The following is a 141,714-nucleotide window of genomic DNA, read 5'->3' as shown; positions in this document are numbered from 1 at the left end:
GTCTGAGACCTGGGAGTTGCCTAGAAAAGAGCAGAGGCAGGGCCCGGGAAGGAAGCTAATGGAACTGCAGCTGTCCTGTGCGCTGGAGAAGTCAGTCAGGCTTTGAACTGAGTGAGATGCTTGGAAGGCAGGAGGATATCTGAGCTCAAGGCCAGCCTGGTCTACAGAGAGAGTTCCAGGACAGCCAGGGCTACAGAGAGAAAAAACCCTGTCTCAAGAAAAAAACAAAAGCCGGGCATTGGTGGCGCACGCCTTTAAATCACAGCACTCGGGAAGCAGAGGCAGGCGGATCTCTGTGAGCTGGATGCCAGCCCGGTCTACAGAACTCCAAGACAGGCCCTAAAGAGGGGCCCTTTGCCAGCTACACAGCAAGCAGGGCGCAGGGAAGCACAGCTACCCGAGAACACGGAGCCCAACCTCAGGACGGACCTCCACCCTGCGTCTACAGCCAGTCCACTCTCCGCTGCAGGAGCCTAGTGCTCTCCCCTTTCGAAAATAATAGTTTTGGGGGTGGGAGAGACGGCTCAGTAAGAGCACTGGATGCTCTTCCAGAGGACCTGGGTTCAGTTCCCAGCACACCCATTCACAACATTCCCAGAGTTCTGATTCCCCCATCTGGCATTTACAGGCGTTGCACACGCGCGCACACACATGCTCGCAGGTAACACACCCATACACTTCGTTTTCTTCCGCATATGAGTGTGCTGCCTGCATGTGCGCGCGCACCAAGACGCATACGGTGCCTGCCAAGGTCGGAAGAGGGCATCAGATCCCGTGCGGCTGGATGGCCGTGAGCCACCATGAGAGGGTCCTGGAGACGGAAGCCGGGTCCTCCACAAGAGCGAGAAGCGCTCTAACTGCTGAGCCGTCTCCCCGGGGGCCCCCGGTACTTTCATTTTTGAGACAGGGTTTACTGTGTCGCCCAGGCCCCAGTCACGAACCGGGCAGTGATCCCCCTGCCTCCACCTCCCGAGAACAGGGACTACAGGCATTACAGGCGCATGTCACCATGCCTGTGACTCTGTCTTCTTGGAGGATCATAAGCGTAGCACTCAGGAGCCCTGCATCTTACTCCCGGAAGGGGGCCCCAGTCAGGTAGTTACAAAAGTGATCTGAAGTCAGTTTCCTGAGTCAGGGTTGGCTTCTCCTGCTCCAGGCTGCCAGCACCCTCTGCCGCTGCCACATTACGCACGCGTCCTTTCTGCTTGGCTCTCCAGCTGGAGGACCCGTTCCTAGTGAGGCTAGGGAGAGAGTAAGGCAACTTCACAGATAGGCGCCGAGCAAGAAGGAGCAAGAAGGAGGCAGAGGAACCTCTGGGGGCAAAGGAGGGAGAGCTAGCTCGGAAAAAGTAAGAAGCCAGGACTTGATGCCGCGACACAAGCCCGTCCAAACTGAACGTGTTCCCAGTCTGGGCTTTGGGGCGGGGGCGATGGGAACGGCAACACGGCTTGGAGGGCCTGCAGAACAGGCTCTGTGAGAAGTCAGGATGCTGAAGAGATACAGCTCCCCTTCAATAGTTCCGACAGTTGTACTGGCCAGGGTAACGGTGGCTTGCTGTAGAGTATCGCCTCGCGGGTGTGAGGCCCTGGGGTTGATATCCATCCCCACCCCCGGCACTGGAGGGAGCCGCACTGCTATGCTCAGGCCTATGAACCCTCCCTTGCCCCACTTCAACTCAGGGAGCCCTTAAATCTGCTCCCCATCCCCTTTTCTCCGGTAAGAGAAATACTTAGATTAACAATTGTGGGTTAAGTACTTAGATTTTCTTTCAGCAATGGTTTATAATCTCCATTGTGTAAATCTTTCTATCCTAAGTTAAATTTATTCCTGGGCATTCTCTTTGTGGTTGAAAATGGAATTGTTTTCTCAATTTCTTTTCTCAGATTGTTCGTTGCCGGTGTCACTGTGGTTTTGATTTGCATTTTCTGATGATGAATAGCAGAGAGGATCTTTTTATATGCTTATCAGCCATTCAAATCCCGTCACTGGTGAAGTCTGATCTTTCTCAGTGGTTACAGAGAACAGTTCCCTGGCTTCGCTGACATCTTTTCCCCTTCCCCACTTCTCTGGTTTTTTTTCTTTTCTTTCTTTTATTTTAAAATTCTTTTTTTTTTTTTTTTTTTTTTTTTTTTTGGTTTTTCGAGACAGGGTTTCTCTGTGGCTTTGGAGGTTGTCCTGGAACTCGCTTGGTAGTCCAGGCTGGTCTCGAACTCACAGAGATCCACCTGCCTCTGCCTCCCGAGTGCCGGGATTAAAGGAGTGCGCCACCAACACCCGGCTTATTTTAAAATTCTTAAAGTGTTTTTTTTTTTTTAAATTTATTGTGCATATAGTCTTCTGCCTGCAGGCCAGCAGAGGGCACCAGATCTCATTCAAGGTGGCTCTGAGCCACCGTGTGGTTGCCGGGAATTGAACTCAGGACCTCTGGAAGAGCAGTCAGTGCTCTTAACCACTGAGCCATCTCTCCAGCCCATTTGTTGTTTTGTTTTTATGGATAAGTATTTGCCTGCACTATGTCTGTGCACACTTCTGTGTCTGGTGTTGCAGAGGTCAAAAAGGACACCGGGTCCCCTGAACTGGAGTCACAGACAGTTGGAAGTGGCCATGTATGTGGGTGCTGGGGATGGACCCTGAGTCCCAACCTCTTCTCTGCTTTTTTACTTTTAAGAAGTACTTAACAGATGTGGGGTGGACATTGGAGTCAGCTGTCCCGGGTAATGGTGGCATTCCACTTAGCTCTGTGGCCTTGAGCATGCTTTTTGGCCTGTCTTTTGGGTTCAAGTCTGAAATAAGGTTTCATTAAATACCCTAAGCTGAGCCAGGCGTTGGTGGTGCCTGCCTTTAATCCCGGCACTCGGGAGGCAGAGGCAGGCGGATCTCTGTGAGTTCGAGGCCAGCCTGGTTTACCAAGCGAGTTCCAGGACAGGCTCCAAAACAATACAGAGAAACCCTGTTTTGAAAAAAAAACCAAAAAAAAAATACCCTAAGCTGTTTATCACATACTATAGATAAGCAAAGGGCCAGCCCCAGGAGTAGTTCATGAGGAGATAACCCCTAGATTCAGACTAAGAATCACTCTAACTGAGGTGAGATCCTAATTGTGACAAATGCCTGAAGGGGGGGTGTGTGTGTGTGTGTGTGTGTGTGTGTGTGTGTGTGTGTGTGTGTGTGTGTGTGTGTGTGTGTGAAATACTGGGGCAACCTGACCTGACAGAGAAAAGGGGATCCCTAATCCAGAACAACTCATCGAGAAGGCCGACGTGAGTGGACTCTAAGGGTGAGTTGGAGAAGCCAGGCAGCCAGAACCTGGCAATGGTGATGTCCTTCCCTCATCCCAGCATGGGGAAGGAGGAGGACCAGGTCAGGTGGTGCAGAGCAAACCTGAGACCAGCCCTGAGCTCTGCAAGACCCTACTGCAAAAGGCGGGGGGGCAGTGAGGGAGAGGGGCAAGCCAGGGAGCAGGGGTGAGACCCTACTGCAAAAGGCAGGGGTGCGGGGGGGGAGTGAGGGAGAGGGGCAAGCCAGGGAGCAGATCCTGCCGAGTGTTAAACGTGGGGCCCGGGTTGCAATACATTTGAGGAATAGAGAAACTGCTGTGGCGTTTCAATCAGGGAGACGAGAACTCAAGCCTCCGTTCAAAAGGTCCTTACTTATGTGCACCGTGCAGCTTAGGGAGAAAGCCTGAAGCACTATTGGGATGCTCCAAACCCAAGGAGAGGAACCTACGGAGCCTGTGAGGGTGATATCGGAGAAGATGGGGAACACAGAAGGGCAAAGAGTGTATACTGCTCTTACAAAGTTCAGTTTCCAGCACCCAGGCTCAAAACTGCCTGCAACTCCAGCTCCAGGGGGCCTGACTCCCTCTTCTGGCCTCTGAGCACACCTACACGCATGAACACATACCCACCATGAATATGTGCACACACCCACCACATGTGTGTGCACATAATTAAAAATGAATCCTTTTTTGGCTTTTTTTGAGACAGTGTTTCTCTGTGTAACAGTCCTGGAACTCACTCTGTAGACCAGGGTGGTCTCAAACTCACAGAGATCCCCCTGCCTCTGCCTTCCCAGGTGCTGAGATTAAGGATGCGCAACACAACCAGCCAAAAGTAAATCTTCTCTTCTTCTTTTTTGTTTCAAGATACGGAAGTGAGCCCGGCGTTGGTAGCATACACCTTTAATCTCAGCACTCAGGAGGCAGAGGCAGGCGGATCTCTGTGAGTCTAAGACCAGCCTGGTCTACTGACAGAGTTCCAGGACAGCCTCCAAAACAATACAGAGAAACCCTGTCTCGAAAAAAAAAAAAAAAGATACAGAAGTGCTGGAGATACCGCTCCATTGCAAAATGACTGCCTAGCATGAGATAGACATTAGCTTTGGCTCCTGGGAATGGGGGAATGAGAAGAAGGAAAGACAAGAAAAGACACTTAGGAGGCAGAGGCATGAGGATGGCTCCAAGGTTACAGCCAGCCTGGGCTATGCTGCAGAGTTCCCAGCTAGCCAGGCTGTCCTTTGTTCTGCTGTGTTCTGTCAGGACTGAACAGTACTCTGAAGCCAGATGCCAGACCTTATCACAGCTCTGAGGGAAAGATTAAATGCCCCAAGCTGCTTTCCAAACCACAAAACAGCATGACGAAGAAGTCTGTGCTAGCCTTCATTCCACAAGCAGTACTGGCCGCCATCGAGTCGGTCATTCCCGATCCGCAGTCAACCTGGCAGACACGTCAGTAAGAACGCCTGGTCTAGAAGCAAAACCCAGACAAGTGTCTTGCACAAGGTACTGGGCAGAGGTGTCTAGGGGGCGAGGGGGATAAAAGCAGCACCCTGACTTTTTTTCCCAAGACCCTTCTTCCTCCCAACCCTGGTGATTAAAAACTCTACACCAAAAGCAGGAGGGAGGCCCGGCAGTAAACCAGCACACCCTGCTCTTGCAGGGAGGACCCAAGTTCAGTTCCCAGAGCTCACAGATCTGTAGCTCCAGCCCTAGGGGATCAATACTTTTCTAGACTCTGCAGGCACCTGCATTCCCAGGTCCACACACCCACACACTGACACACAGACAGGTAATTGAAAAAATAAAATGGTCTTTAAAATCTGCATTAGGGGCTAAAGCAATGGCCCTGCAGTTACCTGGGATTCGGTTCCCTGTACCTGAATGGGTGAGTGGCTTACCGTTATCCATAATGCCAGTCCCAAGGACTCTGACGCCCACTTCCAGTGACACCAGGCACACACATGGTGGGCATACATTCATGAAAGCCAACACTCACACACATTTTAAAAATTACGGATGTGGACTGGGAGGTGGGGGCACAAGCCTTTCATCCCAGCACTTGGGAGGCAGAGGCAGGCGGAACTCTGTGAGTTTGAGCCTGCCTGGTCTATAGAGTGAGTTCCAGGACAGCCTCCAAAGCTACACAAAGAAACCCTGCCCGAAAAAAAAAAAAAAAACAAAAGAAAAGAAAAAAAAAGAGAGAGAAAGAAAGAAAAAGGCATCTAGTCCAGTTGAGGTAGGGAGGAGAGCTTGGTACTATTAGTAGTGAGAGGCTTTTTTTTTCTTTCTCCTGTGGAGATTTGGTTGAGGCAAGAAAATCCATGAGCCGGATGTGGTCCACATACCTTTAATGTCAGCACTTGGGTGGCTGAGGCAGCTGGATCTCTGGGCGTTCTAAAGGTCAGACTGGTCTACATAGTGAGTTCCAGCCAGTGCTAAGGACAGAAAGAAGACAGACGGATACACACACACACACACAGAGAGAGAGAAAGAGAGAGACAGAGACACAGCGAGACAGAGAGAGAGGGAGACACAGAGAGGGACACACATACACACACACACACACACACACACACAGAAAGAGACAGAGACACAGCGAGACAGAGAGAGAGGGAGACACAGAGAGGGACACACACACACACACACACAGAGACAGAGAGAGACAGAGAGAGAGAGAGAGAGAGAGAGAGAGAGAGAGAGAGAGAGAGAGAGAGAGAGAGAGATCCTGGAAATCCCCAGATGACTGTGACACTGTGTGTCACGTGGTGGCTTCTGTATTTCTCCAAATACCTTCTCGACCCAGATCCAATATCCAGGCCTCGAGAAGAACCGGAAAGCTGACATCAGGGCTTCCATCGGGGGACTCAGGACCCTGGCCAATCGGTAGGGTTTTCCGAGACGCACAGCTCCCTCCCCGAGAGAGAGAGAGAGAGAGAGAGAGAGAAGCATGAGGTTCCCGCGAATCCTGCAGCATCCTCGTGGGGTTCAACACCTCCGACACCGGTCCTCCACCGGGCTCAGCTATAAATAGCTCTCTGGTTCCCAGCCCGGGATCTCCCAGCCTCACCAGGAGCAGCCGCCGCCCCCATACCCTGAGCCGCCCTGAACCGGGAGGCGGCGGCCAGCAGAGGGCGAGCCGATGTCCCCGGGCCTTCTCCCACAAGGGCCTGCAGCCGTGCAGGGAAGCAGGCAGGAGGCTCCCCGGGACAGGGCATTTCCGAACCTCTCGGCGCACCCCGCTCGCAGGCGCTCACGGCCACCTGTGGGGGCTGGGCACACAGGAAACCCGACTGAAGGCCTGGGTGGTAGGCATCGGGCATGCGTGTCTGGTAGCTGGTGGGGATGGGAAACAGAGAAAGGAGGGGAGAGGAAGAGAGACCGGCGATGAGATGCTTCTGCTGCAGGCACCGGCTGCCAAGCTCCATGACCTGAGAACATGAGCCCCGGGGCACGCATGATGGATGAGACTCCCACATATTGTCTCTGATCTACACACACACACACACACACATATATACACACACACATTAATAAAAATGTACTATAAAAATAAACAAACACAACAGCCCACTGTCTGCCTGGCCCTGGGAACCCCTTCTCTGGCGGCAAGGCGCTCAGGATGGATACAGGCAACATGGAGGCTTGTTGGTGCCTGGCCCTGTCTCTGACTTTTTCTTAGGGGAGATCACCTCAGTGTTACCTGCGTGTCTGGCCCAGGCTTATGCCCCTGCGGCTGTGGTAGCAGGGCCTGCAGGGGCTTGTCGGGTCTTGTAACAGTGGATTAAAGGCCACTCTGTTTTTTGTTGTTGTTGTTTTGTTTTGATTTGCTTTGGTTTTTGGAGACAGGGTTTCTCTGTATTGTTTTGGAGGCTGTGTTGGAACTAGCTCTTGTAGACCAGGATGGTCTCGAACTCACAGAGATCCTCTTGCCTCTGCCTCCCGAGTGCCGGGATTAAAGGCGTGCGCCACCGACGCCCGGCTAAAGGCCACTCTGGATGGGGTGGGCGGGGGCACCTGGTGGGCACTGCTGCTCACTGGGGCTGCTCACCTGGTGTAGCCGCTGAGACTCCCCCCCCCTCCATCGTCTCTTACACAACTGAATCGCTCTTGTAGGATTCTGCACCACAGTCACTCAAGTCCAGACTTAACTGGGTGCAGACAGGCAAGCCTCCATGTTGCCTGTATCCATCCTGAGCGCCTTGCCGCCAGAAAAAGGGTTTCCAGGGCCAGGCAGCCAGTGGGCTGTTGTGTTTGTTTATTTTTATAGTACATTTTTATTGATCTGTGTGTGTGTGCGTGCGTGTGTGCGTGGGGGGGGGGCTGCGGAGGCCTCGTAAGAGAGTCTTTTTCTTGCTTCACGTTCACTCAAGAATAGGGTCACCCTCTGAGGTGGGAACCAGGACTGCAACCGTGAGTAAGACCAAGACTGCAGCCAGCATCCACCAAGGTGCATAGATAGAGCCGCTAGGAGCATCCGTCTGCCGATCTGCGGGATGAGGATGGAGAGGTTTCCCTCCGGCCCGTAGCGTGCGCCACCTTGGGGAGAGCTAGGCGCATCCGCTCTAACGCGGGGTGCGAGGAAGGCATCTGCGCCAAGGCGGGGAGCAGCGGGGAGCAGCCAGGCGCTCCTAAAGGACCAAACCGCCAAGCGAGGCGGGTGGGGCGGAGGCGGTGGCCGCGGCTGCAGGGGCGCTGCGGGCGCGGGATGGGGCCGAGGGAACGGATGGTGACCACAGGCGCCTCCGACCTGCCAGGGGCTCCGGAGGCCGGGCTGGCCGGGTCACGGATCCGCAGGCTGCTCTGGGAGGCCGTGCTCTCGCCCGCGGGCAGCCTGCCAACTACGCCGGGAAGGAAACGCCATGTATGGGCTGGTGACAGCGAAGGAAACTCCTTGTAGGGCTCGGGAAGGAAGCGCCATACAAGGCGCGGGGAGGCGGGCGGGGGCGGGGCGGGGGCGGGGCGCGCGGGACCCAGGCACTTCCGCCGCCCGGGGCCACCCAGCCCGCGCGGTACCCACTGCCCTGGGACGCGGGGCCCCGTGGGAGCCGTACGCACGCAGTCCCGGGACGCAGGGGCCCCGTGGGAGCCGTACGCACGCAGTCCCGGGGCGCAGGAGCCCCGTGGGAGCTGCACGCATCTCACCCCGGGATCCCGGGCCTGGTGGATGCCCCAGCGGGCCCGTAATCCCAGTTTGGCCGCGAACGCACTGCAACCTTGAGCGATCCCTCCATCTCTGTTGCCGCTGAAGCACCCCTAGGGCGCGGGCACGGCCCAGAGTGGCCATGCCGTTGTTGTGAGTTGAGCGGTTTTCCCAGACATCTGCTGATTGAGTCCCCTTAATCTTCCCCTGCTGTAAAATGAAGCAGGGAGCTGCTTCGGAAGACACGCCTGGAAGTAAACCAGGCGTCCTAAGGTGTGGGGTTTCCCTTTCCAGGGCTCTAATGCCTCATCAGCTGGGAAAGATACCCTTCTCAGAGACTTCGTGGGGGTGGGGTGGGAAGGGGTTGACGGTTCCTGCTTTGCAGGTTTGTGGTGATAAAATAAAACAGAGAATAAGTGCGCGCGCACGTGTGTGTGTGTATGTGTGTGTGTGTGTGTGTGTGTGTGTGTGTGATGTCTAACATGAAGTAGTCCCTGACTTCAGAGCTTGGACATTCTTCTAGAAGGCCTGCTTGTACACGCTAGGCAAAGGTTGGCTCTCCAGAGAACCTGTAACCCCAACTTTTTTTTTGTATTTTTTTTCCATTTTAAGACAGTGTCTCCTTAAGTTGCGCAGGCTGGCCTTGAACCCCTGTAAAGCAGACAGACCTTGAGCTTGCCTTCTCCCCTGCCTCCGTCTCCAGAGTAGCTGGGATTCTAGGCCTGTGACACCAGGCCCGGTTAAGCCTTTCCTTGCCTTCCCCTGAGGTACGTGTGGCCCTCACACCCTCTCACCCTCTCACGCTGCTGGCCAGGGCTTCAGTGACCCGCCCCACTGTCCTCCTGTACTTCCTCCAGGGAATCAAGGTGGCAAGGGAGCCCAGGGGAAACAGTTCCCATCACAGCCAGGTCCTGGTATGTAGGGCAGCCCTCCCTGCCCCCAACACCTGCTGTCAGTGCCACACCCGCAACATTTCACCCAGAGATGGGTATCACTCTCAGAAAAGCATTTCCCAGCCCAGCCCATCCTGGAGTCCCACTGAAATCTAACCTGAATTTCCTTGCCCTGTCCTGCTGAGCAGCAGTTGGCGGCCACTGATGGATCCCAGGCAAGCCTGTGAACACACAAAGGCTGCCTGTCACCCAGGGCCTTGTTTCCTTTCATCCCTGTTGGGCTGGGAGGCTGCGGTTGGCATGGCAACCTTCCCTGTAAAAGTTGCAGCTTTCAAGGATTTTCTTTTTTTTCCGGTTCCATCGGGGACGCAGCTCCTTCTATGGGCCACAGAGTGACAGGCAGCTGTGTCATCCAGGCCTCCCCGGGAACAGAAATGAGGTGCTGGTATCAGAAAAGGACCGGTTCCCCGAGAGCCCAGAACTCAAAGGAGAGGCAGCTTGAATCCCTTCCTTCCCTGTGTGTCAGTCCCCAAGCACCCAGAGAAACCAGTTCTGAAGCCTCTTTCAGGGATGTCATTGGTGAATGGTGAACATCTAACTACACAGTCCGGCACCCAACCAATCGCGTGGCACCCTTATGACTTCCACTACTGTGAAATAAAACTGATAAATCACAAAGATGACAGAATTCAAACATCTGTGGAAGAAATGAATATTAGCTGCCTTCCGAATCCCAGTTTCCCACACAGTCTATCACCTAAGACCCTGCTTAGTGTATGAGGCCTTACAACACTTGTTTTAGAAATTGGGGAGTTAGAATTTGAGAAAAAAAGAAAAAGAAAAAAAAAACATGGCCTAGCAGCAGCATTAGGACTTTGACCTTCCGATCCCCTATGTCCTGGAACTCGATTTGTAGGCCAGGCTGGGCCTCGAACTCACTGCGATCCACCTGCCTCTGCCGCCCGAGTGCTGGAATTAGAGTCATGTGCCATCACACCGGCTTCTCTCTCCTATCATTTCTTCTTTGTATTTCCTTTTGTGCTTCACGCAAGTGAACCTGACCCCCAAAGCGCTGGCTTTCTGGGGAGCACTCAGGAAAGGCAGGTGGCCGATATCTCTGGCCTCAGTGTTCGTTCTTTGGGTGGCCCCATCTGGCTCCAGAGCTCCCTCAAGCCAGCTGCCTTGTCTCCGTCATGGAGTTTTCCCAGCAGAGGGCAAGCCCAGGAAAGTGGTTCCCAGCTGCCAAATCACATTAGAGCCAGCCCGGCTTCCCTCAGTCCTTCCAGAGATCACTGTCAGCTCCCCCGCAAAGGGGGGGGGAGAGCGACTCCAAGAAAGGGAGGAAACTTCCACTTCTCTCACTGACTAGGAAGAATTGGGAGTCAAGCTGCCACCAGTGTAGGTGGGGAGGGTCTATGCTGATGCTGATGGGGGGGCTGTTACGGAGCCTGGCTCATCGCAGCGGGAGGGGGTAGAGGGGGGTTTGCTAGTGGGAAGGCCTGGGTTGAAGAATGGAGAACCATGCCTCAGGAAGGAGAGGCCCCTAGATCTCCTCCTCCTTCCCTCTGCAGCCTTTTCCTGGTGGTATTCAACTGGCGGTACGTCTCCCTCCAAAACGGACAAGCCTCCTACCAAGTCTGAGGACCTGAGTTTGATCCCCAGACCCTCATGATCTGATTCCCTCAAGCTGACCTCCACACATACATTGTAGCACACCTACCTACACTAAATACATGCATGTAACTTTAAACTTTAAAAACCGAGGCTGGGGTGGGGATGGGGACGTTGCGCAGTATAAGAGAGCCTGGTCTCATGTGCAAGTCTCAGAGACTATGCCTGCCATCACCAAGTCCACGAGTAGCAGGGTGAAGGCTTAGAATTGGGATCTGTGTGACTCTGGAGCGCCCGCGTGTGACTGACGGCTTTGGCCTCTGCCTCCCGTCTCAGTAAGTCTTCTTCAGGCCTTTGTGGTGCCCGCTCTGAAGGGCTAAGACTGCAGAAACGTGTTCATAGTGATCACTGCACAGGCAGACATCTAGCCAGCATCCTCTCGGCTTCATTCAGACAAATCATCAGAGCCCTTGCTGGATGCATGGGCCTGAAGGAGGGCCAGCTGTCAAAGATCGCTGAGAGATAAAAAGATGCCTAAACTGAGCAGTGGCACTGCTTGTTGAGTTTAGTCTGAGAGACAGAATAACCACACTGCTAGTTAACACTCCTGTCCGCATGCGGGTCTCCCGTGGATTGGTTCCCAGAGCTCTCCGAGTCTGCTCTGGTGCAGGAGCGTGACTCCATTGCTCCCAGCCCTGCGGCGGCCTGAGGGGGTGGGAGACACTTGAAACTCTGAGTAAGAGAAAAGGTTCCACTCTCCCTGGAACAGAGAGTCAAGGATGCACAGTCTGTGGGGAGGAAAAGGCCCTGGAAAGCGAGGAGAACACACTGCTTCCTTCCTTCCCGCCCGCTGGGGACGTCTCTTTTGTTTAGTTTTTAAACACTTTTTATTCCATTGTGGGTAACTTATGCTCAGTGCAGACAACACCGGCGCTGGAAATGAGATTTGTTACTATGTTTCTCCATTAAAACAAACAAACAAAAAGTCTCTCATCTACCCAACAAAAGACTCCAGCTCAGAATCTGTCACTTGGAGTTTGGTCTTTGGGGGCCTCAGTGCCGGATCTACTAGAAAGCAGAATAAGGGGCACTTGGGGGTGCAGTTTGAAAGAATGTATGTGAGGCCTGAAGAGAGAAGGCTGCAGCAGCCCAGCGGCATTCACCTGTGTGAGAGGAACCTCGAGGGGTGAAGAGAAGGGAGGATTCCTTTTAATTATTATTATTATTTTGTTTCTTTTACAAGACAGGTTTCTCTGTATTGTTTTGGAGGCTGTTGGTCCAGCCTGGCCTCGAACTCACAGAGATCCGCCTGCCTCTGCCTCCCAAGTGCTGGGATTAAAGGCGTACGCCACCACCGCCCGGCTCCTTTTAATTACTTTTAATGATGTATATGCATGTGTCTGTGTGTAGATAAGTGTATTTGAGTGCAGGTGTCTACTGAGGCCAGGTGTGTGTGTGTGTGTGTGTGTGAGTGTGTGAGTGTGTGTGTGTGAGTGTGTGTGTGAGTGTGTGAGATCCCTCTGCAGCTGGGGCTACAGGTGGTTGTGAGCCACCTGACTTGGGTGCTGGGAATCATCTCAAAAAGTTTTTGCTCCAGGTGTTAAGTAGCTAGCTACCCTTTCATTCCCCCAGGTAATGATTAGATTAGAATATACAGAATGTACAGAATGTACTTTTATTTTCTGGCACCAGGATCATCGTTTTTTTTTCTTCTTCTTCTTCTTTTTTTTTTTTTAGAATACAGGTTTAAGTCAGGTAATGGTGGAGCATTCCTTTAAAACCAGCACTCCAGAGGAAGAGGCAGAGGCAGGCAATTCCAGGACAGGCTCCAAAGTTACAGAGAAACCCTGTCTCAAAGAGAGAGAGAGAGAGAGAGAGAGAGAGAGAGAGAGAGAGAGAGAGAGAGAGAGAGAGAGAGAATCAGTTGGGCAAAAACTGGAACACTGCCAGCAACAGGCCATAACTCTTTATCTGCAACTCCATAGAGAGCCTTGACCATTTAAACACCTAAAAGTTATCCATGTTGTATACATGAAAAAAATCAGACATTTATCTTTCTGAGAACGGTCATGCATGCCTGTAATCCCAGCCCTTGGGACACCGAGTCAGGAAGATCAGGAGCTCAAGAACAAACCCAGCTACACAACCGGTCCAAAGTCACCCTGGGCTACAGAGGACCCTGTCTTTAAAACAGCAGGTGTAGAGGGATCCAGGAGGGATTGGAAGGGGCGTGAGTATAATCAAAATACACACTGTATGCATTCATGAGATTCAAGTGAAAGGGGCGGAATGTTTAGAAGCATTTAGTTTATCTTTTCCCTCGCATCTGTGATTCCGTCTAGAAAAATCCTGACTAACTGATGCAAATGGAGTGAACAGATCATTGCAACACCCCCGTGAGATCATACGCAGACAAGGGCCGTCCATAATGGGAAGGTGCCACCTGCGCTCGGGCACCTGAGGTGAGAGAATCACTTCAGCCCTGACCGTCAAGACGAGACATGAAGAGCCAACCTAAAAACACCAAAGCGGGATGGGGGACGGTCCCTGTAGCCGCCAGTAGGGAGCAGAAGGGCTCTTTACAGCTTCCTAATCTGGTGGTGCTTGAACCCAACAGTTGTAACATCGCAGAAACAGCCAGCCAGCAGGAGAACAGAAAGCTCCTGTTCACGAGAAAGCCTGGATACGGCGTTCATAGTACCAGTATTCTTCTTCTTCTTCTTCTTCTTCTTCTTCTTCTTCTTCTTCTTCTTCTTCTTCTTCTTCTTCTTCTTCTTCTTCTTCTTCTTCTTCTTCTTCTTCTTCTCCTTCTCCTCCTCCTCCTCCTCCTCCTCCTCCTCCTCCTCCTCCTCCTCCTCCTCCTTCAGATTTATTTATTGTGTACACAGTATTCTGCCTGCATGTACGCCTCCAGGCCAGAAGAGGGCACCTGATCTCATTTACAGGTGGTTGTGAGCCGCCATGTGGTTGCTGGGAATTGAACTCAGGACCTCTGGAAGAGCAGCCTGTGCTCTTACCTCTGAGCTGTCTCTCCATCTCCAGTGCTGCTCCCCCCCAGTATTATTTTTCTTTTTTCTTTTTTTTAATAAATAAGTTACTCCTGGGCATGATTGTAAGCGTTTCGGGATGGGTCAGGACAGGATGGAACAGGAGTGGGTCAGGTATTCTGGCACTCAGGAGTCACAGAATACCCAGTGTTACACAGCTCAGATGGAAAGGTATCCTGGAGCTCGGGAGCCAAGGATACTGAGTGTTACACAGCTCAGGTAGAAAGGTATCCTGGAGCTCGGGAGCCAAGGACCACCACAGGTGGCAGTAAGCTTAGCATCTTACAACCTTGCCTCAGAGAAAGGCTTCTCCGGTGTATCAGCTCCGCTCCAGCAGGACAGGGTCTTCCAGCTGGGGATATTTGCCTAGTGTAGGGCGAAGTTGCTACAGTTCAGCTCTGCTCCTGGAGAGCTGAGAGCGGAGAGCGGGGAGCAGGGAGCAGAGTGTAACAACTCCACTCTGCCCAGGAAGGTTTCCCGGGCAAGTGTTACAGCGCTGCTCGCTCTGCTCTGCTCTGCTCTGCTCTGCTCTGCCCAGGGTCGCCTCTGCTCGCTCTGCTCTGCTGTCACCACCGTAAAAGAAAATCTTCACCCGAAGCTCATCCAAAGGTGTTTATTGGAAGGCAGCTGGACCAGCCAAGCTGAACATACACAGGGTTTATATAGGGATTCTTGGGGGCGGGGAAGTTTTTCCAGAGTAGGGATTGGTCCAATTTCAGTGCTGAGCTCAGATTGGCTAGAGCTCTGCTCCGGGATTGATTACTTTTTTACACTGGATTAGGGTCAGATTTGGCTCTGGTTTCAGGGCCAACGTGTGTTTCTTTCTCTGGTCCTTTTTAGCTTTTTGGCTCCAATTTTAGGGCCAGGGTGCATTTCTTTCACTGACTCTGATTCCAGGGACAAAGTGTGTTCCTTTGGCACTGGTTTTAGGGTCAGGGTACATTTCTTTGGTTCTGGTTGCAGGGCCAAAGTGTGTTTCTTTGGCACTGGTTTCAGGGTCAGGGTGCATTTCTTTGGTTCTGGTTGCAGGGCCAAAGTGTGTTTCTTTGGCTCTGCTCAGGGTGTGTTTCTTTGACTGGTCTCTTTTCCCTACAATGATGGCATACACCTTTTTTTTTTTTTTTTTTTGGTTTTTCGAGACAGGGTTTCTCTGTATTGTCTTGGAAGCTGTCCTGGAACTCACTTTGTAGACCAGGCTGGCCTCGAACTCACAGAGATCCACCAGTCTCTGCCTCCCAAGTGCTGCGATTAAAGGCGTGCGCCACCAACGCCCGGCTCCTTTTTTTTTTTTTTTAAGATTTTTATTTATTTATTATATATTTACAATGTTTTGTCTCTATGTATGCCTGCACGCCAGAAGAGGGCATCAGATCTCATTATAGATGACTGTGAGCCACCATGTGGTTGCTGGGAATTGAACTCAGAACCCCCTGGAGGAGCAGCCAGTGCTCTTAACCACTGCGCCATCTCTCCAGTCCCCCACCTCCCCGTATTATTCTTGATAGCCCAAAGCAGCACTAGGCCAAATGCCCACCAATTGATGATGACACAAATAAAATGTGGCATAATCATTTACTGGAATATTACTCAGCCATAAGGAGGAATTGAAGTACGGACCAATGCTACAGCACAGGTGTCCTTAAAAAACCTCATGTTGCTGGGCGGTGGCGGCGCACGCCTTTAATCCCAGCACTCAGGAGGCAGAGGCAGGTGGATCTCTGTGAGTTCGAGGCCGGGCTAGACCGACAGCCTCCAAAACAATACAGAGAAACCCTGTCTCGTAAAAAAAAAAAAAAAAAAAAAAAACCTCATGTCAGGGGCTGGAGAAACAGCTCCGAGGTTAAGAGCACTGGTCTGCTCTTCCAGAGGACCTGGGTTCAATTCCCAGTACCCATATGGCAGCTCACAACTGTCTGTAACTCTGGTTTCAGGGGATCTGACACCTTCTATACCAATGTAAATAAAATAAAATTAATAAATAGTTTTAAAAAAACTTCATGTCAAGTACATGAAACCAGACACAAGATGTGACACTATGTGATTCCTTTTGTAGGAAGCCTCCAGAACAAGGAAATCCAGAGAGGCAGATAGTGAGGTTAGCAGCTGGCAGGTGCTGGAGGGTGACAAGGAGTGACAGGGACAGCTACCTGGTACAAAGCTTTGGGGATGGTTTTAGTGTCCTAGAATTAGATAGTGACAATCACTTTACAACATCGTAAACATACTGAAAGTCATTAGAGTGTACACTTTATTTACATAGGTTAGGCTTTTGGAGATAATCTCTTATAGCGTAGGCTGGCCTTGAGCTCATGATGTAGTTGAATATGACCTGGAACTTCTCAGCATCCTCTACCCCCAAGTGTCAGGTCATCACAAGTGTGCAGAACCACATGTTCAGGACGGCTGTGCCCGCTAAGCGGGGACTCTGCCAACTCAGCTTCTCCATGTCCCCAGCAGAACATCTTTTTCCGAGATAGGGTTTCTCTGTGTAACAGCTCTGGCTGTCCTAGAACTCACTCTGTAGACCAAGCTGGTCTCAAACTCACAGAGATCCCCCTGCCTCTGCCTCCCTCCTGAGTGCTGGGTTTAAAGAGATGGTTCTGAAGTTAAGTAGCACTTGCTACTCCTGTAGAAGACATGGGTTAGCTTCCCCGGACCCACACGGTGGCTCTGAACCCTCTGTAACTCTAGTTCTATGGGGTCTGACACCTTTTCTGACATGAGCACTAAGCACACATGCAGGCAAACACTCACACACATAACATGAAATAAATAAATCTTTGCAAAAAGCTAAGGCTGGCTGTGAATTGGTACATGGAGACACATGAATACATAGAGACATGGATACACAGAGACATGGATACATAGAGACACATGGATACATAGAGACATGGATACATAGAGACATGGATACATAGACACATGGATACATAGACACATGGATACATAGAGACACATGGATACATAGAGACACATGGATACATAGACACATGGATACATAGAGACATGGATACATAGACACATGGATACATAGACACATGGATACATAGAGACACATGGATACATAGAGACACATGGATACATAGACACATGGATACATAGAGACATGGATACATAGACACATGGATACATAGACACATGGATACATAGACACATGGATACATAGAGACATGGATACATAGACACATGGATACATAGAGACACATGGATACATAGAGACACATGGATACATAGACACATGGATACATAGAGACACATGGATACATAGACACATGGATACATAGAGACACATGGATACATAGAGACATGGATACATAGAGACATGTGTAAAAAGAAGCTTTTTCTTTGAGAGAAGCCTTCCCGCCAGCCTGGTTCTAGAGCCGCATCAGTCCCAAATAAACACACAGGAGGCTATATTAGTTATGAAGCTGTTGGCCTTGCTTGTTTCTTACTGGCTAGCTCTGACTTAAGTAATTACCCCATAATAGTTAATCTAAGTATGTCTCTTACCGGAGAATAGTTCCGGGCTCCTACCCCATGGCGTTACATCTTGAATCTCCTGTATGGTTCTCCTTCCCAGAGTCCTCCTGGACTCCTAGTCCCACCTATCTTGATTCCCTATAGGCCAGCAATGTTTTATTGACAAGTGCACAGGACTTCCCCCCAACAGACATGGATACATAGACACATGGATACATAGACACATGGACACATAGAGATACATGGATACATAGAGACATGGATACATAGAGACATGGATACATAGAGACACATGGATACATAGAGACACATGGATACATAGAGACACATAGATACATAGAGACACATGGATACATAGACACATGGATACATAGACACATGGATACATAGACACATGGATACATAGAGACATGGATACATAGACACATGGATACATAGAGACATGGATACATAGACACATGGACACATAGAGATACATGGATACATAGAGACATGGATACATAGAGACATGGATACATAGAGACACATGGATACATAGAGACATGGATACATAGAGACATGGATACATAGAGACACATGGATACATAGAGACACATGGATACATAGAGACACATGGATACATAGAGACACATGGATACATAGACACATGGATACATAGACACATGGATACATAGACACATGGATACATAGACACATGGATACATAGACACATGGATACATAGACACATGGATACATAGACACATGGATACATAGACACATGGATACATAGACACATGGACACATAGAGACACATGGATACATAGAGACATGGATACATAGACACATGGATACATAGAGACATGGATACATAGACACATGGATACATAGAGACACATGGATACATAGAGACACATGGATACATAGAGACATGGATACATAGAGACGTGGATACATAGAGACACATGGATACATAGAGACACATGGATACATAGAGACATGGATACATAGACACATGGATACATAGACATATGGATACATAGAGACGTGGATACATAGACACATGGATACACAAAGACACATGGATACATAGAGACATGGATACATAGAGACATGGATACATAGAGACACATGGATACATAGAGACATGGATACATAGAGACATGGATACATAGAGACATGGATACATAGACACATGGATACATAGAGACACATGGATACATAGAGACACATGGATACATAGACACATGGACACATAGAGATACATGAATACATAGAGACATGGATACATAGAGACACATGGATACACAAAGACACATGGATACATAGACACATGGATACATAGAGACATGGATACATAGAGACATGGATACATAGACACATGGATACATAGAGACACATGGATACATAGAGACACATGGATACATAGACACATGGACACATAGAGATACATGAATACATAGAGACATGGATACATAGAGACGTGGATACATAGACACATGGATACATAGACACGTGGATACATAGAGACATGGATACATAGACACATGGATACATAGACACGTGGATACATAGAGACACATGGATACATAGAGACACATGGATACATAGACACATGGACACATAGAGACATGGATACATAGAGACATGGATACATAGACACATGGATACATAGAGACACATGGATACATAGACACATGGACACATAGAGACATGGATACATAGAGACATGGATACATAGAGACACATGGATACATAGACACATGGATACATAGAGACATGGATACATAGACACATGGATACATAGACACATGGATACATAGACACATGGACACATAGAGACATGGATACATAGAGACATGGATACATAGAGACACATGGATACACAGAGACACATGGATACATAGAGACATGGATACATAGACACATGGATACATAGACATATGGATACATAGAGACGTGGATACATAGACACATGGATACATAGAGACATGGATACATAGACACGTGGATACATAGAGACACATGGATACATAGACACGTGGATACATAGAGACACATGGATACATAGAGACACGTGGATACACAGAGATAAGCCCATTTTGCTTTTCCCTCCTATCTCTGTGGATGTTGGAAAATTTCCATAATAAAAAATATGAGGGGCTGGAGAGAAGGCTCAGAGGTTAAGAGCACTGACTGCTCTTCCAGAGGACCTGAGTTCAGTTCCCAGCAACCACACGGAGGCGGGATGTTGTATTCATAATAAATAAATAACTATTTTTTAAAAAGTCATCTTTAAAAAAAAAGAATGAAGTTTTGGGCTGATGTGGGGTGTGTATGTCTATGTGCACCAGTATCTGTGTGTGGGGGTGGGGGAATGTCTGTGGGGGGCAGGAGTGTCTATGTCTCTGTGTGTCTGTGTAGGTCTGTGTGTGTGTGTGTGTGTGCATGTATGTTATTTGAGACTTGACATGTCTCTGAAATTAGGGTATATTTAAATGCATAGATAATCTTGTAGATTGTTTTTTGTTTTGTTTTGAGACAGGGTCTGTCTATACAGCTCTGGCCATCCTGGAACTCACTCTGTAGACCAGGCTGTCCTTGAACTCACAGAGACCTGCTTGCTTCTGCCTCCCAAGGGCTGGGATAAAAGGCGTGTGCCACCATGCCTGGCTTGTTAGATGCAGAAATATCCTGTGTTACTTAGAGAAAATTGAGTTAAAGTTAAATCATTGAGCCTAAAGTGGCTCTCATTGACTGAAACCTAATTATTAAGAGGAATGAAAAAGCCAGGCCCGATGACTGCCCTGGTTAGTTTTCTGTCAGCTTGACACAAGCTAGAGTTATCTGCGCAGAGGAACCTCGGCTGAGAAAATCACTCCATCTGATTGGCCTGTAGGATAGGCAAGTCAGTAGGGCATTTCCTTGATTAATGATTGACGTGGGAGGGCCCAGCCCACTGTGGTGTCTGTCATCCCCAGGCAGGAGGCTGAGCATGTCATGGGGAGCAAGCCTCGCTCCTCCATGGCCTCTGCTTCGGGCCTGTCCTGAGCTCCTGCCCAGACTTCTCTGGATGTAGGGAGACATAAAGCCTTTCCTTCTCAGCCTGTTTATGGTCTTGGCGTTTTCCCGCACCAATAGAAGGCAAACTGACACAGTGGCTGGCACCTGAAATCCCAGCTCTTGAACCGCAAAGGCAAGAGGACTGTGTGGTAGGCTTAAGCTCAGGCTAAGCCCCGCCGGCCTGGAACTCATAACATAAAAGGCATGCATGAAATCTGGGATGATTAGTCTAAATTATTGTCATTACTGTAATTGTTGGGTCACGGGCGGGCACTTGGGCACGCAGCCTTTCACACACACACCAAGTGCCCGCTCCTATTAGGCCATCACACGAAGTCTCTTCCAAACCCGGCCCCAACCTGCCTTTCCAGCTGCCTTCCCTGCCCCTCCTCTGCTTGTTTCCTGGCCACCCAGCCATTAACTCACTGGTTTCTGAACGGTACAGTTTGAGGCGCCTCTGCCGAGTACGAACTGTTCCCCCGGCCTGCGGGACCATCTTCTGTGAACTCCCCAAGTTTCCTTCTCCACCCTGTTCCTGCACCCCTTCTCCTGGACAAAATTAGTCACTCCTTGTCCTATACACACCTTTCATACGCACACTGCCTGGTAATTATTTCTTTCCAAATATCCCCCCACCCAATTCTCTGTCTCCCTAGATTACTCTTGTTTCTCTTTCTGTGCTCAGGGTTGGACATAAAGTTGGTATTTGCTAAATGTTTGGGGAATAAATTTCGTCCAAGTAGCTAAAAGAGACAATGGATGGATTCTGGGTGGTCCAGTTCTACTCTGCGCTCTCAAGAAAGTCACACCTGGGCCCTTTCTTCAGTAACCACTGAACTAGGGTGTGCTAAAGCGAGCCATGTGATTTGTGAGCCGCTGAGAAGGCCACAAGGCTAGCAGTGACTCGGCAACACAGAGAGGACAGAAACTGCAGAGAAGGCTTCGACGTGGTGCTTCATGGGAGCCGTGATCGGAAACAGGGACGCAAACCTGATTCGGTGACTGGAAAGATCTCGCCAGTCTTCTAAGAAATAGCTGAGCAAGGGCCAGTGAGATGGCTCAGCAGGTAAAGGAGCTTGCCACCAAGCCTGATGACCTGAGTTCAATCCCCAGGACCCATATAGTGAAAGGAGAGAACCAACTCCTGAAGGCCGTCCTCTGTCCTCCACACAGGCACTATGGCAAACACAGGCACACGCACACGCACGCGCGCACACGCACACACACGCAAAGTCAATCAATGTAATGATAATTTAAAAGAAACAGTTGAGGAAGTGGGACCTAGTGGTATATGCCTGTACCCCCAGTTCCTCAAGAGGCTGAGGCAGGAGAATGGCCGGAACCCAGCTTCTGGAGCCAGCCTGGGTAATCAGCAGTAAGCAGGTAAGTGTCTATAGCTAAATGGACAGACAGTAGACAGGACAGATAGATGAATCAGCTCGGCAGATTACTAAAATAACTCTTCTTGGTTAGTTTTGTCTTGTTCTGTTTTCCCATTTGTGTCAAAGATCAAACTCAAAAGGCCTTGAGCCTGCTAAGCAGGGTCTCACTATGTAGTTCAGGCTGAAGCTTGCTATGTCACTCAGGGGGGACCCTGAACTTAAAATCTCCTGCCTGGGGGCCCCTAAGGACTGGGGTTACAGGCCTGCAGTACCAGGCCCAGCTTCTTCACGTTGGTGCTTTATGGTTACTTTGTTGTTGTTGTTGTTGCTTTTTAGTTTTTTCCCAGACAGGGTTTCTCTGTGTAACTTTTGGAGGCTGTCCTGGAACTCACCCTGTAGACCAGGCTGGCCTTGAACTCACAGAGCTCTGCCTGCCTCTGCCTCCTAAGTGCTGAGAATAATGGCGTGTGCCATCACCAACTGGCTGGTTTTTTTGTTTGTTTGTTCTTTGTTTTTGAGAAAGGGTCTTAGTGTACACTGTGTAGCTCTGGCTAGCCTAGAACTATGTAGACCAGGCTTGCCTAACTCACAGAGTTCCACCTCCGTCTTCTCCTTAGGACTGTGATTAAAGGGGTGTACCACCACCATGCCCAGGTCCTTCTGGTTTTTCAAAAACACACAGCAGTGGTTCTCAACCTTCCTAATGCTTCAACTCTTTAATAGAGGCCCATATGTTGAGCAGCCACTGCCTTATAGTCTAGAGGTTCAGAAACCAGTGGCAAATGTCTGGAGCTTCTGTCCTGCCAGCATCTAACATTATCAGTCTACAGGGAACAGTAGATGGCTAACTCGCAGCCATCCGATAAAGAGCTGCGAGTCCCTAGAAGATGTCCCCTTTCTGTTTTCAGCACTCTTTTTTTTAATACTCCGTTACTGAAGGAGCAGATCCCTGAAAGGAGACAAAATACTCGTAAAGATTCCACATTACCATGCCGGTCGGTTGTAGCACACGCCTTTAATCCCAGCACTCGGGAGGCAGAGGCAGGCGGATCTCTGTGAGTTCGAGGCTGGGCTGGATCGATAGCCTCCAAAACAATACAGAGAAACCCTGTCTCGAAAAACCAAAAAAAAAAAAAAAAAAAAAAGATTCCACATTACCACAGGTTCTCCAAAATGATTATGACTTGTCTAAATCTTTTTAAAAAAAAATTGTATGGTGGCACGCACCTTTAGTCCCAGTGCTTGGGAAGCAGGGCCAGCAGATCTCTGAATCTGAGGCCACACTGATCTACAAATCGAGTTCTAGAACAGCTGAGGCCATACAGAGAAACCCTGTCTCAAAAACAAACAAACCAACAAAAATTGTACTTATATGTAGTAGGCACACCTCAAGTCCCAGGATTTGGGAAGTAGAGGAAGGCAGATCTCCGTGAATTCAAGGCCAGCACTGAGTTCAAGTTACACACGGGGTTCAAGGTGATGCTATATATGCATATGTATTTGGTAAAACTGGAGTAATACCATGCAAGACTTTTGAGATAGTGTCCCACTACGTAACCCAGGGCGGACCAGAACTTGCAATAGCCCGGAATGCCCTCAAACTCATGATCTTCCTGGATCAGTCACTTAAGCGCCGAAGTTATAAGCAAGCAACACCCCGCATGGCTCCATGTATGTTCTATTACTGAGTGCCAATTGTATTTTTTTTTTTTTGGATATAGGGTATCCCTGCATAGCGTTGGCTAGGCTAGAACTAGGCATGTAGACCAGCTTGCCGCTACCTTCTGAGTCCTGGGACACTACATCTGGCTTATTACTTCGTGTTACAAGTGTTATAATAGTCTCTTTCAGATCAATAAATACTTTGTTGCTTCTCACAGTTTGTTTATGTGTGGTATGCCGTGGCCAGAGGACAACTTTCAGGTGGGTTCTTCCCCTCTGCCTTGTGGATTCGGGGACTGCACTCAGATCGCCAGGTTTGGCAGCCAGTGCCTTTCTTCACGGAGCTACCTTACAAGTCCTAGGATGTGTTCCACAGCCAATCATATAACAATTTATCCCAGCTGCCACTCACTGAGTTTGTATGTTCTTTTTTTTTTTTTTTTTTTTTTTTTTCTTCGAGACAGGGTTTCTCTGTATTGTTTTGGAGGCTCTCTTGGAACTCGATGTATAGACCAGGCTGGCCTCAAACTCACAGAAATCCGCCTACCTCTGCCTCCCCAGTGCTGGGATTAAAGTCGTGCGCCACCAACGCCCAGTGTGATATCACTTTTTTTTTAAGAAGAAAAAATATTTGACCCAATTAGCAAATGGGGAAATTGAAGCCTGTGGGTGAATGTTAAAATATTTTTCTCCATTTAGGTGGTGGTGGCATCTGCCTTCAATCCTAGGGAGGCAGAGGCAGGCGGATCTCTGTGAGTTCAAGGCCAGCCTGGTCTACAGAGCGAGTGCCTGGACAGGCTCCAAAGCTACACAGAGAAACCTTGTCTAGAAAAACAAACAAAACCAAAAAGCAAACATGGACTGTCTCATGGATACCCACTTTCTGCCTGTACCTTCCCTCGATGCAGAGTGCCCCCAAGGACTAACACATACTTGCTGAGATGACTAGGTAATGGCTATATACCTTGCCTAGCCCAGACATCTCATTACCAGGAAGATACAAGCCAACAGGATTAAGTGTGGAATACATCAATAAAAATAACAAAGGGGGCCGGGCGTTGGTGGCACACGCCTTTAATCCCAGCACTCGGGAGGCAGAGGCAGGTGGATCTCTGTGAGTTCCAGACCAGCCTGGACTACCAAGTGAGTTCCAGGACAGCCTTCAAAGCCACAGAGAAACCCTGTCTCGAAAAAACCAAAAAAAAAAAAAAAAAAAAAACAAAGGGGGGCTGGATGATATTGGTACACAACTTTGATCCCGTACTTGGTAGGCAGAGGTAGGCGGATCTCTGAGTTCAAGGCCAACCTGGTCTACAGAGGAAGTTCCAGGACAGATACGCAGAGAAATCCTGACCCCAAAAACAACCAAATGAACAAACAAAAAGCCATATAGAAACCTACTACTTTTGTACATGCTTTCTGGGTGTGAGTAAGGAATTTAAGTGTCACCTAATTATGGGGGGACGACTATGCCCCAATTATACATTTATGCCAACAAATACAACATCCAGTGTCAAGAATGGGTTTTATCTTGTTGAGCTGTTGACCAAAGGGGTCCCGTAGACTGCCTCTCATAAACAAATTACACTATTGTCAAGACTGTTGGTTACTCTTTTTTTTTTTTTAAAGATTTATTTATTATGTACACACTGTTCTGCCTGCATGTCAGAAGAGGGCACCAGGCCTCGTTATAGGCAGTTGTAAGCTGTCATGTGGTTGCTGGGAACTGAACTCAGGACCTCTGGAAGAGCAGTCAGTGCTCTTAACTTCTGAGCCATCTCTCAGAAGAGCCCTGTTGGTTGCTCTTGCTGTTGATGAGGCCCTATTGCTGAAGACACCACTTACTTATGTCACCAAACATGGAAGGATGAAGCCCAACCAGAAGCTTCACCCCCTGCTGATTAGTAGGTTCTAGAAGGTACTTTGCATACTACCAGAGGAGAAAAAGCAATTATAAATTTCACCTCGATACAAACCCTGCAAGCTACAAAAGCGGCCTCCCTGCGAGACATACCCGTACAATCGTGACACAAATGTCCTGTGAGTAACCAACCACTTCTTGATTGGATTCACAGTGTGCAGAGACTTGGGGACACTCAGCCGTAGACGGGATGGAAACCTCCTCAAGGCTCAGGGAGCTGTGAAGGAGAAGAGGCCAAAAGATTGTGGGAGCTAGGGTGGTGCGTGACTCCAAGGAACCAGTGTCTTCCAGACGCAACAGGGGACAGGTGACCTTACAGAGACTGGCAGCACACGCGGGGACCCACACACCCTTAAACCAGGCAGGACCCGAGTTCCTCCCCTAACCAAAAGGCTGTTTGTAATCTATAGCTGCTGGAAGAGGAAACAATCAGTGCTTTCCAGTGGAGAGTCACTGTGTTTTTCACCCACAGCCCAGGGCAGGGCCCATGATTTTTTTTGTGAGCATTTTGTTTTGGCATTCTGTATTTTTGTTTAAGTTTGTGCGTTTTGGTTTTCATTTTTTTTTTTTTTTTGCTTGGGGAGACGTTGGAAGGGCACAGAGAAAATGAATTTTGGTGGGTAGACAGATGGGGATGATCTGTGAGGAGTTGGGGGAAGAGAAAGAATATGATCAAAATATAATGAACGTTTTATTAAACATTAAAACAACATTGTGTATATGTATATAAATATAATTATATATCAGTTATATTTCAATAAAGTATCATAATAAGTTTGTTTGTTTGTTGAGTCAGGGTCTGGCTATGTAGCTTTAGCTGGCTTGGAACCCACTATGCTGGATTCAGACTCAGAATTCTGCCTGCCTACCTTTGTTTCCTAAGTGTTGGGACTAGAGGTATGTACCTCCAAGCCTGTCTTGGTAGTTTCTAAAAAGTCTTTGAGGACAGCCAGAGCTCCATATCTCATATAAAACAAAACAAAAATAACAAACCTTTAGGGCTAGCCAGGAGTGGTGGCTTACATCTGTAGCCTCAACGCTTGGAAATCTGAGGTAAGAGGGCTCCGTGAGCTCATGGCCCGCAAGGTCTACATAGCAAGTTCCACGCCAGCCAGAGCTACACAGTGAGACCTCGTCTCAAAATACAGAAAAATAAAGGAAAAACCAAGGCCACTGAGTTGGCTTGCTGGATGGCAGAGTTTGCCACGTGAACCTGATGGCCTGAGTTTGATACCCAGAATTCACAGTGAAAGGAGAGAGTCGTCCTTCCGCATACTAATAGTAAATGAAATGTTAAAAAAAAAAAACAACTGGCTAGGCGTTGGTGGTGCATGCCTTTAATCCCAGCACTTAGGAGGCAGAGGCAGGCGGATCTCTGTGAGTTCGAGGCCAGCCTGGTCTACACATCGAGTTCCAGGACAGCCTCCAAAACAATACAGAGAAACCCTGTCTCGAAAACAAACAAACAAACAAACAAAAAACAACTGCATAAATTAAAAACAGAACCAAGTCTGTTGGTGCCGAGTTCAATGATTCCAGCAGAGACAAACGGAAAACAAGATAAACTCACCAGACACAAGCCATCATCTCGAGTTAGGGCAGGGCGATTATCTCAAATAAGCTTAGCCAAAGGGGGCTCTCCCCTAAATTCCACGCCTGGAAAAGGAAGACTGGGAGAAAAGCAGCTTCAACGGTGGGCCTGATTTGCTCTCTGAGTACAAACTACTTTATGTGAGCGTTTCGCGTGCGTGTGTTTCTGCACACCACGTGTGTGCCTGGCCAAAAGCCCTTGTCTGGCCTCCTGGAATTAGACTTGTGGAGGGTTTTGGTATGCTGTGCATGGACACTGGGAATCAAACCGGGGTCCTCCGTGAGAACAAGCCGTCTTCACTGCTGAGCCATCTCTCCAGCCCCTGAATGCAAAAACCTTACTAGCATTTGTTACATGAAACTTTTCTGGCAGCAATCCGAACACAATGGCTGTTCACCCCACGCAGGGCCCTGGCATGGGATCAAAGTCACGGCCCCACAAAGTCCACCTTGGTGGGCCAATAAGTTCACTGAAGCTACTTGCAGGAATATAGGTTAGGGGTTACTTACAGGAACACGTGAGTGGCTCAAAGCTCACCCCAGCATGGCTTGTAAGTAGTTGGCAGGTCAGACTCTCCTTGGGACTCTACAGATGGGCGAGCCTACTTTCCCTAGCTTCTATAACCTGGGACGGGGGGCGAGGGGGAGGTAGAGGTGGGGTGAGGTGGGGTTGCTATGAAGCTTGTGAGTTTCAGCGTTCTTAAACCTGGAGGTTTGATGACTTCCTGAGTCTCAGGACCACCTTCCTCCCTCCAGGAAGGAGTGTTTCAATTGGAGGAAATAACCACACCACCATACCCAAAGGTTTCTGGGTAAAACGTTGAAATTGAATGTTCTTGACATCTGATTCTTTGAGACTTATTTCCCTTAGGACACTGGGGTCTCCACTTGCGCACCCCCCCCAAAACAATACTAATACGAGCAAGATGCTAACGGTGATGGGACCTGGCAGAAAATACCCAGCCTCCCATCCTCGGACCTGGCTCCGTTTCTCCTGTGAGTCAGGAGAGGCAGGAGGAAGCTCACAGGAAAACTGAGCCGGACACTCAGGCCAAGCTCTTTCCTTTGGAGTGGAGCCTTTCAAAACGCACGGGATGGAACATTCATGAAGTCAAGAGAGAAAGACATGTCAAGGATTTAGAGGGAGCCAGGTGTGGGTGGCTCATGACTTTAATCCCAGCACTCGGGAGGCAGAGGCAGGTGGATCTCTGAGTTCTAGGCCAGCCTGGTCTACAGAGCGAGTTCCAGGACAGCCAGGGTCTACCTAGAGAAACCTTTTCTCTAAATGCTCCCTCAAAAAAATTTACTTAGAGGAACTCTGGAGGGTTGTGGTTATTTTCCTCCAAATCTAAATCTGTTTCTCTCCCTTTCCCCTTTTCTTCTGGGTCATGGTCATGGTCTTTCCCGCAGTTCTGAGATTCTAGACTGTGTCCCTTTGGTCGCTGATGCCCCTTTGAGGAGCAGGAGATGAAATTAACACTTGTGCTTCTTCTGGAAGCCAGGTTTTGGTGGTGCATGCTATGAACGAGCCTTGGCCAGAGGCTACTGCAGAGACTCGGGCCAACACACCTGGTCCGTAAAACAGAGCAGTTTTTAACTTTCAGTGATGCCTCATTTCAACCATGCCAAAGAACTTGAGTTTGGAGTGTTAGCTTCCAGTGGAACCTTGATGCCAAGACCGATAAAAATTGGCTAGCAAACTTGGCAGAATTTCTCAGTCAACCATCTGCCTAGGAATGACCTTGCTACCAAGTCCAATACCGAAAACCACCCCGGGGGTACAAGTCAGCAGTGGGACCCTTGGGGGGCGAGGTCAGGGAAGCTCATTGTGGGAGCCTTCAAACTGGAGACACTTCCACCCGGAAGGGATGGCCTTTGCTTCTCGCTCCCCACAAAAAGCATGCTTCCGGGGCGCGCTTTGTTTCTTGGGAATCTGGGGTGAGAAACTCTAAAGAATGTGTAGCAGGCACAGACCTGTGCGAGCCTTGAGTGAGATGGGTAGGGGTAGGCGGGGCCGGGAAGAGGGCTGCCAACACAAATGTCCTATGGGGACTTGGCAGGTTTGCCAGGAGGCTGACAGGGATGTGCCCTTGTCTAGAGAGGGCTCCTGGTTCCCCCTGGTCTGGGCAGAGGAATCCGGAGTCATGGGAAAAGGGCAGGGGGAAAGGGCTGGCAGGGAAGGACTAGAATACAAAAAGGCCTAGGCTAATGCCAAGGGACTGCTGGGATTTCCCAGGACCTGGGAGGTGAGGGCTGAGAAGCCAGGACACCGCCCCCCACCCAGGGGAAAGGCAGGGGTGAGGTAAATTCACCGCATTTCTACTCAGTTCTTGGTCACTATGCCGGGTAGAAGGGATACTCTGGCGTCCTCGGGGGTCAGGAGGTGAGTATGGAGACCAGTGCTTGAGAATCCCACCCACACCCAATTCTCTGTACCGTCTGCCTGAAGTTTGCGGGCACAGATGACTCTGAGAAGCACTGGAGTTAGGGGCGGCACTTCTGCAGCGATCCACGCTAACTACACTGATGGCCACTGTCTTCCCTGCCTCAGTCACACAGGCGCTGAGGTCAACTCGCACTTCAGAGTCTCAGTTTAACTCTCCCACCTTTTCTAAGTCCCCGGCTGGGTGACTGTGTTTCCAGAAAGAGCTGCCCGCTCGTCCTTATTGTGTAACACACCACCATCGTGCTGTAATTTCTGGCTCCTATCTCCATCTCCCTAACCATCTGCATTCCTGGAACAGGAACTCTTCTTGTCTGTCTGTCATGGCCAAGCCAAAGGCTCTCACTGAGCAGACAGATGCTCACATACCCACAAGGATCACTCCAGCAGTGATTACCCCTCAGGGACCAGGGTCAAGAGAAGCTAGTGCTGTGTCCCTCCTATCCAATGGGAAAGCACTTTGCCACCTCCTATCCACCCTGCCATCTCCCAGGAAGCTGCCAAGGATGGCCCTTTCCAACTGGCAAAGGTGCAAGCTTCCCTTCCTGGAAGGTTTTGGCTGGGGAACTGGCCCTTGCTTCTGAGTTGCTGGGGCCATTCAAGGATGGAGAAGTTGAGTCAGCCCTAGCCTTGGTACCGTTTCCCAAAGCTTCTGTCGTCCACTTCTTATCTCCCCCAAGAACATCTGGCAGGGACCAGATTTCTCCAATCCTGGGTCAAGATGAGGAGTGGGATTAGCTAATGCCTCTGGTCACACGGCCACCTTTAGCTCCACCTACTCAACACAAAGCTACAGCCCACCACACTGAAACAGAACACGCCTAGACCTGGTATGAAGAATGTCTGCTGTTTTTTTTTGTTGTTGTTGTTTTTAGACAGGGTTTTCTCTGGCTGTCCTGGAATTCACTCTGTAGACCAGGCTGGCTTCAAACTCGCAGAGACCCGCCTGCTTCTGCCTCTAGAGTGCTGGGATTAAAGGCGTGCGCCACCACGCGCTGACTAGCAGTACCCGCTGAACATGTCAATGGTCAGTCCCCAGCACCAACACGCATGCACAGGCGCACACACACATCTGTAAAGCGCATCTGAAGAAAACCTCAACCCCTTTCTTAGGCAAGAATGGCTACTTCACAGCCCTTCCCACAGCCCAGAAAAGCACACAATCGACATCAGTTTATTTTACCTTTACTTTTTCCTGAAGGATATACACCACATATCCCATGGGCAATAAAGCGCATTCAATGTGTTTATAAGCCAAACAAGTCACTTTGTTTAAGCAAACACGAGTACAAAGTAAAATAAAACCACAAAATAATGAACTTCATGTTCATAACATACAAAAATTGCCGCCTACTCAGTAGGTAACTACAACATTCCAACTCCTGAATATATGTATAAATTTACATTTTCAGTTAAAAAAATAGACTTTTGAGAGTTCAGGTTTTGTTTTAAAATTTTTCTTCTTACATTCTGGAGAACCAAAGCTCAGCTCAGCCCTCTTCCTCATTCCTCTCTCAAAGCCTCCCCCGAAACATCACTCCTACCCCTTTAAGGCCAGAGGTGAGCATGTCCCTCACAATTGCACATGTCAGGCCATCGGCAAGGCTTGTCACACAAAAGGCACCAAGACGTGAAACTTTTTAAAACTAAAGGGACGGGCAAAAAAAATTTTGTTTTTCAAAAAAAGAAAAAAAAACCAGAAACCAAACAAACCATACTTTGTCACATGTGAGAGTACAGTCGAGCAGTATTTACAAAAAAAGTTAACGGAACACTCTGACACATGCTGTGGTTAATACCTAGGACAGACAGCTGCTTCAAAAGATGCGCCACACACATCGTCACAGCAGCCATCGCGAAGTTAAGAGGGTCACCACTGGTTTGCCTGGCTTTGCTCCCCCCCTTCCCGCCCCCCCCAAAGTGAGGATGGAACTCCAAATAACACAACAGGGTACGCAGAATTATCTTCACATCGAGGATACCCCCCCCAAGGAAAACAAAATCCATGGCACGGACACTGTACAAAAGTTAACAGGGTAGGGTCCTGGGGGCCCAAACCCATTTTTTTTTTTTTGCCAACTCGATGCCGTAGCACTTAAGGGAGAGCAAGGGTCAGGCATATGGATGGAGAAGATACTGAAATGATTATATCCAATACCCATGCAAATCAAGTTCTTTGGACGGAGGTTGAAGAACTCGGACACGGCTGTCTTCAGGCAGCTGAAGTCAAAGGGAACGGGAACACGGGGAGGCAGGGACGGTCAGCGAAAGGACCCCGCCGGCCAACTGGGCCTTCTCTTGACTAGAGGAAGGTCTTGGCTCTGACCTAAGAGGAGCCCCTTCTGGGGACCATCTCCCTCCTGTCCGTTATTGTCTTTTCCTGTGTGTGTCTGTTTTCTGGCCCCTCCCCTTTGCTTGCTTCCCCTTTAGCAAATTTCAATTGTCCTGGGAGAAAAGGTTGCTGCCATGTCCGAAAGCCCAGCGGAGGTGCTGAAGGAGTTAGTGACAGCCACAGACGGGAAGCTGCTGACCTGGGGCGGGAAAGCCGTCGCAACCGAGGCATAGGTGGTGGCCACCGAGGGCGAGGGGAAGCCACTGTGCGCGGGAGACGGGTAGGTCGAGGAGCCGGGGGAGGAGTAGGAGGTGGGCGCGGGGGATGGGAACGAGGTGGGCGCCGCCGGGGATGGGTAAGAGGTAGCCGCGGGGGATGGGTAGGAGGAGAGGGAGGAGGTGGCCGGAGGGGCCGCGACACTTTTGTCTGCTTTCTTGTCCTTCTGTCGCAAGTGGATTTTGGTGTGCCTCTTGCGTTCGTCACTCCTGGCGAACTTTCTCCCGCAAATGTCGCAGGCAAAGGGCTTCTCGCCTGTGTGGGTGCGGATGTGGGTGGTGAGGTGGTCGCTGCGGCTGAAGTTGCGCATGCAGATCCGGCACTGGAAGGGCTTCTGGCCCGTGTGGATGCGGATGTGGCGCGTGAGCTCGTCGGAGCGAGAAAAGCGGCGGTCGCAGGATTCCACGGGGCAGGCGTAGGGACGTTCGTGGGGGGGCGTCTTGCTGGGCCGGTTCGGGTACTTGCGCATACGGCTGGGTTTGATGAGCTGGGACTGGTAGGTGCTGTTCAGAGCCTTCAAGTCCTGGGATCCCGACTGAGTGGCGAAGGCTTTGATAGTGGACAGCGGAGTAAGCGAGGGCTGCTGGGTACGGCTCTCCAGACCCTGGAAGGGCTTCTGGTCTGGGGTGCCCAGGCCCAGGTCTCCCTGCTGTTGGGGGAACAGATAGTCAGGGATCATGGGGACCTGGAAGCCACCCTTGGCGGCGGGGTAGGCAGGAGGCGGGTACTGTAGGGCAGTGCCTGCTGAGCCGGGAAACGCCTGGCTTTGGGGCTCCGGGAAAACGTCAGTGTTGGGAGTGGGGAAGGTCGGGGCGGCTGAGTAGATGGGGCTGCTGTCGTTGGACGGCACAGCGCAGCTCAGGGGTGGGCTCTGGGAGGCGGAGGACGACGTTGAGGCCGCGGGAGAGGGCGCCGAGGATGAAGGAGCCGGAGGATTGGTCATGCTCACGAGGCCACTGACTATGCTGAAAAGGGGCTCAGGCCACAGAGTGTTGCCGCTGTTGGGTGCAGGCTCCAGGGAGAAGCGGCCGGTATAGGTGATGGGCGGCAGCCGAGTAGTCTGGCTGGGGTAACTCGTCTCCGCCATCGCCTTCTCGTTATTCAGAGCGATGTCAGAAAATGACTCTGGCAGGAAAGAGAGGAGAGAGAGGCCTGGTTACTGGAGAGCAATCACTGGGCGACGAGAACCGAAGCGGCCAGGCAGGAGGTCGCCCGGCTACCTCTGACTCCCGGGGTGGTTAATAATTGATAGCGGCAGATTGCAATGTCCCTGGACCCGCTCCAGTGGCAGAGCCCATTTCGACAGCTGACGCAAACAGAGAATCCCCCCTCTACTGCAGCTGGGAGCGCGCTCTCCGCAGCGAGGCTGCGCGGGCGAGGGAATCCCGCCAGCAATCCTAGTGGCCGCAGCTAATGCGCGCCCCCTACCCTGGGCGACGGGGACATCCCCGTTCCAGACTCCAGCCCTTCCTCGGGGACTAGGGGCCAGCCACGCAGTGCCGCTCGCGCGGGGGAGGGGGCAACCCTGCTCATCAAAACAAACCCTCCCTCCTCCAGCCGCCCACGCAGCTCGAGCTCTCGCCATCCAAAACAAACGCTCCGCGCACCCCAAGGATGGCGCGCGAGGGAGGGGGGACCCCAGACATCCCTCTAGCACGAGACCCCGCAGCTGTGCGGGACAGAGGAGAACCCCCAGTGCCATCCCTAAGGTCTCGGCGCGGGTCCCCGCAGCAAGGGTTTGGGCATCAGGGTCTTCGTGCTGGGCGCAGACCGCCGCTTACCTGTGGTCAGGTGCTCGTAGGGCTGCTCTGCCGGTTCCCCCTGAGGATTGAAGGCGCCGCTGCCGCTGCTGCTGCTGCCCCCACCACCGCCCCCGCTGCTGCTGCTGTTGCTGCCGCCGCTGCTGCCCTCTGGGGCTCCGGCAGCGCCGAGGAACTGGGGAGCCCCGTTGCTCAGCAGCATCATCTCCTCCAGCTTGGGGTAGTTGTCCATGGTGGGTGAGTGCGGGAAGGAGCCGAATGGGTCAGAGATCTGCAGCGGGGACATCAGCTGCATCTCGGCCTTGGCCGCTGCCATCCCGGACGAGCGAGCTGGGGAGCTGACGTGGGGCGGAGGGCGCAGCCCGGGGCCGAGGCTACTGAGGGCGCACTCGCCGGGGGCCGGCCGGCTTCACATGCGGGGCGCAGGGCACACAAAGCCCCCCAGGCTGGCGGCGGCCGCGGCCCGAGGCGGACGCAGGGCTGCGGCGGAGGCCGGGGTAGGGGCCGATCTTGCGGCGGCGGAAGCTGGCGGCGGATCGCGGCGGCGGCGGCAGCTCCCCGAGTTGTGCGCGCTGGGATCTCTCGCGGCTCCCCGAATCGGCCTCTATTTCAAGGGTCTGGAGCGGCGCGGGCCCGCCTCCGCCGTGACGTACATGGCCATATATGGGGAGCAGGAAGCCCTAATATGGAAGGACCGGCCGGGAGGACCCGGAGTGACGCGAAGCACCCCCAGTCCGAGAGCGGGGGGCGCCCGCGCCCTGAGACCCGCGCCGGCACCTGGAGCACTCAGGCTCCGGGGAAGCCGAGCATTGGAGCGACAGCGGCGGCCTCCGGAGCCCCGCGCCTGGAGTTCCCAGGCCGCCCCCGCCCCAGCCCCCCTCGCCCCTCCTCCCGGAGCCGGAAGCTGCCGGGCCATATCGGGGCGCTCCATATAAGGCGCTGCCCAAATAAGGTCTGTTCCGGCGGGGGATCCTTCCTGCTCCTTATATGGCGTTTCCGGGTCGGCGCTCCCGCTCCCCCCCGGTTCCCAGCCGGGAGCCCGATCGCGCGCAGGAGCCGGGGACGCCCGCGTGGGGAGGGCGCCGGGCGCGCGGCGGCTCCGACGGCCCCCGGGAGCGAGCGAGCCCGGCTGGGGAAGCCCAGGCCGGGCGCGGGGGCGAGGGCGAGCCAGGCCGCGGTTCTACCGCCGTCCCGCTGGGCTCCCCCGCCCACCTCGGGGACCGTGGGAGCGAGCCTGCCGAGAGGAGGAGCGGCGGGGCCGGGCTGGGGCAGAGGCCGCCCAGGAGAGGCGGGGCCCTGACCCAGGCCGCCACTAAGGGCAGGGTCACTTTCCAGGTGTCACCGGGAAAACGGGGACCAAGCTGGCCTCTGGTTCTGCAGACGCTGCCTTGTAGCCGGGCGCGTCCTCGGCCACCCGTCAGTGGTTTGGGGGTGTCCGGACCTGGGGCGCCCGGTGCACCAGCCACACTGGAAAGGCCATTCATTCCCGGGTCCCTGACGTTGGAGACGGCACCTTTGGGGACCTGGACTGCAGACCCTGGTTGCCCCAGGGCAGTCCGGGGTCCCTTCCAGGGGCTGTGGGTTCCTGGGGTGGCTGGGCACTTGCAGACCGTACTCAGTCCGGGGACCGCTCTAGAGTGGACTTCCCTTGGGGTTGCCAGGCGACCCCGGGGCTGGCAGTACCGAGGACGCGCTTGCCACTCGGTGCTGCCCTCTGGAGGCCTCTTCGGCCGCGTTCCCGGGGCCCCAGGCGGGGAGGGCTCTTCCGCCGCCCCCACGCTCCCCTCCCGTTCCCTGTGCTGGGCGCAGAGCCAGGCCGGGGGAGCCTAAGACGCAGTGAGCCAGCACTGAGCAGGCGCGGAGGCCTGGGCCTTCCCCGCAGCCCCGAGGGAACCGCCACTGCCAAGGCGCCCAGACTCCGGGCTAACACTTCCCTCCCGGAGCCAGGCCAAGGGCAGGGAACGCGGGGAGGCGATGGTGGAGTGATCCCCGCAGGTCTCCTGGGGCCCTGACGCCAGCCGTGAAGCCCTCCTCCCCCGACCCCAAAGGGAGAAGGGATCCCAGGAAGGGAAGGAAGGCTCTTGTCGCTTCCAAATTTGAATCCAGGGAAGGTGCTGTTTCTTCATTTATTTGTTTATTTATTTATTTTATTTAAATGATGCCCTGTGGAAGGAGAGTGAGAGACGGAGAAGGAAAGTCCTGATCATCAAGGTTTAACGTGGTGGAGGGGGTTCCTCTTAGGCATTCTCCCCCCCCCCCCTCTCTGACACCCCACCCCCATCCGGTTTTATAAAAAAAAAAGCAGCTTAAGGAATCCAGCAACGAACCAGGGTTTCCTTGTGTTTAAACTCACTGTCTTAAGTTCTTCGGCCAAGTGTTAAGTTGTTCACTTAGGGGCCATAAGTGGTGCCTTCCCATAGCCTTCCGGGAAAGCCAGGCAGCATCAGTTACTTCCTGTGTGAGAGTGACCTCCCTTTGCCAGTCTGTTGGGGTTCTCTGGCCAAACTTTCTTTTTTTTTTTGTTTTGTTTTTGAGACAGGGTTTCTCTGTGGCTTTCGAGACTGTCCTGGAACTAGCTCTTGTAGACCAGGCTGGCCTCAAACTCACAGAGATCCGCCTGCCTCTGCCTCCCAAGTGCTGGGATTAAAGGCGTGCGCCACCAACGCCCGGCTCTCTGGCCAAACTTTCTGTGTCTCACTTTCTCTCTAGTTGTAAAATAAGGCTACCGTTAACGATGTTCATGTGGAAGGATTGCTTCACTGACTGAAATTTACACAGCCTGCTACCTGTGGCTACCAAATACAGTCAGCTGGGGTTGAATAAGCGGAGGTTATTGTTACTTTTGCCTACCCAACCTCACTCAACCTCCAATAAAACCCAGATTGGGGCTGGGAAAGTAACTCAGTTTGTAGAGAGTTTAGCGTGCAGAAAAACCTTGGTTCTAGTTTGGACCAGCCCCGTGTTGATGATAATCCCAATGCTTAGGAAGTTCAGGTGGGAGCATGACGCTTTCGAGGAGGCCATCCTGGGCTACTTGGCGCTTTTGAGGCTAACTTGGGATACTTGAGACTCCATCCTTAAAACAAAAGAGAGGAGAAAAATGAAGCAGCAACAAAATTGTGCAGAGAAAAAAAATCATTCCAATCCCAACACAAGAGACGCTGTCCCCTAATGCCTAATGTGTATCCCTTTAACAAAACAAACCTAATTATTTTATGCATATGGGTGCTTTGCCTATGTATGTAAGTGCACTGTCTCTGTGCACCGCCCATGGAGTCTAAAAGAAGGCACCAGATCCGCTAAAACTGTGGTTACAGATGGTTGTGAGCCTCCATTTGGTTGCTAGGATCCAAACCAGGGTCCTCTCTGCAAGAGGAGCCTGTGCTCTTAACCACCAGCCTGTTTCCCAGCTCCCAATGTGTACCCTCCCTGCCAAGGAAGAGCATCTTTTCCTAGAGCAGAAAACCATCAGCCTTGCTGGACAGCAGAATCACCTGGGGGCTCTGGGAAAAAAAAGCTTGAATGGAACTGAGAAGGCAGCCAAGGACCCTTGTCCTATGCCTGGAGCATTCCTTAGACTGTGGGACACACAACCACACGCACACGCACACGCACGCACACGCACGCACGCACACGCACGCACGGCCCAGTGCCAGGACAAAGCAGGTGTCCCCGTGCGTCTAATGTGCAAGTCCGGCTGAGACACCTGAATGTCTGCCTCTTTTGTGTGTCCAGCCCTGGTTATTTTTAGAATATTCCTCAGCCAGCAATTTCTCCCCAGGAGCTGCCACCACTCCGGAGATTGTGTGTGTGTGTGTGTGTGGTGGTGGTGGTGGAGATAACTCCAACCCTAAATCTAAGTGTAAATCTAAGTGTAAGCCAGGCCTGGCCATCCATATAGGATCCTCTGACCTAGAAGCTTTGTTTCCTATGGTGACTGAATTGAGATGGACACATGACCCCAAAACCAGGCCAATGAAGATAGCTTCTGGGGACTTTCCCTTGGACTTCTTCTCTGGCAGCCACAAACCCTGGAGTGTGAGCCCGGAATCTGCTTTGCCTTGAGGAGGGGATTCTGCTTGAGATCGAAGCCAGAGGGAGGAAGGCAGAGGAAAGGGTGAGTCTTTGGATTCTGTCTTGGCTCGGCAGCTGCACAGGTCAGTGCCCTCCCTTCTCATTATGAAGCCAAGCATCCACGGTCCTTTTTCGGCTGCTACTTTAGCACGAGAGATTCCAACCAGCACACCCTTCTCACCTGCGGCTCCAGGCTTCTCTGGGAAGCTGTGTGGGAGAGGCCTGTGGTGTAGCCCCACCTCCTCTGAGGAGTACACAGTGCGCAGAAGCAAGCCTGGAGGCTCCTCTAACAGGAGAGGACGGGAAGCGTTCCCGGAGCCATCAAGTGATGGAGAGGGTCTTGTAACGCGGCGACCCTAGCACCTGGGAGACAGAGGTAGGAGGACTGACGAAATTTCAAGTCACTACCCTGGGCTGTGTGAGACTCTTGTCTCAAACCGGGCACACGCCTTTTATTCCTGGCACTCGAGAGGCAGAGGCTGGTGGATCTCTGTTAGTAGATTCCAGGGGCCAGCCTGGTGATTTCCAGAACAGTCAGAGCTGTTACACAAAGAAGCCCTGTCTGGAAAACCAAAACAACAACAACAAAAGACTGTCTCAAAACAACAAAATGCCGGGCTGTTGGTGGCACACGCCTTTAATCCCAGCACTCAGGAGGCAGAGGCAGGCAGATCTTTGTGAGTGTGAAACCAGCCGGGTCTACACACTGAGTTCCTGACCATGCATCAGTGAGGTGGCGAGAACCTCTCTCGAGCTCTCAAAATAAAAAATAAAGCAATGAAGAGGTTGAGGCAGGAAGAATGTCTGACCTGCAGGCCAGCCTGGGCTACAGAATTCAGACCCTGTTTCAAAACAAACAAAAAAGAAATCCACTCCGCATAGGAGGAGGCTGAGGGTAGGGGGTGGCGATTCCAGGAAGACAGATCTCAGGAGGAAAAGGGGTGGGAACGTGATTGGTCCAAGGCCTCAAGCTAAGACACAGATAGGCTAAGAATGCCCAGCACTAAACTGCATCCATCCATTTGCCCACCCATACTCTTTGTTTAGTTTTCTGCTTCATAGACAACAAGGCCTCCTTCACCTTGCCCGGTCTCCTTGGTACAAGGCAATAAAAGGCAGATTCTGCCCAGACCTTAGTACCCTGTAAAGGGCAGCTACTGAGAAGGAAAGGAAGAAAAGGCTGCCACACTCTTAGAGAGAGGACATCTCAGCAACAAGGCCAGGAGCACCCTAGTCAGCCCCACCCTCCAATGATGTCGTTCATTTTATTTTCCGAGACAGGGTTTCTCTGTAGCTCTGGAGCCTGTCCGGGAACTCTCTCTGTAGACCAGGCTGGCCTCGAACCCACAGAGATCCGACTGCCTCTGCCTCCCGAGTGCTGGGGTGGGATTAAAAGCTCGTGCCACCAGCCCCCAGCTTCGCCGTCCTGATCTATAGCCGGAGTGAGGGGCAGGGGGCCCATGACCGGACAGGGGAAAACACCGGTTCCTCCCAAGGAACCGAGTCGAAATTTGGACCTGTGAGGAATATCTCATGTATACCCAGCAACCCTGGAAAAGTGTCCCGAGGCCTACAGGAAGGCGGGCTGCCAGAGAGATGGGCCCCAAGGAATGATCAGGGGTGACCTGGGACTCCAAGGTCTTGCTGGCAGGGTGATTGATAACCGGAGGACCTTGCAGGCCAGAGCTCGGAAAGCAGAGGGGAGGAGGCAGAGGAGAGGCTCCAGCAAAGAGCCAGCGGGCCATCTTGACTCTGTGACCTCACCGGAAGGCCAAGCAGGCTGCAGCGCTCAGGGGAGAGCAAGCCCCTCTCTCCACTGCCACTTCCTTCTTCCAGAGCGCGTCAGCACCCACACGTGCTGCTCAGGCCGTGGTTTGCCACTTGTGTGGCTGGCCCCGGGCTCAGGAAGTGACTCTCTCTCGGTTCTGTCTGGGTTGCCTGTCACACTTTCCGATGGCTGAGGGGCCCCGCACGGAAACCCAGACAACTCGATCTGGAATGCTCTCTGGGTCCAGCTTTGCCGCCACCCATGGGAGGCTCTGAGAGAAGAGGAGAAGCCTGAGGAGGCCACACGGGAGGTGGGGAAACATGGCAGGGGACAGATGGGGAGTCCTAGGAAGAAAAGACCAGCACACGAGAGAGGGCGGTCCCCGGGGTGAGGAGGTGCCTGTCCTCCACCCCGGAGACCTAGGCTAGGCGGGAAGGGCCATGCAGAGTGGTGCCTACCGAGGCCTGAAGCAGATAGGCTGATGGGTGAGGGGGATCCCTGATGGGCTGGGGTGTGGCTTAGTGGCAGAATGTTTGATTCCCAGGTTAAATCCCCCAGCAACACGCATACAGTCACACACTCTTTTTTTTTTTTTTTTTGGTTTTTCGAGACAGGGTTTCTCTGTATTGTTTTGGAGGCTGTCCTGGAACTCGCTCTGTAGACCAGGCTGGCCTCGAACTCACAGAGATCCACCTGCCTCTGCCTCCCGAGTGCTGGGATTAAAGGCGTGCGCCACCAACGCCCGGCCAGTCACACACTCTTACACACCACATCACACACACACACACACACACACACACACGCACACACACACGCACACAGGTAAACAGATGAAGAGAGACTCTCACCCACTCCAAACATGATTCAGGCCTTGTAGAAAAGAGACCGTGGGGGAATTTAGCACCAGGTACAGGGTTGCCTAAGGCAGTTGTGTCCGGGTGGCTTGACTCAAGTCCTGGGTAGGGGTGGGGGTGGCGGGGTGCGGCCTAAGAGGTGATGAGCTAGACAGTTAGGTTAGTCTTAAAACGGAAGCCATTGAGGCAGAGAGAGTTGGAGGGGGTGGCACAGTCTGTCTGTCCTTAAGGAGGTCTGTAGAGGGAGGAGGTATCTGTCCGTCTAGACAGGTTCTGAGGATCTCTCCCGCCCCAGGGTGCCACGCAGAAGCTGAGAGAGGCTGTGGGTCTCCCTGACCTGTGCGGCACAGCCGCTGTCACTGGGCTCAGAGCGCAGCCGCTGTCACTGGGCTCAGAGCACAGCCGCTGTCACTGGGCTCAGAGCACAGCCGCTGTCACTGGGCTCAGAGCACGACCCATTCTGTGGTGTCTTCTCTGCTTTCCCCACCCCCCGGCTGAGTGTGCAGCAAAGCCAGTGGCTGCAGAAATCTCTGGAAGCTCCCTGGGCGGGAGAGGGAGGGGGGTGTTACATAAGAGCCCTACTGATGTGCAGGAAGTCGAAAGCAGCCTTTCGATTCAAAAAGCAGTGTTTCCACCCAGCCCAGAAAAGGCAGGAATAGAAACTGGGTTATTTCTGGCCCCTCACCACCCGCCCAGCGCCAGGATGCTCAGCTTCTTGGTGGGTAAGCATGGGTTCTCTGGCAGGCGGGAGAAGAGGGGGAAGGGGACAGGCACCTTCTGGGGTTACCTGATTCGATTCAGAGCTGTCCCCCTCCCCCTTCCCCCCCCTAACAAACCGGGAAGATGCCAAGGCTGCCGCAGTAGTGCCAGCAAACTTGTTCCTCTGACTTCCCTTAATCTCTGGTGCAGTCCCACGCCCACGCCCTCCCAGCACACGCTTACCGCGGGACAGGCTCTGGGCTAAGTGCTGCTCGGTGTTCGCCTTCACAATGCCTTATGAGGCACGTCTCCTTCTCAGCCCCAGTCCATTGATGGGGAAAGGTGCACAGAGAGCACAGGGAACTCATTCAAGGTCACAGAGCCAAACCAGGATTCTATTCGAGACGGTCTGGCTTCAGAACCCTTTGTCTAAACTGCTGATTATACCAAGATATCTGTTTTTCTGGGTCCCGAAATGAATCTGAGTCTCTGTCTCTCTGTCTCTGTCTCTGCCTCTGCCTCTGCCTCTGCCTCTGTCTCTCTCTCTCTGTCTCTCTCTCTCTCTCTCTCTCTCTCTCTCTCTCTCTGTCTCTTTGTCTCTCTCTCTCTCCACACTCTGCACACAGGTTTTGAGTTAGTTGGAAAGGGAATGACAAGCAAACAGGTGACTTCTATTCATGTCATATTGACTGACCCCAAACACCGTGTCTTTTCTATACTATAAGACGTCTAGGAGACTCCTGCAGCCCTGCTCTTGCTGATCCACAGCCTCCTGGGGACAGACACAAGGAAAAAAAAAAAAAAAAAAAAAAAGAAACAGCAATGACGGGTACGGTGGCCCATGCCTGTCATCCCCACATTTGCGAGGCTGAGGCAGGAGGATCAGGAGCCCAAGGTCATTTTCAGCTCCATAGAGAATTAAGGCTAGTCTGGGCAACTCAGGGCTCCGTTTCCTCCCAGGCCAGGTGCCGTGGGGCACCTTGACCGTGTACAGGTCTTGAAGCCGGCATTGAGCATCCAACCAACTTTTGCTGACTCAAAAATTAAAAAAGACTAAGAAGAGCCGGGCGTTGGTGGCGCACACCTTTAATCCCAGCACTCGGGAGGCAGAGGCAGGCGGATCACTGTGAGTTCGAGACCAGCCTGGTCTACCGAGCGAGTTCCAGGACAGCCTCCAAAGCCACAGAGAAACCCTGTCTCGAAAAACCAAAAAAAAAAAAAAAAAAAAAAAAGAAGAGAAAACAGCAATGGCAGCCGGTACAACACATTTGCTCATGGTGGGGCACAGCTAGTTCCACTTCCTCAAGTGCATCCAAGCTCATCAAAGAGCCAAGTTGCCATAAAAAAAAAAAAGAAAAAAAGAAAAAGCGCAGGATATGACCACACACACACACACACACACACACACACACACACACACACACACACACCTTCCAGGGCTTGGGAGGCAGAGACTAGAGGGTCGCCAAAAATTGGAGGCCAGCTTGGTTTGCAAAGTAAGACCAAAACAAAATATTCTGAATAAACAAAACATAACAAGACAAGAAGAGAGCCAGGTGGTGGTGGTGATGCAACCCTTTAATGGCAGCACTTGGGAGGCAGAAGTAGGCGGATCTTTGAGTTCAAGGCCAGCCTGGTCTACAGAGTGAGTTCCAGGACAGCCAGGGACCACGTAGAGAGACTCTGTCTCTGTACACATAAAGTTTACCATTGTAACCACTTAGTTTATACTTATGATTCAGGGATATTAATTACCATTGTAACCACTTAGTTTATACTTATGATTCAGGGGTATTAATTACATTCACTATCAACACTATCTGCTTCCAGAACTTCTTAATGCTTCCAAACAGAAAGTCCATTCCCATTAAACAACGGCTCTCTGCCCCCTTCTCCAGACTCTTGCTAACCTCTGTGTCTGTGTACCTGACGGCTCTTGGAATGTCATATAAGGCAACCACAGGCTGTGCAGTCTTTGGTGTCTGGTTTATTTCACTTGGCATGATGTTTTCATGGACTGTTCCCTTTCTTCCTTTCTTTCCTTCGTTCTTCCTTTTTCTTCTCTCTCTCTCTCTCTCTCTCTCTCTCTCTCTCTCTCTCTCTTTCTTTCTTTCTTTCTTCTTTTTTGAGATAGGTTTTTTTTTTTATGTGTAGCCCTGGCTGTCCTGGAACTTGCTCTGTAGATCAGGCTGGCCTCAAACTCAGTGATCTGCCTGTCTCTGCCTCCCAAGTGCTGGGATCAAAAGCCTGTGCTATGACACCTGGCTCTCACGGACTGTTCCTATCGAGGCATTCTTGTATGAAGATCAAATCATGCACCATGTCATATATGTTTCACGTTTTGTGTGTCCACTTACCTTAACATGGATGAATGGAGGTTTCCATTGGAATATTATTTCTGTCTTTGTATGTGGATGTTTCGCCTGCATGTATGCCTGTCCACCGTGCTTGTGCCTGGTGCCTGTGGAGGTCAGAAAAGGGCCTCTCAGGTACCCTGGAAATGGAGTTACAGATAGTTGTGAACCATCATGTGAGTGCTAGGGATTGAATTCATGTCCCCTTTGAGAGTGACAGATGCTCTTTTTGTTTTTGGGTCTATTTTCAAGACAGGGTTTCTCTGTGTAGCTTTGTAGACCAGGCTGGCCTCGAACTCACAGAGATCCGCCTGCCTCTGCCTCCCCAGTGCTGGAATTAAAGGCGTGCGCCACCACCTGCTGGCTGCCATGGGTGCTCTTAACCACTGAGCTATAGCTCTGTCCCTTGGTTTTTTTTTGTTTTTGTTTTTTTGTTTTTTTTTTGGTTTTACGAGACAGGGTTTCTCTGTATTGTTTTGGAGGGTGTCGGTCCAGCCTGGCCTCGAACTCACAGAGATCCGCCTGCCTCTGCCTCCCGGGTGCTGGGATTAAAGGTGTCCCTTGGTTTTTTGTTGTCTTGTTTTTTTGACTACAGTGAGTAGTCAAAAACTCTGAGAACCTTGTTGCCCTGGTGTTGTGGTTGCACAATTTTGTTACCCTACGGTGATAGCCGTATGGTTTAGCCGATAGCCTGTGGCTACCTGAGGCTCTGGGAAGGGTTTTTGATGTTGCAGCTGCAATCCCCCTGCTTCCATCTCCTGAGTAGCTCTTATTCCGTGGCTTCCCTCAGCCAAGTCCCCATACTCTCTGAGGGAGTGCCCAGTGGGCTGGTGGAAGGAAGGACTTGGGTCTTTCGTGGGCTGGGGCTCTGGGTGATGTTTTGGGTGTGACAAAGTTTCCATGTTCTCAGGGGCTCTGGGTAGGCTCTCTTCCATCTCCAAGACCAGGCCCAGCCTTCTTTCCCTGGTAACATCCATGCTGTCTCACTTTTTCTCTCCCAGGCTAAATATGGAGTGTGAAACTGCTCTTCTTCCCGATTTAGCATTTGAATTAAAGCGAGAACCGAATGTGGCTGGAATGCTGACTCCCATCTGTGTGCTAGAAAGGGCTTGCAGTCTGATGGGGAAATGACTCCAGAACACGATGACAGCAGGGAGGACAGGTGTGACAGCGGCCTGGGGGGGACACCTGGCAGCTCGGGGGTGAGGGGATAAAATCTGAGCTGAGATTTGTGCACTTGTAGGAGCTGGCTGGTGAAGCAGGAGCTCGCTGGGGTGCTTGGGCACTAAGAACCTTGCAATGATGTGAGTGGCCGCAGCCTCTGCTGAACGCCAAGGGGAGGGGGCTGAGTTGGTCAAGAGCATCCTTCATTTCTGTCTCGCCCTCCTCCCCCTCTTCTTACCCTTCATGGTTAGGGTTAGGGTTAGGGTTAGGGTTTCAGGGTTAGGGTTAGGGTTGGGTTAAGGTTAGGGGTTAAGGTTAGGGGTTAGGGTTAGGGTTAGGGATAGAGTTTCAGGGTTAGGGTTAGGGTTAGTGTTAGGGTTAGGGTTTCAGGGTTAGGGTTAGGGTTTCAGGATTAGGGTTAGGGTTTCAGGGTTAGGGTTAGGGTTTCAGGGTTAGGGTTAGGGTTTCAGGGTTAGGGTTAGGGTTTCAGGGTTAGGGTTAGGGTTTCAGGGTTAGGGGTTAGAGTTAGGGTTAGAGCTAGGGAGAGAATAAACCAGGTGTTCATGACCTGGCCAGAGACATCTGATCACATGATCCCTTTAATTCGGTCTGGGGTTTTGTTCTGTTGTGACAGTCTCCTATGTGGTCCTGCCTAGCCTGCAACAAATGTAGACCAGGCTGGCCTCAACTTGGAGTTATTCTCCTGCCTCTTCTTCCTGAGGGTGTTACAGGTGTTCTCCACCGTCCCCACACACAGGCTGGTCACAGAGTGGATCTGGCAGGCCCAAGGCGGATATGGGACAGAGGCAGTAGGATCAGGATCTCCACACGGAAACCAGTCAGGAAGGGTCCCTGCTTGTTGTAGCCGAAACCACCCTCCTCAGGAGGCCGGCTTGAGTCAGTCTCTCACATTTCTGCCTCTTACTTGTTGAAACCGAGTCATGATTTTGGTTCAGATGAGATGGGGTGGAAATCTTAGGCTAAGAGAAACCTCTTGCTGGCTATGGGAAAGGGCCCGTCTAGAGAGAGGGTCATGCCCCTGCCAGGCCCAGCTAAGGGATGCAGGTGTCAAGACTCTGCATCAATATTTCAGGGAACATTATTTATTGATCACTCATCTGGCTGGGACAAAAGGAGAGAGGGATTCACCAGGGATACGGGGCTGCCTGGGGTCAGTTTGGGGAAGAGGTCAGAGAAAGGTAGTTAGGTCACCGGAGAGGCATCTCCACCCTGGCAGACCCTGCAAGAAGACTTGGGGATTCTAGGGGTTGGTTGCCCTCTCTTCCAACTCCACATTGTCGCTGGTGAAGATGATGGAAAAGGCTAGGGATCAGGGAAGCCTGGAGCAGGCCTGAGATACCACTGTGACCCGGTTCAGGGGGGCAACTACTATGTGGAAATCTTTCCCCTCAACCCCGGACCCTGCCCCCTCCCCTCTCCTGGCTCCCAAATTAGCATCTAAGAGACACCTAGTGAAATGGATTTCAGGGTCGGGAGAGGAGAGGGGCAGTGTTGGGAGGATCCTTCCCAGAAGCTTTCTTTTTCCGTCCACTTATTGTACTGAGTGGTCGGAGTGTGCACCTGCTGGGTTCGGGCAGAGATTGCTGGAGAACCCACAGCCGTCCTGTCTACCTACCCTCAAAGATGCTTTCCCCTTCCCCCTTTAGTTTTCCCTCCCGTGGAGCAGGCTCCCTGGTCCCCAGGCCTTAGCCATTGGAGAGATTGATTGATGGAATCTCACACTGGGAGGGAGCTGCGCCACCTAGTGGGCTTTCCATGCCTTGCAGGCAGCGGTCCCGCAGCGCGCGCTTGGGTTAAAGCCCCAAACGGAAGCCGCTGTCCAGCTCCCGGGACTGACTCGGGACGTGCGCTCTCCTCCTCGAGCCAGAGCCGGGAAGAGATAACTGCGGCGCTTGGGAGGGTAGTGGTCCCGCGCTAGCAGGGCCTTTCGACCCCGGAGACAGCTTGCTCCGGTCATCCCGGGATGCCGCAGACCCAGGGACCGCCGCCCCGAGTTCCTCCATCCCCTGCTAGCATCGCTTTCCCGCGGGCTGAGCAAGGCTGCGCTCGCTCGCTCGGCTCTGCTCATCGCGGCCGAGCCGGCACAGGCTAGAGGGAGCTGCTGCCGGCTTCCCTCTGACGTCAGGGCCTGGAAACCCCATTTCCAGCAGGTTCTTGGGAGGTTGAAACACCCACAGGAGAGGAGGAGAAGCCGGAGGAAGCAGCCTCAGGCCTGAGGCCGGCGTAGTGCGGAGCATAGGCCTGGAGGCTTGCCTGATGCTTCCCCAGGAGCCCGGACGTGTGACGATAGCACTAGACCCCAGCCCTTCCCAGCCGGCTGATGCCTCCCACCTAGCAATAGCAGACTGTCGTTTATACCCCTCTAGCCTGAGGACATCCGAGGGTGGACCTCGGGGACAGAGGGGACAGCGTGAAGTCACCCAGACCCAGTGAGTCCCACCAGCCAACCTTCTCCTAAAAGGCTTTCCACCTATTCCGTCGTCACCGCCATCTCTCCTCTCCTCTCCTGCACCGTAGGAAGCAGGCCCCAGTGCCCAGGATTCTGGAAGCCTGAGTGTTTCCATGGCAACAGAACACGGCGAGTGGCAATCTGAGAACGTACTCCTTTTGACACACACACACACACACACACACACACACACACACACACACACATACACACACACACAAACCAAGATGTCTATGTAGAGTCTGGCCGTGCAGAGTCTGGTAGTGTGGGGGGGCATGTGCATAGCGTGTGTGTGTGTGTGTGTGTGTGTGTGTGTGTGTGTGTGTGTGTGTGACATATAGCAAATGAAATTTAAATAGAATGCCTGACCTGTTTTCCTGGCTATATGGTAGGTACTTTTGGGCATCTTCTCTTCTGTGACTGGTACCTTTCTCTCCTTTCCAATTAAAAAAAAAAAGCCAGATTCCTTCAGGACTGTGCTGACTGGTTTTATGTCAACTCCACGTAGGCTCGGGTCATCCCAGAGGGGAAAATCTTGAGGAATTGCCTCCATCGGATAGGCAAGCCTGGGGTGTATTATTATTATTTTGGTTTTTCTTTTCTTTCTTTCTTTCTTTCTTTCTTTCTTTTTTTTTTTTTTTTTGGAGACAGGGTTTCTCTGTATTGTTTTGGAGGCTGTACTGTAACTCGATCTGTAGACAGGCTGGCCTCGAACTCAGAGATCCGCCTGCCTCTGTCTCTCCAGTGCTGGGATGAAAGGCGTGCGCCACCACCGGCCTGTGGTGCATTTTCTTATCTGATGACAGATGTGGGACAGACCAGCTCCTTCCGGCCAGTGCTGTCCCGGGAAGGTGGTCTTAGGCAGTACACAAATGCAGACTGAACGACCTAGGAGCTGGCCAGTGAGCAGCGCTCTTCCCTGGCCTCGGCTTCCGTTCCTGCTCCCTCGGTGACGCGGTGTGACCTGAGAGCTGTACTGAAATAAACCTGTTCCTCCCCTAGTTGCTTTGGGTCATGACGTTTCCACAGCAATGGAAACAAAACTTAGACGGGGGCTGCTCTTCCAGAGGTCCTGAGTTCAATTCCTAGCAACCACATGGTGGCTCACAGCCATCTACAATTCAATCTGGTGCCCTCTTCTGGCATGTAGACAGAACAGTATATATGTAATAAATAAATAAACCTTAAAAAAAAAAAAAGACTTTACATCTGGCAACCTCCACGGGCTACTAAAGGATCTACTGAGATTTGGGGGACAGGCTTCTGGGGTGCAAAACAACTTTTGGGGGTGAGGACCCTTAACTTAGCGTTCCTGTGTTCCATCCGGCCCTTTTCCAGCCCCTCACAGCCACGCCTCACCTCTCTGCCTGGCTCCCACTTACTGCCTTGGTGTGTGTGTGGGGGGGCAAGAAGGTCACAGAGGCCGTGATGAAGGAGGTGACAGAGTTTCGTTTATTGGCTCATCCAGTGGGCACCACAGACTCGGGAGCCTCTCGGCTCCTCCTTTCTCTTCCTTCTTCCCAGATTCTGCTTGGCCCTAGATGAAGCTGGCAGAACCAGGGCCCAGGGGTGGGGTCCGGGTTGGCTCTGGCAGGGAGGGGTTTGCTTGGCACAGGAAGGGGACCCAGTGACTAGTTAGGTCCCCTTTGACAGGAGAGGAAGGGGCCAGCTTGGCAGGACCTCGACAGTGGCGGAGCCCAGCCTAGGGGCGCGGATGCGTAAACTAGATCAAGGATGGAGCCAGCGGTGGGGAGGCCCCTTGGAGCGTCCTTCTGTCGAGGGCCTGGATCCTCTGAGGTTCGGGGACCAACAGGGGTGGGTAAAGAGGGAGAGAGACCAGGGCCGAAGTAGGGAGGAAGGGACCACCGTCACCCATCCTCCCCAGCATGTATCCCTTGGGATCCCACCTCTTTCTGGTGGCAGGGCCATGTTGCTCACATACAGCCCGTGCCTTCCTCCACTCCCAGCTGGGCCTGAATAACACCCTCCCTCCTCAGACCTACCCCACTTGTTCCCCTCCTTGGCCTGTCTGGACTGTGGCCGCTACCCCTGTTCAAGTCAGAGCTGTGGCTGCATGTCAGGCCCCAGAGGAGGGGATGTCAGGCCCCAGAGGAGGGGATGTCAGGCCCCAGAGGGGGGGGATGGCCATGGTCTTCAGCAAGGCACTGGATGGGCGGGGCGGGGCGGGGCGGGGCTGGAGCGGCGAGAAGAGCAGTGCTGGCCCAAGAGCCCCCACCTCCTCAAGGGCTGAGCCGCTGGCTTCCCTGCAGCTGCGCCCCCCCTCCTCTGCAGGAAGAGTCCGCGGGGAGTGGGGGGTCTCGGGTCTGAAACACGTGGGCCAGTGGCCCGCGGTGGAGCTGCCTCCAATGCTATCGCCCTACAGCTGCAGGGGTGGGGGCAGGTGAGGACTTCAAGCCGAGTCGCCCCCTCCAGAACTCTTCTTCTTGGGTCGGGTCTTCAGCGTCTTGGGAGCCACTGGCTGTGTAGAGAGGGTGCCGGGGCTCGGCCAGGTCCCACTGGCGTCGCCCCCACTTCCCTCTCGTCCGCCCGCGGGGCCTGCGGCCTCACCTCAGCTTTGGGCACTTTTTTGATAGATTTGGTCCTCTTGGGCGCCTTGTCTCCCAGGTCATCTTCTGAGGTCTCTGTCCGGGGATCTGCCTGGCTTGTGCTACACCTTACACTCAGGCCAGGGTCATCTGGTTTGGGAGCGGGGGAGGGAAAGAGAGTAAGGGCACAGGGGTCTCTGTCGGGTCTTTCCCCCACAGCCCGGGCTCGGCCAGTACCTAAGTCCTCGATAGTGTCCAGGAGGCCCCCGGGGCCGGGTCGGAGGCGGCCGTCGGCCCCCTGCAGTGGTAATGCGTCCTCATCTCGGATGAGGGTCAGGTCCTGCATGCTGAAGCTCCGCAGCTTTTCGGACAGCACGCCCTGGCCCTAGGGTCACCACCACGCAAGCACCGAGAGAGAGCAGGAGGGAGGGGGCGGGGTGGAGGTAGAGGTTACCGTGGTGTTGGACTTTCCCCCCTTGGTTCCGATGAGGAAACTGACCCGACAGTGGAAGAAATAGGGCTGGCGCCTGGAGCTTGCACAGCCCAAGGTCTCCAAGGCCTGAAGACACGGGGTGGATGCCCGGGAAGGACCCAACGGGATGGACAAGGCGGGGGCCCCCAGGAGTCCGGACCCATCCGTAGCTCACCTTGGCAGCAGCTGTGACTGCAGCGTTGGCAGCCAGGTTCAGGCCCCTCTTGCCCACCCTCATCATGGTCTCATAGCTCTTGTCTCGGGCTTGTGTGATGTATTCGTCGATCTCCTACGGGGATGGCAGACTGGAAGTGGCAAGGCTGCAGGCGAGATGTTCCTACCTGTGCCGAGACAGTGTCCGCCGCCCCTGGGAGCGAGGCTCTGCAAGGTTACTGCGGGCTCTGGCCACCCACAGGAAAACGGGAGTGCCTCAGCTCAGCTAGGTCAGGCTGGGGGGAGCGGAAGGCGGGGGGTGGGGGCAAACCTTTTCCTTGTTGGACAGTGTAGGATGCACAAACTTGCGGTAGAGAACGCTGGAGCCCTTGGTGTAAGGGGACAACAGCCATATCACGAAAGCAATCTTGAGCTCGAAGTAGAAGGGGAACCTGTTGGGAGGACAGAGGTGTGTGTACAGCGCCAGAGTTAAGCAAGGGGTCGATCAGCACTGACCCCTGGACAGCTCCAGCCCTGTAAGATTTCCGTGAGGACTGGGAGAGTGGAGGAGGGGGTTCTAAACTGAGACTCCGCGTGGGGAGATAAGATGTGACCCCAAATTGGGGTACATGTCTAGAATCCCTGTCCTTGGCAGACTGGTCACAAATTTGTGGCCACTCTGGGCTACCTAAGACCCTATCTCAAAACAAACCATAGAACAAAGACCATGCATGGGGGGGGGTCCATTCCTAAATCTCAGGCACCTGGGGAGTGGGGGCAGGAGGATCATCTTCAGCCATATAGGGAGTTCAGAGTCAGCCTGGGCACAGGATGCATGGGACACACTCTCCCCAGCAAGCCCCGTGTTCCCAGGTCTCCCGTCTCCCGGTCCCGCCTGCCCTCCTTGCATGCGGAGGACCAGGATGGAGTCTGGGTCTTCACCCTTGCTGCCCAGGCCACGCCCTTCTTCTGTTTTCAGTGTTGACCTCCAGCACACTTGGCAAAAGCACTCTACCAATGAGTTATAACCCCAGCCTTTGACTTTTTAATTTTTAATTTTTTTGAGACAGGGTTTCTCTGTGCCGCTTTGGAGGCTGTCCTGGAACTCGCTCTCTAGACCAGGCTGGCCTTGAACTCACAGAGATCCGCCTGCCTCTGCCTCCCGAGTGCTGGGACTAAAGGCATGCGCCAACAACGCCTGGTGACTTTTCATTTTTTACCAAGTTGGGTAGCTAGGTCTTGGATTTGCCGTCCTCCTTCCTCAGTCCCCCAAGTAGCTGTGCTTGCTACATGGCTCATTCATGCGTGTGCGTGTGTGTGTGCATGTGTGTGCACGCGTAACAGAGGTCAGTCTCGGGTATTGCTCTCTCACTGACTTGGAGTTAACAAGTCCACCTTTCTCTGCTCCCCCGAGCTGAGATTGCAAGCATGGGCCATCATGCCTTTTAAACATGGGTTCTGGGAGCTGGTTAGGGCCTCGTGTTTGAGCAGCGAGCTTCACCCACCCAGCCATCTCTCTAGCCCTTCAATGTTTTTCAGTTAAAACTTCTGTTGTTTTTTTCCAGACAGGGCTTCTCTGTGTAACAGCCCTGGCTGTCCTGGAACTCCCTCTGTAGAGCAGCCTGACCTCAAACTCAGAGACCCGCCTGTGCTGGGATTAGAGGCCTGCACCATTGCTGCCGCCACCACCCAGCTGGAACACTTTTTCCTGAGGACTTAGTCTCACGGTGCTGCTCACAGTAACCTCAGACTCTAAGACTCAAGTGGCCCTCTGCTTCAGTGTTGGCCCTCAGTTCTTTGTATGTCTGGGGTACGGCTCTCCACTTGCCAGGCCATGAACCCCCTCAAGTCTTCTACACCCTCACAGAGCCCCCATCAGAGCCCTCTCCTTCACTAGTGCCCTGGAAATCTAGACTCAGTACCATGGATCTTTTCACAAATTTCTAAATTACCTCTGTCTACTAAAACCATGGCCGGTGAACACAAGGGCTTTATCTACACATGACACGATAGTTTGTCATCTCGTTACAGATGGTTGTGAGCCACCATGTGGTTGCTGGGAATTGAACTCAGGACCTCTGGAAGAGCAGCCAGTGCTCTTCAACCTCTGAGCTGTCTCTCTAGCCCCCTTGTCTTCCAATCTTTAAAACTTTTTTTGTCTCTTATTTAAATTTTGTTTTTTTGTTTTTGGAGTCAAGGACAATTTTATCAGAGTTTAAAAGAAAACCAAACAAATAACCCCAGGGCAGGCAAGCTTTAAACTCAGTTTCCCAGAAGAGGAGAATGGGAGAGAGAAGGAAGGAAACCATGGAGTTCAGACACACAGCTGACAGGCTGTCACATGGTGGAAAAAGAGTAAGGAAGCCTAAAATGTGTTTGAAAAGGGATGGGCCAGGCTGCGGTGGCGCACACCTTTAATCCCAGCACTTGGGGAGACAGAGGCAGGCAGATCTCTGGGAGTTCAAAGTCAGCCTGGTCTAGAGGGTTCCAGGACAGCCAGAGCTGTTATGTGGAGAAACCATGTCTCAAAAAAAAATAAATAAATACAAAGATAAATAAAATAAAAAAGATTCAGAGGTTAAGAGCACCGGTTGCTTTCCAGAGGACCTGGTTCAGGTCCCAGCACCCACGTGGCCACAGCTGTAACTCCATTCCCAGGTGCTCTGACGCCCCCTTCTGACCTCTGGCACCAGGCACACACACGTTACACAGACATACATGCAGACAAAGTGCCCAAACACATACAGTAGGTGCTTTTTTTTTTTTTTTAAAGAGAGAGTAGGGCATAGTGGTGCAGTGCATGCCTGTGATCCTAGCATTTGGAAAGCTGAGGCAGGAGGATCACTGCAATTCTGAGGCCAGCTTGGGTTACAAAAGCATTCCAGGTCAACCCAGCCCGAGATACATAGTGAAACTGTCTAGGGGAAGGAAGGAAGGGAGGGAGGGAGGGAGGATGAAAAAGAAAAATTATGCTTTTTTGAATTAAAAAAAATCAAGTGGACTTATGAAGGTACATGGCTGTAGCCAGTAAGCTATTGCCCCTCCTCCCCTCTCTCTCTGTTTTTCTGTGTATCAGGGTTTCTCTGTAACAGCCCTGGCTGTCCTAGAATTTGCTTTGTAGACCAGGCTGGCCTTGAACTCAGAGATCTGCCTGACTCTGTCTCCTGAGTGCTGGGATTAAGGCATGGGCCACCACTGCCTGGCTGCTATTGCCTCTTTTTAAAAAAAGGATGTCTGTGCGCACAGGCACATATGTGTGTGTGCGTCTGTGTATGTGTGTATCTGTGTATGTATGTCTCTGTGTGTGTCTGTGCATGCATGGGTGTGTGTGTGTGTGTGATTGTGTGGTGTGTGTGTCTGTGTGTGTGTATCTGTATGTCTGTGTGTGTCTGTGTGTGTATGTCTGTGTGTGTGTTTGTGTCTATGTGTGTATCTGTATGTGTATGTCTGTGTGTGTGTGACTGTTGGTGTGTGTATGTTTGTGTGTGTGTGTATGTGTGTGTCTGTCTGTCTGGTGTGTGTGTCTGTGTGTGTATGTCTGTGTGTGTGTATCTCTGTGTGTGTGACTGGTGTGTGTGTCTGTGTGTGTATCTCTGTGTGTGTATGTCTGTGTGTGTGTGTGCTGGGCGCAGGCTACTGGAATAGTGCATGGGGGGTGGGGTCAGAAGACAGCATCTGGGGCTGCTTCTCTCTTCCCACTCTTACAGGGCTTTCAGGGATCAAACTCAGGGCATCAGGATTATGTAGCAAGAGCTTTGCTGACAAGCCACTTTGCTGCCCCCTGCCCTGAGATTACGTAGCCCAGGTTGGCCTCAAAACTGCAACGATGCTCCCTGCCTTATGATCCCCAGTGCTGGGATTACAGCCGACTCAAATCCCATGTCCTGTACTCTTCAAGAGGCACTAGCTCATGAAGTAAACGTTTCTGAGAGGACTCAGACATATTCCCTGTCCCCATAACCTGCTTGCAATGCCTTAGAAATATGAATGTCCAGTGTGCACACGACTGAACTCTGTCCCACAAACAGGGGGAGATGAGCATTAGGGACTGGTCATCTGTTGTCACCATGAGGATGACAGAGCAGGTGCAGACTCGCTGAATACCACCGTGGTGCTGTGGCTGTCACCAGAAAGAAATGTGGAGGTTCTGTCTGCCTCCTGTCCCTTGCACTAGGGCGTCCCAGCTGTTCTGGAACTCGCTATGTAGATTCACCTGCCCCTGCCTCCCAGGTGCGGGGGGGATTGCAGGGTGCGCCGCCACGCTTGGCTCGTTATGTCTGTCCCTGCTATGCTGACATCAGGCTTTAAGAGCAGTGTTAAGGAAGCTGAGAGACTGTTGGGGCTGGGGGTGACTCTATCCTGGGTCCCAACCTCCTGCCTATCAGGTTGGAGGAGAGAGGAGGTCTGGGTCTTGAGATTCGAGGAGGGGGGGCACTGGACCTCACCAGGACAGTATTATATCCGTGAGTGTCTCAGCTGTGGTGAAGAAGGCAAAGACGATCCAGTACATCATCCACTTGACCTGAGGGGCAAAAGGGCAGCATCACGTGGGGCCCAGGGGCTGAGGGCAATTGTTGTCACCCAAGGTCCCCAATGTGTCATCGTCAAGTACCAAGGGCTAAGCCGGAGAAACCCAGGACCCCCATATTGCTGTCTGCTCCCTACTGAAGTCCTGGGAGAAAGTTACCCAGGACTTGACCGTTTGTCAACCGTACCATGCCCGGGTGGCAATTGGGAACACCCCGGAACCTTGGACAGTATGGCACAAAGCCACGCCCTTACCACCTACCCGTATGAGACAGACGTGACAAAAACGTGCCCCTACCCACCATGCTTGTGCAGCAGGGGAAGTTGTTCCACTCACATATTCCTTCACGTTTTTGGTCTTCACGGCCTTGTAGGAGGAATAGGCTGGGTACAGGGTGCCGAAGACGAGCCTAGGGAGGCAGGCGTGGTTACTGGGCCCTTCTCCCTCCCAGCTCCGTATTAGTCCCTTGGGGGGGGGCGCTAAGGTGAAAAGGACCAGAGCTGTCTGGCCCAGGAGCTCTGGTCAAGGATTATGTCAGAGCAATCAAGGCTCTGGAGATGCATGCCCTGGAGGCGGGGAGGGGGGGTCCAGGAGCCCGGATGAGTGACCATTCCTTCAGCCCTTGGCTTAGGAAAAGACCCAGAGGTTGGAGAATCCAAAGCGGTCCCTTCAGCCAGACTCCTTGGCTATGCACAAGCCTGTTACGCGCGGCCGAGGGGGCCTGGCCGCTGCCACGAGATGACCTCCCTCTTGGCCCAATGCCCACCCAACCCATCTGTCCATACGCTCGCTCCACTTCCTTGTCTCAGAGGCAAGAGGCTGGGCAGGACTCTGGTTCCCCAAGGGCACCTAACATCACCTAACAACAGGGCACCCAGCCTGACAGTCAAGGGAACTTCTGTGTTCCTGGGACCAGAGGACACAGACGCCAGGAGGTCCCGGGGGAGACAAAGAGATTCGCAGCCCCCATGTCAACATGGTCTGGGGGCAGGTACAGAAGACCTAGGCATTCGACCCTGCTCTGAGCATCCCGCTGCAGACTGCAGAAAGGACATCAGTAGGGGAGAAAGAGTCAGATATCCTGTAGGGAGTTTGCCCAGGCCGGGAGGGAAGCGGCCGTTCTGGACGCCACACACACGGAGAGATAAGGCCTCCGGGGGTGGGGTGGGAAGAGGAAACTCCAGTGGGTTAAGAGGAAATCAGGACAGCTGCGTGTAACAACATTGACTGCGAAGAAGGGTGTGGCTGCTGGGGGAGCCAGTCCTGATGGAGGCAGAGGGAGAGAGAGGAAGGGTCAGCTCTCAAGTGTTGCCCGGTCAGGACGGCAGTCACTGCCCGTGGGGATGTGGGATAGCGGGGGCAGGATCTCCAAGACCGACCCGACGTCTAGGCTGGTGTGTCTCAGGCAGGGAGGAATTTCTTCCTGTGTGATGGGGGGGGGGGGGGGAGTGCCAGGGCCATAGCGGCACCGTGCGACTGTTACAATGTGCCTGGAGTCAAGGCCGCCAAGTGTGTTTTCCCCGTGCTTTTCACTAGCCCGGGCGGACAATATCCATCCCTCCCAGCCTCCGTTCCGGGATGCCTCAGGGCAGGTGTCCTCATCCGGTCTCTAATCAGGAGGAAGAGGGAGGAAGGCCTGCAACCTTTGGGATCCGAGCTCTGGCATGATGAGCACCGCCCCCCTCCGCCCCCCACCCTGTCATGCTCCCCCCACGCTCGCTCCTCCTCTCCTCCCGAGGGGGGGAAATGAAGCTCTTGTCTGCTGGGCTCCTCCAGCCTGGACCTGCTCGGTGGGGGAGGGGACGTGCCCGCCTCCCCTTACAAACCAGTAGCTGCCCAGCCGCTAGCATGGGGGAGGGCGCGGGAGCAGGGCGACTGAGAATAAATGGGGTTTTTAAAGATAATAACGGGTGAGGTCCCCGGGAAGCCAGGCCTGCCGGGCTCCCGTCCTGATCCCCTTCCAGCCTTCGGTCTCTGCCCCTGGGGGACACCACACAGGGAGGGAGCCGCGGCTGGCCCATCCCAGGCGTGGATCCCGGGCCCTCTCCATCACTGGTCCTCCCCCTCCCCCTGCGCCCCCCAGCCCGGGCGAGCCCGGGTCCTGCCTCCGCACTCACACCACCAGGCGAGAGATGATCCAGGACACCATGGCGGGGCGGGGCGGGGACCCAGCCCGGGCGGGGATGCAGCTGCCCGAGGCCGGCGGCGGCGAGGGCTGCGGGAGCTGCAGTTAGCAGCGGCAGCCGCCGTGGGGTCAGCGGAGCGAGCGCGGAGTTGCCGCCGTTAAAGGGGAGGTCCCTGCCGCAGCGGCGGAGCGGGCCGTGGGCGGCGGCTCTTAAAGGGGAGGCCGCGGTGTCGGCGCGCCCCCCCAGCACCTGCTGCGGCTGGGCATGCGCCCTCGCCCTCGCCGCTTCCCTCGAGCGTCAGGCTGGAGGCCGGCCTCCTGGCGGGGACCCTCTGGGTTCCATCCTTTGGCATCAGCTTCGGCCGCCCACCTCCCCCCCTGCCCACATCAGGTTGAAGGCCGATTGCTTAGCTGCCAGGCCCTGGTGCTTGGAGCTTCCCAAGTTCTTTCATTGAATCCTCACGACTACCCTATAAGGCAAAAGTTATAATTATCCTCATCTGGAAGGTGGGGGTTATTGGTCTCACTACTATGCTAAGGGTCGAAAACCACTAAGTCATACTGTTACGATATGAAACTAGTAAGTGTATTTTACAGGCTGCGTACTACAAACACTGACCATCGAACTCTCTCCTCCCCCATTTCGGGCTCCTGGGGCCAGGCACAGCTGCAACCGTCCACTCCAGTACTCAGTAGCCGCCAATTCTGAGGTTAAAGGGCACCTGTCCACGTGGTCTGACGGGCATTTGGATGGTAAATTGTGCTGGGGTCAGGGAGATGTGAAATTCAATTTCATGGGGAAGGGTAGGAGAGAAGAGTGTGTCTTCAGTCGGTGGAAGTCCAGGGACCTCGGCTCCACCCCCATCAGAGAGTACCACCGGTAGTGGATGTCCTAATTCTGACATTTATATCCAGAATGTAGGCTACCTCGCCTCCTGATTTTCACCAAAGCCAGCCTGTTCCAAAGCATCCCTCCTCCACGGCCCTATTTTACAGCCGCTGCATCCTGGCGCCTTTATGTGTGGAATAATCCTTTTGGTGAGCACACTATTGACCCGTCCCACCCAGGATGTAAGGGCATGCCCAGGCCACTGCATGTCAAAGCTATATGGTCTTAACTATGTTTTCGGGCTCAAATGCTTTGGTGGGTGTTTTCAAACTGGTGTGTGAGAAGCAGGCCTCTGATGATGTGTCCTGCTTTTTCTGTACGACTTCCTTCCCAAAAGGCTGCTTTTAACTGGCCTGCAGTCTGTCCTTACCCAGCAAGAACACTTTAATTTTGCTTAATAAACAGAAGCCCGGTTGGGTCGGCTTCCACCATTTCTGAGGCGATCTAGGGCCACACACTTTAGCAGGCGTTTGCACAACCTCACAGCCTTGCCTGGGCTTTGAGCAGGTCGCACGTTCATTTGGCACCCTCCTGGAGGAAGGGGGACCCCATTTACCCCTTGTAAGCGTTTCGTCGGGATGGGTCAGGACAGGATGGAACAGGAGTGAGTGGGTCAGGTATTCTGGCACTCGGGAGTCACAGAATACCCAGTGTTACACAGCTCAGGTGGAAAGGTATCCTGGAGCTCGGGAGCCAAGGATACTGAGTGTTACACAGCTCAGGTAGAAAGGTATCCTGGAGCTCGGGAGCCAAGGACCACCACGGGTTGCAGTAAGCTTGGCAGCTTACAGCCTTGCCTCAGAGAAAGGCTTCTCCGGTGTGTCAGCTCCGCTCCGGCAGGACAGGGTCTTCCAGCTGGGGATGTTCGCCTAGTGTAGCAGTTTTGCTCCGCAGGAGGTTTCTCCGGCGAAGTTGCTACAGTTCAGCTCTGCTCCTGGAGAGCCGAGAGCGGAGAGCAGGGAGCCGGGTGGGAGCAGAGTGTAACAACTCCGCTCTGCCAAGGAAGGTTTCCCGGGCAAGTGTTACAGCGCTGCTCGCTCTGCTCTGCTCTGCTCTGCCCAGGGTCGCCTCTGCTCGCTCTGCTCTGCTCTGCCCAGGGTCGCCTTTGCTCTGTCGCAGCCGCAAAAGAAGATCTTCACCCGAAGCTCATCCAAAGGTGTTTATTGGAAGACAGCTGGACCAGCCAAGCTGAACATACACAGGGTTTATATAGGGGTTCCTGGGGTTGGGGAAGTTTTTCCAGGGTAGGGATTGGTCCGATTTCAGTGCTGAGCTCAGATTGGCTAGAGCTCTGCTCCGGGATTGGTTACTTTTTACACAGGATTAGGGTCAGATTTGGCTCTGGTTTCAGGGCCAAAGTGTGCTTCTTTCTCTGGTCCTTTTTAGCCTTTTGGCTCCAATTTTAGGGCCAGGGTACATTTCTTTCACTGACTCTGATTCCAGGGACAAAGTGTGTTCCTTTGGCACTGGTTTTAGGGTCAGGGTACATTTCTTTGGTTCTGGTTGCAGGGCCAAAGTGTGTTTCTTTGGCTCTGCTCAGGGTGTGTTTCTTTGACTGGTCCCTTTTCCCTACATTTTCCCCTTTTTTGTTTAATAAAACTGGGGTTTGGAAAAGGGGCGGTGTTATCATTAGACTACTTCCTGCTGAATGGGGGCGTCGAGGTTTATGGGGCAATCTTCATCTTTGTCCAGATGTGTCCAGGTGTTGTAGCTTTCTGGTTCCTTAGCTAGGGGCTGATAACCCTGTAATAACAACTGGTTGAAAGTTTGGTTAGAAATTTTTTGAACTTGTGGTTGAAGGAATCTAGACAAAAAATTTATAAGACAGGGTGCCACTAGTAGAATTAAGAAAACAGAGAGAAGAGGAGTTAGAAAAGGTAGTATCCAGTTTTATATTGGATTATTAGTGATCCACTGGCCAGAGCTATCAAGTTGTTTTTTATATTTTTGAAGGTCTGTTTGAAGTTGTTGAATTTTATCCTTTACTATTCCTGACTGGTTAACATAAAAGCAACATTCTTCCCCGAGAAAGAGGCAAAGTCCACCTCTTTCTGCTGTTAGTAAATCTAGTCCTCTCCGATTTTGTAGTACTACAGCAGATAGGGAGTCTATCTGACCCTGAAGGGTGAGGATGGTTTGAGCTACCTGTTGGAAATCCTGGATGAATTGTGAGGAAAGCCTATGGTACATCGTTAGGGAAATAATTAATCCTGCTGTTCCTGTGGCCACACCTGCAGTTATGCCCAGAGCTGCCAGGAGGGGTACGATCTGAATTGCTCGATTGTCATGTCGTCCTGCTATAAACTGAGTGATGGGAATTGGTAGGGGCTCTTCACCAGGTATCACTCCTAATTTAGGGAAGAGGAACACCAGGGTACATGTCCCAGACCAACTGGCAGGCAGGCAGTGGTATACCTGTGTGTCACAGAGAATCGACGCATTGTGAATGTTTGGACATAGGGGCTGTGTGGTAGTATTAAGTGTTATGGTATTGTTGTAGTCTTTAGAATCTAGAATGTCCACAAGGTGTGTTCCTGCTGAGCTAAAGCAGTCTGAGATACCGAAGAGAGAGATGTGGGAGAGATAAGGGGTGGTAGTAATGTTTGCCTCAGAGCAGTTTAGAAGTGGCAAAGTGGGAAAATCTGTTAAGACAATGGGTGAGGCCACAAAGGGTGGTTGTGAGTTTGACCCAGGAGGGACACACAACCAGCATTCTTTAAAGCGGTTAGGCAAGACATTATTTAATAGCTGGTATGTAGAGATTAAGGTTTGAAATAAGAGATGGTATGACAGGTTTAGGAAGGAGCTGCCATCCGTATACCATGTATAGGTGGCTTGGGGTAGAAGCTCCCTCATGTATATGTGTAGGATGAGGTAGTAACTCTTCTAGGGTCTCAATGTAAGAGTGAGATGGGGAGTATTTTGAGACTGGTTGGGGGAGAAGATTTGAAATATTAAGAGGTGGGCATGGCTGAAAGGTAAGTGTTGTATCCTCTACTAATGCTACCTGAAGGGAGAGAACTCTGGAGGGGGTAATGTTTGGAGACCCTTATATGTTAGAAGATGGGACAGGTGGTGAGGAGAGAGGACAGTAGTAGGAGACCCAAAGGTTAACTTTTTTGATTCTCGTATGAGGAGTTTAGCTGCAGCCAGAGCCCGCAGACAAGGTGTCCAACCTTGGATAGTGTGATCTAATTTTTTTGATAAGTATGTGACTGGTGCAAAGGAAGGTCCCAGTTGGTGACCCAGGACCCCGAGGACATATCCCTCTTTCTCAGTAACATAGAGAGAGAAGGGACGCGTTAAGTCTGGAAGGTGTAAGGCTGGAGCCTGTAGGAGGGCCTGTTGAAGCTGACGAAATGGCTTGGTAACAGGTGTAAGGAGAGGCTCATGTGATGGGCCAAGGGCTGCCTGATACAGAGGGCGAGCAAGAAGGGAGAAGGAAGGAATCCAAGAACGTAAGAAGCTGGCCATTCCTAGGAAGGATAAGATTTTATCCTTTGTGGTGGGGACTGTAAGTGATTGTATTAGGTTTTTTCTATCTAGGGTAATAGCCTTATGAGTTGGAGTAATAGTTAGTCCTAGGTAAGTTACCTGAGGAATGGACAGCTGGACCTTAGAGGGTGATACCCTATATCCTCGGCTACATAGAAAATTTAACAAAGTAGATGTGTCGGCCTGGCTTATTTCTAGGGATGGACTACAAAGGAGAAGGTCATCTACGTACTGTATCAACTTGGATTTTGGGAGAGACAAAGAGAATAAATCAGAGGCTAGGGCCTGACCAAATAAATGGGGGCTGTCCCGGAACCCTTGAGGTAGGACTGTCCAAGTAAGTTGTGTAGAAATGTGAGTGTCTGGGTCAGTCCAAGTAAAGGCAAAGATATTTTGTGACTGGGGGTCCAGAGGAATAGAAAAGAAGGCATCCTTGAGATCAAGGACAGAGAAATGAGAAGTTTTTGAAGGGATGGTGGAGAGTAGAGTATAAGGATTGGGAACTATAGGATGAAGGGGCACTACTGCTGAGTTAATAAGTCGGAGATCCTGAACCAGGCGGTAGGTTCCATTAGGTTTTTTGACTGTAAGTATGGGGGTGTTGAAGGGGGAAGAAGTGGGGCAAAAAAGACTTTTTCTCAGGAGGTCAGAGATGAGAGGTTTGAGTCCCCTGAGACTTTGGAGTGAAAGTGGGTATTGAGCCTTAGTTATATATTTGGCAGGGTTTTGTAGTCGGATGATTAGAGGGGTGTGATGTTTGGCTATAGAGGGATTTTGGGTGTCCCATACCTGAGGATCTACCTGAGAGGATGGTAAGGGAAGAAGTGTGTCAGACTGTGTAGTTTGTAGGAGGAGGAGAAGGGGAACAGCTGGCAAACCTGAGGCCAAACGGATAGGAGGAGCAAAAGAAATGGAGGCTCCCACTTTGGCTAAAAGGTCCCTTCCCAGCAATGGGATGGGACAGGTTGGTATCACTAGGAAGGAATGAGTAAGGGGGATACCCTTAAAGATACAGTTAAGTGGTGGGGTTTGTTGGGCCTGATAGGGCTGTCCTCCTACTCCGACAATAGAGGAACAAGAAAGAGTGGTTGGTCCCCAAAAATTTGTCAAGACTGAAAAAGTGGCTCCAGTGTCCAGGAGGAAGGAGATAGGCCTCCCTGATACTATGATAACTACCCGAGGCTCCCTGTCGGAGATGGCGGTGGTCAGGCCAAGGGAGCCCGGGCCCCGTCAGTCATCAATGGCCAGGCCAAGGAGGTCAGTTGAAGGGCGATCTGGGATTGATGTCCCCATGCTGTCAGGAACATGGGGGCAATCAATGCCCCAGTGTCCCTCTTGATCGCACCTTGGACATGGTCCTGGTGGTTTACGAGGGTTTGGACAGGCCCGGGCCCAGTGGCCTTCTTGACCGCATTTGAAACAAGGACGTAGGAGCCTTTGTCCTTTGGGAGCCTGGGCTTTCGTTTTGGCTGGCCAAGAGCTTTTAGTCATCATTAGGTATTTTTGTTTTTGGGCCTTTTTATCCCTTCCATGGTACACCTTGAATGTCACATTTAGGGCTTCTGACTGTGGAGTTAAGGGGCCCTTTTCTAGACGTCTGAGTTTGGCCCTAATATCAGGGTAACTTTGGGAAAAAAAGTAGGTCATAAGGAGTTTGTTTCCATCTTGAGTCTCAGGATCCACATTGGTGTATTGTAAGAGGGCCTTTGTAAGACGGTCTAGGAATTGGGATGGGTTTTCATCCTTGTCCTGGATGACCCTTTGGATCCTTTTATAATTTACTGCTTTAAGAGCAGCCTTACGGAGACCAGCCAGGAGACAAGTTAAAAACCGCTTCCTAGCTAGGATGCCCCCTGGGGTATTGTAATCCCAGTCAGGCTCCTGGTCAGGAACTGCCATAGATCCAACTGGGTAGGTATTATCAGTTTGATGGATGTCATCTGCATAGATTCTAGCCTGTTCCCAAACTCGCCTGCGTTCCTCAGGGAGGAGATTGTTGGTAAGAATCATATAAACATCATGGAAGGTAAGGTTATAGGACTGGGTAATATACTGGAATTCTTTAATAAAGGTGGAAGGGTTGGCACTATAGGATCCCAATCTTTTGTCTATTTGGGAGAGTTTAGTCAATGAGAAGGGGACATGAACTTTGACTAAGCCATCCACCCCAGCAACCTCTCGCAAGGGGAGAACTGGAGCTGGTTTAGGTTGGGGAGGTAAAGGGGTGGTCCCTTAGTGGAGCGGGACCGAGTAGTGGGAGGACTAGGGACTGTTGGTGGTGAGCTGAAGGAGGGTGCCAGTGAATGCTGACTAGGGTGACTTGTCACTGAAGAGGGAGGAAGGGAAATCGGAGGGGCCAGCACAAGAGGGGAGCTGAGGGTTTTGTTCGACGGGGAGAAGGCTCATTGGCTGGATCAAAAGTAGTAGAGGGATCATCTTGTTCAGACTTCCTAGCCAAAAGGAGTTGAGTGGGAGAGCATGAGGCACAGAGAGAAGGCTTGGAGCGTAGCAGAGAGAAAGCCTGGACATAGAAAATCTCCTTCCATTTCTCCAATCGCTCACAGTAGTTGTAAAGGTCCCGAATAATATTGGGATCGAGGGTGCCATTACGTGGCCATTTGGACTGATTATCTAAATGGTATTTAGGCCAAATTTTATTGTAAAAGCGAGTAAGTTTAGAACCCTTTAGTTTAGGTGTCAGGTGTAGAGACTTGAGGTTTTCTAGGAGGCATCCCAAGGGGGAATGGGAGGGTACGGATGACACGGTTCCCATGGATGAGAAGGAAAAGGTCACTGCAGCCTGTAGTCAAGGGCGTCCCCAGGACTCAGGGAGGACCACCGAAAGAGGACCAAGCCGTTCAGAGGGTCGTCACCCAACTCAACGGGGGTCAGGCTTAGCCCGGCTAAGCCAGAAGAGACTCGGTGCCTGGTACCAGGGCTTTTCTAGAGGCCAGAAGGCGTAGACGGAAACCGAGCTCTAAAAGGGTCTCATCCAAAGGAAAGGGTCAGGATTGGAATCGTAGAAGCCGCAAGGGCCTAGAGGAGCTGTGCAACGACAGCCAGCTCCAAGGGAGGAGGTCAGGAAGGGACGCAATGACCCGGTGGGGCCTAAGGAAACTGCAGGATTGCAATTTCAAGGGTGGTAGGATGGGGTAAGGTGAGGAGGGTCAGCTGTAGCCTTAAGGGCCTTGGCTGGGGTACCCCGTCTCTACAAGTATCCCTGACTTAGGGAGCTGAAACACCAAATGAAGGGAGACTTACCCAATCGTTGATGGTGGATGTAGTGTCAAGCGATTGGTGAGCTGGAAGGCGAGTCTGCTGCAGGCCAACTGGAGATGAGAGATAGGGTCCCAGTGCGGCTCAGACCACGAAGGGGAGCACAGGCACCAGGAGAGCCTATCCAAGTCACGGGTAGACTGAAGATGAGGGATAGGATCCCAGTGCGGCTCAGACCATGAAAGGGAGCACAGGCACCAGGAGAGCCTATCCCGGGTTTCGGCACCAAATGTAAGCGTTTCGTCGGGATGGGTCAGGACAGGATGGAACAGGAGTGAGTGGGTCAGGTATTCTGGCACTCGGGAGTCACAGAATACCCAGTGTTACACAGCTCAGGTGGAAAGGTATCCTGGAGCTCGGGAGCCAAGGATACTGAGTGTTACACAGCTCAGGTAGAAAGGTATCCTGGAGCTCGGGAGCCAAGGACCACCACGGGTTGCAGTAAGCTTGGCAGCTTACAGCCTTGCCTCAGAGAAAGGCTTCTCCGGTGTGTCAGCTCCGCTCCGGCAGGACAGGGTCTTCCAGCTGGGGATGTTCGCCTAGTGTAGCAGTTTTGCTCCGCAGGAGGTTTCTCCGGCGAAGTTGCTACAGTTCAGCTCTGCTCCTGGAGAGCCGAGAGCGGAGAGCAGGGAGCCGGGTGGGAGCAGAGTGTAACAACTCCGCTCTGCCAAGGAAGGTTTCCCGGGCAAGTGTTACAGCGCTGCTCGCTCTGCTCTGCTCTGCCCAGGGTCGCCTCTGCTCGCTCTGCTCTGCTCTGCCCAGGGTCGCCTTTGCTCTGTCGCAGCCGCAAAAAGAAGATCTTCACCCAAAGCTCATCCAAAGGTGTTTATTGGAAGACAGCTGGACCAGCCAAGCTAAACATACACAGGGTTTATATAGGGGTTCCTGGGGTTGGGGAAGTTTTTCCAGGGTAGGGATTGGTCCGATTTCAGTGCTGAGCTCAGATTGGCTAGAGCTCTGCTCCGGGATTGGTTACTTTTTTTACACAGGATTAGGGTCAGATTTGGCTCTGGTTTCAGGGCCAAAGTGTGCTTCTTTCTCTGGTCCTTTTTAGCCTTTTGGCTCCAATTTTAGGGCCAGGGTACATTTCTTTCACTGACTCTGATTCCAGGGACAAAGTGTGTTCCTTTGGCACTGGTTTTAGGGTCAGGGTACATTTCTTTGGTTCTGGTTGCAGGGCCAAAGTGTGTTTCTTTGGCTCTGCTCAGGGTGTGTTTCTTTGACTGGTCCCTTTTCCCTACACCCCTCCTTGTTCACTGAGCATGAACTACAAGGAAACTGCTGTCCCCCACGGCGCAGGGGGCTTCTCGCCTGTCTCACTGGGCAGGCTCTCCCTCTCAACCCAGCACAGCTCAGCCACCAGTGCCCACCGTGTCGTCTTGACTTTAGAAAGTTAAAACACAAAGAATTTTGTCTACTCCAAACAGATTTGTTAGATTTTTAATAAGAACATGGAAATCCCAATCAGCCCTTCAATAAAATTAAAGTACAGAAAGTGAAATTAAAAGTATTCTACAGTAAATGACTTTTATTTAAAAAAAAAGTAACTGTGAACATATAAACAGGCTGCAGGGCAGTCCACTTGGGAAGAGGTACATTCCCAATGTACCCATGGGCCAGTGAATCCCACCATCCCCAAGTAAATTCTGAATAAAAATGTACCTATGGGCCAGTGAATTCCACCACCCCCAAGTAAATTCTGAATAAAAATGCCACCGAGTAGGAAGTTTTGCTGGAAATATCTCCAGACAAAACTCCAAAAAACAAAACCTCTTATATTGGAACCCAAACTCTCCACCCCATTTGGAGACGCAGGCGGAGTCCCAAGGGAACGCTGGTAGTCGGCAAACAGCTCCTGGAGTCAGCAGTGTGCACGCAGGGATAGCTCCACAGCTCAGACATGACACAGTTCTTTCTTGGACAACTGCTCCCTCAAGATAAGACTGAGAGGGAGTGGGAGAGACTAAAAGAATTCTAATAAAATGCCAATTCTTTTAAATTACGCTTTGGCTGATTTTGTGCTATAAGGGACAGCTGATTTCTAAAACTCATATCTTTTCAGAGTTTTACTGAAAGGAAGACTAAAGCAACGTGCCTTTCCTCATAGTCCAGGAAAACAACTGTAATTTCAAAAGTTCTAAAAATATCTACTTTCATGAAATAGTAACTATTTCACTACAAACCTATTTTTCACTAAATACACACGTTTCCTAATCCTGGAGCCCCCTGGGAAAAGCTGTGGGCTCTTCCTGGGTCCTGAAGACTCCAGTGTTCAGAGAGTATGGGGAATGGCTGCACCCCCACCTCCTGGGATGGGCCAGGTCAGAAGTCACGTGTGCAAACACGGCCAGGCTTCCCCAGGCACATGAAGTCACCTTTTTTTTTTTTTTTTTTTACCAGTTATGACTCCTCCATCTCCAAACACAATCCCGCTTCTAGGCACAAGAGGAAGAGAGAAGGACGCTGTGCCCACACTCCTGGTTTCCATGGTCTCAAACCAGGACAATGTGCAGGAAAGCCCAGGAAATCGAGCAACCTGGATTTCCAGAAGGCCACTGGATGGGAATGTGGCACCCTCAGCGTCAAGTCTGAAACCATGTGTGAACTGTGCGACTTTCTTGTGTCGTGTTGAGGCAGCATAGGAGTGGCTGGAGAGTTTGTAATACTGACCACTGGCTTGGGGCAGGACCCCGGCTCCTGCAGAGAGAGAGCCCTGCCGTTCCCTGGTGAGTGGTGTGAGAGGCCTCCTCACAGGAGAGCTGCAAGTTCCCCGTGCCTTAAGACCTCGCCAGTTTGGATTCATGGGCCTTGAGAGTGCCGACAGCATCTTTCACTGCGTGGTATATAATGTTTTTCACCTAGGGAAAAATTAGCAGTCAGTGCACAGCAGCTCACAAATGTACATCTAGGTCTTACTTACTGAAAAGCTAACGAGGACACCCAGCAGTAGCTGTGCGCTTCCCAGATCAGGCAGGACACAAGGTCCACACACAAGAAAAGAATGTGTACAGCCATCATCACTTACATTCCTCACTAGTGCTGGGCACTGTCACTGCACTTTTTATTATGTGGACTCCTGGTTGATCATCAGGCTCAGCCGCAAGTGGATTTACTCATCGAGCCATCTTGCAAGTTCCCTTCCCAGCCTTTTGAGACAGTGTCTTACTACTTAGCCAAGGCTGGCTCTAACTATATGATCTTCTTGATTTAGATCCACAAGAAGTGAGATTACAAGAATGTGCCACCAGGTCTAGAGCTTATGTGTATACTCTAATTTGTCTAAAAGAGACATATTTTACATGTGATGTTGGAAGATTTAGTTAATGTTATTAAAATAAACTGATAGGTTAAAGACTAAAACGACTGACAAGATTCTTTTCTTTTCTTTTTTTTGGTTTTTCGAGACAGGGTTTCTCTGTATTGTTTTGGAGGCTATCGGTCCAGCCCAGCCTCGAACTCACAGAGATCCACCTGCCTCTGCCTCCCGAGTGCTGGGATTAAAGGCGTGTGCCACCACCGCCCGGCTGACAAGATTCCACCACCGCCCGGCTGACAAGATTATTTTCTAGGGTGGAAACGTTAGGTAGGACAAAATGGAAGGATAAACTGGTACTCTAACAATGGTGCTGTTGTGTATGTACATACGTGTATTGCATGCATACATATGACATCTTCCTTCACAAAAACAGGAGGCTTTGTGATGGGTACACAAGACGCCTTTACAAAAATGCACTATGGACTGGGCAGGGCAGGAGAAAGGAGAGGCAGGGCTGGCCGGCAGAGAGGAGGAGGAGGAGGGGAAAAGGAGAAGAGAACAAGAGGAGGACGGGAGGGGCCAGGCACCCAGCCGCACGGCCAGCCACCGAATAAGAGTGGAAGGAAGACACAGAAGTTAAGAAAAGAAAAGGCAAAAGGTAGATGGGATAAATTAAAGGAAAGCTGGCTAGAAATGAGTCAAGCTAGGGCCAGGCATTCATAAGAAAGAATAAGTCTCCATGTGTGATTTACTGGGGAGCTGGGTGGTGGCTCCCCAAAGAGTCAAAAAACAAACAACGGAAAGCTGTTAAAGAAACAAACTTCTGCCTTCACAAAGTCTAATTATGCTTACATTTTGCAAGCTAGCAATGAACAAGTCAAAGCATACACTATGTCAGACCGTGAAAACCATACAGAAAGACAAAATAGTCGATGGGGTCTGGAAGTAACAGCAGAGTTCATGCTGCTATCATATTGTTTGTAGACTTACATTTCGTATGTGCGCACACTGAGTGCCGTAGGGCACGTGTGCAGGAAGACAACTTGTGGGAGTTCTCTCCGTCACACATGGGCCCTGGAATCAGACCCAGGTTGTCAGGCTTGGCAACAAGTGCCTTTACTTACTGAGCCTTCTTGTTGATTCCAAAGCTGTTATTTCATTTATTTATTATTTTAAAAGATCTATTGATATGTATTTTATTGCATTGTGTGCCTGCGTGTGTGCATGGATACCATACATGGGCCAGTGCTTGCTCTGGAACTGGAGTTAGAGGCAGTTGTGTGCCCTGGGAACCAAACCCAGGATCTCTGCAACAGCAGCATGTGTTTTTTTTTTGTTTTGTTTTTTAGAGACAGGGTTTCTGTGAAACAGTCTTGGCTGTCCCAGAGCTCTATCTGTAGAGCACCATCGTAAGTGGCTAGCACGAGTCCCTAACCCTGAAACATCTCTGCGTCCCAGATGCTATAAAAGGCTGTAAGGGTAATGAAGAGTGGGTTCAGTGGTTAAGGGCACAGTCTAGAACGCCTTTGGCACCAGAGTTACAGTCCAGAACTCTGGCTCCAGAGGATCCAATGTCTTCTTTTTTTTTTTTTTTCTTTCTTTCTCTTCTCTTAAGAGAAATATATTTATTTATTTAATGTGCTCTATCTGCATGTACAACTTTATGCCAGAAGATGGCATCAGATTCCACTATAGACAGTTGTGAGCCACCATGTGGTTGCTGGGAATTTAACTCAGGACCTCTGGAAGAGCAGGCCATGTTCTTAACCTCCAAGCCATCTCTCCAGCCCCCTCCTTCCCTGCCTCCACAATGCCCTCTTCTGGCCTCTACTGGCACTGCACACACATGCACAAACTCATGAACAGATATGTAATTTTTTTGTTTTTTTGAGAAAGGGTTTTTCCTGGAACTCCCGCTGTAGACCAGACTGGTCTCGAACTCACAGAGATCCGCCTGCCTCTGCTGGGATTAAAGGTGTGAAAAGGTGCACCACCACTGCCCAGCCCAGATACACAATTTTTTAAAAAGTCATTAAGAGTAAAAAGACTCGAAAAACAAAAAAAGAGTAAAAAGACACCAGGCAGTCAGGAGGCAGAGGCAGACAGATCTCTGTGAGTTCAAGGCCAGCTTGGTCTACAGAGCGAGTTCCAGGACAGCCTCCAGAGCTACACAGGGAAACCCTGTCTCAAAAAACCAAGAGTAAAAAGAGAATCCACCAGTTGAGATCTGGAAGAGGCAGGGTATGACATATGCACATCTATATTGCTTCTAAAAAAATGTGATTATACATGGTGTAAGAACGTCCATCTGCAGAGTACGGAGCATGTTACTGAGCCATGTTCAAGTTCCCTGGCCACCAGAAGGCTGCTTGTCCACGTGCAATGCGGATGACTGTGACAGGGCTGCTGAGAGGCTGTAGGGTCAAACACACCGACTGTGGTCCTGGATAAGTGCAGGTCTGACACCTGTGCTGCCTTCCACTGTGATGGAAGATGAGTCCCACTTTTTGACTAAGCTGGGCTGGTTGGCACAGGCTTGTAATTCAAGCTACTCTTGAACTCGAGGTAGGCGGATCACAAGCTCTAAGCCAGGCTAAGACAACTGAGTAAGAACCTGATGTAAATTCTGTCTGACGTTGCTCAGTAGTGAAGACTTGCCTACCAAGTGCACAGCCGGCCTGTGCACACCAGTCCCCAGCCCTGTAAAGGAATAGGAACTCTCCCTCCCTTCCATAGTATTCTCCCCGGACCAGGGATTTTAATCTACTCACTTATCAACACTAAAAGAACTCCCAAGGACACGGAAATAGGGAATCACAACATTGGAAATGGGTGGATTAAAAGACCTCTCCACACACACAACACAGGCTGGCTTGGAACCTGTGGTAACTGCACTGCTTTAGATGAGTTACATACGTAAATTAAGATGAGTGGGTAGTAAATTCCTGTACAGCATTTGGAAACAGAAGGTTCGGGAGTTCAAGCCCAGCTTGGGCTACTTGAGACAGTGTTTCAAAAACAAAGCAAAACAAAAACAAACCAATAAGTAAAATTCAAAAACTCAACTGAAATGGTATCTGTTCCCAAAAGTAAGCTTTTATATTGCCCAGACATAGTTTCCCAGAGTCACTTCTCTGTCAGGAAACACCCAATGAGGAGACTGTGTCGTCGGTGTGTGAGAGCATTCGACAGTGTGAGTGAAGCAGACACTATTTACCTGGAGTTTATCCTCGTGATTCGTGTGAGTGTTGGAGAGATGCCTGAATTCTTGAGTCAGGCGGAAACAGTGCTTCACGTGCTCTGGGGATACAAAGTCCTCTGCGACTTTTATGCAACTATACAGATTGTGAACCTGGGAGGAGACAAGGATAGCAGGAAAATGTAGACATTACAGATTCAGTGACTCATAAGAAAATGCCACTGGGTTTGAGGTTAGCCTGATCTTCACAGTGAGAGCCAGGCTGTCTCAAAACCAACCACCCAAGTTCTGCATAGCCCCCATCCAACCAACTTTTAAATTAAAAAAATGTTAGTATTTTCACAGAAAATAGTTTGAAAAATATCTAACACAATGCTAATATATTAGTAAGATTCCCTTGGGGAAGAAAACTAGATTGGAAGTCAGGATGAGGAATTTGGGATAGTGCAGGTCTATAACTGTCACTATTTCTGTAAAGCCTGCATTGCTTAAATAATTCTAGGAGCTGGCCTTAATGGCGCCCACCTTTAATTTCAGCACTCAGGAGGCAGAGGCAGGCAGATCTCTGAGTTTACAGAGTGAGTGCCAGGACAGCCAGGGCTACATACTGAGACACTATCTTGAAAACAAAACAAAAAATTTAGGGCTAGCAGTGGTGGTATACACCCTTAATCCTAGTGCAGGAAACAGAGACAAATCTCTGTGAGTTTGAAGCCTACCTGGTTTGAAAAAAACAAAATAAAAACCTAACCAAACAAAACAAAAACCAGAAAACAAGCTACCTAAAACAAACAAAAACAAGTATTTAAAGTTACAAGAACAAAATTAAAAACTAACAAGTCACGATATCAGAGCAACCATTTGACTAATCCTGCCGTTTGGAGCTGAGCCAGTGGAAACCCCACCTGGTGCGGGGCCCCAGCAGGGATGAAGACAGCGTCGCCCAGGAACTGCACAATGGCCCAGCCTTGCACGCCATACTCCTCAAAGAGTCTCTTTCGGAGGATCTGGTCCAGATACCAACTTTGGTCATGAATTGGGTCATGATCAGGAGGATTCTCTTGGCCTTGCTCTTCTCCAACCTGAAGTTATAATCAAAGTCCAAAAACAGGAAGAGTTAAATATAGTATCTTACCCCCAGTTTAAACAGTTTCATTTATCCACAACCAATCCTGCTCTAAAAACACTACCTGAAAGTCTTTAAAGTCTGTAAGTTTAAAACTGTGTTTGCTATGGCGTTGACATGGTGACATGACCGCCTCTCCTACAGTCCAGCACCACCTCATGCCAGACAAGCTTTACCTTCATCTGTCTAGGCTCTGGCTTTCTAGTTCAGATGGCTACAAAGTTTCAGATAGCACTGTTCAAGTTCCCTTTATGTAACAAGGGCTCCCAAAGGACAGAAGCATTGACTCCGGCAAATCCGAAGCTCCATGAGCCGGCTGCGTGGCTGCGTTGGTAGGGTTTGCTGAAGGAGGCAGAGGCAGGGGAATCATGATCTCAGCAGAGTGTCTTTAATCCCAGCACTCGGGAAGGGGAAAAAAGATGTAAGGAGCCTCCTAGAAGTCACAGAGTGTATTACCCCTTAAGCACACTAAGAGCGTTAATCCCTTCTTTGTTCTGTTGAGCATGTTCTAGTGTGAGCTCAGCCCCCTTTCTTGGCCAACGGGTTCTTTCTTTTTCTTTCCCACAGTGCTGACGATGGAGCGCAACCTAGGTAAGCATCCTAACACCAAACTACAAACCCAGCCTTTGTTTTATATTTATTCTTGTATTAGTCTTTTCAGACAGCCCTGACTGCCCTGGAATTCACAGAAATCTGATGGAATGAAAGGTATGCACCACCAGGTCTCGTCAAGTTTTCTTTATGTATTATATGTGCATGAGAGCTGTATTTGCGCATACACTGCTGCCAGCTAGAAGAGGGCACCACAGGGTTGCTGGGAATTCAACTCGACCTCTGGAACAGTCAGCACTCTTAACTCTCTTAACTGCTGAGTCATCTTTCCAAGTCTTTTTTTTTTGCGGCCCCCCTCCCCAGGGTTTTTCTGTGTAACAACTAGACCAGGCTGGCTCTGAACTCAATGAGATTCGCCTGCCTCTGCCTCCCAAGTGCTGAGTTTAAGGTGTGCCACCACTGTCAGACTTAAAAGACTTATTTTATATGCATGAGTGTTTTGCTTGCATGTTTAAGCCTAAAGAGCCTAGAAGATTTATAAATGACTGAGAACCTCTGTGGATGATGGGAACTGAATCTGGATCCTCTGCAAGAGAAACGTGTTCTTAATCACTGAGCCATTATTTCTCTAGCCTCACTCTTTTTTATTTATTTATTTTGATAAGGTCTATGTAGTCCAGTTCGGCCTCTAATTGTGATCTTTCTGACACCAGAACTCACGTGCTGGAATTACAGGTGTGCCCTACCATGCCTTGTAGAAATAGTTCCTTACCACCAAGAGACTTCTCCTGAGAGACCTGGGTGGCTGCCTGACAGGCCAGCAGCAGGCATACCTTCCTGAGCAGCTCGCGGATCTTCTCTGCATCCTTGGCCGCGTAGATGTGCCATAAAGCCCCTGGCTTCTCTTTTCCATCATGAATCCTCTGCTTGGTCACCTCATCAGCGTCTCCCTCATCAATCGTTCTGAGGACCTCTGGAAGAACAAAGTGGTGATGGCAAACTAAGCAGTCTGATCAGGAACTCTAGGGGAGGACGGTTGTCTCCGTTCTTCTCTATCTGAGTAATATCAGAGAAACAAGATCCAAAACTTGCTGGGTATGCTGGAGCATACCTTTAGCCCCAGCAATTGAGGCAGAGGCAGGGGCAGGGGCAGGTGGGTGTCTGTGAGTTTGAAGCTAACATGGCCTACAGATGGAGTTCTACATAGACACCCTGTTTAAAAAACAAAACAAAAAAAGAATCAAAACTCATATTGGGGCTGGTGAGAATGTTCAGGACTCACTGCGTGGAAGGAAAGTCTCACTATGTAGCCTTGGCTGGCCTGGAATTCATTACATAGACCAGGCTAGCCTTAAGCTCTTAGAGGCCCACCTGCCTCTTCCTCCCAAATGCTGGGACTAACATGTGCACAGCCACTCCCAGCCTTTTATGGGAATCAAACTCTGGTCTTCTTGCTTGCTTGACAAACACTATTTTTTGAGACCTGGTTTCTCTATGTAGCCCAGGCTGGCCTTGAACTCACAGAGACCCCCCTGCCTCTGCCTCCTGAGTGATGTGACTAAAGGAGTGTGCCACCACCGCCTTTCTTATTTTATAGACACAATTTTTTCCTTTGATTTGTTTATGTGTGTGCACACGTCTATTACGCGTGTACCCATGCATGCAAGTCCTAGAGAGTTCCAATCCCTTGGAGCTGGATGACAGGAGGCGTGAGCCTTCTGCAGTGGTGCTGGGAGCTGAATCCAAGGGCAGTGGACTTTTAAGCACTGTGCCATGGCCCCGGTCCTCTCTGCCTTTCTTTGCCAGGGTACACACTTGGATATTCCTTGAAAGGCAAGAATTTTGTCAAAGGTTTACAAGCAGCACCGTGTTAGAATTTCCTGTTGTCTAGCAATACCCACAGATGTGTATGAGGCCTATAAGGAGCGTAAGGAAAAGCCACTGTGTCTGACTGAAGAGAAGCATCGGTCACTCTGCTTCTTAGGGCAAGCGAATTTTCTGGAAATCCTACCTTCATCATGAGCACCCTCCCCGACAGGGATCCCGACATACACCATCACATTAACAGCATCGGACACGTCTAAATGAAGGTTCGTTGTGCCAACTCTCCTGTCTTCTGCTGTTATCAAGCCTAAAGGTGGGAGGAAAATATGAACGGTAAGGGTGGCTATTCCAAAGGACCCATGTCAACCCTGAAAGTGTGCTCAAGGACAGTCTTTAAAAAGCACCCTGGGGAGGGGGAGAGCTTTGGCTGACACCACGCTCGGGCCCCACTACAGGGGTGAGCACCCAGAGGGAGGAGGAGGAGGGTGGAAGCAGGCAGGGAAATTGATGGGGAGAGAAGAGCATCAGCTAAAGCACTCTCCCTTTATACAGTTTAAGACTGATTTCCAGCTCAGTCCACATAGCATCAGCACTCATCATGGAAACCAAGCCACTTCTTGAAAATGATCCCTTTCTTGAAATTCAAAACATATAGGCACTGGGAACATTCAGATAGAACTCAACTTTTTTTTGTTTTGTTTTTTGTTTGAGACAGGGTTTCTCTGTATTGTTTTGGAGGCTGTCCTGGAACTCGCTACGTAGACCAGGCTGGCCTCGAACTCACAGAGATCCACCTGCCTCTGCCTCCCAAGTGCTGGGATTAAAGGCGTGTGCCACCAACGCCGGCTAGAACTCAACTTTAACAGTATTTTATTTTAGGTTATTCTTGAACTTAACAGAATAAAGGCATGAAAGCAAGGTATTTGGCAATGTTTAGTTTTAGCAAAGTGAGAGAATAAAACAAAGAATATATCTGATCGAGGAGAATTTGACTTTTTTTTTTTTTTTTAAGACAGGGTTTCTCTGTGTAACAGCCCTGGCTGTCCTGGAACTCACTCAGATTTTCTTTGGCTCCCCAGTGCTGGGATTAAAAGTATGCACTGCTATTGCCCAGCAAGGAGGAAACTGTATCCAATAGATATGTAGGCTTATGAATGTAACACAAGTCAGTACTGACAAAGAAAGCAAATTCAAAACCCCCAGGTATGACTTTCCCCAGCACCTGTCACCTGCCCCCAACACATCTGTATATGGAATGAGACCAGCAGTCCCCAGGGCAATTCCGTCCTCTCCCTCATACCATAGGCGTTGTACATCTTGGGGCCCAGATCAGGCCGTACAAAGTAGCTGGGTAGCCTAGAAGCCAGATTGAGCCTGCCATCTCGTTTGGTATATTCTGGCAGAGGAAGATTTTCCATCAGATCTTCAAACCTAAGAAGGGCAGGAAAGATGACTCGGCTTGTTACAGGGAAGACGAAGAAGAGGTATTATTCACTTCTGTGGGTGTGCTGTGCTGGTGTCAGCCAGGCGCAAGCCTCTGAGGATGGCACCCGCTCTGAAATTACTAACCTTGTCGGCATCATGTCCCGGAAATCTTCCCCAGGAGGCCAGTCTTTGAGTTTGAGCACCATTGGCTGCCCATCTTCTGACCGTAGTCTTTCTAGAAGACAGACAGACATTTTCATAAACTCTACTGCTGTTCTTCTAGGAACCAAGTCTCTGGAGGTAAACCTCTGTTTCCTAATACCAGCTGAGGTGGGCTTTGTTTTCTCTACCCACTGCTAGAGTTCATGTCATGTATCTCCGTGTCATAGGAGTCCATGTCATGTCTCTCCGTGTCGTCATAGGATTCTTGCCCCCTTCCTCAGTGCAAGTCACATGATCCCTGAGGTGCAGACCCGTTCTGGGAGCCAAGCAGCTGTATAAAGCCAGCAAGAGTCAGAAGGTTCCCCCAACAAGAGGCCGTGGCTTGGTATTGCAGGTGCAGGACCGAACATTCAGATGCTTACTACCTACTGCCATCACCTAACCAGATAACAAAGTTACTTACTGCATATGATCTCGAAGCCATCCCAGAAATCCCGAACTTTGACGTCAGAAATGATAGCACAGTTCCGGCAGTTCACCAAGTCCACATCCTGATCTCCAAATTCCTGGCTGAACGCTTCCGGCTTCCAGAGCTCAGACTTGAGCTTCTTATGCACCCCTGAGACCAGCACTGGCTGTGGTAACAAAGGCGCCCCATCAGAACCATCTAGGAAACATTGCGTTTCTCCAGCATATAATCCACAGACTCCCATACATTAGCTAAACAGAGCGGAAGCAGCCTCTACTCTGTTGTTACACTGGGCTCTCACTCTGGGGGAACATTCACTGAAGAAACTTTTCCCACTTGCTATCTATCAGAATTGTGAGGTGAGGAGACACAGCTGGTAAATACAAGTTTGAGACCATTTCCCCACAACACAAATGTAGACCAGGAGAGTCCATAATCTCTTCCTACCTCAAGCACCTGCTAAAGTATAAAAATCATGGAGGACACATCATCATACACCACTAAAGACTCAAATACCCAGAATCCCACTTCTCCAGCTCAAACCTCACTCTGTCCACTACCAACTACACTTAGGGATTCTCCTCCAAAGATGACATCAATGGCAGCTCAACACTCACTGGAACCGCAACTGCCCGTTACAAATACAAAGCACTGTCTAACATGAAAAAATGCACAGTGTTCTTAGGGATCTCTTTGATTTTGTTTTTCGAGACACGGTTTGTCTGTGTAGCCCTGGCTGCCCTGGATTGCTCTTTGTAGACCAGGCTGTCCTCGAACTCACAAAGATCCGCCTGCCTCTGCTTCCTGAGTGCTGGGATTAAATGTGTGTGTCACCATTGTCTGGCTTTGCCTTTTGAAAAGCAAAGTCAACTTGAAACAGCAAGAATATCTCCAATGGATTTACTATATATACATCTTCCTGGCAGAAGGCCTTCCAGAAAGCCTAGGATTACCTTGGCAGCTATGACTGCCAGGCATTAACAGGCTGAAAAAAAACAACTCAGTTTTGCTTACCTGGCCTTGTTTCCAGCATTCTCGGAAGATCTTCCAATTGTTTTTGTTGCTGGGGTCATGAAGACACAAAAGCCTCCCGTCACAGAGCCAGGAATGAGATGTGTGGGGGTCTAGCACATTTAACCCCATCACCATCTCCTTCACTTCCTTTTGGGTATCTGTCAAGTTGCAGGACCGCTTTGAAGAATCTGAGGTTTTCTTATTTTCTACCACGGAGGCAATGATGTGGTCGAGAAAGTTGGGTAGGCTGGCTTTGCTCTTCACTCCCTTCATAGACAAACCCTCAGGTAAGCTTGACTCAAGCACCATTAGAACATAAAGAATTGTCTCCCAGTTAAAGTCCCAAATTCTAATCTATCTGATTAAATCCCATAAAATCAATAAGATGTCTTCTGTAATTGCAGGGGGGACAAAAAGCCACTAATTTTTAGTATCTTAAAGTCCTTGACCTTTTGTATTTTCTTACATTCATGAAAGTACAGAAAGATCTTTTTTGCTTTGTTTTGAGACAGGGTTTCTCTGTGTAGCCCTGGCTGTCATGGAACTCGCTCTGTAGACCAGGACGGCCACTTGCTTCTGCTTTGATTGCTGGGGTTAAAGATGTGAGCCTCGACGGGCGGTGGTGGCACACGCCTTTAACCCCAGCACTCGGGAGGCAGAGGCAGGCGGATCTCTGTGAGTTCCAGGCCAGCCTGGTCTATAGAGAGAGTACCGGGACAGCCTCCACAATAATACAGAGAAACCCTGTCTCGAAAAACCAAAATAAACAAACAAATAAATAAATAAAAATAAATAAATAAAGATGTGAGCCTCTGAGCCTGGCAGGGGAGATGAGACTTGGGAAATAATCTGGAGCTCGTGTTAAACACATGCATGTCGACTACAGAGTTCATGAACCACTTAAGTGATTTAGGTTAATTTACAAAAATCTCTTTGGGTGGTATGTTCAAGAGATACTTCAACCAAGGAACTGAGCAGACTTAACAAGGTAGTGGTTTTCTGGGCTGATGAGCTAGATCAGTGGGTAAAGGTCTTGCCGCCAAGACTAATGACTTGATTTCTATCCTGGGACCCACAAAGTAGGAGCTGTGAATCTTGCATATTACCCACTGTGGCAGCTGAGTGCCCATTGACATAATAGAAAGGCAGTTTTCTGCCACAAAACCTCATCTTAACAATCACTATCCACGAACTGCATACTCTGAAAGTGGTCTCCTTCCCTCCATCTTCTGTTACCATCCACTTCGAATCTCTCCTGTTTCAGCTGATGGGAAAGCTCATGATCACCAGACACGAAAGGGCCTCTGGGAAAGCCACAGACCAGAGGACTCCACAAACCTGACAATCCTGTCTGAAGTACTACTGCCCACTTATACAGCTGGGTGTGGTAGCAAGGGAGTCTCTGTGAGTTCAAGGCCAGTCTTGTCAATACAGTATTCCCAGACAGCCAGGGCTACATAGTGAAAACCCTTTCTCAACAGACTAAAAACATATCACATAATGCTCTAAAATAAAAAAATTGGGAAAGCAACTGGGCTTACACAAATACAAACATATTTTTTAAAATTACCTAAAAAGAAACAATCTATACCATATAGAGTCAACTACCTATTGTTGCAGACTGAGGTCATTAGTCACAAATAACATCAGAATATATTTATGTACTTATTTAAAATTATATATACACTGGCCAGGTGCTGGTGGTGCACGCCTTTAATCCCAGCACTCTGGAGGCCGAGGCAGGCGGATCTCTGTGAGTTCAAGGACGACCTGCAATACAGACAGAGTTCCAGGACAGCCAGGGCTACACAGAGAAACCCTGTCTGGAAAAAACAAACAAAAAAGATATATACACTGAGAATCAGAAAAGCAAATTATAAAACTTGTATAAAACAGAAGAAAAATATACATATGACATTTCTGAAATGACACTCAAGAAATAATGCTGGGTTGATCAGATGGCGCAGCAAGTAAAAAACACTCGCTGCCCAGTCTGATGACCTGGTTCCTGCTCACTGGATAGAAGGAGAGACCTGATTCCCACACTGACACACACACATACACAGGCACACACACACATGCACGAAACATGCACACACAAAATGGTAACCCTCTAAGAAAGTAAGGGAACCAGGAAGACCTTTTTTAGTGTCTGTGTTTGCCTGCATGCTTGCTGCTCTCAGAGGCTAAAAGAGGGCATCAGATCTGGGGAAGTGAAGTTACTGAGGCTGTGAGCTGCCGTGTAGACACTAGGAGGTGCACAGCTCCTTCACAGCCAGTGCTCTTAACCACTGAGCCATGTCTCTAGCTGCTCCAATCCGTTTCCATTATCTCTAGCTTCTGCGCTCTGAGAACCACACAAGCTATCAGCACTTAGCAAAATAACTACTGAACACACACCGTGGCACTTGATATGTATAGTGAATAAAATGCCTTTAATAATGGCAAGAGAGACACAGTAGCTCGTACTATAGTAAGTGCTATGAAAGCAATTACGGGTAGAGGATGTGAGCATAGCAAAAACCTAGGTTTGGGAGACAGAAGCAGGAGGATCAGGAGTTCAGAGTCATCCATAGCTACATCAAGTGTGAGGCCAGTGTGGAGTACACGAGACCCTGACACACAAAACTAAGTGTGACACGGGAAAGCTTCCCCAGTGTAGTGTGCAGACCTAAGTGTGACACGGGAAAGCTTCCCCAGTGTAGTGTGCAAACCTAAGTGTGACACGGGAAGCTTCAGGAGGGAAGCAAAGGTGATGCAGTCTTGTGCATGCAGGAGGGATGCTGGGTGCAAGACCTACAAAGGAAGTGCTCACTATTCATGGGCAGTAGGAAGGGGGCGTGGCTGGGATGTAGGTGAGAGAAATAAGGTCAGAGAGGTGAAGGAAGACAGACAGGCAGACAGGGCCAAAGCTTCACAACCTTGTAAGAAATTTACCACAGAGGACATTGGCTCACTTCACAGGGGATGTAACTGACGAGAAATGAGTAGATGAACAAATCTAACATGAACAGGAAGGATTTGCTGACAAACTATGAGTGTGAGGAGAGCTCCAATGATTCCCATTTTGGGGTGACCAACCAGAACGACAGAGAAGCCACAGCCCAAGGGAACAACACTAAAGAATAGTAGATCAGGGGCTATCTCGGATGCTTTAAAGATTTGAATCCAGCAAAGTATACTATTAATGCACTGCCTCAGCTCATATAAAAAAATCTACTGTTTGCAAGAAAATCAAGTACATCAATGTAATAACTTTCCAATGAAGACCTAAAAAGGAATGTTTCCATTTTTACTAACTTCCTTTTATAGGAAGTGTGTGCGTGTCTGTGTGTGTGTGTGTGGGGGGGGTCGGTCAACACGGAAGGGTGCTTTTTTATGGCATCATGTGGTGGTGAGAACAATTTTTAGTAGTAGGGAAGTTCTCTCCTTCCACTGAGGGTTGTGGGGATTGAACTTAGGACATCACACTGAGAATTTTTATCCACTAAGCCTCAATTTTTACTGAATTCAAAACATGGTACCCAAAGCTCACTATTTTAAAATGATCTCAAACAGTCCCAGAACTTAACGTTAAAAAAGATCTTGTTAGCTTGACCATGTAAAGAACACAGTCGCCAGGATACCCTGGTTCCATCATCTAGATATGTGAAGACTTGAGTTATAGATGGACACTCACTGCTGAGGATGCAGAGAAAACGGGTGGGAAGGGTATGCCTGTATCCAGGGGGGGTTGAGGAAGCTTTCCGGGCCCGGAGTGAAGGAGGTCTCGAAGGCTAGAACCCTCAGTTTTGCTGTTGGAGGCAGTGGGACCCAGTAACAGGCTGTTAAAAAGCTTTGGAGTCAATGGAGAGACTTTCGCAGTAGAGTTGAATGAGTCCAGCCCAAAGGGTGAATGCGACTCTTTACTGAGCACCGACCTCAGGGACCCTGCTTCTGTAAGAACATAAAAGGACAGAGCATTAGACAGGGAGAGGAAAGCCAGCAGCCAGGACGCTTTCAACACAGCTAGGTGGGAAGGGCACACCCACCCCGCCCCACCCGAGTTAAGGCTGAAAAGCTATGAACACAGGTTTCAGGGATACAGAAAAATTCTCTACTTTTTTCTTTTTGACTATGCTTAGACCACAAAATTCCTTTTCCCTAATCTACCTTTTATCTTCTAAGACTACTTTAAGTAGGTCTCCAGGTCTCTTGAACGAAAATCATCAGTGATGCTTGTTAAAAATTGAGATCAGACTGTATCTCAAGAAATTCTAACTTAAGGGTGAAAGAATGTGCATTTTAAAAAACAATTCCCAGGTAGTTCTCAAATCCATTTAAAACGGCTGTGAGTTCTAGGGCAGCCTGGTTCACAGAAAGAGTGCCAGGACAGCCAAGACCACACAGTGAAACCCTGTCTTGAAAAACAAACAAGGCTGCTCTTTTCAAGGCCAGCTGAGGCCTGGCTTAGAAACACAACTGTTTTTCTAAGTCTCACCATAAACTCTGGTTACAGCAACAAACAAGGAGGGAATCTCACTAAAGTGTCTCAGTTCTGACTGCGAAGGTCTAGGTAAGGACCCAGGATTGCTTCACTTCCTACAACAAACTGGAAGAGCGATCAGCCAGAGAGAGCAAGTGGCACCTGTCTAAATGGGCATGGTTATGTAGTCGGTTTGAAAAGAGCTTCATAGACTAACCACAGTCCTTCCAGAGCCAGGGCACGGGTGGTTTATCTCACCTTTTGTTTCTTCTTTAGCTTTCTGAGTTGCTAAATCTGCCAACCAGTGCAGGGCAGAGGAGGGAGGGGCCGTGTCAGGGCACAGGGGCCTGATGGCTTTTAGTTCACTATTGCTATTTGATGCAGAACCTTCTGCTTTTAGGGGCTCCTCCGGTCTGCTGTCAGCGCCAGTGCCTTTGGGAACTTGGTCTGGCTCTGGATTTGTTACCGCGGCAGGTCCGCCTCCGCCTGAGAAGGTAGTTTCGTTTCCAGAAGAGGCACTAGGGGTTACACTGGGAAGCTAGAGCACAGAGGGGAAGGCGGGTAGTTAGAAGCACTATAGGGCTGAGTCTGGGCACAGAAAACTCAACTTGACAGCCGTGGCCGCTGACCCTACACCTATCTGGGAAGAATAACCTGAAACGGTCTCAAACGATGTCATTTATCCATTCTCTAATTTAATATACATTTATTGAGTCTACAATGTGCCAGCAGTTTATACTAGGCTCTGTGCAGGACCAAGTAAATGAGCCTGGACATTCCTAACTTAAAGCATGTCTTACATCATTTCTACAACAGGAAACTGGTGAATCTAAGTGAATCCCAGGGGCTGGAAAGATGGGTCAGAGGTTAAGAGCACTGACTGCTCTTCCAGGGATTCTGAGTTCAATTTCCAGCAACCACATGGTGGCTCAAAACCAGCTACAGTTCAATCTGGTGCCCTCTTCTGGCCTGTAGGCAGAACACTGTATATATAATAAATAAATCTTAAAAAAAAAGTTAATCCCATATGGGCTGGAGAGACAGTCTACTTGGAGCACTGGTTGCTGCTCTTCCAGAGGTCTTGAGATCAACTCCCAGGGTGGCTCACAACCATCTATGATGAGATCTGGCGCCCTCTTCTGGTGTGCAGGTGTACATGCAGAGCACTCAGACATTAAAAAAAAAGGTGATTCCATAGATTATTCTGGGAATTAAAAGAGAACTATAAGCTGTAGAAACACTGCCCAGAGGAGCCTTAAAGCTCACAATTCTGTCACCTCGGCATCCTGAGTAGTTGGAACTGATTTTTTAAGACTTCTTTCCTTTTTAATTGAAAGCATTATTTTTTGTCCCTACGGCATTTCCTCACACTCGGTTTTAGTTGTCCCAGCCTCACCCCCCCACACTGATTCTGCTAATTCTTAAATAAAAATTTACAATAAGAAAGGAAGGGAAGGGGGAGGGGATGGAGGGAGGGCGGGCGGGGGCGAAGGGAAGGGGAGGGGAGGAGGGGGGACAGGGAGGGAGGAAGGGAAGGGGAGGGGAGGGGAGGAGGGGGGACAGGGAGGGAGGGAGGGAGGGAGGAAGGGGAGGGTGGGCGGCCTGCAAGCAAGCCCCTCTGGGCTGTGGCCCGCACACTGTACCTGTGACATCCCGTTGGTGACAGCAGGTCTCAGCACAGATTTGCTTTGCCGACTGATACAGGGGCAGTTTGCTTTAATCCCCCACTTTCCCCGGGCAGCATGAACCATGTCTCCAATATTGTAAAGCGCTAGGGAGAAGGAAACGGTGAGAACTGCTGAGCATTTTGCAAGTGTCGCAGCCTACTAAGGCTCTTGCTTTGTTTCGGGACAGGGTACCCGGGAGCCCGGGTTGGCTTTGAACTCCTGAGGAAGAATTGCTGTAGTAAGCTGGGGTTATGACTCATCTTCATAATCTCATGGGCTTGGTTCCGGTTAGCGGGACCCCCCCTCCCCCCAGCAGGCTGAGTACCGAGCCCAGGGCCTTGCTCTGAGCTGCCCTACCGGCACCGGCACCTCTCAGCTGGGGATCATTTCTAGGGCGCTCCGTGGCCGCCACCCAGGGCCACCCTCTCCCCTGCCTCTGCTGTTGATTACTAGGGTTACAGTTATGAAGTATCACGGTAGTTCTCAGTCGGAGTTTTTAAAAATCATTTACTTGTGAGTCAGGTTTTCTGTGTGTAACCCTGGCTGTCCTAGAACTTGCTCTGTTTTTTTTTTTTTTTTTTTTTTTTTGGTTTTTCGAGACAGGGTTTCTCTGTGGCTTTGGAGGCTGTCCTGGAACTTGCTCTGTAGACCAGGCTGGTCTCGAACTCACAGAGATCCTCCTGCCTCTGCCTCCCGAGTGCTGGGATTAAAGGCGTGCGCCACCAATGCCTGGCTGAACTTGCTCTGTTTTGATTTTATTTTACTTGAATGTCTGCATGTGTACTATATTCGTGCCTGGTGCCCTTGAGGGCACGAATCCCCTGGAACTGGAGTTACAGATGGTTGTGAGCCACCATGTGGGAGCGGGGAACTGGACCTAGGTCTTCTGGAAGAGTAGCAAGCGCTCTTAATCACTGAACCACCTGTCTTCAGCCCTTTAGCTAGATTTTTATAAGCCTAAAGCCATAAGTCTAAATGATGTTTTACCATCACTGTCAGTTTGATCACAGAATTTAGAGTCACTATGGTAACAACATTGGGTATGCTGAGGCCTCTTTCCAGAAAGGTATAAGTGAAGAGGAAGGACCCAGCCACGGTGTGGGTGGCGACATTCGTAGCATCTGAGGCCCAGAACTGAATAAAAAGGAAAAGGAAGGGCTGGAGAGATGGCTCTGAGGTTAAGAGCCCTGGCTGAGTGTCATTCCCAGCAAACAAATTACAGGCGGCTCACAACCATCTGTAACGAGATCTGGCGCCCTCTTCTGACCTGCAAGGATACATGCAGGCAGAACCCTGTAGTACACATAATAAATAAATAAACCTTAAAAATAAAAAAAAAAAGGAAAAAGGAAAAGGAAGCCAAATACTAGCATTTCATTTCTGAACCCTGACTTTGAATCAATCCTTGAGTGACTTTTCCTGGGTTTATCACAATGAGGAAAGTAGCGATAGGTCTACAGATTGCTTTCTTTCACTCTGGCCCAGCTAATCATTCACTGGTCTACTTATACTACGTAAGTCTCTTTCTGTGGGGTGGCAATGTGACCTCGGCTGGCAGAGTGCTTGCCTAACTTGCACGAAGCGCTGGGGTTATCCCCGAGTGGAGAAAGTGACATGTGGCGACACTCCTGTAACCCCACTGCTTGGGAGTCTCTTGAGACCCTGTCTCAAAGGCTAAAACAGGACCTGAAGAAGTGGGCCAGCAGTTAAGAGTGCTTCCTGCTCTTCCCAACCACTCAGCCATCTCTCCAGCCCTGCTTCCCGCTCTTAGTTCAGTCTCAAGTCTCCCAAGTGCCTCCAGCTCCAGCTCCAGCTCCAGGGCGTCTGGTGCCCCTCGGTCTCTGAGCGCTATGGGTCCTTGCACACGGATACACCACACAGACACAAACAACACAAATAAAACTTCCTTTGAAAAAGTAAGGGAAATGCTAAAACAGTGGGGCTGAAGAGATGGCTCAGGTTAAAAGCACAGGGTGCTTTCACAGAGGACAAGGGTTCAATTCCCAGCACCTACACGGTGGCCCACAACCCTTTGTGACTATAGTTACAGGGGATCTGACACCCTCTCGTGGCCTCCATGCACACCAAGCATGCACCAGGCAAGCACACAAGCAGACAAAACACCCACACACATAGTAAGTAAACAAACAAAATTTAAAAGACTAAAGCAAAACAAGCAGCCAAGTGGCTCTCTGTGAGTTGAGGCCTCCTAGTTTACACATCAAGTTTCAGGCCAGTCAGGGTTACAAAGTGAGACGCTATCTCGCGCACGTGCTCGCATGCGCAAGCGCGCACGCGCCACACACACACACACACGCACGCACGCACGCACGCACGCACGCACGCACGCACGCACAATGAAATGAATATGCTCAGGCTGGGGATGAAGCTCTGTAGTAAAGTGAGACGCTATCGCACGCACGCACACACGCACGCACAATGAAATGAATATGCTCAGGCTGGGGATGGAGCTCTGTGGTAAAGTGTTGACCTAGCATGTAAAACGCCAAGAGCTCAATGCTCATTGCTTCAAAATCAAAACAAACAAACACAAACACTTTATTACCACCCAAGCTCAAACAGAATGTCTTTACCTGTGCCAGGGATGATCTGTGTAGGCATGAGGTTTTCTGGTTCATGGGACTGCCCCTTTGCACACTTTAGCCAGGAGAAAACTTCTTCATCGCCCATTTCTTCTGTCTCTGAAACAGAAATTAATTTCTTATTTTATGGGGTTATAGATAGATCTCTGTTAGTGAATGGAAGTTTTAGAGCCTTAAAGGCCAATTTTCTCACGGCCAAAGAAAGCAACAGCTAAATTAAAAAAAAAAAGCTAAATATTACAACTGTGTTACACTTCATAAAAAATAAATCAATAACCTAAAGCAGATCACTTATCCTTCTATGAACTTGCACTTAATATCTTTCTTTTTAAAAAGTTTTTCGAGACAGGGTTTCTCTGTGGCTTTGGAGGCTGTCCTGGAACTCACTCTATAGACCAGGCTGGCCTTGAATTCAGAGACCAGCCTACCTCTGCCTCCCGAGTGCTGGGATTAAAGGCGTGCGCCACCACCCAGTTATAACCTTCTTTTAACCTTGGCCACGGTTTTTGTTTTGTTTGCTGGACCAAGTCTCATGCAGCTCAAGCAGGCACAGATACAGAACCCCTGGTCCTCCTGCCTCTACCTGACAAGTTTACAGGGATGGTTGACCACACCCAGGTCTTCATGGATGACAGGCATTCTACTAACTGCGAGACTGTGTCTGTGAATGAATGCTGTTATGTGTACAGGTGGCCTGCCATGGCCAGAAGAGGGCACTGGATCCCTTGGACCATGAGCAGCCTGATACGGATGCTGGCAAGGAAACACCTCTGCAAGCACAGAGAACGCTCCCAGCCAACAAGCCATCTCTCAGCCCCGAGCTCTGACACTTAGTGATTGCTCTGGAGTTAGCAGCATTAATCTTTAAGTTATCATAGTCTATCTTTATAATGGTGTAGTACTTACACACACACACAATTTTGTGCTACTATTGTTACCCATTTTCTTTTCACTATTTTACTTTTTATTCATTATTCTCTGTCTCTCTGACTCTCTGTTCCCGAGACAGGGTTTCTGTGTAGTCTCTGCCTCTCATGTGCTGGGTGGGATTATAGATGTACACCACAGGCCGGGCGGCGCACGCCTTTAATCCCAGCACTCGGGAGGCAGAGGGCAGGCAGATCTCTGTGAGTTCGAGACCAGCCTGGTCTACAGAGCGAGTTCCAGGACAGCCTCCAAAACAATACAGAGAAACCCTGTCTCAAACACAAAACAAACAAACAAAAAAACCGGGTGCCTGCGAGCATGCAGGCGTCACTGTCTCCTACTTCTACGATGTCACCAGGAGCAGCTATCGAATCATCAGACTTGATGGGGCCAAGGTGATCCAAGCAGCACCATCAATCCAAACATGACTTTCACCAAAACCTCGGCCAGTGGGCTGACAGCAGGGCCAACAGTGTTTATCTTGGGGTTATCTTCGGAGCAGCAGCTCACGAAGTTTGCAGAGAAATTCCAGGAGGTGAAAGGAGCTTCCAGGCCAGCCAGAGACAAGTCCCGGGAGAAAATCGAGACCTCGAGCCATTCCCAAGCATCCAGCGACAATGGGACGGATGATGAGGCCTCACGCACCTCAAGCCTGAGCCTGGCCAACTGAAGATTGCTTACACAGAGTGCTGCCAATGGGAAGAAGCGGCAGACTGAGCTGCAGACCCTGTGGCAGAGCAGCGGAGGAGCGCAGTAACGCGGAGGAGGACGCCCGGCTCAAGAGCAGGACCGAGGAGCTGGAGTTGAAAGAGCTCGGAAAACAAAGTGAAGTCACCTCAGCTCACGTCCGAGTACCAATGTCTCTGAGAAATTAGTGGCGGCAGAGAGAGAAAAAATTCTTAAGACAGACATCTAGAAGAGCAAATGCCGACAGCGCCACCTGGAGGCGGAGTTGAAGAGCTTCCTTGAGGTGCCGGATGGAAAGATGGATGTCTCCATGACTTTGGCCGAGGACTCTCCCAGTTAGGCACAGATAACCAGGCCAGGAGGAGATGTGTGAGAGGGAGCAGGAGTAGGGCATTCTCCATTTGTGATGCTTCTCTAAGTGCAGGTGCATTCTGTCTGTCTTCAGGCCAGGACTGCCGTCCACTCACTCCTCCAGAATAGGAAATCTCGCTTCTCTGGTCTTGTTGAGTTTCTGACTCAGGAATCTAGAACTTGGTCTACCTTAGCCATTTACACAGTCAGGGCAGGGATGTTTGTATCTTTTTTAAGGGCTGTTTCAACCCTGTGGACCAGGGTGTGTGTGTTTCTAATCCAAGTGTCAATATCCTCTACAACAGGCCACTGGGCCTTTGTATTGAGTAACATTCAGGGTGTGTGACTCTCTGGCAGATTCTAGGCCATGGGCACATGGAAGGAGGGGAAGGGGGCATCTTTTCCCAGTTTTCCCAGTATGCATTTGGATGCTTAGCAGATTAACCGACCGTTTGACTGTGACACAGCAGAATCATCCTCAAATTGACTTACCCAAACAGAAATAATTGTCGAAAAGACTGACAGTGTTTTAAGTAAGTTTACTATTTTCTGTTGGAGCACATTCATAGTTATCCTTGGCTGCATGTGGGCCTCAGGCTATAGGTCAAACATGCCTACTTGAAAGAAACCATGTAGTGGAGACTTATCCAGAGGAAGGAAACCCAGAAGTTCCGGGGTGTGCCCTACAGACAGAACATCACTTGTACCCAGTGTGCCCCATCTCCCGATTTGTATGGTTGGAACAATGCCCTTTACTTGGTTTTATGTTTGTTTGGTTGGCTTTTTGTTTTGTTTTTATTTCAGAGCACATGCTTACTTCGTTGTAACAGACACAGGAGAGTGCCTAGCATAGCGCTGGGTATACACAGATGCTCAATACACATTTGTTCAATTAAAAAACAATAATAAAAACAAACCTTAAAAAAAGATGGTATGCATCTCAAAAAATGTTACGACAAAGACAAAAGAATCTAAGCAGCGTGAAGGGGGCATGAGCCCATTCTCGTCAAAGCCCATGAATGTGAGCCTGCCAGTCATGTTTAGAGTCACCAAGACAGACAGTATTCACTTACCACTTCGAGGACGGCTTTTCCTGAGCCGGTAACAGTCGAGGCAGACCCCAAATCCACACTTGCGACAAACCCAGTGGATGTTGAACAGAGTTGTTTCACACACATCACACATCTCCCTCACTCCACGCACAGCTCGCTTCCATGCCACTTTCTCTGGTGAAAGAAGGAGAGCATTGGTGGTGACAACTGTGACCAGCAGCATAAGACCCCAGATTCACTGACTGGTAAAAATCTAAAAACTAAACAGGCTTGTGTTTCTATAATTCTAAGAGAAACAAACACATGGAACATAGTGTTGTTAGGAGGTTGTAGTAACAGTAGGTGATATGATAACCTAGTGTCAATAAGAAATTAATGTTGGGGGCTGGACAGACGGCTCAGAGGTTAAGAGCACTGACTGCTCTTCCAGAGGTCCTGAGTTCAGTTCCCAGCAACCACATGGTGGCTCTCAACTATCTATAATGAGATCTGTTGCTCTCTTTGGGCCTGCAGACAGACATGCAGGCAGAATATTGCATGCATAATAAATAAATCTTAAAAAAGAAATTAATGTTGCATGTTATCGTTTGAGAAACAATAAAATTTTAGCTGCATTTTGAAGGTGGAGGCAGGAAAATCAGGAGTCCAAAGGCCAGACTTAGATATATAACAAGTCTAAAGCCAGCCTGGGCTACATGAGACCCTGTCTCAAAAAATAAAACAGATATAGTTTGCCTTGGTTTGTGAATAGAATGCAGTATATTTGCATTGTCTCTGTAATAATGAGATTCTAGGTGAGACAGCACCATGTCTCTCAACAAACCATTGGCACTGACAGAAATTTGTTCAAAGCAAACTGAAAACAGGGTGACTTAAAACCAAAGGGTATCCAAACGCTTCTTTTGGCAGATGGATGACAAACAAGAAAGGCACTAAGGAGTGTCTGGTTTACTAACAGTCACAGACTGAAAGAATGAGATCTGTTAGGTACAGCTATGGTCTTGATCACAGGTGGCTACAAAGGGGTCTCAGCAGTGCTAATCCGTCCACAGCAGATGTCTTCTCCTCCCAATCTTGTTCCCATACAGAAAACTGGCCACAAGTAAGAGCAGCTGGGAACAGGCAGAGAGGTGCCTTACGGTGCGGCTCCACCATCATCATGGCCTCCTTCTCGGACATCACAAGCTGGCAGAACTGGTCCCCAACATTGGCCAAGATGTATTTTGAGGTTTCTAGGTCTATTCCTTCTGCTAGGGAAGAAGAGGGAATCCACAGGTTCATGGCATCTGGGTCACTCTGCTGAGGGCTTAGAAATCCTTCTACGCGGAGTACCCCCTTTCGAGTGAAGACCAACCTAAGACAAAAAGGAGACAAGTCAAATATTGCTGTCCCTTGGGAGCTGAGGGGACTGGAGGCCATACTTCCTAGTGGACCATGCTGCCTACTACACCACCAAAATCTGTGGCTGATCAAGTCCCTCAAAAATATGACACTGTATTTTTTTGTATATTATTTTACTACCAGTAGATCACTTAAAGTACTTAATAGAATGTAAATATTATAATATTTACATGTAATGCTTAGTTTTCACACTACACTGTTGAAGGCCTGGGATGGTCAACGACGATGAAATAAATGGCTCCGTGGGTAAAGGCACTTGCTGCCAAACTTGACACTCTGAGTTTGACTCCCAGCCAGCTCCCTCAAGTTATTCTCTGGCTGCCAAATGCCGACCTTGGGAGTGCATTACCCGCACACATACACACAATTAAATAGAGCCCATTAGAGTTGTCCCGTCCACCCGCTCCAGACCTGCGACCATGCCACTAAATGTGAACAGAGGAAAGCAGAGACAGCCTCATCATCCCGCATAACCTCTGATTGGCCCTTCCCACTCCCCAGCAGCCATGGCGGCCCACCGGTGCTCTTCCCTGCTAAGTGCTAGCCTTGTACTTTCTTTTCAGAACTGCAGTATTACCCTCTCCCTTACCTCTTACCACACTGAGTATACAGAACCCACTTCACTGCAAACTGACCCAAGTTCTCCATCTGATGTTCCATTAAAAACTCCCAATCAAGGTCAATATCTCTATGTATATCCTACCCCTTGCCCCAACTCAGACATAATTCTTCTACTAATTCTTTCTCTCTTTTGAGACAGGGCCTCATGTCGTCCAGGTTGGCCTCAAATGTACTATATAATCAGCGAAAGCCTCAAACTTTTGATTCTCCTACCTTTGCTTCCAGGGTGTTGGGATTACACACAGGCATCAGTATGCCTTCAAGTACTTACCAGCATACAAGCCAAGGCTTCTGGAATAGTCCTTTAAAAAATGGACCCATCAGCTTTATCTTAGCTGGTAGACTGCCTACCTAAGTTGCAAGAGGCACTGGGTTCAATCCTCAGCACCAACAAACAGGGCATGGTAGACATGCCTGTAATTCTAGCACTTAGGAGGCAGAGGCAGGAGGATCAGAGCTTAAGTTCATCCTCACCTTTATAGGGAGTTCAAGGTTATCCTGGGGCACATGAGAACCTATCTCAAAGCCAAGAAGAAACAAATAAAATACAGACCCATCATGAATTCTCTCTGACTGCCATCTTTTCTGTCACTTTGCCCAGCCTCTCCTCTCCACCCTAGTTCTACCAGCAACAGTGCAACCTTAGCTTGCTTCCACGTCTTATTTAAAAGAGCTGCTTCTCCTGGGCCAGGCCCAACCGTGTGCATCATGCATGTGTGTGTGTGTGCACGCACGCGCTGCACGCCACCACCAACTGGCTAGCAGTGTGTACCTTTAACCCCAGTACTTGGGAGGCAGAGGCAGGTGGATCTCTTGTGAATTCAGGACCAGCCAGGGCTCACAATAAGACCCTGTCGTCTCAAACAAACAAGCCTCTTTAGGCTCCCTTAAAATATCAACTGTCTTTTCACTGATTTTAATCCTCTTTTTGTACACATACTTTCAAACATTTAATTTTGCCATGCAGTGGTGGTGCACAATTTTAATCCCAGCACTTGGGAGGCAGAGGTAGGCAGATCACTGAGTTCGAGGTCACCCTGGTCTACAGAGCAAGTTCCAGGACAGTCAGGGCTACACAAAGAGAAGCCCTGTCTTGAAAAATAAAAGATTTCATCTTTTTTAATGTATAATTTTTAAATTTTTTATTTCATATGCATTGGTGTTTTGCCTGCATGTATCTACGTGTGAGGGAGTTGAATCCTCTGGAAGTAGTTAGTTATGAGTTGCCATGTGGGTGTTGGGGATTAAATCTGGGTCCTTTGGAAGAGCAGGCAGCATTCTTAACCACGGAGCCATCTCTCCAGCCCAAGAATTATTTCCACTTTGAGTTTGAAGCATGTGTGTGTCTGTGTTGATGTACCAGGTGTGTACAGGCCCCTTGAGGCTGGAGTTAGAGAGTTATGAGGCTCGAGACTCGTGTGGTGGGAACCACATGTGGGTTCTCAGACACTGCCCTAGCCACTTGACATAATGTTTGGTCTTCTTTTGCTTCTCCAAACCACTAGAGCTGAAATCTGGTGTTTTCTTTGCTTCTGAATCTGTGTGTGTGTGTGTGTGTGTGTGTGTGTGTGTGTGTGTGTGTGTGTGTGTTATGGTTGACACAATAATGGTCCAATAATTATTTGCCAAATAAAGGAATTCATGCCAAACCAATAAAAAGATTAGATCTCTTTACTTGATCTTAGCCAAAAAAAAAAACCCCAAAAAAAACAACCAAAAACCCCTAAAAAATGGATTTCTTTACTCAATAAGCAAAGATTCTTAGTCAAGTGTGGAGGGAGACACCTCCGATGGCTGAGGGCAGACTGAGTCCACTAGACAAGGCCACACTGATGACACAAGTAAGATCTTATGCCCCAAAACAAGCCAGCAGAGGAACGAAGGGAAAAAGAAGCTTCACACTGTCTCCTCCCCTCCCGTCTTTCAGGTTACTTGAGCCCTAAAGGGCAGGTGTGAGTCGGATCTGTAATACAGACCGAGTCCTGCTTCTACTACTAATTCAATGGAGCCCAGATTGAGAGTGACTCAGAGAACAGCACAGAGCTAAAACTGTTCAACTCCCATTCTCTAAGGACAAAGTCCCATGCCGTTTGACCAGGTTGAGTAAGGACAGTGAGGAGGAGGGTGGGAGCCTGTACCTCCGGAAGTGAAAGAAGCGGCAGGCTACAGTGGAGTCGTCTTGCTCCTGCTCCTTAAACTTGCGGTACCTCTCCAGGCGGCACTCGCGACACTTGTGCAGGTGGGGCGCCACGTTGATGCAGGAGCCGTCCTGCAGGAAGGGCTCCCCAGACTGCTTCAGCCTCTTCACCTTGCTCACGTCCTTCAGCACCGACTGGCCAACTGCGAGGAACAAGAGGAGGCTTTCACCAGGGGTACAGACAGGGCCAAGAGCACGATCCTCTAGAGACAAGACACCCTGACCAGAGCATTTCTCTTTGTACTCCTGAGGAATATTAACACAAGGTGCAGGGAGCAAAAAGGCTTCAGGTGGGAACTAAGAGCTACAGAGAACTTCCATCAAGTGACTCAGAATTGAAAACCCTGGGTCTAGGCACGGAAAAACCCCACAGGGAGAGAGAGGGCTGCCACCTGAAGCTGCTTCTTCAGGATATGGCTCTATCTTGGGTTCCCGGAGTCTGTCATCCCCGAAGGAGAAGGAAACAGCTGCTTTCACCACTAGACTCTCAGCAATCCCCTGTTGTAGTTACTGGACTCTCGCTGGTGTTAAATGTCTCAAGAGAGGAACAAACTGAGGCTGTGAACCTCTTTGCTTCATCAAATCTACAAAAGGTTGCTTTGGGAACAATTATTATCTCTTCGCATCTCCCTGAAGTAAATTTAAAGATGGTCTAACGTGAAGTAGAAAGGAATGGATACACACAGAAACTTAGTTCCTGGTGTTAAAAAAAAAAAAAAAGACCGACAATATCAAAAACTTTCTCTGTGGTCACAAAACCCTTATAGTGACAACACAGAAAACAATGCTGCCCTGAACCAGGTTTGACCAGAGGACTCTGCCAAGCCCTTTGGCTTTGTAATGCTACGAGATTAAGCATTTTCCACCACATCATTTGAGGTTAGCGCTAGAGCAAAGCCCGGCTCTGGGCCGCAGGATCACCTTTGAGGGGAGCAGTCCGAGGCCGGCCCTTAGGGGCCGTCTTCCCCTTGCCCTTGCCCAGCAGCAGCTCAGCGCTGCGCTCCCCTCTGGGGCCTAGCTTCCCCATCAGGTGCTCTGGAATCCCCTTCAGGCCACTCTTGGCCTGCAGCTGCTCCTCCGAGTCGCTCAGATCTGACAGGTCGCTGTTGGTGCTGGAGTCTGAGTCCTGTCTGCAAGCCAAGCTTCGCTCATCCAATGAGAACCTTCTTACAGCTTCAAAAGGAGCTTTGTTCTCCTGTGAAAACTCTGCTGGGGAGGACAGAAAGCTGCCCGAGTGCCTGCCAAAGACGTTACTGAAGGTTTTGAGGAGAGGATTGTCCTGCTGGCCAGGTCCCACAGTCGGCCTCTCTTCTGTGGGGCTGGAGGAGAGAGTAGGCATCTCAATGGGTTGGGTGAGGCTGCTGGTGGGTGAGCTGGAGCGGCCATTCCCCATGGCAGACAGGCTTGGGCCCCCAGTGCCGAGAGCCGAGCCGAGGACACCAGACACCAGCTTGGAGGAGTCAGTTGTAATGAAGAGGGTCTTTTTCTTTGCTAAAGACGCAGAGTCTGCGGAGGAGGGAGACTCGGGCCAGCTGGGTGTCACCATCGAGGTGACAGTGGTAGCAGAGGAAGAGCTACCTGATGCCTGAGACGCAAAGCTGCTGAAAGGACTGTGCTCCACTTTCTCCACAAATGCCAGGAAAGGGTTAGAGGGCTCTTCTCGGGACAGTTTGGGGGGCTGTAAAAATAGATTTTCATGACTGTCTGGGGCGCGGGTGTTGAGGAGACTCCGTGGGAAGGCTGGAGTGAGGGTAGGCATAGACTCTGCAGGCACTTTTCGGTCCACAGAGCTGCCGGCCTTGGGCCCTGGCTTAGTGTCAGCCCCGAGAGCAGACCTGCCTTTGCACAGGCCTGAGCTCAGGCTCTCGAGGCTCTGTCTGAATGAGTCCCTGCTGGAGGAATCATCAGCCACGCTCTCTGAAACCGTGGTGAAGGAGTTACTGCTGGGTACATTTTGGGACATGCATTGAAAAAACAAGTTCTTGGAGAGATCTGAGTCCTTCTGAGACTCTGATGCAGAGCTACAGCTGAAAGAGAAGCCCAAAGGCTTGCTTTCTGTGGCTAAAACTCCATTGGACTGGCTCCGTCCACTTCCAAAAGTCAATGGTTGTGACAAACTTGAGAGAGACACTCCAAATCCAGAAGAGGCCAGACTAGAATTTCTTGAATTCTGGAAGGAAGATTTTAGCTTCAGTTAGTGATGCTGGCTACACTAAAACAATATTTCTATAAGGCAATCAACGTTTCTCTCCTATATTTCATAAACATGTTCTCCCAACTGGATTTCACCACAAATCACAGAGGTCATCTTTACTTTAGGCAGGATGTCATCCAATCTGCTACTCACTTGATCATTATCTAGCTGGAAGGCAGTGCGATACTAGGATGTATAGGAGTCTTAGTATCTACAGTAGTTGGGGAAAGACTCCATTAAGGAACTTGGGGAAAGTGTTCTTAGTCAATTACTCTTATGTAACTAAAGACCTTGAGACATCAATCTACTTCCTAATGTCCTATTATACAAAGGTATTGCTTTGCTTTTTGAGACAAGGACTAGCCTAGGCTGGCCTCAAACCCCCTATGTAGTCCAAAATGACCTTGAACTTCTGATTTTCCTGCCGCTACTTACCAAATGCTAAGGTCACAGGACAGGAGTGTGACAACATGCCTGCTTTATGAGGTAGTGGGGACTGAACCCAGGATTTTGTGTATGCTAGGCAAGCACTTTACCAATAAGCTATATAAACAACTCTTCAATAGTTTTATTTAGCCGGGAGATGGTGGCGTATGCCTTTAATTCCAGCACTCGGGAGGCAGAGGCAGGAGGATCTCAATGAGTTCGAGGCCAGCCTGGTCTACAAGAGCTAGTTCCAGGATAGCCTCCAAAGCCAGAGAAACCCTGTCTCAAACCCGGCTCCCCCGATAGTTTTATTTACCTAAGCTGTTGTAAATAGCCAACATTACAGTTATTTCACCCACTCCCCCGATAGTTTTATTTACCTAAGCTGTTGTAAATAGCCAACATTACAGTTATTTCACTTTCGTTACAGCTTTCTGTACATTAAAGAATTTTATTAATTTGAAATTTCACAAAATGGATCTTTTTGGAAATTAGTCACCTACTTGTAGGTTCATGTCAACTTAATTAATTTTTTGAAACAGTGTCTAAGTAGCCCTGACTGGCTTGGCACTCTCTATGTAGACAAGGCTGGCCTTAAGCTCACAGAGTTCCCTGTGTCTGCCTTTCTAGTGCTGGTATTTGATATGTGCACAACATGCCCTGCTCATTCCAACTTAAATGATTCATTAACACTAACGATTCCAATTTACACAAAGCAATTTACGGAGACCTTTGCCATAATCAGGTTCCATTAAGGCTCCCAAAAGAAACGTGTACATTGAAATATACGCCAAACACAAAACATTTAGGATAACAAATTAGAGAATGAAAGAAACATTTTGACATTTCTTTACCTTGAAAATGCTTTACTTTCATATGTGAATGACTGTAAGACACTTTTGTGTACATAACTCACTTTAAAATATCGAAAATAAAAATTATCCCGTAACAGAAACACGGTATATTCTTTTGGTGTGAGGAAAATCTCTGGAGCGAGTAAGGTTCCCTCTTTATAACAGTGAGTGCACTAAACAACCACAGAGTCATATGCTTTAATGGTTAAGCGGCAAACTTCTTCAGAGTAGCACAGAAGCCAGCTGCTATTTGCTACCAAGATGGCTTCAGGACATTTTAGAGCTAAAAAGTTCAAATTTGCTTTCTTCCCAGGAGCCACACAAGCACTGACACACACAGCCCTCTGCATGAAAGCCAGGCTGACAGTCCAAGGCTCTCCAGCTGTTTTAGCAGCAGCATCTGGCCAGAAGCCTGACACCTGCAGGCCTGTAAGGAACCAACTCTAAGCAGCTCATTCTACTAAAGCAAATAACACACAAGTGATAATTATTTGGCTGCTCTTTTCTTCAAATGATTAAATTTCAAATCCTTTTCTTATGAGAGAGTGATGAAAACTGTTCAACTCAGTTTTTAGGAAAAATTTCTTGGTGGCTGTTTCTCTATTTCAGATTAAGAGACCGTGATGGAAACACAGCTATATGATTCTACAAAGCAGGATGAAACATTAATAAAATGCTTGATAGTCCAGAAATTTCTCCAAGTCGTTTGAATGTTTTATGGGGTGAAGTAAGAGGTGGGGATGACTAGGGACTGAACCTACCAGGACTGTGACCATACTGGGCATATATCCTATCAATGAACTGCACTCTAGCCACCAACTGAAACAGATACCCTGAGCCTACATAACTCACATTTACTCAGCTTCTCTACTTCAAGAACAGAAGTGTTCTATCTTATCTGCACTAGAAATCCACATAAGAACTACCTGGTTCATTTGCTAGCACTGGTTACCTAACAGAGGACAACCATAAACAGCATTACTTTTTTTTTTTTTTTTGGTTTTTCTCTGTATTGTTTTGGAGGCTGTTGGTCCAGCCTGGCCTCGAACTCACAGAGATCCGCCTGCCTCTGCCTCCCGAGTGCTGGGATTAAAGGCGTATGCCACCACCACCCGGCAACAGCATTACTTTTGCAGGCCTCTCTTCTGTCTGGAATTTCATCTCACTCCCTATCCCTGAATACAAAGGCCTTTAAAAGTTCATTTCCTGATAAGGAAGAAATTGAATGAAATCGATAAGCCATAGGTTTTTGCTCTGGCTGTTTGGTGATGCTGGAGACTGAGACATGGGACATATACCTAATAATCAAGTGCTATACCCTCAACCAAATACTATTTTATCGACATTCCTATACTGGAAATGACTTCATTTTATTTAGTAGGTGAGCTGCTCCAAACTGGGGATTTTTCTTTTCACACAGGATTTCATGTAGCCCAGGCAGGTCTCAAACTCTTTAAGTAGCTGAGAATAACCTTGAATTTTCTGATCTTGCTATCTCCAGTTTTCATATATAATAAGCAGTATTTAGCATACAGTAGTTTTCTATATTCAATTTTTTTGTTTGGGTTTTCTTCTAATTTTTTAACAAAGTCTTACATTGTCCAGGCTAATTGTTTTAAATGCCAGGTTCAAATGAACCCTTTTGCCTCCGTTTCCTTAGTACCTGAGACTATAGGAACATGACACCATATCCAACTGCTATGCTTTATTTTATTTTTATTTTATGTTTGAGTGTTTTGCCTGCATGTATGTCAGTGAACCACATGCATAGGCTTGCAGAGGCCAGAAGGTGTCAGATCCCCTGGAGCCAAAATTACAGTCATTTAAGAGCCACTGTGTGGTCCTAGGGATTGAAGCCAGGTCCTCTGCAAGAGCAGTTGTTTTTCTAGCCCCCAAATTTTATTTATATGTATAGAATTTTTTAAAAAAGGATTTCATATCCTAGTATGCATTAACAGCCTGTTTGAAAGAAAGATGTGACTAACACCATAAACTATACTTTGGTGACCAAACTTGGTCAAAAACTAATTTTTATATTGTTCATTTTAGCCTATATATAGATATACAATATCAAATTAAGCACACAGTAAACTGGGTACTGTGACTAAATCCATCAGATTTTACAGAGTATTCTTTAAAATGACAAAATTAGCAAGATAAAAACTTACGGCCATAGCAAGTAATAGCAAACAGGCCACCCACAAGGAGAACTATCACAGCTGGTACACACAGTCTTCATTATGTCATCAACACTTCAATCCATTAACTTTGCAGCTCAGAGTCCTGGCAGAGGCTTGGCCACTATGTGAACTAAACAGGTAACTGAAAAAGATCCCCCACCAGATCTTTCTCACATTTCATTCAACTGAATTGTCTATTGATTTTTAATTAGCTCAACTGATAAAGTTATTTAAAAAATACACATTTGCAAAATAAGCAGAGTACAATTTAAGTCCGTATCAGAACTGTCCCTTCTTGGGGCAGCTGAGAGGCTTTCCGGTGTATTAACAATGAGCAGGGTGGAAGGGTTAACCCAGTCTGCCACGGCTGCCCTGAAGCACTCACCTCTCCTGAGGCCTGCGACCAGCTGCCTTTCTGCTTGTCCGGCACAGTCCCTGATGCAAGGCCAGTGTCTGAGATCCTCACCGTGGTTGGGGTGGAGCTGGCGGTGGTGACTACAGCTGCAGAAGCCACCACGCCCTGGCTAACCTGTTCCAGTGCTTTCCCTGCCTCTCTGTTTTCAGCTCCTCCCACCTCCGAGGCCAGAGGCGTCTGACCTGCAGCTGAAGAATACGGAGGGAAGGGTCCGGGTGCGTCCCCACCCACAGGCTCATCCTGCACCACCAGGGTCCTGCCGTTTTCTTTGGTGTAGGTGGCAAAGCGAATGCTGCGGTTAATCTGGGGCACAAATGGCGACGGCGGCTGCTTGGCTCTCCGCTCCAGCCCGGGCTCTCCACTGGCATCGCCTCCTCTCCAGGGCCCCCGGCTGGCCTCACCTCCATCTCCCCCGTTACTGTCTATGTCACCCCTGTCCTTTAACTTCTTTGTAGCAGGGTCACACCCAGGGTCCGAAGCACTTTTCCTCCTCCGGCCATCTCTCCCCTCTATGCTCTCTCTCGTCTTCTTGCCTTTGGAAGACTTTACTGCTTTCATGGTACCCCCCTACAAAACAAAATTCAGAAGAGGGTTATTGTAAGGGACTTTCACTCTGTGAAAACCATTAGCCATTACTGCTTTCCATCCCTGGAAGCAGATAGAGCAGGCTCAGTTCTGATGCCAGCTCTAAGACACTTGGGAAGTTCCAATCCTCTGGACACACATTCAAGACAGTAGCTACGAGAGGTTAACTTCCTTGGCAAACGCTTGCAGGTGAAGTATACTACTTCACAGGGATTGTTGGTTTTTTTAATTTTTATTTTTTGAACATTTCAATAATTTGTGGAATTTCTGCTACAAAACAGATTGTCAAGCTAGGCCGGGAACATACTTGTCCAATAATGAAATAATGACTGCATGTTTATCTCCCTGTGTTTTTTAAAATTTTCATATATGTGCATATGTGCTCCGTATGTCTGCCAAGTGTGTGCAGCTATCCTCAGAGGCCAGAAGTAGGAACCCCTGGTGCTTAAGTCACAGGCAGCTGCAAACTGACTGATACAGGGTCCTCTGAAAGAGCAGCCAGTGCTCTCAACTGCTGAACCATCTCTCTAACATCCAAAAGAATTTCAGCCACAGGTGGTGGCACACACTTTCAATCCCCACCACTAGGGAGGCAGAGGCAGGTGGATCTCTGTGCGTCTGAGGTCAATTTGGTCTACAAATTGAGTTTCAGGGGAGCAAGAGCTGTTACAGAGACCCAGTCTCAAAAAAACAAAAGAAAAGGTTATGGTCAGGGTGGTGGTGGTGATGGAGAGGATACTCAGTGGTTAAGAGTACTGGCTGGTCATCCAGGACTCGGTTTGACTCCCAGCACCCACATGGCAGCTCTCAGCCGTCTGTAACTCCACCGCCAAGGGATCTAAGGGACTCTTCTGACCTTCAGGGAACCAGGCATTCTCAGTTGCACAGGCATACATGCAGGCAAAAACATCCATATACACAAAAGCATTTAAAAATGTATTTATTTACTTGTATTTACTTTGAGAGGGGAGCTCATTATGCTATGCCGGACAGCCTAGAAGTCCCTGTGCAGACCCCAGGTCAGCCTCAGACTCGGAGCTTCTGTCTGTCCCACCAGGGCTGGGATGGCATGTGCATCACCTTGGCTGTATTTGGTAGGTTTACATTTCAAGTGCTGAAATGTAAAAACTCCTCTATTTAGAAATCACTAAGCCCAAAACATGTGAATCCTGACCAAAGAGAAAGCGACCCTGACAGACGTGAACTGCACACAGACACAGCTGACTTCAGGCCGTACTCCAAGTCTTTAGTCAGGGGATGGGAAAAAACAACAGACCAAACCACAGATCTCTTTTCTAGAACCTCACGATACCAATGATGTGATCTGACTTGAGAGGCCAGAAAACTAAGACATGGATTAGAGGGACATTCCTTCTTGAGAAACAGGTTTTATGCAGAGTCAGAAACCCTGAGAAAGTATTGAAGTGTTAGTAATAAGCATGTGTGTAGCAATGAATATTTAACATGTAATAAGTCTGTATCCTCAGCTAAAACACAGATCCAGTTTCTAGCTCGCGGCCAAAGCGCAGAGCTGGCCTGGGGCAGTGTCTTCCCACTCTCAACCAGTGCAGGTCCTGCCGTGCTGAGCTGCTCAGATGTGAGCGGACAGTGTGGGGCTCTGCCGTTTCATCTAACCATCTGAGCAGCACCTGTTATATAGTAAGTATTTAAACAAACAAATGAAGCACAGAAAGAAACAAAAGTAGAACTCAGTACATCAAAACAACAGTGTTTGAAGCCATGCGCACAGGCTTACCCCATTCATGGGAATGTAACTAAAGCGCTATTAAATTTGATCTGGGTCTTTCTTTCCAGAACGGCTACAGCAGTGCATGGCAGCACACACCTTTAAGTCCCACACTTGAGAGGCAGAAGCAGGCAGATCTCCAGGCCAGCCCCGGCTACACAGTGAGTGCCAGACATACCCAGATCCTGTCTCAATAGAAAAGAAAGAACTGCATACTTGTCCAGAACGAATGAAAGAGGAGCACTTATAGAAGTATTAATACTTTAAGGACTATGAATGTGGACAGTTGCTTTGTCTTTTGAGGCAGAGCCTTAAGTAGACCAGGCTGGTCTTGAACTCCTGATATTTTTGCTCCACCATCAATGTGCTAGGATTCATTGTCAAGTCTGGCAGGTTCAGGAAGATTTTTATCATAGCCTTTTTTGTTGTTTGTTATAATTTTGAATGAACCAATAGTTGGCCTGGTTCACAGTATTATAAAACAAACCACTGTGTGCGGAGCACTGAACTAGGCATTTAGTTTGATTCCACTACAAAATAGAGAATTTCAGTCTACCTTGGAGCTCACTGGGACCTGATTAGGGGCGGGGAGGCCACAGCTTTTCCTTTATTTCCTATTATTAGGTAGACTATCATTAGTACTACTGCTCATTGCAGTTAACTATCGCTAACTTGTCCTGGGGGAATGCAAGAGAAGAGGCCATGGATTTTACAACGAGAGTTCATCACTTTAATTAGCTCACAAGTCTGCTTAGACTGTTACTGTACCTCACTCTGTGGGGTTGAATTGTCCATCAGCGTCACATGGGTGAGTCTGGGGTCCACTGACTTCACTTCGCCAGTCTACAGAGAAGGAAAGCAGAGCACATGAAAAAAGGGGAGAAGATATCTAATCCCTTGACAACAAAAATATAATATTGTACATCTTTGTTAACAATGTAGCTATCTACTTATTTTTACTTCCCCACCAGATGAAAACGAGTGATATCCAGTAACAGTATTGGAAATAACATCTAGGATATGATAAAGATTAATATATTTGTTAAGTTAATACATTAGCTGGGTGGTGGTGGCACATGGCTTTAGTCCCAGCACTTGGGAGGCAGAGGCAGGTGGATCTCTGTGAGTTCAAAACCAGCCTGGTCTACAAAAGTGAGTTTCAGGACAGCCTCCAAAGCCACAGAGAAACTGTGTCTAAAAAAAGAAAAAAGAAAAAAGAAAAAAAAGAACTGACTGAGTTCAAGATCTAAGGATATCGTTAATCTAATAACATCTTTGATCTAATAATGTCTTAGTAATATTCATTTACATTTCTGTATCTCTAAGCCAATAGTCATTAAAAGAGGCAGTCAACTATTAAAGAAAAGAATACTTTTTAACTTACTTTTAATTTCATGATGCATGTGTATTTGCGTGGCTATGTGTACACGAGTACAAATGGCCAGAAGAGAGTGTGGGATTCCCTTGTAGCTGGAGTTATAGGCAGCTATGAGCCACCCAACATGGATGCTAGTCAACGAACTCAGGCCTTCCATCCCTACACTAAGGATTATTAGAAAACAACATGTGTGAAGGAAGGTATAATTCTTTGGCTAACTGTGCCAATACCTGTGTTAGTGAAAATACTATGCATGAGTTAAGTCTCCCAATCTAGTTGGGCAGTGGTGGCGCACACCTCTAATCCCAGCACTCAGCAGGCAGAGGCAGGTGCATCTCTGTGAGAGCAAAGCCAGTCTGGTCTACAAAGTGAGTTCTAGGGTACCTAGAGCTACATAGAGAAACTGTCTCAAAAAACAAAAACAAAACAAAATAACAACAAAAGCCTCCCAATTTTAGACTAAATTATGATATATCCATTTAGAATTTACATATATTTTAAAAGGATAAGTCAAACATCTGTATTCATATAACAAACATACATTTATGCTCAAAATTTGAATTGTGCCTATGTACTATAAATACCAATTACAATTTAACACCACTATACTTCATATAATAAATCATAGAAATACTGGGAAGAATATGCAAAACACCACATGGGTGTCACTGCTGTGGGAGTGACAGCGTCTTCTTTTTATTTTTAAAGATTTATTTACTTATGTATACAGTATTCTGCCTGCATTCATCTGCATGCCAGAAGAGGGCGCCATATCTCATTACAGATGGTTGTGAGCCACCATGTGGATGCTGGGAATTGAACTCAGGTCCTCTGGAAGAGCAGCCAGTGCTCTTAACCTCTGAGCCATCTCTTCAGCCTGAGTGACAGCTTCTTAAGTGCATTCTTCATTATGCACTTTACATGTATGGACATCATTTGAAATTCTAAAACTTGTCTTTAGTGGGACTAGAGAGATGGGACACCTCAATGGTTAAGAAACTTCGTTCTTTCAGAGCAGAGGACCTGGGTTGCCACTGGGTTTACCCAGTGCCCACATGGTAAATCCTAACTATCTGGAGCTCCAGTTCAAGGAAACTCTCTCTCTTCTGGCCTCTGTGAGCACACGATGCACACAGTGCATATACATACATACACTCATACACATAAATTAAAAACAACGTTATTATTAGAACACATGTGTTTCATTTGCTGCAGAATTCAAGCTTGGTTGTACTTTAACCTGTTTCTGGAATGTGACAAGCTCCCCAACCTATGGAGTTTGACACACACCTTTAATGTACCCTGGTAACTCCTTGTCAATCAAGTCCTATGTAACCAAAATTATTCTGGAAATTTCCCAACCCTTGGAAACCACGAAGCTTTGAAGTTTGGGGGGGCTATGTAAACCCTACCCTTCTCCTGTATTTAATGCTGTTTTCTCAAACTCCAATTGAGGGAGACAGCCTTGTCTGACAGAAGATGAAGCTTGTATAATTTGACCAAAGAATTTGGGTAATGGTATTTACAAGTGTCCAGTGGACACAACACTTCCAGAGTGCTGGAACTACACAAATACACAGCCACACCCAGTGTGTACAGAGCCACACCCAGTGTATACACAGTCACACCCGGCTTACAAGTACTACATTGTAGTATACACAGTCACACCCAGCTTATAAGTACTTTTCAACATTATTCCAATGCTACGAAGTCAGTGGACTTTTTTTCCTCTCTGTGTAACAGCTCTGGCTGTCCTAGAACTCAGTCTGTAGATCATTTCAAATTAAAGCCTCACCTCGGTTATAGACACCTCCATGAGACGGGTGATTGTGTCCTGACGGCTTACAATACCACAGAGCCATACTTCTTCTCCTTCTGGCTGGTATACTTTGACCCTGTGACCTTGAACACTATAGGGACCTAAAGGAGAGACCAGTTAGAATTTAGTATTTGGGCTAACCACATGAGGTAAACACTTAGCATTTTCTGTGCAGAGACAAAAGGCACGACTCCAGTTTTCCATACCCAGTAGAATAAAAATAAAACACTTTTTTCTAGTGAGTTTTTTTTTTTACGATTTTATTTATTATGTATACAATGTTCTGTCTGCATGCATGCTTGCATGAAGGAAGAACGGCACCAGATCTCACTACAGACGTGTGTGAGCCACCATGTGGGTGCTGGGAATCGAACTCAGGACCTCAGGGAGAGCAGTCAGTGCTCTTAACCTCGGAGCCATCTCTCCAGCCCATGAGTTTGCTTCATGAATTTGTGTGTCATCCTTGCACAGGGGCCATGCTATTCTTCCCTGTATCGTTCCAATTTTATTATATGTGCTGCCGAAGTGAGTACTCTAGTGAGTTTTATAAACTTTTCATTTTAAAGAACCCCAAGTCCCCAATCTATATTTAACCCCTCAGTCTTAGAATCTGAAAGGTCAGCCTAAACTATAAGGCAAAATAAAACAAACCAAGCCACTAAGCTGATTGTGCCACTAGGTAAAATGGCCATAGGAACACCAAATGACCATTTATGTCCTGTTATCTCAGAGAGTTCAATTCATGCTGAAAATATGGGACCTAGGACATTGTATATTTTAGAGAAGCTCTCTACCACTGCCTACAACCTCAGGAATATCTCCCTCTTTACTTTTGTTATTAATAAGTCTATGAATGGCAGGGTGTTGGGTGGTGTAAGCCTTTAATCCCAGCACTAGGGAGGCAGAGGCAGGCAGATCTCTGTGAGTTCGAGACCAGCCTGGTCTACAGAGCGAGTTCCAGGACAGCCTCCAAAACAATACTGAGAAACCGGAAAAAAAAAAAAAAGTCTATGAATGAACTGCTTTATGCATATACTTTGTTGACGTCAAAAAGCTTTTAGCTCTTGGGATATTTGCAGATGCTAAGTATAAATATAACAGAAAAGATTTTCTCTCGTTGCAGTATATCTATCACTTAATTTGCTTAGTATATGGTTAACTCCTTGATAAACACTTAAAGAAAACACAACAAAACTGTGTTTTGATATGCAGAAAGAAGATCTAGGGGACTGTTAATTAGTGAAAAATATGGAAAGTATAAATTGAACCCTCGGGGCTAGAGAGATGGCTCAGAGGTTAAGAACATTCACTGCTCATCCAGAGGTCCTGAGTTCAATTCCCAGCAACCACAGGGTGGCTCACAACCATCTATAATAATATCTGATGCCCTCTTCTGGCCTGCAGGGACACATACAGACAGAACATTGCATGCCTAATAAATAAATCTTAAAAACTAAACTAAAATAAATTGAACCCTCTACCCAATGGTAGAAAGTCACATGGTAGAAATCCTAGGGTCACTAAATATAATAACCTGAGTAGAGGCTATTTTTTCAATTTATTATAGAAATGCAGCTAACTAGAAATATTCAAAACTTTACTCAAAAAATAGCAGAGAAATGTTTACAGCTGTGTGGTACCGCATTCTCTCCATCAACACTGAGCCCCCACATAACCTAGAGTCCAAGGACAGAGAAATGCTTTTCTTACCTCGGCTGAATATCTCCTGTAGCTTTTGGTCACTGATCAAAGCATTAACTGTCTCTCTTAATGCAGCATGCTCTAGAAGAATCTGATTTTGAGTATCTGTTCCCATCTGGTAAAGAAAGTGTAAACACCCGATGTTAAAATAAAAGGCAGTAAAACTTGCTGGATGAGAAAACCCATACACTAGAGAGTTCTGTGTCACCCACAAACACAAAGAACATGAAGTTGGATGAAGCAGGGGTGCTGAGAGGGAATGACCTCCAGGGAGGAATAACAGTGACAACAACTACTAATCTCTGATAGGATGCAGTTTAGGGAGTATTGGTCTTTGCTCTCCCAATGAAAGAATAAAACCTTTACAATTTTCAACTTTCAGATAGCCCTTACAAGTGAGAAAAAAATAGCATCTTTCTTTAATTTTTTTTTATTTTACATTTATTTATTTTATGAGTGTTCTGCCTGCAGGTTTGTGTGCAACACATGCATGCCATGCTCTTGGAGGTCAGAAGAAGGCACCAAACCCTTTGGAACTGGAGTTATGGGTGTTTGTGAGCCGCCGAGTGTGATGGAATCAGGAGCTGCAAGAACCAGAGGTTCTGACCTCTGACCCGTTTCTCCAGCCAGCAGTGTCTCAATGGAACCACAGTTCAGATGCAAGGCGGTCTAAACTACTCACTTACTGCTTTCCTCTGTATGTACACACACACACACACACACACACACACCTCAATATTTCATGCTGCTGGGAACCAGTGTTACTCAATCCTGCTCATCTGCCACTAAAGTAAACATAAGCCGCACCAGGTTCCAGCTACGCCAGTCACATGGAAAGTCATCTTAGAGAAGCCCCTCTCTACATAGGATGCATACATTTATTTTATGTTTGTGTGTGACTGCGTGCAGGTTCTCTCAGGAGCAGAAGTGTATTGGTTCCCCTACAGCTGGAGTTCTAGGCAGCCATTAAGTCCCAGGATGTAGGTGTTGGGAACCAAATTCAAGCCCTCGGAAGAGCACCAGGCACCCGTACCCTGCTGAGGAGACACTTTTCTAAGGAATTACTATATGGTGTCATAAGTCCTGGGTGGCTGTAGAGTGGGGTGGGGGTACAGGGAGAAAAGAAGCATCAGTCACCACATGTACTTTTTAAAGAAGCAGAAATCTTTAAATGTACTGGGTGTAGTGGCGCACGCCTTTAATCCCAGAACTAGGATCTCTGAGTTCTCACTGGTCTACAGAGTGAGAAACCCTGTCTCAAAAACAAAACAAAACAAAAAAGAGTAATTAATTACAGGAAGCAAAGTCATGCTAAAACAAAGAGTAAATACCCATACATGAATCAACAAGGAAATGAGCAAGGAGGTAAGTAACTAAGTAAGCCCGCGTCCGGTACCTGGAACAGATGCAGCCCATTAGCGTCTGACATGAAGCGCAGCTCTCGATCCACAAGGTATTCCACGGGCACCACAGAACCCAGACCCAGCTTATCTACCAGGGGGGTGAACGTCTGTGGAGCACAATGATAACAAGGTGAATAGAGCCAGGAAATGGAAGTAAAGGACAATTCAAGTCATCTGACTTCAGAGAAGAAAAGCATTCATTATTACTCTCCTCTCACCCCAGTGAACACAGACCAGCTAACAAACAAGGCCTTGGAAACATTCTCAGCACAGCTTCTGCTCCTCAGATAATCACAGGGAGCAAACCAAAAGGACAGTTGCTCAATGTTTTCATTTTCTTTCTTATTTCAAGACAGGGTTTCTCTGTGTAACCCTGGCTGTCCTGGAACTCACTTTGCAGTCCAGGCTAGCCCTGAACTCAGAGATCTGCCTGCTTCTGCCTCCCAAGTGCTGGGATTAAGTGTGTGCACCACCATGCCTGGCTGTTTCTTCAGTACTTTCTAACTTGTTTGTGTGGTTGTCTTTTGGGTCAGGTCTCACACTACAGACCAGGCTTGTGAGGAACTCGTAGCAATCCTCCTGCCTCAGTCACCCAAATGCTGAAATTACAGGTGTGAGTCACCATACCTGGCTTCTAACATTTTATGCTGAAAAATGGCAATTGGAATAAGAAATTAGCCATTGTCATTAGGGATCTGACTAATCATGCTAGGCTTCATAAGGGCTAAACTGTAGATGCCCAGGTAGTCAAGGTGTGGTAGTGCATGCCTATAATCCCAGCACTTGGGAGATGGTCAAGGAAGGCCTCCCCTGCACATATCTCTACAGCCCTGAAACCTTTATGAGATTTTATAAGCTACTAGGATAACCAGGTATGATGGTACATGCCTTGAACCTTTGATGCCAGCCCTTGGAAGGCAAAGTCAGGTGGATCTCTATGAGTTTAAGGCTAGCTTGATTTACAAGGCCAGTCAGAGTTACATGGTGAGACCCTGTCTCAAACAAAACAAATTACTGTGACACATGTTTAGAAATCCCTTGCTGGCCTTGATCGCTCTATAAACTAAAAATGAGTTTGAACTTCGAGTTCCTACGTCCGACTTCCTAGGTACCGGGTTACAGGTGTGGACCAACAGACCAGCTTATGTGGTGCTTACATAAAACCAGGGGCTTTATTTTATGCATGTCAGGCAAGTACTCTACCAAATGAGCTGTATGTTCAAATCTCCTCTCCCTCCATTTCTTTTATGATATCTATTTTCTGAGTGTACAGCAGCACCACAATACTAGTGATTTCAGAGGAAACCTTGTAAGAACTGTTTTTCTCCCACCATGTGGAATCCAGGGATCAAACTCAAGTTGTCAGGCTTGTTGACGAATGCCTTCACCCACAACCTGCCAGCCGCAAGCATGCGCGCACGCGTGTGTGTGTGTGTGTGTGTGTGTGTGCGCGCGCGCGCGCACGCACTTTGAAAGTCTCAATATGTAGCCCCTTAAAGTCCTGCAGGAACAACAACAGGAAAAAAAAATCAAAACCATTTTGGGGCGGGAATATAGCTCAGTGGGAAAGTGCTTGCCTAGTGTGCATGGGCGTGGGTTTGGATAACCCACACGGTATGAACAGGGCTGAGTGGCACACTCCTGCAATCCCAGTCCTGGAGTAGGAGAGGAAGATGAGTTCAAGGCCTGCCTAGAAACCAGTCTGGAGTACTTGACCTCTTGTCTTCAACTCAACCCCCAATAAAATAAATAAGTACAAATAAATAAAAGCTACTTACCAGTGCTGGCCACTGTGTAACTGAAACTCGAGTGCCTTGTAGAAGGACTGGGTCCTTCCGGGGTGCCCAGACGAGTGACCCTTCTAGGAGAAGTACAATTACTTCTTCAGCATGAACTTTAACCCAGGAGTGTTGCTTCCAGTTACAGCCATCAAATTCTACAAAGATCTGAGAAAAAATATCAAAAACAGTTTGAATGCCACATTTGGGGAAATGCCATATTATAATACACAAAAACAATTTTCCTGGTTTTGAAAAAGACTAAGCCAACCCCACAACTGACAGAGGGCTGATCTCCAAAATTTAGAAAGAATTCAAGAAGCAAGTCTCCAAAACACCAAAGGATCCGATTAAAAAGTGGGGTACAGAACTAAATAGAGAATTCTCAATTGAGGAGTCTAAAATGGCTCAACATTCCTAGCCATCAAGGAAATGCAAACCAAAGCAACTTTGAGATACCATCTCACTCCTGTCAGAATGGCTAAAATCAAAAACTCCAATGACAATTTATGCTGGAGAGGATGTGGAGAAAGGGGAACATGCCTCCACTGCTGGTGGGAGTGCCGACTTGTACAGCCACTTTGGAAATCAGTATGGAGATTCCTCAGGAAAATGAGAATCAGTCTACCACAAGACCCAGCAATTCCACTCTTAGTCATATACCCAAAAGATGCCCATTCATACAACAAGGATGTATGTTCCACTATGTTCATTCATAGCCGCATTATTTGTAATAGCCAGAACCTAGAAGCAACCGAGATGCCCCTCAACTGAAGAGTGGATAGAGAAAATGTGGTACATTTACACAATGGAGTACTACTCAGTGGAAAAAACCAATGGAATCTTGAAATTTGCAGGCAAATGGATGGCACTAGAAGAAATCATCCTGAGTGAGGTAACCCAGTCACAAAAAGACAAACATGGCATGCACTCACTCATACATGGATTTTAAACATGGAGTAGGAGATTGCCAGCATACAATCTGGGGAAACCCAGAGGACTCTAAAAGAGATATGCATGGTACCCCAGAGAAGGGGAATGGGATGGGATCTCTTGAGGGAATTGGGAACATGGAGTGAGAAGAGAGGAAAGGAAGCTTGGAGAAAGAGAGGGGAGGAGAGGAGAGGAGGACATGGGGGAGCAGGAAGGTTGAGTCAAGGAGCCACTAGGTTTGAGAAGAGATCTGGCACTAGGGAGATTTTCAGAGATCTACAAGGATGACACCAACTGGCAAACCAACCAATAGTGGAGAGGCTACCTTAAATGCCCTCCCCTATAATTAGATTGATGACTACATTATATGTCATTCTAGAACCTTCAACCAGTGACTGATGGAAGCAGAGGCAAACACACACAGCTAAACACTAAACTGAACTCCTGGAATCCAGTTGCAGAGAGGGAGGAGTGATGAGCAAAGGAATCAAGACCCAACTGATGAAACCCACAGAGGCAGCTGACCTGAACAAGGCTCCAGACTGATGGCTGAGAGGCCAGCATGGGACTGATCCAGACCCCTGAACATGGTGTCAGTGAGGAGGCCTCAGCAATCTATGGGGCCTTGGATAGTAGACCAGTATTTATCCCTGGTGTAGAAATGGACTTTTGGAGCCCATGCCAAAGGGTCTAGGTCCTGCCCGGGATGATATGACAGACTCTGGAGGGGAACGGGGTGGGGGCTGGGGGGACAGGTGGGGGACGGGAGAGGAGGGAGGGCGAGAGAGCTGGGACTGACACGTCAAGCAAGCTTGTCTCTAATTTAAATAAAATAAAAATGGAAAAAAAGAAAAACAGAGTAAGAAAGTGAAATTTGGTGCCCTCTTCTGGCCTGCAGGCATATGTGCAGACAGAATCCTGTATACATAATAAAAAATTAAAAAAAAAAAAGAAAATTCCATACTTACTTCTAAGACCTCTTGTACTTTCTATCACTTTGTGCGTGGCAAGCAGGAAAAGGTTCATAAGCTAACAGGAAGCGCGAGGCTGGGAAGATGCTCAGTGGTTAAGACACATGCTCTCGTGCAGAGGACCTGAGCTCAGTTCCCAGTACTCAATTCCAGTTCCCAGGACCTGGCATCCTCTCCTGGCTCCTTCAAGCACCAAATATACATGTGGTATATATGCATATAAACAAGCAAACACTTATATACAAATAAAATAAAATGAATCTTAGAAAAAACAAAACATCAGGGCATGGTGGCACATTTACTGTCAGGACTGGGTTGGCAGGGGGCAGGCTGGCTTGAGGCCAGCTTGGTATTTGGAATGAGACCACCTCCCCCGCCACCTCCCCCGCCAGTCAACAATGAAAGCAGCAGACACAATGCATCAATGGTGTTTTAAATTCACTGCAGTGATTAAAATAAAAGGGATTTTTATAAACTCAAAACCAACACTAATAAGGGTTGGTGAGATGACTCAGAGGGCAAGAGGCTTGGCACCTGAGTTTGGTTCCCCAGGAATGCATGGTACAAGGAGAAAATGAATTCCAGAAATTTGTCCTCTGACTTCCACATAGTCATTTTGGCATATGTGCAAATCTCTCCTCATACAAAAATAAATCTAATTAAAAAAAAAGTTGGGTGTGATACACACAGAGAAAGACAGGTGAATCTCCAAGTTGGATGCCAGCGTGTTCTAGATAGCAAGTTCTAGACTAGACAGCCAGGACTATACACCTGTCTCAAAGCAAATAAAATAAATTTAAAGACTACTTCAACTTCGATGACCGATGATAGAAGTAATCTAGCTTTATGCCTGTCATGTAATGTTTGATACTGGCTGCTTCTCAAAAGCACTGTTATTTTACTACTGGTGATAAAACTGTGGTTCATTTATTTACTCAAAAACAAGGGTGCACCCCCCACCCGCCCAAGGTAAACAGGGTAGGAAGAAGATCTTCCAGAGTGGGGAACAGGATGGGAAGCCTCACAGAGTGACCCGAGGGTGACCTCGAGGACCTAGCACACTGTGCTTGCCTGGCTTTCTAGCAGATGAGAGGCAGGGAAACGCGAAAGACCAGGTGCTCTGGGAGGAAAGGGGGACGGCAAAAGCGAGGACAAGGAACGGCTTTAACTGGTACAGTACTCATCTTTGCAAAAGACTTACTTTAATTATGCACACGGGTGCAGGTGTAACATGTATACTGATCCCTCTGCATGGCAACAGTTCTGGAACTGGACAACAAATGTTACAACCAGTTTTCCCAGGACTTGACCATTCTCCCAATATAAACAGGTACCCAACACAGAGTCAAGGCTTTGTTTGACTCAGGATACAACTCAAGACAATGTGAGCTAAAGCTACATTTTAACTTTTAATTACTACACCTAAGAGATCTATGAAACAAAAAACGCCTCTGATCTGCACGCCCCTTGCCCGAGGACAGGTGGCTCCTGAAATGCTGGAGGCTGTTGTTTATGGGAGACAACAAGTCACGTGCTTTCACTCCCTAAACAAGTTTGTTTTTTGTTTTTTTTTAAATATTTTTTATTTATTTATTATGTATACAGTCTTCTGCCTGCATGCCAGCAGAGGGCATCAGAGCTCATTCAAGGTGGTTGTGAGCTACCATGTGGTTGCTGGGAACTGAACTCAGGACCTTTGGAAGAACAGTCAGTGCTCTTAACCGCTGAGCCATCTCTCCAGCCCCAACAAGTTTGTTTTTAGGTCAGGAAGTGCACGTGCCTCCAATGGGGCCTGAAGGGAAACACAATGGTTTATGGGTTTTTCTTTCTTAAGACCTTGCCATCCTTGACTCTGGGCCATTTCTCAGGAACCTGGGTACGGACCTCATCAGAGCCAGAGCCTAGCCACCTGGCCAGTATTTAATTAAAGTTTGCTTCAAATTTGGCTGGTAGTGTGCAGTGTGGTGGTCTGCTCCTTTAATCTTGCGAGGCAGTCAGGTGGATCTCGGTGAGTTCGAGGCCAGCCTGGTCTACAGAGCGAGTTCCAGGACAGCCAGGGCTGTTACACAGAGAAACCCTGTCTCGAGGGGGAATAAAAAATAAAACTGTGGTAGTGGTCTTATTCTCGCCGCTGGGCTTAACATTTTCTGGAGAGTTAAGTGGTAGAGACCAGACTTGGATCCTCTGCCAGGTTAGGGATGCTTTCAACTGCTGAGCCATCTCTTTAACACATTTTTGGCTTTTACTTTTCCATTTGTTTGTTTATTCAGAGTGCTGGGATTAATGGTGTGCACCACCACTGCCCAGCTCCAGTGAAACTCTTAAAAGAAATCATTTAATTGGGGGCTTGCTTACAGTTTTGGAGAGCTAGTCCCTTATCAAGGCAGGAAGCAGACAGGCATGCGGCTGGAACAGTGGCTAAGAGCTTTACTTCCTAATCTGCAGCTCCCATCTATACAATGTATCAATTCTGGTTTTAGTTTTTTGAGGTAGGATATCTGCGTAGCCCTGGCTTGATCAACATCAGGGACACGCCCACCATCCGCAGTGCATCTGCCCCCAAGTGATGGGATTAAAGGTGTGCACTGCCACTAGCCAGTGCATTTGGGTTGGGGGGCATTATTTTTAAAAATACATTCTTTTGTGTGTATCTTGCCTGCGTATGTCTGTATGCCACACGTGTATCCGGTACCCACAGAGGCCTTAAGAGGCCATCAGATCTTCTGGGACTGAAGTCACCGATGGCCGAGCAACCATATGACTGCTTGGAATTGAACCTTGGTCCTCTGGGGAGTGGCTAGTACTCTTAACCACTGCGCCATCTCTCTAGAAACCCCCATCTCCTTTTTTTTTTTTATTGGAAGCTTTGTCTTTTTTTAAAAGATTTATTTTTACTTTTAAAAAAGTAGGTGTGGCTAGGCAGTGGTGGCCCATGCTTTTAATCCTAGACAGAGTTCAAGGCCAGTCAGGGCTGGGCTGTTGCTCAGAGAATCTCGTCTAGAAAACAAAAACAAAATGACAAAAATGACAAAAACAGTGTAGAGATGTGTGTGGGTCGGGGGTTGTGTACCAGGCAAGGGGTGCGTCACAGGTGCCAGAAGCCAGAAATGTTAGAATCCCCTGGAGCTGGAGTTATAGTCAGCTGTGAGCTAGCCACCGTGGGTGCTGAGAACTGGACCAGATCCTCTGCAAGAGCAGTGTGCTCAGCACTGAATCATCCCTCTCTCCAGTCTCTCTTGCTTTTTGGTATTTTTGTCCTTTAAGAAAAACAAAATTCTGGGACTAGAGCCATGGCTCAGAAGTTGAGAGTTCTGACTGCTCTTCCAGAGATCCTGAGTTCAATTTTCAGCAACCACATGAAGGCTCACAACCATCCATAATGAGACCTGGTGCCCTCTGCTGGCCTGCAGGGATACATTCTGGCAGAAACCATACACATAATAAATCTTTTAAAATGTTTCTTTAATCTAACACCCTCACTCAGACAAACATGCAAGTAAAAGACAAATGCACATAAAATAAGAAATGGGACTCCTGTGTAATAACGTGCCCATGAGTACAGATCCCAGGAGCTGCAGTAACACAGGGTTGCGAGCTGCCTGGTGTGCTGCGGGAACTGAACTTCGGTCCTCTACGAGAGCAGGACAGGTTCTTGCCCAGGTTCCAGCCCCTTCTTAGTTTTTTCGAGACAGAGTTTCTCTGTGTAGCCCTGGCTGTCCCAGAACTTGCACTGTAGTTTCATTTAGATCTGTTCACCTCTGCCTCCTGAGTGCTGAGATCAAAGGTGTACACCACCATACCTAGAGCAGCCTCCCATGTTTCTCATGTGCATCTGGACATCTTTACGGAGTTACTCATTCTCTCTGGCCGCTCTGAAACCCACTACACCTCCGGCATGTCACTTTGCATCTTGTTTCCAGACACTACCAACCTGAGGCGGGCTTCGAACATTATCCTCGTCTCCACCTGCACAGCGCTGGCACTACAGGCAGACATGTCAGCACAGCGCTGGCACTACAGGCAGACATGTCAGCGTACTCAGCTTTCTTTCTGCTCATGTCTTACTCTTTTTACACTGTCTTTATCTTCTTTGCATTAGTTTTCTTTTGATGGATGGATTATCCTATTTATTCATTCTTTTTCTTTTTACTATCCAGCTAAGAACAGTCCCAGACGATTCTAAATTTATGTTGCTTGTTCATAGAACTTAAAAGAACCATCGTTCTTCTAGTTAAAGTTAGCAGGGAATCATTTTGGAAAGACGATGCCACTTGGCAAAACTGTTTAAACAGAAAATCGAAGCGAAATTACAAAGTATCTTACAATTAGATGACTAAAATACAACTATACTACTATGGAATAAACAGTGTATCTACTTGACTAATGAGAAAAAACTTCCAGGTCATGGGGTAAGAGCAAGCTGCAGACTGTATGACTGGGACACAAGGGATTCCCATTTGGTTTGTTTTCAGGTTAAGTTTGTTCTCTGATATTTCACAAGCATATGTTGTTGCTCTCACTGCCACACTCCTCCCTAGCATTTGACTTCTGTTTTGTGACCCATTTATTTTAATCAGGGACAGCTATGTGACCACTCGTTTGGAGCTATCCAGGGGGCCCGGTTGGGGTCACCAGTGGGCATACAATTGAAAGCAATGACTGTGCTCCCCGATCCTCTCAGCAGCCAACGGTGAGTATGGCCCTAAGCCCCTCCCTCCTCCACCCACAGGGCCTGTTGATTGGCCCATTTTGGTGCAGTGGGTTCGGCACCTGGGCGACCACGTGGACTTTCACAACCTGTCTTCCATCTTCAGACTCTCAGTCTTGCTGTCCCCTCTCCCCCTACACTCTCTGAGCCTCAGAGGGGACAGTGTACACGTCTTGATTAGGGTGCACACTCATCCATCATTTATTCTCAGTGCCTTGTGCAGCCTGAGTCTGCATTGAAGAGAGGTCCCCTGATCAAGGCGGAGAGGAGCATACGACATCTGATTTGTATCAGAGCCTTTTCCCTTCAATGAATGCATCACTTATTATTTAGGTAATTAATTTTAAAGGAAAATTTTTGATTAGGCTTTAAAAATAAACTATAGAGTAAAGAAACTGTAAGGCCATTTACAAAGAAGTAAGTTGAAAAATGGGAAGATTTGAATGCAAAGTGTATTGGAGAAATTAGAGATAAGAATGGCAGAGAGTAAAGGAAATAAAGATTAATTACTAAGATTCTTGATTTCTTTTCTACCCCCCCCCTTTTTGATTTTTTGAGACAGGATTTCTCTATGTAGCCCTAGCTTGTCTTGGACCTCATGCTACAGACCAGGCTGACCTCAAACTCACAGAGCTGTGCCTGCCTCTGCCTCCTGAGTGCTGGGATTAAAGGTGAGCACCACCACAGCCCGGCTAAGATTCTTTATTTCTAATCTCTCTTCCTATTTCTAAATGAGAACTATGTGCAGTTTAACAAATCTTAGGATACATGGACAGCTCGAGTGAGTGATGAAGGGTGACTGCATGCTGCTGTGCTCAGGTAAATAATTTTCTCTTTACAGTTTATTTGCATTTCCAAAAGATATCTTTCCACACCAGTCTAATACTGAGTATATTAAATGTAAGTAGTTGGGTGTAAGTGATAATCTGAATAAAATGCAAATATGCGCAGCATTTTGAGGAGCTGTGGGATCAATGTGAGGTAGGGACTTGCAGCCGACACCCCGGCTCTGCTTTAACCTTCCTCGGCTGCCTGTAAGTAGGAACAAGGGCCCCAGAGGCCGGCCTGGAGGGCCACCACTCCTTTCCTCAGCAAGCCTGCATCCCCTACTGCCACGGTATAAACTGCTACAACCTCTAAGGAGTGTCCTGTGGCAACGTATGCCTGTGAGCCCTCTAGGCCTATAAAGCAGCATTGGGAGTTCCAGGCCGGCTTAGGCTGAGACCCTGCCTCAAACAAGACAGGAAAACAGAAACGAATGTAAATAATCTGGTGATACCATTCCCTAAATACAGAAGTCTACTTAAAATTTCTCATTACTAAGGTAGGCATGGTGGTGCATATCTATAATCTCAGCATTCAGGAGGCTGGGGCAGGAAGACAGAAAGCTCCCACAACCACAACCTGTAGCTACAGATAACCGAGCACAAGCAAAATAAACAAGCAAACTCCTGCAGCCTCTACCTGCCTGTGGTAGGACTCCAGGTGTGTGCCACACCTCTGCAGATGGAGCCAGGGCACCACGCACCCTCCCACTCTGCCAATTCAGCAAGAGCCCTAGCCCCAGAGAGTTGTGTTGGAGCTGAGGACATCATATATACACTAAATTCACTATGTAGCAAACTCTGAACTGAATCTGAACCAGTCCTTTTGCCTCAGCCATGAGGAACACACCACAACACCCAGTTTATCTTTTTTTTTTTTTTTCATTTTTGAGACAAGGTCTCAGAGGTGTAGCCTCAGCTAGCCTCAAAATTTATAGATACCGCCGGGTGGTGTTGGCACACACCTTTAATCCCAGCACTCGGGAGGCAGAGGCAGGCGGATCTCTGTGAGTTCAAGACCAGCCTGGTCTACAGAGCGAGTTCCAGGACAGCCTCCAGAGCCACAGAGAAACCCTGTCGCGAAAAAACCCAAATAAATAAATAAATAAATAAATAAATAAATAAATAAGAGATACCTATGTTATCTTTCTGAAATAACATCATATGCCTAGGTTAATCAAAACAAAGCATTTGCCAGGTAGTGGTATACTGGGCTTTAATTACAGAATTTGGGAGGCAGAGTCAGGCAGATCTGAGTTTAAGGCCAGCCTGGTCTACAGAATAAGTTCTAAGACAGTCAAGGCTTCACAGAGAAACCTTGTCTTGGAAACCAAACCAAACCAAACCAAACTAAATCAAATCAAAACAAACAAAAAACCAAAGCTGAGCATGGTAGTGCCTGCCTTTGGGAGGCAGAGGTAGGCAGCATCTGTGACTTCTAGACTACGCTGATCTACATAGAATTTCAGCCAGTCAAGGCTACATATCGAGACCTCCTCTCAAAGATAAGTAAACAAACAAACAAACAAACAAGAAGAAAAGAAGGGGGAGAAAGAAGAAGGGAGGGAGGAAGGGAGCGAGGGAGGCAGAGACAGACAGACAGACAAAAGTGAAGCCAAACTGGGCAGCCCTGTGATTCCAACAATCAGGAAGCTAAAGTGGGTGGGTTATTCAGGGCTCACCTGGGCTATCTTAAAAACGGTGTGGGAATAAAGCAATGGAAGACAGGAAGCTCTAGTAAAGTAGAGGACCACACAGCGAGGCTGCTTGCTACGAACATCTCTGGGCCACACCCAGTGCTCCTTGTCTAATTCTTCAAGGCAAAAATCCTCGAGCAGATGAGAGGATTTTCATCTCTATAGGTATATCCTCCACTGCAAATTAATAACCTTTCATATGGATTTTCAAATCAGTCTCTAGAGAATTTGGTTAGTGAGTCAGTCCCCCAGAGCCCCATTACTTAGGAAGTCACTAAAAATATGGAGCTTACCCTCTTGTAAAACTAAGAGTCACTACTAAACAATCAGGGAGGTTTTACCCATCTGGAGAATAAGAATATAACACTTTAGTGGTGGGCATGATGGGGTTTTGGAGGGCTTAAAAATCACCAACCTATCAAAGGTTGTGGAAAACTGACGAGTGACAGGTGTTAAGTGTCCCTCAGGCCTTAAGGCAGGAAAACCTACAGGCACACACCCACCACAGCTGTTGTCAAAAACACCAACAGAAAATGTTTTCTAACTCTTATTCTGGGTCTGTTTGGAAAGGAGAGACTAAATCAACCAGAACAAGCTAGCAGAACACACCAGTGCCCTGGCAGATGAGGGTTAGTGATTCGAACCCCTGGTAATCAAACGGGCAATTAAAAGTGGTGGCACACATACACCACAGGCCAAGCCAGCCTGGTTACAAAGTCCCAGACCAGCCAAGGACACACAGCACTGCTCTGCTTTAAATACAAAATCAAAACCTAGCCACGAACGATGATTGGGGGGGGGGGGCAAGAGAGGCAGAGGCAGATCAGCTCCAGGCAAGCCAAGACTACATAGTGAGACCCGGTCTCAAAAAACAAACCAAAACTATAACAGCAAAACCCCAAACCCAAACCCAGCCAATGCAAAATAAGGAAAGCTCCGACTATGTAGGGAATGAAGGTAAAATAACTGTTCAACAGAGTGGTGTGGGTGGGCATGCTATACAACTTTTAAACAATGGGCCTCAAAGACAGGCAGCAGAGCACACCTGATATCTCAGTACTTGTGAAGCTAAAGCAAGGGGTTCTCAAATTCCAGGCTATCCTGGGTTACACGGCAACATCCTTATTAATTAGTTTTATTTTATTTTTGCTGGCCCACAATACACTATATAGCTCAGACTGGCCTTGAATTCTCCCTCTTCAGGTCTCTGCTAGGATTAAAGCCATTCACCCACTAACCCAGACAAAATAAATGTTTTTTTTTTTAAGTGAACAGAAGCCAAGCGTGGTGCTGCTTTCTTCTAAGCCCAGGACTTAGAGGCAGGTGGGTCTCTGTGGAGTCTAGGCCAGCTTGGTATACATATCAAGTTCCTGGTCTACATACTGAGTTGCATATTGAGACCCTGTCTCCTCCCTCCCAAAAAAGTAGAAGCCAGGCGGTGGTGGTGCATGGCTTTAACCCCAGAACTCTGGAGACAGAGTCAAGTGGATGGCTCTCTTTGAGTTCAAGGCCAGTCTGGTCTTCAAAGCAAGTTCCAGGACAGCCAGGATTTTCAGAAAAACACTGTCTCAAAACAAAAACAAAAAAAAAAAAAAAAAAAAAAAAAAGTGAGAGCCTGTCCCAGAACTTGGGAGATAGAGGCGGAAAGAACAAGAGCTCAAGGCCAGCCTGGATTACAATAAAACACTGTCCCCAAATAAAGGAGGCTAGAGAGGTCTCAAGAGTTAAGAGTTCTGCTCTTACAGAAGGCCTAACTTAGGTTCTGGCACCCACACAGAGTGGCTAAACAATACCTCTAACTCTAGTCCCAGGGAATCTGATGCCCTCTTCTGGCACTCTCCTGGTACCCATGCCCACTTGTTCTGAATACCCCACAACTGAAATCTTTAATATAAACGGATGGGGGTTTAGGTTGGTTGGTACTACACTTTTGTTCAAGCTCCAAGCCCTTAAAACCAGGTCTAGAGTTCTAGAACTCTGAGTTAAGGTTGTTTGTCTGCTGGGCGGTTTTGCTTTTGTTTTGAGATGGGGTATTACTCTGGGGCCCAGGGTGGCCTTAAACTCATGCTGATCCCCCTGCTTCAACCTCCCAAACACTGGGGTTATAGACATGAGCCTGCTCATCCTGTTAACATTTTTCCCGTATAGGAAAACAACTCATGGACTAATTCAAAAGAAAAACACCCAGGTGGCAATGGTACATGCCTTTAATCCTGGCACTCGGGAGGCAAAGGCAGGTAGATCTCTGAATTTAAGATCAGCCTGATCTACAAAATGAGTTCCAGGACAGCCAAGGCTACCCAGAGAAACCAAAAACAAACAAGAAAAGAGTATATGGTTACAATAAGCTAGAGAGGCACTACGAGTTCATAACTAGCTGGACAGTGGTGATGCAGCTGGGACCAGAGGCAGTCCGAGCGCTGAGAGTTCGAGAACAGTCTGGTCTACAGAGCCAGTTCCAGGTCAGCCAGAGCTCAACACAGAGAAACCCTGTCTTGAAAAAAAGAGATAATAAACTCAGAATAAGCCGGGTGTTGGTGGTACACACCTTTAATCCCAGCACTCGGGAAGCAGAGGCAGGCGGATGGATCGCTGTGAGTCTGAGACCAGCCTGGTCTACAGAGCGAGTTCCAGGACAGCCTCCATAGAGAACCCATCTTGAAAAAACCAAACCAAAACAACAACTCATTTCTCAAGTGACCAAAGGATGCATGAGTGTGAAGGAAGAGGAGGAAACATCTAGAAAGAGACCAGAGTCATGGATGTCAGAGACTGTTCCTCACCCCCTAGACCAGCAGTCATGGAGTGTCAGAGACTGTTCCTCACCCCCTAGACCAGCAGTCATGGAGTGTCAGAGACCATTTCTCCTCACCCCCTACACTGGCAGCAGTAAAATATTGATGACATCATTTCACAATGGAGATGAAGGAAAACAAGAACTATACCATTGTTTGTGAGAGTATGAGACAGTCTAATATGTGTAAAACATAACCATGTATTACTTAACGAAATAAAAGTATACATACTCAACAACTCACTCTTGAACGCCTAAAATACACCAATGAAACCTGGGTCACAAAACACAATTGTACTAAGTATATTTAGTACCCCTCAAAAAAAGTTTAAATAAAGTGGATGTTTGCCAAGAGGAAAAAATAAACTACTAAGTCACGGCACACTCATTTTATAGAATACAAAGGGATTATAAAGTGGTGCTCAGTGGTACAGTACCTACCCAGCACATGTAAGGCCCCTGGGAGAACTGAGAAGAATTGGGAGGTGTTTACAACAGAGATAGCTATTGATGTGCACAGTATACATAATGTTCAGATAAAATAACAAAGTAGGGATGGAGATGTTTCACAGGTTAGGACCACTGGCTGCTCTTACAGAGGACCCACAGCTGCCCGTACGTAACTCCAGAGGACCAAACACCTTCTTCCGACCCTCAGGCACCGGGCATGCACATGGTGCACACACACAGGCAAAGACACTCATGCACAGAAAATGAGTTGTTTTTAAGAGTCAGTAAGTAGCAGATACCGTGTGGTAAGACAGCATTTGCTTATTTAAAAAAAAAAAGTCCTTTGTAGAGAAGAATTTTACAGGTGTGCGCCTACCACCAGGCCCAGCTTCTGCAATCCGGGAATTGAACCCGGGGCCTCGAGCTTGCTGGGCAAACACTACTGAGTATGCTCTAACCCTACCCCTCTTTTCTTATTTTTCCTTGCTAAGTTGGAGCTAGCAGGGTCAAGTTTTGTTTGACATTTTTTATAACCAAAAAGGGAACCCATGGTATTTTTGTCTGTGTAGCTACGTATGTAATGGTCTCAAAGACTCTGGAACTTACATGAACCAATCATAATTTAGGAGCTTGAAGTGTACAACTAATTAAGAAATAAGAGAAATGCAAAAGCCAGTAATCTCGCAACATATTTAAAAAATAAATAAAAAAAACACACAAAGGACCTATTTTAGACAACAAAGCCACTATTCCAGTAGAAGCAGAGGGGAGAAATTGGGTTTGTATCTGACACAAACAAACAAAAAACAGTAGTTGCTTGTCAAAGAGAAGTTTGATGGTGAAGCCACCTACTCATAAGACCATCATCAACAAATTCCCCAAGGAACAGAATACTGGTTTTCATTTTTTTCTCCACATCATCCCCTAAGGCAGCATATGGCGTTGGTAATAAAATAAAAACTCATTAAATGTATCACCAGTGTACTCACATATTTCTGGGTCAAAAAGTATTTAGAAAGAAAGTATTAATGGAGCCTAAACCTGAGAAATGTGTTTTCAATCACTTGAGAAACTCATTCATCCAACCCTTAATTACTCATCCTTAACAGGGGGCGCCCTGCTATGCATTACTCAAAACCAAGCACGCCTGAAAACCTCTTAAAACATAACTGAAAGAAAATCTGCCCAATCACGGGCCAGTTGCTGGCAAACTCCACCCTTGAGTACAGGAAGAACACTTTTGATTGGAGGACAGTTGTGTTTACTACAGTGTGTGGTACAAATTGGAAAGGTCCACATGCCTAGAGTCCAAAGACATTCTCGTCAATGAGAAAGGAAAACAAAACGGCAAATTCGGGTTCCTCACTACTCATCGTCTTTAACAGAACCTCAATGTAACAGCAATTCTAGAGCAGTTCTGCAAGAAGGTTAAAACAAACAAAAAAAACCCTAAATGGCCCAGAGTTTTCTTGTGACTTTTTTTGAATATATGTTCCTGGATAAAAATACAAAACAAGCACAAATATATTCACCAAACCCAAAGTTATCTTTGCTTCTATATTCACGTTGCTTCATGCAAGACCTCGACACTGTTATAAGAACACCTTGCTTTTTTAGAAGAATCACCGCAAGTTATTAGTTGGTTGGAAAATCCACGTCCACTGGTCAAGTGGTAAAATTAAGTATTCAGCCCTAGTAGGTGTCCAGCATTCAGTGTACTTCAAAACCCTCGGCCCTCCCGGAGGCCAACAGACAACAGCGCGAATGGGTAGCCATTTCAGGTGCAGAGCTCATTAGGCCAATTCATTCGATGGAGGAAACGTGGGGGGGAGGGGAAGAGGACTACTCAAAGAACTGGGGAAGTAGAATCCCGATCTAAAAACCAGTAACAACAATGCCTCGGGTCAGAGTATGCGCACGTAGGTGGATCTCAAGGAGGTTTTGCCTGGGGCGGGGGAGGGAACTGGTGACTCCGAGCGAGAAACCTCCCCGACCCGACCCAGACCCACCTTCCTAGGAAGGACAGAGGAATTTCGGGTCAAATTCCCATCTTAGCCACCACCCCGACCCCTGATTGTCCTGGCGTCCTTTTTACAAGTCCACCCCACCCACTACAGCTTCCTAAATATGCTAACAAGCCTTCTCCGTGCATCCCAGAGAGCGGTCAGAGCTAGGGAACTGAAGCTTGAGCCAGGAACAAGCCAAAAACAAACAAACAAACAAAAACCCACACCCGCCCCCACAAAGCTGGAAAGACAGACAGACAGACAGACAGACAGACTGGCCAGCACTATCACTAGGATGCAAACCCAGCAGCAGACGGCCACACCAATCCCAAGCCTCCTACGATGCGTTCCCGTTTAGGGACTAAGACGTCCGCGGCGTCAAGTTCACCCAGAGCACTCACTTTCTGTTCGCCGGCCGACAGACCGTCCCGAAACGGCCCTCCCGCCCTTTCTCCCAGCTTCGTCTCAGCAGCGAGAGGAGCAGTGGGGGGAGCCGCCGCCAGAATGAGGAACTGCGGAGGCTCGACCCAACTCACGGGTGAGCGCGCTGCCGCCGCATAAGCAAAGATGAAAATAATAAAAAATATATATATAATATAATAAACGAAAGCTCATCACGGTCTCGAACGCTGCTTCGAGCGGAACGACTTCCCACCGGAATTGGCGCCGAGGCCGGCGGCCGAAGCCGCGGACAAAGTTTCAGAGCGCGGCCCCTTCTCGAGGCTCGGGGGTGGGGTGGGAGAGGCAAGAACTTCCCCCACCCCCCCGGGCAGCAGCCGCCCTCCCCGGCCGCCAGCACGGACCTCAAACTTATCCGCGCGCCGTCGTCAGCCAGGAGCGCCCGAAGCAGGGCGCTCGCACTCGGACCCCGGCGCCGTGTTCGCCGGGGGCCGCCAGGCCGAGCCCGGCTCCCGCAGGAGGAAGTGAGCGCCGGGTGAAAACGGAGCAAAGCCCCCGAGCAGCAGCCCCAACCGCAGCCGCCGCGCCTCCCGCAACTGCCCGGGGCTCGGGGAGGACGGGGGCCCGGGGCGAGCCACCCCCACCCCGAGACGGCCTTGGGGCTCCGCGTCCTCCGGCCGAACCTTGCGGGACCCGGGTTCGAGAGCGGGCTCCGAGGGCGTGGGGGTGCGCCGGGCAGGGTCGCCCGGGAGGCGGGGCCTGCCGGCTGCAGGCGGCGGCGGCTGCAGGCAGCGGCGGCTCCTCGCACCTCGGCCGCCCACCCTCCCCCCCCACACCCCGGGAGGAACCGGGGCGCGCACCCCGACGCGGAAGCCACGCCGGGCAGAGCCCGAGTGCCCAGGCGCCGAGGCGCCGGCGGGGGGGGCGCTCCGGAGAGCCGGGGGCGCGGAACTGGGTCACCCCCGCCTCGCCACCCCCGTCACAAAGGCCCCCGGGGAGGCCGCCCACAGGCCCCGCAGCCCCGGCCTCGCGTGCCCGCCTCGGCCGCCACTCACCGCCAGGTCCTGGGGCACCGCCCCGCTCATGGCCCGCACCGTGCCGGCTCGCCAGGCCCGAGTGCGCAGCGCAGGCCCAGGATCTCCGCTCACCGCTGCAGCCGCCGTGGGGGCCGGAGCCGACGCCGAGGCCGCAGGGTCCGAGAACAGAAGCAACAGCCGCTTGCCCACCGGGGAGGCCGCCGCGTCCGCCATCGCCAGGGCCGGCCGGACCCGCGCTCCCGCCCGCCCGCCTCCTCCTCCTCCTCCCGCCGCCTCCGCCGCGCAGCGCCCGATCCACCCGCAAGGCCTCCCTCCGCACCACCCGCGGCCGCCGCTCCCCCCCCACCCCCCCAACAGCCACCACCAACCACCGGCGCCGCGCAGCGCCCCCCGTGGCCGGGAGCGGAGGCACAGCCAGGGCCGCGCACAGCGCCCCCAGCGCTCCGGAGCCAGGCAGCCGCTGTCAGCCCCTCGCAGCGCTCCGCCCCCTACCTCCCCGGGGCCTGCAGTGCCCCCTGCGGCCGGGAGGGGAATTGCACGTTCGGCTATGGGGCGGGGAGGTGGGCGGGTCTTTCATCCTCCCCACCCCACCCCCAGGAGCACCATCCCTGGTCCCAGTCTTACTCCAGGTCAGGTGGTCACGTGTTGAGCGGATGCTTAACTCTCCACAGACTCCACGGAAGACTTTTTTTTTAAGAAAGTGGGGAGATGGGGCAAGGTACCTAGACGATGGATATTTTGCGCTAATCCCAATGACCCCTTGATAGCCTATCCTAAAACGAGTTAGGCTCCCTGTTTTCTGTTAGGAAGCATGTGCCCCACTGACCTAGATTGACCGCTACCTTCTCATTGGCCCGTCAGTGGTGTGATTACAGTTTCCATTGGGTAAAGACGAATGTACCTTTACCATCTTAGTGTTGTGCCTTGAACCCACGGTGCTTCTTTTCCTAATGGGTCAACGTTATGGCTTCTGAACATTTGTTGTAGCCAGGTGGTGGCGGTGGCACTTGTTCTTAACTCCCAACATTCTGCAGGCAGAGGCAGGCAGGTCTCCGAAAGATGGAGGCCAACTTGGTCTATTCATCTAGGGAGATTTAGGCCAGCCAGAGTGATGTAGTGAGAGCCTTTCTTAAATAAAAACAAAAACAAAAAAACACACCAAACAAACAAAAAATCCTTTTAAGTATTTTGCGCATGTGTGTGTGTGTGTCACTGTGGAGGCCACAAGAGGGCGCTAGATTACAAAGCTGTTGTCATGTGGGTGGCCTTCTGCAAGACCAGGGAACAGCAAGTGTTCTTAACCAGAGAGCCATCTCTCTAGCCCCAGTCTGCCAATGTCATTAAACTTAGATGCTACTCAACTTGTAGGAAAATGGGAGAAACGACCTAATTTGGTGGCATTTCATTTACTACGGGTATAATGGGGTTGAAGGCAAAAGTACAGTAGCATGCATTACAACCATTTCAGGAAGGAGATACTCCAGTCCCAGTTAGGAAAGAAAGGTGGAACGGAGGGAGGCTTTGGCTAGACTAGTTCACAGTGTGCAACGTTAGGCCACCTTGTTTCTAACAGTCTCTTGGATGCAGACTAAGTCTATACAAAAGAGACAGGGCCTAGTCGTAAACCATGACTGCGGTTCTAAAAGTGGCTGGCTCTTCCATGGTCTGTCCAGAGCATCTGGGACTGCCTTGCTATCTCCTTTTCCATAACCTTGTCTATACCTCTGACCTACTTTTTCTTTTAAAGCAAATACTGGAATGGGAGATACCAACCACCAATTTTATAAACTATAAAATATCTAGGGAAATCTTTCTAGTACCACCCTGTGGAGCACCATGAAAAAAAAAATTCCTCCCTGTTCCTTCCAACCTTTCTTTGCTGTTTTTTTTGTTTTGTTTTGTTTTTTTAAGGGTCTCATTATGTGTCCCAGTCTGACATGGAGTTTACTATGTTAGACCAGTCTGCCTCTAGGGTAAAGGCATGACCCAACCCGTATTCCTTGTAACTTCTCTCTTCCATAGCAAACCTGAGGCCTGGGTTGAGCCCTTAGAGCTCATGGCTCATAAATTATTCATAGAAGGAAAAAGGGTGAAGCCATACAGGACCTATCTACCTTGCATCTTTTCTATAAAAATTGATGACTGAAGGTTTTTCCTCTCACATGGAGCCTTAATCACCGCCCCAGTAGCTAAGGCTGGGTTTTCACAGCATTAGTGACAACTATATTTAAGCTCAGGGATGGGATGGGCAAAGAAGAAATTCATCCAACAAATAAAGCAGGTACTTTTTCACATGCCAAAAAATCTCCAAAGTGTTGAGGCCACAACACTGAATAAAACAATATCCCCCACCCTTATAGAATTTACACTTCTTTCCTAGAAGAGACTTCAGCAATGAAAGTGATTAACACATTTGACCGCACAGAAAACTAGCATGTGTATCTGAGAGAACATTCATCTAGCATAGGCAAGACCACACACACACACACACCCCACACAAAATAAAATGAAAAACATTTCAAACCAATTATAAAACCTAAAAAAATAAAAATTAAAAATGAGGGACAATTTCAATCCTTCAAACTCTGCCCGTGGCTCAAGCGCATACAAGAGTAGATGTCGGGAGAGGAAAAGCAGTGTCTCCTTATCCACCTCAAAGCCCCGCTGCTCCATTTCCAGGGCTGGTGGCGACTCCCACTCTCTAGAGTATATTTGCATCCAAAGGTTCCTACTCCTGGTAGCCAGGCCAGTCCTGCCTCCTGTACACAAATCTACAGATTTGCAGTAGACAAGCAGATACAAGAGGAGCACCTGGACTCTCCGTACAGCCTGATAAGGAAAGACTGGACTTCATGGGCAGAGGCCCTTGCTTGGCTAAAGTAGCTGTATTTCATCAATACACGTTAGAAAAATGTTAACGTTAAGAAGGATGTTCTAGAAAAGCCAAGAGGAACGGAAGCTTTAAGGAACATGTCCTTTTCTAGGACAAAGGGGCTTTGCTGTTAGGGTCATTGTGCAAACAAGATTGTTTTAAGATGGATACCCAGGTCTTTGGAATCTGAGTTCTAATGACTAAATCTCCATCTCTCCAGATATAGCATGCAAAACTCTTATTTAGGGATTCCTTTCTGTCTTCTACCATCCAAAGCCTATGAGTCAGCCTAGTCAAGTGTCTAACTTACACCAACAAGCATCTCTCAGGGACCCGGAACGCACACCAGTACTTTTAACCAACTGGAAACGAAAGTGTTGGCAGACAACAAATGTGTCAGGAAACCCAAGCTGTAGTGACAGAATCCCAGGCAACAGGGTCTGCTCATAGATGGTCTAGGAATCAGATACAGCCCCTATGGATGGCCTGGCCATGCCTTAAAGGGATTGGGAAATTAGGCAGCCTTCCTACTGTTTCTTCCTCTCACTGTGTGTGTGTGTGTGTGTGTGTGTGTGTGCACTAAGTGAAAAAGACACTATAGTACACAAGGTTGCTTGGGAAAATGGATTATTCTAATAAAACTTTATTTTTTTCAAACACAGCCACAGAGGCAGAACCTCATGTTTTAACACACACAGACTTATGGAATTTTTTAATATAAAACAAAGTTTACGAAAATTTTTTCCACTTTTTGTTTCTGTAATCCCATTAGCACAGGGACTTTGGCAGCAGGAGGGAATGAAGGGCAGCTAGGGCTGCCACCGGGCAGTCACCGGGCACAGGAGGAGAGCATCAGCCTGGGAGTGGCCTCACTCACACGCAGTAATACTCACCTAGTGGCCAGCCACACCACACACACAGCAGATGCAGACATCGACACAGCACCAGCCACAAGCCCCTAGGTGTGCTCCACTCTGGGAAAGCCCAAAAGTGAAAACCCAGACAACGAAACCAGTTAAAGTAGAGGGAGGTTGCTCGCTTTACAAAAGAAGCAATCATAGACTGCTTTTAAATGGCCAGCAGTCCAAATGCATTAAAAAATAGCGTTTGGTTTACACAGAACTGTTGGAACAGATCTATTGTGTAAGCAAAATGATTCACGTCTTGAAAAGGCTTGTTCCAGGGCCAGAGGCATTTAAACTGGGAAGCAAGATGATAGTTCTGCCTAGTTTAACATTCCAGACTTAAAGGAATGGAATTAAAATATGACAACTGTGGGCCTCCTTCCCTAAGGGTGGAAAAGCCAGGATGGAGGCAGAACCACTGCCTTCACTTAAACTTAGGGCTTGCAGACCCCATTGGCACTGCCAGTGACCTACCGGAGGCTGGCACTGCCATCTGCAGCAGAGCGCCCAGGGGTGAGGATGCCCCAGGTGGAAAAGAAGCTGGCACCAGGGAAATTATGGCCCAGAGAGGGAGAACCAGGGAAGGATGAACCGAGGATAGATAACTCCTGGGCTCAGTTTCCCTGGATTCTCAAGAGAGCCTCTCGTAGGCCCTTAGAGACTGGTAGCCCAGTGGTAACATGTGGTAACTAGCCAGGAGATAGGGAGGAGCCCTGGAAAAGTAGAACCTCTGAGGGCCACAGGCGCAAGAAGACATGGCTACCTCCCCTGAAGACACTCTGGAAATTGAGCAGATAGATGACCTTACTATCATAAACTGGAAGGGTAGGCCCAATTCCCGTTATGCAGGGTGCTCTAAACAAAGTCCCAGGCTTCTATACGCGTGACACTAGTGCCAACCCTACCAAGGTATCGGCAATCTTTAAGTCCGTTACCATCGGGACCTGTTGCACTGGCTGAATTGTGGGTAAAACACAGAAGGAAATTCAATCCAACAACAACCAACCCCCAGCTGCTTCTCATAGCCTTTGCTTTACACCCCAGCCGGTCCCTCAGTGAGCCCCAGCCAATCCTCTCTGCAGTCCCTCAGGGAGCCCCAGCCAATCCTCTCTGCGGTCTCTCAGGGCCAATTAGAGGCAAATAAACATTTCCTGGCAAGAGTGGAAGACAAGCAAACTATTAAATGCTGAATGCCCTTCCTCTTTCTCACAGATCAGAAAGAGCCTGGGCCTAGATCTCGCAAGAGTAAGTTTCCCTACAATCAGCTTCAAAAAGGCAGTGCTGGGGTGGGCTCAAGGCCTTCTGGGGACTAAATGTCACTGCTCCAGCTACAGGTCTGCATCAACATATTCTGGGGATCAACTTTGTCTCCGACTTGAAAGATCAGAACATGAAAGCATCCCTGGGTGAAGAAGAGAGAACCCTCAGCTCTGGCTCAGCTGCCCATGCTTGCACCGACTCAGAAAACGAGGGAGAGGCAGGCTGTGTACAGCTTAGAAAATCTGATCAACACAATGAATGTGACCTCCCTACAAGCCCTCAATACTAGATTTATCTAGTGGGAGAGGGTGGGACTGAGGTCACAAGAGCCATCTGCAGAGCAAGTGACACTGTGACCTTAAGAGCTGGCTCCACAGCTAGTAAGACCAAAAAAAAAAAAAAAAAAACCCCCTCTGCTCTTGACACCTTGAACAAGCCCAACGCCATATTTTAAAAAAAGAACAACAACAAAAAATTCTGGGGGCATCCTGATGCTCTGCTGTTAAAGGAGCAACTGCCTTCCTTCCCTAAGGCTACACAAACACACCTTTCCTCAAGTACACGCCCATGCACACACACACTCACACAACTTCTCCAAGGAGGCTGACTGAACGCCCCCACCCTGGCCAAACTCTAAGACACAAGTGCCCTTTGCAGCAAAGGGGCTAGTGAGATTCCCCGAGCTGGGGTCAGCAGACCCCTTCCTTCCCTGCCCATTGCTCTCGGTGGCAGGGATACTCACACTCAGGGCCGCCACGGGGAGGGTCTGCTCTGGGGCTGCCCTCCCGTCACCAGCTCTGTTTATCTTGTCCCGGCCAGTCTCTTGGCATGGTCGAGCTTGCTGGAGCGAGAAGACTTCGGCTGCCCTGAGTCGGAGCCCTCCACTCACCCCCTTTCCCAGGCTGGGCCCTCAGCCTTGGGGCCTTGACACGTTAGCAGCCATTAGACAGTCAGTCTGTGTGGCCCCAGGAAGCACCCTCTCAGCCTTAGTTCTCCTCAATCAGGTTCAGGTCCAGGTCCCCAAAGTCCTGCTGGCACAGTGTCCGCTTGTTTAGAGCCTGCCGCCCCCACCGCACGGCCCCCTCTTCTTCCTCCTCGCTCTCACTCAGCACATGGGATGAGCCCTCAACAGGACTGCAGGAAGCAGAGAGGGGTGGGGGGCTACAGGCCATGAACCACGGTGGAGAGATGCTGCTGCCTTCTCGAGCTGTTTCTTGGAGACAGAGACCTCCTGAGTATGGTTTCTGTCGAACAACAAAGACAAAGATATTAATTTCCCAAAGTAACCTAAAATTTAAAAAACTGTCCATTGATTATGCATATGGGTGTTTTGCTCGCAGGTGCATCTGTGCACAGGTGCACAGAACAATGCCTGCGGAGGCCGTGAGAGGACATCGACTCCCCTGGGACGGGAGCTGTACTGTGTGGGTGCTAGCATCAAATCCATGCTGTTCACCACCAAGTCTCATCTCCTGGCCCTCCAAAAATAAATGCAAAAGTGTCCCTCTCAATTACACTTGAAGGCAGAAATTCTAGGCTTTAGAGTGACGTTCCAAATCATAAAATTTGGACCATTTAGTATACATATACATTCTCTGAGGAAAGAACTACAGTTTCCACCTTTAATCCCAGCACTCGGGAGGCAGAGGCAGACAGATCTCTCCGATTTCAAGGCTAGCTCGGTCTACATAGTGGATTCTGGACTACAATAATGAGACCCTGCTTAAAAAACCAAACCAAACCCGCAACAAAGCACACAGCCTTGGGGCTGAGGACCACCAGGGGCAGAGTACGTGCATAGCATGTCTAAGGACACAGGCTCACTCACAAGCACCATAAAAGAGTGGAATCTGAGGATGATGGGTTGTGACGGGACCTTAAGGCTCATAGCTCAGGAGGCTAAAGCCAACGTGGGATAAGTACAAAGACCTTATCTTTTCGTTTTGTTTTGGTTTTTCGAGGCAGGGTTTCTCTGTGTAGCTTTGGAGGCTGTCCTGGAACTCGTTCCATAGACCAGACAGAAATCCACTAGCCTCTGCCTCTCAAGTGCTGGGATTAAAGGTGTTCACCGCCACTGCCCTTCGAAACACCTGATCTTAATTCAAAACAAAACAAAACAAAACAAAAACCACCTCATTTATAAGCTCCATGAAGTCAACAACACCATCTGCTTATCTGGCCATTCTCTGTTCTGCCAGTGCCTGAGCAGAATCAAGTACATAGACTTTGCCATGAATGCTTCCTGAATGGCTGGATGACTAAAGGAACAAATTCTCAGAGACCTGTGACCAAGCGATCTAGAAAGAAAAATATGGAAAAGTAGACAAGTCCATCCGCAGCAGCTGCTCTCAGTAGGACTTTAGAAAAGCGTGTGCTAAGCTTGTGTCAGCCTCCAAAGGGTCACGGGGCAGTGAAGTGCGGGGACAGGAGTAGGCACGGCGACAGGACTTTTGAGTCCTGAGAGAAGTGCTTCTGGCAGGACATTTAGAGACCCGCCTAAGGTTTAATGTCTCAGTCTCTTTGAACACCAAGGACTAATCTGACAGACAGCAGAGTTTAAAGGTTAAAACTCAGATAGTTCAGGCAAGACAGAATGGTCCTAGAAAAAACTCTGGACTAGAGAAGAGCTCCCAGAGATGCCTACAAGGTGGAGGTAGGAGGTGTCTCAGTCTTCCCGCTCTGTCTATGCTCACCTGATTCATCTTGTCAAAGTCCAAGGAAGGCCGTAGGCGCCGGGAGTCCTCTTCATGGCGCCGCTTGACCCCAGTTTTGCGGGCATCCAGGTCACAAGGCTGCGAGCGGCTTCGGGGAAGGTTGCGGAGACCTCGAGGTCTCCAGGGCAGCTCTGGGGAAGATGCAGGGGAACTCCGAGCAGAGGGCAGGAAGCGGCTCGCTTGTGGGCCCAGGCTGGGTGACAGGGAGAAGCGGCGCTGGGGTGGGCAGGGTGACAGGGACTCAGCATCACTCTCCCAAGAACCATTCTGAGGGGAGGCGGCGCAGGGTTGAGAGGACTCTTGGGCCAGGGCCAGGCTGAAGAAGGGAGGGCTGTAGGGTCTGTGGGCTGGGGCACATTGAGAAGAGGCACTGGGAGCTTGGAGGAACCTGAGGCTGGAGACCCGCTTCGGGGGGCTCTGGTGAGGCACCTGCGACCCACCCCCTCCAGCACTGCCCCGGTGCTTGATGGGAGTCCACAGCTTGGAGGGGGCGGGCCGCCACACTGGCTGCCAGCGAGACAGGTCCACAGGCACCGAGAGGGAGCGGCAGTGCCTCTTGGATGGAGGGGCGGGGGGCACAGGAAGCTTCTCTGGGTCTGGGGGTTCAGGCCTTAGTACTGGGGAGAGGGGCTGCTCCTGCGGGGACGTTCCCCGACTGGGTGGTCTGAGGTGCAGGCTCAGGCCTGAGGGATGGTAGCTGAAGTTGAGGCTGTCCTGGAACTCGGCACAGGAGCAGTGGGGCAGGCCCCTCCAGGGAGCACCTTCTGAAAGGCATCCATAATAAAAGTGTTAGCAACAGCTGACATGACAAGAGCTTGTGCACCATCTCCATGAAGGAGGTACCGTGATTACCCCTTTTCAAAATGACTGCAGCCTTACCTGCTCCAAAGCATGTAGCTATCAAATGAACAAAACAGGATTCAGCCTTTACCACTCCCAAGGAGGGCAGTGCTATCTAGAGGAGGTCACCAAGCAGCTAAGCAACTGCTTTTATCGCTAGGAAAGGCAAGGAAGGCGCTGGTGGGGCCTGAGGCAGATCCTGTGCTAGAGACACCCTAAGATTCCCTGTGTCTTTTGTTCTTTTATGTCTGTGTGTCTACTCTGGTTCCCTTCCCCCTAGGCCCTCATTATCAATTTGAGACTAGTTCTCACTATACAGCCATGGTTATCCTGAAACTCCTAGGGTAGACCAGGCTGGTGACAAACTCACAGAGATCTACCTATCTCTGCCTCCCGAGTGCTGGCATTAAAGGTATGGACCACCATGCCCAGCTCCACACCTTTTAGTCAACTAGACTGGAGGACCCAGTTGGCAGTGCGGCTCAGGCCTACAATCCCAGAATTCTGAAGATGAAGCAGGAAATGAGTTCACAGTAATTGATAATTACATGTTGAATTTGAGGCCAACCTGTGCTACATAATACATAACATAAGGCAAACTCCCTATGTCTGCCAAAGATAAGGGAACCAAACGAAAAGGAAACAGGCTAAAAGGAATGATCCTTACTCACTGCATTCCAACTAAAACCATACTTTTGGCGTGAGTGTGTGTATGTGTGCGTGTGCACTACCACCACCATCATGTGTGTGAAAGCCAGAGGACAACTTGGGGAAGTCATCTTCCTTCCATCACGTGGGTCCTATGGATGAACTCAGGCCATCCAGCACTTTATCCCGTCTGCCCCCCTTCCTCTTTTTTTACTTTTGTGTTTTTGAGGTAGGGACTCTCATTGAACCCGTCACTCATCAATTTGGATAGGCTGGCTGGCCAACCTGCCTCTCCCTTTCCAGGCACTGAAATTAGACACTCTGCCCACTCACTGCTTTTTTGTGAATGCTGGGGACCCTGACAAATCCAAACACTCATAAGGTAAGCAAGCACGTTACCATCTTTCCAGCCCCACCCCCAATTGAGACTCTTTTTGAGACAGGGTCTCACGTAATCCAGACTGGCCTCAGCCTTGCTATATAACCAGTGCTGGCCACAAGCACCTTTTATCCTACTGCCTCTACCTTCCCATGTAAGATGGATTTGGTGGAAACAGCTCACTACAGGACAATGGGCCAATTCCAAGTTTTCTCAAGAATTCTCTAGAAGGGGCACAAATCAAAGTATATGAAACCAGACTTGATGACAGCAAGCCTTTGGTCAACTGCTGAGGCAGGGTCCCAGGCCTTACGACATAACACCAGGCTTCAACAAGCGCTGAAGAGAAAGAGCGCAGCTGCTTCTGCCAACTCACCTCCCGTGCTGGGTGTCCAGAGAAGGAGTGTGCAGCCCAGCCACGGGGTTAGAGAGCGTCTGGCTGGCTTTTTATGCTCATGATCATAGGCCCTTAGATGAATTCATACTACAGGAATTTACATTTCAGATGTTTTCTCACACGTTAAAAATGACCTAGGGACAAAGTTATTCACTACAGTTCTCTGTAAGGAGTAGGAAATGAGTCTGGAGAGGTGGCCAGTAGGTGAGAACACTTGCCGTGTAAGCATGAGAACCAGAGTTTAGATCCCAGCACGAACTGCCTGGCATCCCCACCTAAGTCTGTAGGGTGAAGGCAGGAGGATCACTGAGGCCTGCCACCTGCCAGCCTGCCTCCAGGTTCAGTGAAAGCTGTGTCAAAGGAGTGAAGAACAGAGCAGAGCAGCTGACATCCTCCTGGGACTTTGGTGCACATGAACAGCATCCATACATACACACGTGCATATGTAATGCGCACACACACCCCAAAGTTGGAAGACTGCAATCTGCGTGACAGAGATTAGGTAAACCACAGACCCATCCAGTGCAGGTTCATGAAACAGGAAGACGCTCAGCAAAGCCAGGGAAAGGGACTCAGCTGCACTAAGCTACGATGAAACACAGACTAGCAGGAAAAAACAATGCAGATAGACTTATACTTGCTTTACTTGTATATAGATATCCAGATGCTAACAAGATAGCTCAGAGAATGAAGGAGTTTGCTGCCAAGTCCGGTGACCTGCGTTCATTCCTGAGATTATACACAGTAGAAGCAAAGGACCAATCAAATACCACAGGCCATGATACACATACCCCACCCCTCCATAAGTATAATTTTAAAAAGCTAGGAATTATGAGTTATGTCTCATAGCATAGACCTGTAATCCCAGAGGCTGAGGCAGGAGGTCACAAAGTTGGTCAGTCTGTGACATTGTGACATAGAAAAAATGATTAAAAAAAAAAAGCAATCTGGGCATGGTGGCACACACCTGTAATCCCAGCACTCAGGAGATGAGGACATAGGATTAGGAACCAACATCAGCCTCAACTACGGAGCAAGTTCAAGACAAAATAAGAGTTGGAGATGCAGTCCTGCTGTGGAATAAGCCTTCTGTACACTGTGAAGACGCGTTGCTCTCACTGTTAATAAAGAGGATAGCTAGGCAGGAAGAGGCTAGGCAGGACAGCCAGGCTAAGAGGACACTGGGAAGGGTGCAGTCAGAGTCCGCCACATGGTAGAGCGTAAACAAGAAATGTGGGTTGAGATGCAAGCTAGTTAGTAACAAGTCAAAGCTATCAGCTGAGTATTTACACTTCATAATAAGTCTCACTGGGCATCGATGGTACACACTTTTAATCCCAGCAATCAGGGGACAGAGGCAGGCGGATCTCTGTGAGTTCAAGGTCAGCCTGGTCTGCAGAATGAGTTCCGGGACAGCCAGGGCTACACAGAGAAACCCTGTCTCAAAAAACCAAAAAGCGTCTGTGTTATTATTTGGGAGCCAGATGATGGGGCAGAGTTGACTGGGGTAGACAAGCCCCACTTACACAGCGCTGTAACAGAGAGCTTACTTAGAATGTTTTAGTCCGCCGGGCGTTGGTGGCGCACGCCTTTAATCCCAGCACTTGGGAGGCAGAGGCAGGCGGATCTCTGTGAGTTCAAGGCCAGCCTGGTCTACAAAGTGAGTTCCAGGACAGCCTCCAAAGCTACAGAGAAACCCTGTCTCGAAAAACCAAAAAAAAAAAAAAAAAAAAAAAAAGAATGTCTTAGTCCAAGGTTCAATCCAAAGTACTACCAGGAAAGAAAGAAAAATTCTAGTTGGGTATGTGTACAAGAAACTAGTCAGCAGGGCCAAGCAAGAAAGCTCAACAGATAAAGGCTGATGACTAGAGTTGGATCCTGGATCTCTAGAAGCTTCATGGCAGAAAGAGAAAACCGACTCCTGAGGCGAGGTGTCCCCTTACCTCCACACACGCACTGGTCATTCATGGGCACAGTACCCCGCACCCCATGTGAAAAAGAGAACAAGAAACTTACAGGTCCACAAGATGGCTCAAACGATAAAGGTACTTCATTCAGGCCAAGCCTGATTGCTTGAGTTCACTCATCCCCAAGACACATGTGGTGGGAGAGATCTGATGCCTACAAACCATCCTCTGACCTCCACACACTATAGTACACATGTGCATGTATTTTATATAATAAACGTAAAAGCCCTAGTAATAGGAGTTGCCTCTCCATGCCATTCATAGTTCTTAACAGCAAAGGAAGAACCTCACAGATGCCGGCCAAACGCCCTGTTACTGAGCCACAGCTCTCACAAGTTGCTTTTAGGAAGGAACTGGAAGCTAACTAGGAGCTAAATGGATTGGAAACAGGAGACGATGGCTTTTATCAAAATAATATTCTTGCTATTTTTAAACTATGTAAATGTATCACCTCATCAAAGCAATAACATCAGAAAAGTTAAACTGATCTAAGCTCACACCTGTAACCCAGCACTCCACAGCAAGACTTTTAAGAGTTCTAGGTCAGCCTGGGCTTACAAGATCCTGCCTCAAAAAAGAGCAAACTAAACATGATTTTCCTACAAAACAGTAAGACAGAGATAAAGAGCACTCTCAGAAGGTGGCCTTGACAAAAAACAAATAAAAAAACAAGCTGGTGCCGGTGGCAGTGGCAGCAGGGATACATGTTTTTAGTCTCAACACTTGGGAGGCAGAGGCACGTGGACCTCCATATTCAAGGACACCCCGGTCTATAGAGCAAATTCCAGGACATCCAGGGCTACACAGAGAACCCCGTCTCAAGAAAAACAAAAACGATTAAAAACAAAACAAAACAAACAAGTTGGTGTGGTGGCAGGACACCTTTAACGCTACCATTCTGGAGGAAGAGGCAGGAGATCTCTGTGAGTTCAAGGCTAGCCTGGTCTACAAAGTGAGACCATGTCTCAAAACAAACAAAACAAAAAGACCACCACAAAAACCAGAGGTAGGTTAACCAGTTCTAGTTATTAAAAACTAATCAAAGAAATGTGTCGACAGAAGCACAAACAAACATACATATATAAACCACAGATTCCTTACCAGACACAAGCTGGAAAGGGTTCCCACAGTTGGATATGTCTGCATGATCAGGCAAAGGCTGAGAGAGAGATTATCCATCATTATTTGGGTTCATGGCACGGACATTTCTAGAGAGACCTCATACATTATTCCTATAACTCATGGACTACCAGGATTAGAGATTCCTGTGTCCTCCTCTTTCTATCGTCTCCCCAAAGTTGGGGAAAAACAATCCACACCCTTCAAATATTACAAAGCCCCTTTCACCCAAGTGTTAGTGTCCCTGGCCCTGTCCTCTTGGGCTGGGTTTTCAGCCATTAGTGGGGCTTTCCCAGTACAAGCACGTTTCATACAACACATAACAAGGGCAAAATCACAGCCACGGACAGCCTCTGGGAAAAAGGGGAAGATCATGAAGCAGCAGAGATACTGGTCTTTTACCAGACTGATGCTGAAGCGTGTGCATTTCAGCTCATCCAGGGTCTGCTTCTGCAGCTGCTCAGTGATCAGGGTTATCATGTTTTGCCCAGGATCTGACTTGCACACTTTGGAGCAAATGATGGATGTCTTCCCTGTCGTTCTTGCAGATCTCACTCTCGAGCCGTCTTCCGCCACTGCAGCACCGTTCTAGCACCATTGGGACGTCCCTCTCCCGTCATGCCTGCCGACTCTGCCGATTACAGAGGGGTCAGCCCCAAGTAACACCAGAGAGGCACTGGGTGCAGAGATGGCACACATACCACAGCATCCCCATGCCACACCTCTGGCAGACATCACCAATTGATCATAGCACTCTCCTGGTAAGCCTAAGGACAGCCTCAGAAACACACTGAACTTGGCACTCTAGATACCCAGTAAAATAAACCGGGGATGGCAAATTGAAGCCTATGGCCTATGCTCTGTTGTGTCTACCTAGAATATCAGCACCACTTAGAAAACAGCTTAAATGAGAGAGATGCCCAAATGGTTATCTCCATACTACATTAGTGCAATATTCTCTCTATCTTACAGCCAGAAGCCAAGAAAGGAACCTTCTCCTAAACCGCAGGGGCTTAGTGCAGGGAGAGGAGCAAGGCAAGGCTTTCTGCTTCAGCTCAGAAGAGGATCCAGAGTCCTCCTGTGGCCTGAATAGCTGATACGTCCGTAGAGACTGTGGGTACTCTTATACGAGAGAAGGAATGGTCAGAGTGGTTCCCATTACACTTCAACTCTACAGATATAGAAAACAACTCCATGACTTCATTCAGTCAGGTTTTCTCTTTTTCATGATCCCACCAAGATGCTTCCTTATGACTGAAGCAAACTACATTTTGTCAAAGAGCAAGCTTCAAAATCGCACACATTTACTACTTCAGGGGCCTCAGCTTGCTCAGGGGGGAGGTCAACAACGTTTTTCTTCTCCCTTTTCTGTAAAAGACCCATCGAGTACCTGGAGCACAGAACAATCAACCAGTGACCCCACACACCTGGGATCCCAGCAGAGACATAGGAGCTCATAGAGGCCAGCCTGGGCTACAAACCCTGCTTAAAAAAAAAAAAGAGAGAGAGAAAGCGGCCACCATCACTACCAAGTCTTAATTCAACTGGCTCAGACAGTTTTGGCTAACCGCCTAACACTCCTGCTAACCCATACATAGAATGGGTATAGCAATCTTATTCTATCTCAAGAATGAGACTGTATGAACTATCAAACTGTATAATACCTTGCCAACTGGCCTATAAAAGTGGGAGCTCACACAGGCTCTTGTTTCTTACCTCTCCTGTTCGCTGCTACGCAAAGCCTTGGCATGCCTGAAGTGGTGATATCATTAAAGAAAGCAATAGGGTCTATCTCTGGCTGGAGGTCATCCCCCCCCCCCAGGTCACCAAGGAAGAGCCTAAGGGCTTGGGCTGCTCCTCCGTGGTCTGTGACCTTGGGGAGAAGACCACCCCTTGTTAAGAAAAAAAAAGAGGGTATCACCTCAGCACAAGAAAGCACCCCGGGATATATTTGAAGTTCTTTGGAAGAAAGGTATAGAAGCCAATCATCAGGCTAGTAACTATCATTTCCATGCATAATTATTACTACCATTCCAAACAAAGTTTCAGCTTCCTGAGAACTCCCTTCAGCTGCTTCCCCCGTGTTCTGGTGGGAGAAGCTAAAGCGGGAATCACTTCTGCTCCTACCTTCCTTAACTCTGCCCTCAAAAATCAACAGGGGAACCCAAGTTTTGCCCTAGAGACCCCAGGTTGACCAGCTATGAGGAGCAGGGCGTGAAAAAACTTGCAAGCCTTTCACGAGGCATTTGGACAAACGGCAAACTCCCAGCCCTCTCTAGGAGCAGCTGAAGAGAGTGATTTTCTATTTTTCTGCATTTTAATTTGTTGGGATGCGGCCACACACAGCGGTAATTGGAACAATGCAACTACCGCCACGCAACTGATACTCTCTGCCTGAGTTTCCTAAAACAGGCCAGGCTGAGAGGGGGAACAGAACGAAAGCCATACGGAATCAAACCAGGACACAAAAGAAGGCAAACCAGCTCGGCAAGGGGCCTCCGTTCCCAAGCAGACATTTAAGAAAAAAAAAAAAAGTGTGAGGAGGCCTCTCTGGCGGCCTTCGTCCCCTTCCATTTTGTGGTATCTGACGGGTAG

At 49.1% G+C, this 141,714-nt stretch overlaps 4 protein-coding genes, 1 long non-coding RNA gene and 1 other non-coding gene across 10 annotated transcripts in view; 1 reads left to right on the top strand and 5 right to left on the bottom strand.

Moving 5' to 3' along the window:
- Nucleotides 1-30,655: 30,655 nt before the first annotated feature.
- Egr1 (early growth response 1) lies at nucleotides 30,656-34,427 on the bottom strand. Its single transcript, XM_005065288.4, has 2 exons — nucleotides 33,876-34,427; nucleotides 30,656-33,219 (listed from the first exon to the last, which is right to left on the bottom strand). The coding sequence occupies exons 1-2, from the start codon at nucleotides 34,168-34,170 to the stop codon at nucleotides 31,913-31,915; spliced, it is 1,602 nt and encodes a 533-aa protein (XP_005065345.1). The 5' UTR covers nucleotides 34,171-34,427; the 3' UTR covers nucleotides 30,656-31,912.
- A 6,267-nt stretch (nucleotides 34,428-40,694) lies between these two features.
- LOC121144390 lies at nucleotides 40,695-68,081 on the top strand. 2 transcript variants are annotated; one of them, XR_005881747.1, is made up of 2 exons: nucleotides 40,695-41,268; nucleotides 67,122-68,081. It is a non-coding gene; the product is annotated as an uncharacterized LOC121144390 (long non-coding RNA). The 2 variants fall into 2 exon arrangements; XR_005881748.1 differs by having other exon boundaries at nucleotides 40,695-41,272.
- On the bottom strand, nucleotides 48,667-57,232 carry Reep2 (receptor accessory protein 2). The gene is made up of 8 exons (XM_013125034.3): nucleotides 57,054-57,232; nucleotides 55,273-55,345; nucleotides 54,854-54,930; nucleotides 50,740-50,860; nucleotides 50,431-50,544; nucleotides 50,021-50,168; nucleotides 49,806-49,933; nucleotides 48,667-49,716 (listed from the first exon to the last, which is right to left on the bottom strand). Exons 1-8 carry the CDS (start codon nucleotides 57,083-57,085, stop codon nucleotides 49,648-49,650), a joined length of 762 nt encoding a protein of 253 aa, XP_012980488.1. The 5' UTR covers nucleotides 57,086-57,232; the 3' UTR covers nucleotides 48,667-49,647.
- Nucleotides 66,146-126,265, bottom strand: Kdm3b (lysine demethylase 3B). 2 transcript variants are annotated; one of them, XM_013124409.3, is made up of 24 exons: nucleotides 126,037-126,265; nucleotides 110,200-110,367; nucleotides 108,415-108,528; nucleotides 107,028-107,133; nucleotides 105,294-105,418; nucleotides 102,889-102,963; nucleotides 99,759-100,355; nucleotides 94,641-95,889; nucleotides 93,661-93,862; nucleotides 90,640-90,854; nucleotides 89,522-89,674; nucleotides 86,475-86,582; nucleotides 83,857-83,984; nucleotides 82,472-82,751; nucleotides 81,428-81,684; nucleotides 77,749-78,015; nucleotides 76,729-76,900; nucleotides 76,248-76,338; nucleotides 75,979-76,109; nucleotides 74,866-74,985; nucleotides 73,688-73,827; nucleotides 72,082-72,258; nucleotides 71,195-71,329; nucleotides 66,146-67,579 (listed from the first exon to the last, which is right to left on the bottom strand). In XM_013124409.3, the coding sequence occupies exons 1-24, from the start codon at nucleotides 126,229-126,231 to the stop codon at nucleotides 67,499-67,501; spliced, it is 5,286 nt and encodes a 1,761-aa protein (XP_012979863.1). In that variant the 5' UTR covers nucleotides 126,232-126,265; the 3' UTR covers nucleotides 66,146-67,498. The 2 variants fall into 2 exon arrangements, with proteins under 2 accessions (XP_012979863.1, XP_040614023.1); XM_040758089.1 differs by lacking the exon at nucleotides 126,037-126,265 and adding an exon at nucleotides 125,386-125,756.
- On the bottom strand, nucleotides 105,744-105,850 carry LOC121144421. Its single transcript, XR_005881776.1, has one exon. It is a non-coding gene; the product is annotated as a U6 spliceosomal RNA (small nuclear RNA).
- Nucleotides 126,266-129,500: 3,235 nt separating the features above from the next.
- Nucleotides 129,501-141,714, bottom strand: part of Fam53c (family with sequence similarity 53 member C) — a 13,933-nt gene continuing 1,719 nt past the window's right edge. For 2 of the 3 annotated variants that reach the window (XM_013124602.3, XM_005065292.4), the window contains exons 2-5: nucleotides 139,522-139,750; nucleotides 139,102-139,159; nucleotides 133,749-134,533; nucleotides 129,501-132,299 (exon numbers count right to left, since the gene is read on the bottom strand). In XM_013124602.3, the coding sequence (XP_012980056.1) occupies nucleotides 132,042-132,299; nucleotides 133,749-134,533; nucleotides 139,102-139,159; nucleotides 139,522-139,599 (1,179 nt within the window). In that variant the 5' untranslated portion in view covers nucleotides 139,600-139,750 and the 3' untranslated portion in view covers nucleotides 129,501-132,041. The remainder of the gene's footprint in view (nucleotides 132,300-133,748; nucleotides 134,534-139,101; nucleotides 139,160-139,521; nucleotides 139,751-141,714) is intronic. The other variant, XM_040758088.1, reaches the window with a different exon arrangement.

Source organism: Mesocricetus auratus, unplaced genomic scaffold, assembly GCF_017639785.1.
Source record: "Mesocricetus auratus isolate SY011 unplaced genomic scaffold, BCM_Maur_2.0 Super-Scaffold_100015, whole genome shotgun sequence".
In the NCBI taxonomy this organism is placed as follows: Eukaryota; Metazoa; Chordata; class Mammalia; order Rodentia; family Cricetidae; genus Mesocricetus; species Mesocricetus auratus.
This window is presented reverse-complemented; position numbering and strand designations above follow the sequence as displayed.

Bases quoted from the DNA above. Each gene is read 5' to 3' on its own strand.
- Egr1 (XM_005065288.4), bottom strand. From the start codon at position 34,170: ATGGCAGCGGCCAAGGCCGAGATGCAGCTGATGTCCCCGCTGCAGATC. The intron at 33,220-33,875 runs GTAAGCGGCGGT...CTTTCCTGCCAG, and splicing joins CTACGAGCACCTGACCACAG to AGTCATTTTCTGACATCGCT.
- Reep2 (XM_013125034.3), bottom strand. From the start codon at position 57,085: ATGGTGTCCTGGATCATCTCTCGCCTGGTGGT. The intron at 49,934-50,020 runs GTACTGGCCGAG...CTCCCAAACCAG, and splicing joins GGACACTATCGAGGACTTAG to ATGACCCTGGCCTGAGTGTA. The intron at 49,717-49,805 runs GTGAGGCCGCAG...CTCTCTACACAG, and splicing joins AAAAAGTGCCCAAAGCTGAG to CCAGTGGCTCCCAAGACGCT.
- Kdm3b (XM_013124409.3), bottom strand. From the start codon at position 126,231: ATGGCGGACGCGGCGGCCTCCCCGGTGGGCAAGCGGCTGTTGCTTCTG. The intron at 71,330-72,081 runs GTGGGGTTTCCA...GTCTCCTCCCAG, and splicing joins CTGCTGGGGCCCCGCACCAG to GTTCACAATCTGTATAGTTG. The intron at 67,580-71,194 runs GTAAATAGTGTC...ATTTTTCCCTAG, and splicing joins ATCACGAGGATAAACTCCAG to GTGAAAAACATTATATACCA.